This window comes from Falco punctatus (genome assembly GCF_963210335.1).
Source record: "Falco punctatus genome assembly, chromosome: 8".
Taxonomy (NCBI): Eukaryota; Metazoa; Chordata; class Aves; order Falconiformes; family Falconidae; genus Falco; species Falco punctatus.
Window position 1 is genome coordinate 272889 of NC_137588.1, and position 123274 is coordinate 396162.

The window sequence follows — 123274 nt, forward strand, 5'->3', positions numbered from 1 at the left end:
TGGTATAGCCCAGGTGCCTCAGAAAGCTTGCCACCCCTTACTGAGCTTATTCAATAGGTCGAGTTAATCACTGCTTTAGCTGCAGCCTCTCCGAGTGATTCTTTGCGGCGAATGAAGAGACGGGACACAGCTTGATGCAAGCAAATGTCAATGTATTGTACAGAAGCACCAGTTTATATACACTTTCAGAAGCTGCGCATTTTAAACAGATTGGTCCTTGAAGCTAAGCCTTGCATACTAGGCAATCCCTGATTGGTGGTTAACTACCAGCAATTAACAGCAAGGGGTTACCTTTCCTTGGCGCCATCCGTCTCCCACTCCCCTGTGCTCTGTAAACATGCCTCATCATGTTAATTGTTGTCCAGACAAGCTCGAGCACATTCCCCTCAGCTAACTGATTGCCACGCATGGTCCTAGTTTCCAGCCCGCTCCTGCAATTCTTTATAACTTAGTCCTGTCAGCGAGAAGCGTCCAGCTCTGCCACTGAAGGCAGCAGCCTCCAGCCACCAGCCTGCTCCCTACAGGAAGCAATCCCGACTGCCTGGATCTCGCCGCTGAGAGGCTGTATTTAAAAATGAAGTGTTCTCCAGCAAGGGAAACAAGGCTTGAGCACTCATACTCTGGCTGGTGACTCTCCCAGGCAGCTGCATATTCCCAGTTCCTCAGCAGGACAGGTGTAGCCAGAGCCCTGCCGGAGTCAGCAGGAAAACACGCTAGCCCTATTCCTGCAGGAACTACAGACGCCGGGGCGGCTCCAGGGGGCTCTGCGAGTCGGGGTGCCCGGTGCCTGTGCCCGGGGCACCTGCCGGCGCCTCTTTCCCTCCTTAGCTCTCGGCTCACCCCCAGGGCTGCCCCGGCCAGGCCTGACTCCAGCTGCCCCGGGGCCTGGCACAGCGGGGGGCTGGAACCTCCCCACAGAACCCCCGGGCAGCCAGCAGGCAGCAGACACCCCTGTGCCAGCCCAAGGGGCATCCCTCGCCCCACGGCCGGCCACAGGTCCCCTCAGCCGGGCCACAGCCCCAGCACAGGCTGCGCCTGCCCAGACCAACAGGGATGCCAGGAGGCTGAGGGTGGGCAATGGCAGCTCCCAGCATGCCCTGGGAACAACCTGGCCATGGGGCAGCCCTGGGCCTACAGCTCCCAGCATGCCCTGGGAACAACCTGGCCATGGGGCGGCCCTGGGCCTACAGCTCCCAGCATGCCCCGGGAACAACCTGGCCATGGGGCGGCCCCGGGCCTACAGCTCCCAGCATGCCCCGGGAACAACCTGGCCATGGGGTAGCCCCGGGCCTACAGCTCCCAGCATGCCCCGGGAACAACCTGGCCATGGGGCGGCCCTGGGCCTACAGCTCCCAGCATGCCCCGGGAACAACCTGGCCATGGGGCGGCCCCGGGCCTACAGCTCCCAGCATGCCCCGGGAACAACCTGGCCATGGGGCGGCCCTGGGCCTACAGCTCCCAGCATGCCCCGGGAACAACCTGGCCATGGGGTAGCCCCGGGCCTACAGCTCCCAGCATGCCCCGGGAACAACCTGGCCATGGGGTAGCCCTGGGCCTACAGCTCCCAGCATGCCCCGGGAACAACCTGGCCATGGGGCGGCCCCGGGCCTACAGCTCCCAGCACGCCCTGGGAACAACCTGGCCATGGGGCAGCCCCAGGCCTACAGCTCCCAGCATGCCCCGGGGCACGCCTTCTCCCAGCAGGCCATGGGACATCCCTGCCCTGTAGTCGGGCCCTGGGGGGACACCAGCCCCCAGCCCCAGCCCTGCAGGCCCCACGGCCCCTGCCCGGGGCTGCCCGAGCGCAGGCCCCGGCCCCGGAGCCCCCGTGGGGCAGGGACGAGGGGAAGGGAGGCACCGAGCAGCAGGGAGTGAGTCAAGGCGGAGGGGTGGCCGGAGAGGGACAGGAGGCGGCCAGAGGGGCAGGGGGAGCGGGAGGGGCTGGGCAGGGATGGAGAAAGGACAGGGACTGGCGAGGAGCGGGCAGAGGGATGGAGCGGGACAGAGACAGAGGGGCAGGGGGTGCCGCAAGGAATGCAGGATCAGCAGCAGGAGAGAGGGCTAGGGAGAGGAGCGGAGGGGTGGGAAGGGGGACGGAGGCACAGACCAGCACAGGCAGGGTGAGGGGACAGGATCCGTGAGCGGCTTGTGACTTTGGCAGTGGGCAGCAAAGCTGCTTCTGTGGGTCTTTCCTTTCCCCCTCTGCCCTTATCCCCTCCCCACCCTTCCCCTCGGTGAGGCTGTGTCTGTGGTGTGCCTGCTCTGGTGAAAGGAGCTCCTGCACCAGCCTGAGGGCAAAAGAAGAGGGGCAAGGAGCGAGCTGTCGCAGTCCTTAGTTTGCAGGTTTAATGTATCGTCCCTGTTCAGAAAACACAGCATGTCTGTGTGTCAGTGGTGCCGGCAGATTTTTATTCTTTATAGCAATTTCTTTAAATACCGTGCTTCATGCAGAAGGTTCACACGGTGCTGTGCTTGTAGTAAATGGAATTGGTTTTATGTATGCTGCATTCTGGATGTGGCAAGTGCCAGGTTAGAGATGAAGATGGAAACGAAAGCAAGTGACGCACACGCAGTGGTGATCCTGCCACAAGCGTGCTGTGTACTGACCTGGGAGAACGCTGCAGGGACTCTCAGAAGTCAAGGTTTTCAGTGCTGTTTCTGTGTTTGATACCCAAGGGATGGTTTCCCTCTGCATGCGTTTCTGGGCAGGCATGTGCATGGAACATAGGTGTGTCTCTGTGCCGTAAGTGGGACTGATGGCAGCTTTTCATTTCATTCCAACTCAAAAGTAAAGAAAGATTGTACCTGCAAAAGAATTCAAACAGCCGTCTTTGTTTCCCAGAGCGAGCATACAAGCATGGGGGAGCGGTTTAGAGGTTCAGAACTTCAGCCAGCTCTGGATGGTAAACCCTCAGGAGAGGAAAGAGAAGCCCCACTTTTTTAACTACAGCTCTGCTTCCCTTAATGTGTCTTCTTGTTAGATTGTGTCGGTAGTCAGATTAAAAGCACATGATTAAACTGTGCTTGTTCATGAAGATATTTGAGGGTTATTTACTGTCTTCAATCCTCTTACGAGTGGGGCACTCTGTTGCCCTGTGGGCAGTACAGTGTTGTGACCGATAATTTTCCTTTTCTTGCCTAGTGTACGGATGCATTTATGAAGGCAAGTGTTGGGTCTTATTGGCGCCGCACAAGAAACCAATGTGTGAAACCCAGACATTCACTGTTAGAAACAGGAAGAAGCTGTGGGCCCTTGCTTCAGATTCTGCAAAAGATGTACCAAGGCTGAGGAAAGTGGCAAAAAGGGAAGAAATGCCGTAGCATAACTTTGGGATGGCAGGTGAGGTTTCCATCAGTGTTCCTCAAATGTAGCAGCCTCATTTGGTTTGCGGATGTGGTGTTGAACTCAAACTGCGAGACTAGTTTCCTTTATTGCGGGTGGTACTGTAGCACACGTACCTTTCATGTCCCAAGTGAAGTTGCCAAGGCTCTAGTTAAACTTCCGCAGAACCACCTCAAATTTTCCGTAGTGCGTGATTTCCTTCAACAGTCAAGTCCAGGTCTGTGGCATACAATAACCCCTACCCCATTTGGGATCTGGATGTGGTTGATTTTTAATTCAGACTTATCTGCTGTTAGAGATGTTCGGGTTTTGGTCCAAATAGGGAAATGCTGATTGTGTGCATTCTTTTGCTTTTTTCATAGTGTTGTTCCATGTTTAGTCATTTGTTCCTTACAAAAATAATGTATGGGTGTCTATGGAGCTGGAGGTGTTTACGTTCTTGTGGCTGAATGTAGCAGTGGAGCTATCTTGCTGTATTTAAATCAAGAGCAGCATAATGTAACTTCACTTAAAATCTGGTCTTGGTAGGCAGATCCTACCCTGATAAGCATTTAAAACAACAACAAAAAAAATCAAATCTGTGACAAGGTATAGGTGGAGCACCTGAACTGGTGCAAGGCAGCAATTCTCTCGCTGGTATCCACACATTGCAGGTTGCCATCATGACCTTGAAATAGTGAGCCATTAATGTTAACTACTAGCAGCTTGTGAACCTCACAGTCAAGGTAGAAAATAATTTCCCACTGCCACCTTTTTTAAACTTTCTTTTATGTTTTAAAGTTTCTGATTTGATACTTTCTGATGTATTTGAAACCTGTGTCATATCCTAGGTAGTTTGTGACAAGTGTGTGGCAGATGGGACTTTTCTGCTTGGAGAGGTGGTGAGATGGAGAGTGGAGAATGGTTTTATGGCACAAGTGTAGAAGTATAAAAAGGGATTAAGAGGCTTGTGTACCTTGCTGCCAGTTCAGTGGCATGAGAATTCCTGTAATGACAAATTGCTTCTGGCTCTGAAGGAATGAACGTGCCAGCGTGCTGAGTTTCCACCCAGAGCAACACTAGCAACGGATGTCGTTCCCAAATGGTGAGGTGGTTGTAAGCTTCATCAGTAGTAAAAGCTGTGGAGAAAGTCACGAATCATCTGCCGTTCTGCAAGTCAAGTGCTTGGCTCTTTTGTCACTAGTGTTGATTTAAGGGTGCATTGCTTATAAATAGCACTTGACCTTTGTAATTCTTCATAGTGCTTAAGTTCTGGGTGCCACCAGAGAACCACTGTGCTGTGAAGGCCCTGTAAACATACGGCAATGTTTGTGTTTATGCATTTTGCCTTCGCTTAGATGATGTTATTTTGTCATTTGAAACCTTAGTGGCAGGATTTGGGGCTTTATCCTGATCAGGCATCTAAGGGCCAGCTCTCGGCTGCAGCTGCAGCAGAAGTATTCAGGTGGTCTGAGCACCAAATGAAACTTCCACTTGGCTGCCATTTTGGCTTTTCCCTTCCTCTTAATTTTTATATTTTAATAAAGAGTATTTGGCTTCCTTACAGAAAAAAACCCCAGTGCTATCCTTGTCCTGTTATGATAAGGCCCTAATCTGGAGGGCAGAAAGCTGAGACCACCAGGAAGATGTTGAGAGGAAGGGGAAGAATGTTAGAGCCATGAGTTGGGTGTTCTGAGATCTGAGGAGATGGAAAAGGTGCCTCCCAGGTAGCTAAAGGGAAGCACAGGAGAGCAGCTGGGACCCAGAGGTGTGGTGTGGGCATATGGAAGTGCTACGCTGTGGTGTGTTAGGCAAATTATTTTTAGGAACTTTCACATTTGTTGTCATTTCCCAGGCTCCTGAGGTGCAGGAATGCTGGAGGCAAGAAGCTGCCAGCATCAACTACGTGGAAAACGAACACTTCTATCTCCATTTCACTTTCCTCACTTCTGTGTAGCGGTGGCAGGGCAGTACAGACCCGGACCCGGACCCGGACCCTGACCCTGTGAGTACGCAGGCAGCTTGTGTGGCCAGTGCCGGTGTGGTTCTGGCACAGAGGATCAAGCGCTTCATGCTTCAGAGCTGTCAGGCTGACACTCTTCAGCACTCAATGAAGCTCTAAATTACAGCTAAAGGAAGACAGAAGTTTTGCTTCAGAGCTTGATAATGTCATTCTGATCCATCCTTTTGCTTGTTCAGTGGCTCCAGAAGGGAACCACTGCCTTGGTAGGAGCATCCATTGAGTTCTTCATGTGTGATATTAGAGGATCATTGTGTCTGTTTACGCATGAGACCATTCCAGTAGGTGTTTTGAAGATGTTCACATGTGGTACATAAAACCTTTGCCAGTAAAACAGTAAATCCACGCAGTGGGGTCTAAAGCACACAGATCCAGTGTGATCCTCCAAAGAGCTTTGAAAGTGTCTCCCCAAGGGTACAGACCTGGCTGTCGGTGACTCTGTTGAACTGCCTTTTATAGCAGGTTGCTTGGAGAAGTTGCTATGACAGAAGTCGTCTTCTGGGGGCCGAATGCTGCAAATGGTAGGATGTTTAAGGAAGCAAATGAATAACCTTCAGACTTGATTTTACTCTTTTAACAGATTGTACACAAATGGGAGGCCTGAGCAGGCTGCCTTTAGCAGGGGAACGTGACCTGGCTGCACAGGAGGCAAGGAACTCTCTTCTCTCACTGACCATGAGCCCTCAGTTTCAAGGCAGATGTGAAGAGGAATATTTGACCCGTGGGAAATGCAACTTCAGATACGTAACCCAGGTGGGACTGCCATGTGAGCCCTGTGATAGGAGCCGTGTATCCCAACCGTGAATGTAGAGGTTGGGCCCAGTTTTTAGCTTGGTTCAATATGAACTCTGCTGACTGATTCTGTGATCAAGAGCAGGCAAGTCTGCCCCCTGAGAGGATGTTGTCGTGGGTGGAAGGGTTGAAGTGCAGTGACTGCGTCAACAAATAGGTGGTTTGAAAAGTCTTTTGGGCAAGGATCTGGTACGCTGGTGTAATGCCTTTTCCCTTTACAAAGGTGTCCAGTAAACACAAGTGTTCCTGCATGTGTCCAGTAGCGCAGAGACCTCTGTACTTTCTTTGGACTGATTGTTGTGTAAGATCTGGGGGTTTGGGGACAGTTCTGAAAATTGTTCAAAAAGTGTCTTGAATGTTGGGTGAAATGGGTCATCACTTCCATAAGCCTCTAGCCTGTAAAGAAGAGCCGTGGATGTAAGGAGATTTTCTTTTTTTCTCTTTTTATTGTTACTGGGAGGAAAAGCAGTGATTAACTATTGACCTGTGATACCCCCAGGTGCAGACTGTGCAGTGCATTTGAGGTGGATCACTCCTGTACTGCCAGGACTGAGCCCAGACTCCTCGATGCTTTGCACACTGGCACTGGAAGTCCTTGTGCAGCTGTGGGTACTGGCTTTCTGTGCTGCAGTGTGAAAAACACAAAACACTGGGGTTAAGGTTTGCAGAGAAGTGGGAAAAAGTTGATTATTTTGTGCTAGGAAGAGAATGTCCTGTAGTTTTCAAACTTTGCACCTCTCCACTTGGAATTTAAAAGCTGCTTCTAACTCTGCTGCTATGTTTCAGTGGGCGGGAAGGTGTCTTGTAGTTAGAGATGATCCGTTCCCTTAAGAAGGATCTTTGCCTTCTGAGTTGAGCTTTCTTGGCTTTACATAAAAGTGCCTCAAGCTGTACAATTTCAGATGGCAGTGAGGGAGTTACATCTACGTGGAGATTTAGAGACTAATCCAAAAGTATGTTGCCCTATCGTTTTAGTATATGAACTTTCTAAACAGGATTTGCTGGGTTTTGAGCAGCAGACCCATTTTGCATGTGCCTACATAAACCCCATTTTCTCAGACAGACACATGCATTATGGTTTGTGATGCAATATTTACTTGATTCGTAAGCCGTACTGTGCTGTGCTCTTCTGGGATTGTTGTAGTCCTTTGAAACACAGCCCTGTGCATCAAGGGGGCAAGCTGTGTCACCTGCTTTCCCCCACAACATAGAGCAATGTAACTGTCATAAATACAGGCTGAGCAAAACTAGTTGAGAGATTTGTGGGCTGCTGTTCAAATCATGGTGGGCCAGGAATCAGCCCATGCTTACTAATAAGTTTAATTGTCCTACACCACCTGAGGGGCAGGACAGTGTCAGGGCATTTTGCCAGGGAATAAAACTGGACATGTCTGCTTCTCTCCAAGGGTCCCCTATGTACAAAGCATCCTTCAGCACAATCTGGGTGCTTGGTGTTCTCAAAAGGACCCAAAGGGATGAAGTTCACTCCTGCTGCCTGCGTGACAGCAGGAATTATGTCTGCAGCTGTGCTTCTGTGCACTTTGAAACTGCCTCCGTTTCTTTGCTTAGCCAACCAGAGAAAAAAGCCAAAAAACCCTAAGCTGAGTTGGCAACAGTGTCTTGCTGTCCTCTCTGAAGGAAGTAATTTACCATCATCTCGCAGCTTGTCAAACGTGCACCAAGTGTGAAGAAGAACATGATGTGCACTGTCCTAAGCTCTCAGCAGGTCAGGTTTTGCTGTCCTCTGGAAACTGTCTAGCTCTTCAGTTTTTCTCCACAAAGGACACATTGTTTGGAGTAGTGATGAGGTGGCCCCCCAGATGCCCCAGCTTTGTTTCTAAGTGCTATTAAAGTATTTTGCCTCCTGAAGAGACTGTGTTCCTCATGAGGAACGGTTACTTCTCAATAAAGTGACCCCCTTTCCGCCTAAAGGGATGGAGCTTGAGACTGTGGAGGTGGAGGTGCTTGGTGAGGGAGGCAGTCAGGCAGGGCCAGTCTGGGGTGCCCAGCTGCGCAGGGCAGTGACGGCACCCGTGTGCCTGGCGAACGCTTCTCTCGCAGTGTCGCAGGGAGAAGGTGTGAGGGTGCTGGGAGAGAGCCGGCGCCCCTGGGAATGACAGCAGCTAAAGGTGAGGGCTGGCTGCGTGGGCAGCAAAGGGTGAGCCAGCCACTCCCTTTGCAAATGCAGTGGAGAGGGAGGGAGCCCCTCCATCAGCACAGCAACGTCTGCTGGGGCAGGGCCGGAGGCACCGGCACCCAGGGCAGGGCTGGCAGGGGGTCTGAGAAAGCCACTCCGCCACCCCCTTGCTTACTGACCCTGTGGGGAAATCGCTTCGGGGGCAGCGATTAAAAAGTGCGTGCAAAGTTTTTAGGTCCAATTGGAACACTGAGAAGGGGTTCGGGGCCTTTCTCAGAGCGCCGCACGTTGCATGGTCATGTGTCATACACAGGTTTGGTGACTGGTTTCTCGCTTCTAATGCAAACGCGTACGCATCCGCAGTAGCACTGCTGAAGTGTTTTACGGACTACGCATGCTCCCCAAGCGGGATTTTGGCCTCTCTGGGGCAGAACTATTTCAGTTAGAGGTCCCCATCTCCCACTGCCACCATTATCTTTGTCCTATTTTAAACTCATTTCCTGTTGATGTCAGTGGATCCCAAGACCCGATCAGCTTGTGTTCTCTTGCAGCCAGAACTTTCCCCATTGGAAGTCTTCTTCCTGTGCAACTTAGATAACGGTGCTCTTTTCACTACCTGCTCTTTGTTCCTCACCCCTGCCAAGGCTGCCTCCCTTGATGAGAAGTCCCTTCATTTGTAAATACTTTAGAGAGTGGGTCAGCTCGGTGGAGGTGTCACCTCGACAGAGGGGAAGGTGGAGCCAGAGGGGAAGGTGGAGCGTCAGGTCTCTGCATGTGGCAGGGCTGCATTAACCCTCATCTCCCGCTGCGCGAATGACCGCAGGCAGAGGCACTGTGCAAGGAACGTCAAACCTTTAATGAATTAAGACAGACAGATCTGGTAGAGGGCCGGGGCTGCAGTGGGCAGGTGCAGGTCACACGTCAGAGGGATCTGTGCTCCACACCTTCTCTATCAATATATCAACGGCGACTGGGGCAGCGTGGAGCACCTTGTCTCCTGGTGTTCCTCAGGGTTCTGGCTCGCTTGGTGGGCACATAGTCGCTATTGGATGGCCTCTGCTTGCTGCTGCCCCCCTGCTCCCCACTACAGCCCACTGCCGTGGCATCCCTGTGTGGCTTCCCCTCCCAGAGGGTTTTGGAGCTTTTTGCCACCGGGCACACCACCATCTTCTTCCTCTTCTTGGGTGGCATGCTGCCCCATGGGGACATCTCTGGCATCCCGAGGGTGTCAGCCGATGTGGGGCGCTTGGCCTGTTTGCCAGCAGCCTTGCCTGATCTGGGCACCACCCGGCAGGAGGAGATGCCCGGTGGTGGTGGCAACTGGGTCAGAATGACCCGGGGCTGCCTCTGCAGCACCTCCTCCACCAGCTGGGCCATGCGGGGCGGATGATGCTGGGGTGCAGTCGGGGGGCTGGCCAGGGGACTCTTCAGCAGGATCTGCTGAGGACTCTCTGGGAGACCCTTGTGGGGACCCTCTGGGCATCCCTTCAAGGGGCTCTCCTCTGAAGTGTCCATAGGACCCTCCTGAGAGGGCTCCATGGGGCTCTCTGGCAGCCGGGTGGGGAAGACCGCTGCCAGCCCACCCTGCTTGCCTTTGGCGTCCAGCAAGGGGGATGTTGCCACCCTCTGCCAGGAGGGGTTGGTGTCCTCCTGCATTGCGGCCACCACTTGGTCCTTGGGACAGTTGCCCTCCATCATGCACTCCAAGATGTCAGGGATCCTGTTGAGGGTGGTGGTCAAGACAGGGACATCAGGGACACCACGGTCGGTGTCCTCGCTGTCCCCCAGCCCTGCCGCCAACGATTGCTCCTTGGAGCAGCCACCCTTTGCCACTTACTCTGAGAACTCCGGGAACTCGTTGAGGAGGGTGGTCAAGCAGGAGCCGCTGAGAACTTCAGGGAGCTCCAGGATGCTGTCGAGCCAGGCGAGCGGGTCACTGCTGTCCATGGCGGACGAATGCTCATCCTGAAACTGCAGGTTGTCCTCTGCCAGCTCAGGAAAGGCCTCGTTGAAGGCATCTGGCCCCAGCTCGGGCAGGTCCAGGAGATTCTCTGGGCTTGGCGGGGTGGTCACCACTTCTGAAAAAGCAAACGAAGCCAAGCCACCCCCAGGGTGATGCAAGCCTTCCTTGGTGGAGGTCACCCCCTATGGGCTCTGCCACCCTGCAGACCTCACCTTGGTGCTTGGTCCTGCTTCTGCCAGAGAGCATATCCAGGGCGGGCTGGCAGGGGGTGGCAGCAGGGACGCCATCCTCACTGGCCACCACGTCGTTGTTAAAGGCCTCCAACAGCTTCTGGGCGCTGCCAGGATGGGTGCGGAGCACAGGGGGGACCTGCACGCGATGCTGAGCCGCAGGGTGTTGGGGTGGCAGGGGCCCAGCATGGGCAGGGACGTTCAGCACAGTGCAGCCCGTAGGGTAGAGGGGCTGCCCCTGGCCCACGTCCCATGGGCCCAGCCCCACTGGCTGGTGGGGCACAAGTGTCCCCATCACCACTTGCTGTCCCCAGCCATAGGCAGGGGGACAAGGAGCAGGCAGAGGGGGCAGCTGCACACCGCTGGGGAGCTGCAGCACGTGTGGCAGCTGCACGACCTGCCCCGAGTCCCCCAGGGGCCCCTGCACCCCCTGCCAGGTTGCCAGGGCGGGCTGGTGGGTGACAATGTGGAGCTGGGAAGGCCGAACGGTGATCAGCAGCCCTGGGACAGAGGGCAGCACACCAGCAGTGACCGGTGGTGGCATGGTCAGGGTGGTGAAGCTCATGCCGGGCACCTCTGGTCCTGTCGGCAGCTGGAGGGGGAACCTCTCTGTGGGCAGAAGCGAAGGGGGGTGATGGGGTGAGATGCTGGCCGGCACAGCTGGTTGGGGGTTACCCGGAGGGCAGGAGCACCACGAGGAGCGTGCTGCTCTGTGCCGTGGCAGTTGGCCAGTGTGGCGTTTGTTGGGGCACACAGTGTTCTGGGGTTCCGTCTCCATGGCGATCATTATGCCAGCACCTGGGTCAGCCAGCATTGTGACGGTTTGACTTTTAATGACAGAACAACTTCCCAACTCAATGGTTTCCCATGCTGCTGATGCTTTCCTGCCCTCAGTGCTGATTTCCCACCCCCACCATAGTTTCCCATCACAACTGTTTTTTGGTTTGGGAGTTGAGTTTCATGTGAAAGGGGAGTTTTCACCTAAATTTCTGTTGATGTCAGTGGATCCCAAGACCTGGTCAGCTTGTATTCTCTTGCAGCCAGAACTGTCCTCATTGGAAGGCTTCTTTCTGCCTTCTTTCAGCCAGGGCAGGGCTGGGAGGGAGTTTGAGAGAGCCACTCCTCTACTGCCTTGCTTAGGGACCCTGTGGGGAAATTGCTTTGGGGTGGGGGCAATTCGAGAAAAGTGGGACCTCAGAGAAGCATAGTATTACAGGAAGCTTTTTAGGGTAAGAGACAGCTGTCGCTTTCAGGATGGCCGGCATTCACCATCCTAAATGTGTGTTGCCACGGCTCCCTAAGCAGCGCAGCCTGCAACCTCAGCACGTGCTGACAGGAGTAACGGGGGCTGGAGCGGAGTGGAGAGCCCGCGGCCAGGCTCTGTTATGCTCCTGCAGGAAGGGGAACTTGATGGTACCACAGAGCTGATGAGATGTCCACTGCCATGATTTTCCCTTTTATAACAAATTCGACCAGGGACGAGCAATGACGGAAAAGGCAGGACTATGGTTACGCCAGTACTTCACAGTCCCTTGAACTTGTTGTAGTTCCAGCGTACTGGATGGATTGTGCCCGGATTCTTTCTTTTCCAGTGTGTCTGGTGGAAGAGAGGCAGCTCCTGCAACCCTCCAGACTCCCTGGAATTTAACTTCTCGTGCTGGCCCTTGGCACTTTGACTCTGGGACTTCCAGTCCCAACTTGGTTAGTGTTGCCCAAATGGTTTTCATTGCATCTGTAATGCTTTCTGGCCCTTCTGCCCCGCTGAGGATGCCATCGATGTATCGATACACTGTGAGGCCAGGTGGAATGGTGACCTGTGCTAAGGCTGTGGCCGGAGCATTGTGAGCGATAGTGGGGCAGTGTTTGTATCCTTGCGGAAAACTGTTTGAAAACATACTGAGTCCCACTCCAGGCAAAGGCAAGCCGGGCTTTTTCTTGTGCGTGGAGCAGAATCACGAGGAATACATCTCTAACACGTAAAGCATCTAAAGCTAACCTAACATCTATGCTAACCCTAACGTCCCACAAAAATCACTGGGTTACTGACAATGAAAGGAGAGGAAACAGCACTGTGAGAACGAAAATACCCCACTAAGTCAATTTTTTTGTCTACCTATACAGCAGAAGTGTTCTTTCATGTTAAAGTCAGAGTATGTTCTGATTTGCACTGCCCCACTAAATGGTTTTATGCTGGAAAGGTTTACTAAAAAATAATTGTTAGTGTTCTTCCTGGTTATACACCCACATCTTATAATGAAAAAATTAGATGATAACGTCTTTGCTGTGCTACACTGTTCTATAACTGAGAGTTAGGTTGTGTTTCATTTTAAGCATTCTCAAAAAAATACGGATAGTTACAGCTTTTACTAACAGCACTGCGGCAAATGTGAATTCACAGGTGGGCTTTTAAGCCTCACCTCAGCATGTTTGGTGTAGGAACAAACATTACAAGTACTCTAGTATTTTTGCCAATGCTTTCCTGCACAAATTGTATTAAAAGCATAGATTCTTCTGGTCTTCCATGCAGAAAGTATGGTGAGAATAAATCTGATATTAAAATGACTTCTTCAGATGTCAGAGGTTTATTTAGAAATGTCCACTACCTGTATTTTTTCTTATTTACTTGCAGCGGGTCGTAACAACCTGCAGAGAAGATATGCAAAGTATGTCATCCCTATTATTTCCATTCCTGGGTTATGATAGAATTTGGCACAGAATTTTAGATCAGTTGCAAAAAGTAGTGCTGGGCCACGCATATTCAGATTGATCCATGATCCCAGGTAGCTGTATGGGATTTGGTAATTTTCTTTAATAAGTAAAGGAAAACTGCATGTATTATAGAAATGAAAATTTAGTGAGACAAAGGGCAGGTCCAGTTCCTTTTCGACTACTACACAGAGATATTCTAACACATCAAATGAAAAGAATTTCTAAAGAAGTAGACCTTTCTGAGCTGGAGAAGAGGTAGATGAAATAGAAAAGATAGAACTAAAATCTGCAGCAAAATATTGCCTCTAAAGGAAGATGTGTTGGGGTTTTTTTCTTTCACGGAAACAAACGAACAATTACTCTGCGATTCTCCAGACTGGAAATTTGCAAAAAGCTGTGTAGTGTGGTTTTCAGTAGTATAAAAAGCAAAAGCTCTTCAGGGTTTCAAGTACATCTTTGCAACAGCTGTGAAAAAAATGCAAGCATGCAGATTGTTCCATTGTATGAAAACACCTTCATTTACTACTTATTTGTCATACAGGGAATAAACTAGCAGTGACGACCGTTGGAAAGCTTTAGGTGAATAAAAAAATCCTCCAAACCAGGAAAAATACTGTGCTATCAGGTAGCTGCAGCTTTGCTGTGTGAGCTTAATATTCACGTAGAGACTTTTTCTAAATGTGTCACTTAAGGCAGGGATGGCTTCTTACTCTAAAAAGCCATTTGCCTAGAGCAGTCGCTCATGTGCATACAGGATTTTTATGCTAACACTATTAAAAAATTTCCCTAGAAAATTTTCCACCTCCTTCAAGTAAATACAACCGACGTCCCTAACTGTCTCAGTTTCCTATTCCACCATAGGTTGCTGTATTTCAAAGACGAAGTTAACCAACGGCTGGTTACTAACCGAGGGCTCAAACCAATTTTTGCAGCAGTCAGGTAGAGAGTGGCCATTTAGTCTGGACCCACTGAAGTGCCAATGTAAATACAAACAAAATAAGGTCTATCAAACTTTAGATTCTCTAGCAAAACAACGGAAAGGATATGAAGAACTAGGTCTTGTCTACTGTCTGTTTCCCATATGTGTGGTGATCGGCTCCCTGGAAAACAAGAGGCTGGACTGGTCCTGGCTGTGCCCATGAGCTTGCCAGCTAAGTGCTAGGTGGTAGCAAGGAGAGCACCAGAGAAAAGCACAGACCCATTGACCCAGCACCACCGTTCTCATGTTCTTCATGCACATGAGGCCTGTTAGCCATTGTACTTGTATTTATTCTAACACGGGACATCAGTCAACAGTCACAACACCAGTGGATTACCAGCACTTCCGTCATATGCTTCACATATAGTGTTAAAGGAGAAATTTACACAGACGTGGGTACCACTGGGTTTGCTTTAATCGCCCCGCAGAGCTGGGCCACCGCCCCAGCGAGTGGCAGAGAGCAAAGGGATACAGCACGGCGTATATACACTTATCAAATCATTAGTCAACGTCCGAAGTTTTTAGAAGTTTCCTTTGGTCTTGTACATTCTGCAAATCCATCACCTGACCCTGTCCCTGTTGATTCATCTATTTGCTTCCAGTCTCTGCCTCGGTTCCAAGCTCCTCCTCGGATCGTGATCTTCTTTCTGCCTGCTTTAACTCACACACTCCTTCAAGCACACTTAGTCTTTGAGCAATTCCTATTCACATCTACTGATTTTTTTTTCTCGGAACACCTGCGTTTCTGCGAGCACCTGTGTGCACAAGTTGATCATCTGTTGTTTCTCTGTTCTCCCACTGATTAACTGGACTGGGTGTTAAACCAGCCTTGGATTAGGGCTATACTGGGGACGAGGCCTGGTTCTGCCACTTTAGCTGCTTTAGCACTTTAAATTTCTGAATTCAAAACACATTTTCTTTAACAAGCAATACCAGAACAATGGAGACCAATTAACAATGGTTTGGTCACTGCTGTGACGAAATAATGACAATTATTATTTCTGGTGTAGGTTGCTGTATGTCATATTTATGAAACTAGGATTTGCCCGAAGAAAAATGTTCTATTTCACACCCACAGATGAGCTCCCTGAGATGAGCATCCACGTTTTAACAAGCCTTTACATCAAAGGCTGTAAACGAGCGTCAGTCTGCACAACCAGCTGGGAATCTTGTGTTGTTCCAGGCACATATTTTTGTCCCATTCAATACCTTGTCTGTGTGATTTGGCTTTTGTCTGTCCTGTGCTTTCCTGCTAAAGATTTATAGGCTTCAGTCTTCTGATACTGCTCCAGCTCCCGCATCTAATGCTCCTTATCTCTATCCGCTCCATCAAGGTGTTGCTGAAACAAAGAAGTCCAAGAGTAGCAGGGAGTTGCCTCCCCTTCAGGAGGAAGGGAAGAAAAACAACTTGCCACATGAAGTGCTGATCCATTTCACCTGTGCAAACAGGAAAGGAGTGAAGAAACAATGAGAATGTACGTGAGATGCAAAGACACAGGATTTCCGGATAATATTACTGTATTCTGGTGTGTGTCGTGTCCGTGTCTCCCCCCCCCCCCCCCCCACCTTTCCCTTTTTTTTTTTTAAATTCAAATCACTATTCTGTTAACTCTTTTTTTTTTTAGATCAAGCTTTAACGTTCAGATCTGTAACAGCAGGGATCCAATACGCCCTTGCTTTTTGCCCCACAGAAAAAAATGCACTACCATTCTAAAACCACACACTTTTCCCATCTGAGAGGCAAACAAAACATCATGGCTATTGGAAAAGAGTAGCATAAAGATAAAAGAGCCTAGGTGATATCAATTTAAGCTAGCTACGTTTAGGTTAAAAGAAAACTTCAGGCTAGGAAGAAAAAAAATATTTCACATGTGCATAATAGAATGAGCTTAACTGGAGATCTCTTTAGGGGGACCACTGAACTGAAAACCATTTAAGGGGTGGTCACAGCACTTGCTAAAGGGATCCTTTCCAGAAAAAAAAAAAAGTTGTTGAGCAAGGTTTTCACCCAATGAGTTTAAAATTCAATGGAAATAAATGTTCAATCTGAGTGAACATTAGTCACTGGGCATGCCTTTTTATTTTCATTACGTCATCGCAACAATATATGCAATAGTTATAAATTTTGTGCATTTGCATGTTGAGGACAGAGTTAACATTCTAGATTGGGGTGCAAATTTAGTGATGCTGGGTTTGCATTTCTTTTGGACACTGTATTCTTCCAGAAGACATTAATTCTTCTCTTCTGTCTCCAGCAATGTGCTGCTGACAGAGTACAGTAACCGACTCAAAAACAGCAGAAGTTTTCCCTCAGCTTGTGTCTTGGATGGATTGTTTTGAATCAGTAAGGAGTTCTACTGTACTACCTGTAAGTAGATGTCCTAGGTTTTCTAGCACAGATCTATACAGTTCTTTAAATATTTCTTTATATATATATATATATATATTTCTTATAAAACTTAAACAAGAAGAATGATTTTTAGGGTGCTTGCTGTATAACTATAGTAATGGTCTTTTTCTAGGGGAGACTCGCTCTTTGGTCAGCTCAACCAGTCCTTATTTCAGTCAGTTCCAGCCAGCTCAGCGGTCCTTATGCTCACCAAACACAACAAGCAGTAGCAGGACTGCAGGGCTGGAACAGGGGAAGCGCGAGACTTTCCCTTCAACTGTTGTATCGGACAACTAGCTTGCTGTTGCTGCAGCTCAGACACACTTTTCCCCTGGATTGCGGGACACTCACCCACACATGGTAGTATACTATGGCTCCACCACTTGCTTCAGGAGAACGACTTCATAGTCGTTAGCTAACCAAAACCAAGCTTACTCAGCTTCAACAAGAATGTTGGGCTGTTGTATTAGAGATGGGGGCTCCCAAGCAGCAGCGGCCTTCGGTGCCACAGTCGAAAAGCGCAGGAGAAAACGAAGGGAAGGAGGTACTCAGCAGCCTTTCCCTGACCTGCTATAGGCTAGACTCACCGTTTTACTCAAGAAAGGACAGATGCCCTGGGGATTTAAAAAGCAGCACACCGAATAGAGATTTGACCTCAATCTCCTTATTCCTAGATTAAAAAATAAATAAATCAATCTGTCTCAGGCATGATAAGAATATGTTAAGGGCAAGGGGTAGAGGGGGAGAATGTCTTACTCTCTTCCCCCCCTCTCCCAGCAGACAGCAACATCATTCTCGCTACAGATGTGTTACCAAATCAACGGCTTTACCTTTGACACACGTCCTCGGTTATGGTTAACATGCTATGGCTATGCAGCATTTTATAATATCTGTGTATATGTTACATTCTACAAGCTTAGTGCAAAGTGACAAAAGGAACCCTTGTTTTTTGCATCATCCCACTTTTCATCCAGCCATCACAAAAACTTTTAAGCATTTAGTCCTTGAAGTATTTTCAAAAGCTTAAATGTCCTGATAAATTCATGTGATGCCATCAAGTTGCACTGTGACTTAACTACTGCTTTGCTGTAATCTCCCCCTGGCAATGAGGCATGGATGGTCCATTAGCAATTACAAGGTGCTCTCTGGAAGGCCTTCAAGAAGGAGACCCAACACTGCCTGGGTCTTCATTCACCTATCGGACCCTGCAGAAGGCCACAGCAGTCCCAATTAGAAGGCGCTACATGATGACTGCAAGGTGGGAAAAACCCTTTTCCTGATGTAATGTGTGTAGAAAATAGAACATGTAACTCTCACCATCCCGCCCATCGTACGGATCTCAGCTTTTTTCTAGGGCTAGCAATGCTTTAAAACACTGTCTAAAAGTTTATTCATGTTAACCATCTCCTCCTTCAGTAACCTGTCCTTTCAGGTCTGCTTGTCTTAAGAGTAAGACACCAGATGTTTATATACATGGATGAGTTTGTAAAATAAACAGATCTGCAAAATCCTTGCAGGAGCTGTGACATCCTGGTGAGTTCTCCTCAGCCACAGTGAATAAACGCCTGCCCCATCCTTCCAGTGACTTTGGCTTTGGGAACTGGTGGGTCTCAGCTGTGTCAGAGTTAGGTACAACAGAGTTACACCCCACTGAATCACATCAACCCTGGGATGTCTCACCAGAGCAATCCCACCTGTTCTGCCTGGATTCTGGCACTGTCTAGAGGATACAGTTCTCCTCAGGTCACACCTGGATGAGATGCTACAGCCCTACCAGGGTGCATTATTTGAATGCTGGAGGACCTGCGCACCTCACTTTGAGATATATTCCTAATCACAACTTTAACCAAAAGCCTCTGTTAACTTCCTCACTAAACAATATTCCCATTTAACAGTAGTCATAATCCAACAAGGAAAAGGGAGTTTAATGGTACCCACTGCTCCACAGGAGGCAGTTTACTCCATTCATTGCCCAGAATCCTGGTGATTTGAAACATTTGAAAGATGGACAACAGGCTGTGCTACACACCTGGGCTCCTCGTTCTTGCCTACTTGGATTTCCTCAGCTGCCCACCCCTGAGAGCTCTCTCTCCAACTTTATCCTCTTCCTGCCTGGCTGCCCGCCCCTCCCCTCTTCACAGCCGGGTTTTTGCTTTCTGTTTTCTCGTGAGAAGCCTGGCAACCTTTCCATTCAAGAGTACTGTTAGACAGGTAAAGCCACAACGAACTTGAACCAGCTCTGCTCTTAATCAAAGCTAGCTCATCTTCCCTTCTCTCCTCAGAGGAGCTCTTCAGGTGTTTGCACTCTGGAGTGACTGGAGGCACCTGCAGTGGAAATGTGGAAGCAAACAGGTGGCAAGGACCGACCTGCCCAATGGCTACCTTAGCTCTGAAAGGCAGGTCCCTTGGATGGGTTTGCTCCATCAGCTGAGACAGTTCTGGCTGGATCACCGCACAAAGTGCCACGGCCAACCCGCATCAGCCTTACTCTGCACTTGGGCAAGGTGGATGACCTTGCTCGTCCCTGCGGCAGCAGGGCCACCTTCAGCAGGTGGAGGCCTTTGTCAGCACGCTGTTTATGGACCTCACATACCTCTGTGGTTTCTGCTTCTGCCCCCAGGGCTGGCAACTCCTCAGCTGATGTGTTGGCCAGACCAGCCACCTCCTCTCCAAAGAGTTCCTCGTGGTGCTGTGTCACCTGCACACAAGCAACCACTGTTGGTTTCCACCTAGGTGACTGAAAAGTGGCCTGAGCAGCCTTTCGCACTCCTGACCCTCGCTTCTGCGCAGAAAGCTGCAGCTGTGGGGCTGCTCTGCCCAGCAGCTCCCCCACAAGCATTTGCTCAGGAGAGGCAGCAGCCAGGTGCCTCTGGGCAGCAACGCTCCGGTGGGGACGGAAGGCTGTAGCGGGCTGGTAAACAGAGCGTAGCTTCCCCATCACCTGCCCCAGGACGTCCAGGGGAAGTGTGTGCCCCTCGGGTGGGCTGAGGAGGTTTGGCCCCACGCAGATGGCCAGGTTGCCGGTTGTAGAATAAATAGCCACAACAGCTGAACTCTCCTGATTTACTATTCTTTTTCTTTGCCCTAGAGTGCACTGCAGTATCTTACAGTGATGCGCCACAGGGATACACCGCAGACTCCCCTCCCCTTATTCCAGCGTGACTCATCCAACATCTGGCTTGCTGGGAAAAGCTGTTTTAAAAGCCATTCTTTTAAAATCCGTAGGATGGAACGCACTAACACTATTTAAAAGGCAAAGAACAGCAGGGCGTAAGGTCTACTCTAACAGACTAGCAATCACTTTTGATTAGGGTATGTAACGGAAATAGGCTTTAGGTTACCAGATCAGATCATTCACTTCTTCCAGAATTTGATACATGACTCTCATCAGAGCTGCTCTAGAGAAACGGATCTCTTAATTCCCATGTAAATTCCAGGCAAACAGTAGCAAAGCACTAATGTCCTGAAAATAAGTTTTCATTACTTTTTTGTACATAGATGATTACTTTTTTAATGTACACTGTTTCACTGTTGCTAAAAGTACTATATTCCACTTCACATGGCTTGTTTCAGTGACAACCTTGTACCGTAAATTCGTATCATGTACCTCCTTTTTCTTAGGATCCACAAGTTGCGATGCCTGCAGTTTGTAGTCCCTGCATGCACGGGCTATCTGCCCTGGCTGAAACCCGACAGGATAACAAATGGTGATTGCTTCAGGCAGCTTCCCTATGCAGACGTCCCAGGAACCCCTTTGGAAGAGTAACCCAGAGAGGGTTCTTCAGGGAAACCGCAGGCACGTCCAAAGCATGGAACTAATGAGGAGGACATGCATGGGGGAGTCTGTTTAGTAGCCACCTTATAGCTTGAAGTGAGCGAATTTTATTTGCTTTCTAAATCCATTTTCCTCTTGCCTAATACAATTGGAAGAGTGAGTTCCACCGCATTTTTTATGACGTATGAAATGTATTCTTTTTTAAAATCAGGTTTAAGCTTCTTGGCTTTGCTTCACGGTATGTGATGTCCCCTTTTTCTATGTACAGGTAACTCCACTGAAGACAGACAGATAAAGTTCTCTGTCGGCTCAGGGGAAGCACACATGCAGGGGTGCAGCACCCTCGTGTTGTAGCCAAAGTGATAAACCAGCCTTGCTCAGCGCAGCTCTCCATGCAAAAACCTCCATGGCAGCAAGGATCTCAAGCCTTGACTCCTTATCTTATCTTATCTTATCTTATTTTATCTTATCTTATCTTATCTTATCGTATCCTATCGTATCCTATCGTATCCTATCATATCCTATCTTGTGTTCTGTGTGGTGGGGTGTTTTTTTTTGTGGAGAGTGCCTTTTTTCAGCTATTTTGCCTTTGTGGGGTTTGGATGGGGGCCTTTGGTTTGTGTACGAAGTTTCTTCTGGTTGTTTTTCTGCTGTGCTGGTGGATGGTGGTGTTTTTTCTGTCTTGAAACCATCGTTACTGGTCTAATATATCTCCTGCAGGTCAGGCAGTGTCACTTCTGGCGTGGTCTGACTCATTTCTGGTGAGCTGGTGGGTAGGTATGGAGGACTTGTGGTCCCTCCATGGAGGATGACTGCTAGAGGACTAAGAGGCAGATCTGTGGAGGGGTGAGAGGACCGCTGGCCCGTAGGTAATGACTGTCAGAGGACTAAGTGTACTTGAATTTACGTGGGCTTCCAAATTCATGGTTATTTCTCCTGCCTGAGGAAAAGCCATGGGAAGTCACCAGCCACACGGAAGGACAAGGGAGTTCCCAAGGCTACGTGGCTTCTTGGGTTTTGTTTTTGAGTAAGACACCTACCAAGAGGCTGCTGTCATGAAGTTTAGGGACATTTTGTAAAGTCCTGCACTCAAGTATTTTGTGACTTGAACTATTGCTGACAAAGTGGTGGAGGTTTGTCTGCACATTTTGGATGCTTTGGAGTTGGACATCTGCTCATGGTGGTGACTTCAAGCAGGACTTGGCTCCTGTCTCAAGGCACAATGTCTGCTTAGGGCGAGGTTCATCATCCATGATTATGAATGTGAACCCGTATTGCAAATAGGTTTCTTGGTCATTTTGGATTTTAAGGAGGCAATTTCTTGTCAGATCTGTTTCAATCATCCTTGGGTTTGCCTCTTCACATGGCGGCAAAGAGCTCGTAAAGAGGAGTGTGAGAAGGGGCAGTGCTGCCATTTCCCTCTCAGTCGCTCGTGCTGCAGTTACCAGTTATCTTCCACCTATGGTTTCTTTGCAGGCATCTCTTTAAGCCACTTGTCTGTTTTGTGAGGGTAGTGGACCTAACAGGAGACCTTTTGTTCCTCATTGGTGCCTCAGAGGTTTAGCTGTCATTGTTTGTTTTCTTGCTTTTTATTTGCTGTGCTTTATTTTTGGAGCTTCCTGTAGCTCTTTGGGTTTCTGTGCTTAAAGGAGATCTCTCCATCCAGGAGTGAGATGTCTAGAAAGGACTGTCCTTGTACACTGCTGCCAGCCCTCGGTCTGGAGAAGTGTCTGGCAGAGCTGTATGATTAACAGTAATGTAAATCAAATGCATCTCAGGTGGGGACCCTTTAGAGCAAAGAAGAGAATGTAAGAAACACTTCAGGGATATGCATCTGGTGAGGATAAAAGTACGTGCTTTAACATGAGTTTTGCATTCTTTGGCAGTACCTACTAAAAAGCCTGCTTCAGAAAAAGATGAAGAAATCGCTTCCGATTTCTGTGTCTGAGCAAAAGAACTAGTCTGCTTGCACAGCGAACTGATGCGAAGAGCCATTTTTTGGCATTATTGGATGCCCCATCTGACTTGTGACGCTTTCCTAGTGCCTAAGGTGGTGGTTTGTGCATGGCCCTGGCGTGTGCTGCTGGGTCCACATCCCTGTTGGTTGCCGGGTGCAAGGCAAGGGGCACATCCTCATTAAAAATTACTGGTCTAATTTCAGAAATGCCTTCTTTAACTTAAACATGAAACTCTTCTTAACCTCTTTGTGCACTTGTAGAAAAGCAGGGTGGGGTGGGGGGTGGGGGCTGGGGGTGTCTTCAGGAAGTGCCCACAAAAGAGCCTTTAGGAGACCCTGTCCCTTGACTCACATGTGGGGTAGTGAAGAGTCTGAGAAAGTCATGAGTGTTTCGGTGTTCACCAAAGCAGGTTTTTGATTTTTTTTCTTTTGTACCTTACGTAGCTTATTTTTCTTTTATGTAGGAGACCTGTGAGGCTGGGAGGAAACGCTATGGGTAGGAGGGTTATTTACATACCAAAGGAAGATAAAATAAATACCTAAGTAAAGGTAAGCTTAACTATTCTGAGTCGGGGCTGTTCAGATGTTGGCCTGAACTTTTACTGAAATGGATTTGCTTGTGCTTTTCTTTCCTAGTTCATGTGTGGGTACAGGAGAGAAGGCAGCAGGCATACACATGAGATAAAGCCCCTTTTTATTACCAGCCATAAAGGTGCCTCCTGGCTGGGAGCCTGATAAGGACCCCGTACTTCAGTTCTTGATTCCTTATATGCAATCTTAAGGCTGCTCACCTATTCACCTTTACAGTCTATTAGTTTTGGCCACGAGGTTGCCTGTTGCCATTCACTTTTGAGTATGTGTTCACATGAACCCCCTGTGTAAGGACACTTTATGCATATTTATTAGCTGAGTTTGCACTATGTTGTTGCAACTTTACCTCTTTCAGCTGGTTTCTGTCTGGTTTCATCTAACAGTAAACCCACTTGTATAGGCAAGGTCAGTCGATCAGGTCCTCTGGTGTCTGTCTTGGAAGCATCTTCACACAGGAGCTTTTTCTTATATACCGCAATCTGCTGGTCAGCTTTTCACCAGGGCTAGTTCAAAGCCTGCACAGCAGGATGCAACTGCTGCCTGACAAGTATTCTTCATATCCCACCGGAGCTCGATGGTGATAACACCATTTCTAGCTTTCCGTGGGAGCGAGGGAGGACCACAGCTCTTGTATCACAGCTTGGCGTGGTCTGGGAAGGCAAAGTGAAGAGCAGGTGGGAGTCATAGACACTTCTGTCCAGGGCTGTGAGCTGTGCAAATGCCAGCAGAAAGCTTTGGAAAGGTTTTTCACATGCTATAAAGAGTGTTATTCCGCAAACTGTTAGTGTGAGTCCTTTGTGGGCGCTAGTGGTTACCAGCAGCAGGTAACACATTTAAACAAAGTGGGCAGACCCACTGGGGGGTCCCCTAATGCTGCTGGCGTGTTTCCCTGTGCAAGTCAGTCGAATTGCCCTCTGATCCAGTGGGACTGTTCAGTGAAGGGTCTCTGTAACGGGACACTGGCAGACTGGTCAGGCACAAGGGTCTGGGCTTTCCTGTGACACTATAGACAGATCAAACACCTGGGCTTGAGAGGATTTCCACACACCCCCTCCTTTTTCACGTGACACTTATACTCTTCGACCCCTTCCTCCCCCTCCTGCCATTCACCAGTTCCTCCTGTTTGTCCTCCTGTTCATTCTCTGTGATGGTGTCATCAGAACCTGGTCGGTTGGGTGCCTGGGACTCCGTGGTAGATAAAGGGATTCCCCATTTAGAAGCAGGTTTCTATATGCCCTTTCCTGATGTCAACGAGAGAAAAATGACAGGTGGACAAGTGGGGGTTTTAAAGGGTGCGTGGGTTGGAGAGAGCAAGAAACTGAGCTCATTCCACCGGGCATCCAGTGGGTACCTGCCCCTTATTAAAGTGTCATTATTTAAGTGCTGTTAGTTTTGGTTCTGTAGGGCAGGCAGAAGACCCTGGTGATTCCACGAGATTCACGCCATTCCTGTACAATTCTATGTGTATCAAGGCAGAAGACTTGTGCCCTGCAGGAGGGGAAGGTGCCATTTGTCATTTCCTCCACCAGTTAGCTATTGGAGGAGGAGTGAAAAGTGCTGCTTGATTTTCTAGACAGTGCTCTGTGCGCTGCTGCACTACCCTGTTTGGTGACAGGCTCATCGCAGCCTGGTTAGCTGGGTGCCTGGGACACTGAAGGCCTGTAAGCAGGGAAGAAGTCAGCCTGGTGCCCAGGAACCTTGAGGCCAGTGGGGAGGGTAGAAGAAGTCTGCCTGGCAGACAGGACCTTCAGGTCCTGATGAGAAGGGGAAAGGGGTGGATAGGTGACCATCTCGGTCACAGAGCATGGCCATTTGCCTGATCAAATGGCATTCGCCATGCCAACCGCGTTACCAGGGGCCAGGAGAAGGGGCACCGGTCACAAGTGCCATGTTAATTGCCTTTCTTAAGTACTGGGATGGCAGCATTGCAGGGCCCAAAGAGCAGGTTAAGCTCAAGGCCACTGCTTTCATCCTCGTTCTCCCCGGCAGAGCACAAGCAGAGATGCATCCCTGCCCGCAGCTTCTCTGAAGGGAGTGCAGCAGCTCTTGCCCATTGCCAAGGCACTAGCTGGCGCTCAGTTTCATACCACAGTTTCATGCTTTGCCGATGAGTTGGTACAATAGTTTGGGAATGTCCCTTTCCTAACAGTCCCTCCTTTTCGTCTGACCATCAGGGTCACACTATACATTCATTAAGTTGTATGTCGAGTTTGTAAGGCAATATAAAAGTCAGGAGGTTAGCTAGCCAGATATATTTAAGGGAGATCCCGGACTTACTTCATGTAATGTTTTTTAATGAATCTTTGTTTCTGTCAATTTCATTTTTCAGGGCTTGATTTACATATAAACCCCAGCGGCTGTTATTCAATCATGCACACACTCTGTCCTGTAGTTCTAAAAGGGGGTGTGGGGCTAATCAATCCTATGTTACCATTTATGATAGCAATTTGATTTCTTCCTTTAGGGCTGTAATACCACCTGGGGTTTCATTAATGGCTTTTTCTAATTCTCTTGATACATCTGCAATGTTTAGCAGCCCCTGACTGTGGGATGAAAGCTGTTACAGACAGGTGGAACTCGGTGCCACATACTATCAGAGGGCTCTAATGATTTTTCCCATAGATATCACTAGTGAGGAGCTACAGAGGCAGAAGATAAACTGTTTCTAAGCAGGGGGATGGCATTCCTGCACCTAGAAGACACATTTTGGCTCAGGCTGAGGCTAAATCCTCAAATGCCCATTCTTCATTTATCTAACGTTTTCCTGGGAGTTGTGTCAGTGGGTAGTATAATCTTCAAATATGTCTGACTCCTGTAAATTATTTCCTGTAAATAGGTTTGCATGTGCCTGATTGGGTTGTTTAGGTTAACCAGTGGAGGTTCAGACCCAGAGTAGGTGACGCACAGAAATCGGGATCCTAGAGGTCTGTAGTCGCAACCAAACTTTTGACATTGCCTTCAGTTTGATTATGGCTTCCTGCAGAATACCAAGTTAACCTGTCTGTGAATATCCCCATTGTCTCAGAGCTTGCAGGGCTGATAAACTCCATCCTGGAAGTCATCTACAGCGTGATGACTTATGAGAATAGGTTTTATGTAAGGGCTTCTGCAGAATCTTCCTTCCCAGTTCAGTGGATGTGTGGTATGTAGTAAGGTGTTGGAAGAATCTGTGGAGTGATAGCATTTGCCTCTGGACATAGGAACAGATCTATGGAATGTTCCAGGCATAAGACTCGCCTTTTCATCTGTGTGGCCCTCGGATTTGAATAGTCCATTTGCAGCCATTTTAAGGCTTTATTGGCATTTGCAGTTCCCTGTCCCTACAGAGTGAGTAAGCTGGCCAATGTGTTTGCTCTCCAAGCATACCCAGGAGTCTCCTTTCAGACGAGTGATAAACCTTTCTTGGAGCAAAGGTGGTACGCTTGCTTTCCTCAGTGAAAATTCCTAATGTAGATGCAGGTTCTTGTACCACTGAGAATTCAATGGGACAGATACCCAGGGGAACTGATTTCTTGGAGCAGGGGGCTTTTAGCATATGTCCAACACCCGGGCTTGTTTGCATCTGCTGCTGTAGTATGAACTGTGGCCGTGGCTGAATTATGGAATGAATGCCTATAATCCATGTTCCACCACCGGCTTATTAGCAAGGCTGCCATATTAAAATGTGGGCTTCCAAATCGCTGTTAACACTAAAACCAAACGGACACAAATAGCAAAAATAACTGTCCCTTGGATACGGAGGACAGCATGGAAATCAAAAGGCTTTTCTGACTCTAGAAAAGCAGGAGACATTTAAAGATTTAAACCAAGCAAAATGGTTTAACGTGGAAGCTGCTCATCAGCCCTGCCAGACTTCCACAAGCCCTTTCTATTTTATTTACATGACCCAAAAGGCCAGTGGGCCAGACAGCCTGCAAGCCATAGCCTACTACTCATCCGAGCCAGAGCTCATGATTCCCGGTGGGACTGCGTGGGCTGGGGCTGTTGCAGCAGCAGCGGGGCTGGCTGAGAAAGCACAAAGCTGTCCTGGGGCCCCTCCTAATGCTGCCGGCTCGTTCCTCACCAGAGCTCAAGCAGCTGTGGATGTGCCGCAGTTGGAAGGACACTGGTTGGTGGCAATGAACAGGAACGGGTCACTGGCTTCTCTGGCCGGGCTTGCCATACCTGCAGGGAGAGACACTGTGACACCCTGAGATGTCTGTTACGTTAAAAGAGGTGGAGTAATTTGGCTGAAAGTAAACCCCCTTGCTTTCTATCTCTCCTCACTGGAATGGGAGGTTAGGTGTGGCTAGGCTTAAATTCTGAGTGATATCCAATTTGCCACTACCAGTCCAGTCGTGTCTGATCTGTAAATTAAACTACCACGATTCTGGATACATTAATAGCGGTCTGCACCTTCATTCCAGTCGTGCTCATGAACTAGCACGGCGTGCTCTAGGGTGCAGCCACGTTCAGTGAGAAACTGACAAGTGGCTAATTAAACAGTGCAGTCTTTATTTGTGCAACTGATGTACAGGTTCTTTGGATTGCCGGTGGTAGTGACTGTCTGCAAGAAAGCACATGCAAATATGATGTTATTAAGTACAAAATGCACGAAAAGGTTATAAATAATACAGCCCGGCTATAAATGTAAGGGAGTAACTCTCTATAGAGATATTTTTAATATTCCCGAGAAAAGTGCTTGGTCTAATCTCACCCAAGGCGCCCCAAGGAGGGGAGAAGCAAGGCTCAGCCCGTCGGCCGATGCCGGTAGTCAGAGACAGTCTGAGGTGGAGTTTCCCCTGACTTGCTCATGGTGATACCTTCTTCCCAAAATTCCCCATTTCCCTGGCTATTTTATATCCGTTCTACCTTTAAGGTGGACTTTGAGTGACTGTAGTCATACCTACCTTTTATCACGATTGGTGTAAATTTCTCTCACTTCACGTTTAAAGGGCTGTGAAGAATTCTCCCCCAGTGAGCTCTCACACCCTCCCACCTCACACTGCCTTGAAGCTCTCCCTGCCGCGCTCCTGTGCCCTGGGTGCCTGCAGGCAGAGCCTCAGCCCTGCTGCGCTTTGCAGAGGAGCTGCTGGTGGGCAGAGCTGTCTCTCTGCAGCGCTGCCCGCTTGCCATGAGCTCCCTCCATGGCAGGAGCCCGGCCCAGCTCAGCAGCGGGGAGCAGCCCAAGGCAGCCCTTGCTCTGCCCCTCTGGGCTCCCTCCAGGTGTCCCTGGGGCTGCAGGGGAACCTGCTGGGGAACAGGCTGAAGGAATCGCCGATGTTCCCTCCCTCAGCTGGGGAGACACTGATTTCAAGCAGAAGCATTTCTCCTATCCAGAGACATGTCTAAAAATCACATTTTTCCCTCTGATTATTAGGCAGGACATGCAGACAACAACAGGCAGGGATCTCCTTTACCCCTGATGATGGAAAAGGTTCAGCTGAGTCCACTGGGGCATCTCGTTCTGGGTTTCTGTTCTTATGACTGGAAGGAGACTCAGCTGCACCTCTCCCTACTCAGTCTTTTCTTGGCAGCCTACGCTCCCCTCGGACCAAACGGTGTCCTGTATCCCAAGGAGAGATAAGTTTCTCTCTGTCCTTTCCATCAGCTGGCTTGACTAGAGCTCCATTGACTATAATGACAGTTTTCATCCCTCTATTGCCTGATCAGATTCTGGGCGGTCGCTCCGTTGAATGTCCAGACAGAGGCCTGCAGCGTTCTGTGGGATGCCCAGGCTCTCACACAGAGCTGCATGTGGCTGGCAGGTACAGCACAGGAAAGCCACCCCCCTTGACAGAGAGCGTGTGACACATTCACTGAATCCCAAACAAGCCAGGGCTGGAAGGCAGCTCTGGAGATCATCTAGTCCAACCCCCTGCTAAAGCAGCTTCTCCTCGAGCAGGTTGCACAGAGCCACGTCCACGTGGGATTTGAATGTCTCCAGAGAAAGAGACTCCACAGCCCCTCTGGGCAGCCTGTACCAGCGTTCTGTCACCCTCAAGGTAAAAAAGTGTTTCCTCTTATTCAGAGAGAACTCTTGCAGTTTGTGCCCGTTGCACCTTGGCCTGTTGCTGGGCGCTGCTGAAAAGAGCCTGGCCCCGTCCTCTTGGCGTGCCCTTAAGGTATTTATAGACATGAATTGACCCCCTCCTGGTCTTCTCTTCTCCAGGCTGAACAGTCCCAGCTGTCTTGGACTTTTGTCTAAGGGAGATGCTCCAGCCACCTCATCATGCTTACAGACCTCAGCTGGACCGTCTCTAGGAGCTCCCTGTCTCTCTTGCACTGGGGAGCTGTTGTGGTTTAACGCCGGCCAGCAACCAAGCCCCACGCAGCTGCTTGCTCGCTCCCCCTCACCCAGAGGGATGGGGAGGAGGATCAGGAAGGAATGTAAAACTCAGGGGTTGAGATAAGAGCAGTTTAATAGGTAAGAGCCGCAACACAAGCAAAGCAAAGCAAGGGATTCATTCACTGCTTTCCCTCGGCAGGCAGGTGCTCAGCCACCTCCAGGACAGCAGGGCTCCATCGCATAACGGTTACTCAGGAAGACAAACGCCGTAATGCCGGTTGTACCCCCCTTCCTCCTTCTTCCCCCAGTTTATATACTCAGCATGATGTCATATGGCATGGAACACCTTTTTGGCTAGCTTGGGTCACCTGTCCTGGCTGTGTCCCAGTTTCCTGTGCCCCTCCAGCCCTCTTGCTGGCAGGGCCTAAGGAACTGAAAAGTCCTTGATTTAGCATAAACATCACCCAGCAACAGCTAAAAACATCAGTGTGCTATCAACATTGCTCTTACACCAAATCCAAACCACAGCACTGCACCAGCTATGAAGAAGAAAATTCACTCTATCCCAGCTGAAACCAGGAGAGGAGCCCAGCACTGGACACAGCACTGCAGGTGCAGCCTCTCCAGGCCAGAGCAGAGGGAAGCCCTGCAGACACACCGGGTGCCTTTGTGCAAGCCACAGAGTGCCACCACTGCAGTGCGGTGAGCTCTGTCCTCCCTCTGCCTGGCAGATGCAGAGCAGCCCAGGCACACAAGGCACATCACACCGCGGTCTCTATTCGTGTGCCTGCATTCTCTGGCTGCTGCGTTTTCTCTCCACCAAGCTGTGGAGAGAATCACCCCCTCGGTGGTTCAGTCAGGGAACACACCAAGCAGTTTCACAGTGGTCCTGTAAGCACCACCTTGTCATTCCTGGAGATCTCCTTCACGCCCACCAAAGGCCCTCAGGGGCAGCAGACATCTTCAGGCATGAAGAGAGCTTTGCAAGCTGGTGTTTCCAAAGTCTAACGAGGGCAGACAGGGTCTCCACAGGTCTGACAGAGCTTTCTGAACCCTGGAAGCCCTGGCAGCTGGTGCCGCTTGGGCTCCTTGTTGCCTTTACTAATAAAAGCAGTGAAATTTTGTTGGGGTTTTTTTTGGTTTGTTTTTCCTTTAAAATATTTTCTTTTTGCTTGCCTTTAATTTTTTTTTTTTTTTTTTGTCCCCCAGGCATCTTCAGAGCAGTAATACAAGTCAGATAAGGAAACACTGTGGCCAGGTCATCTTTGAGACAAGATGCCTTCACAAAAGGAGCCTCTTGGGGCACAGGGATTCTTCAGCCACATTCACCCAAGCGAGCCTGCTGACTGCAGCGTTTTGAGAAGCATAATGGAATGCCATGTGCCCAAGCACGACAGCTGTTGCTGAAGCGTGTGAGTGAGGAACGGGCGGCAGAGGCAGACCCTGCTTGACATCCAGCTGCTGGGATCCTTCATTCCCAGGGTGGCATTGGGTGCTGCCAGCTCCTGCGGCCTGACCCTGCAGCCAGCTCAGCCGGGAGGGAACTTTGCACATGCGCCTGTCGGGTGCCAGCTGCAAGAACAGCGCTGAAGGAGACTTGGAGCAAAGCTGACTTTGTCCTGGATGGCGAGGTCATGGTGTGACATTGAGATCAGCACTGCACTGGTAGCTGGTCCAGGGAAATGGTGCTGGAGCCCCACTGGTCCTGCCATGGCAGGGGCAAAAATGGCTGCTCCCAGCAGGGCAGGGGCAAGGCAAGATGCCCTGAGCAGGGCAGGGACAAAACTCAATGCCCCAGGCCAGGCAGAAGCAAAGCTCACCACCCTGATTGAGGCATGGGCATAAAGAGCCCCCTGCACGGGGCAGGAGTATACCCAGGTACCCTGTGCAGAGAAGGGGCAAAAGCAGCCTCCCCAGGCAAGAGAGGGGGAACAGCAGCCGTCCCCAGAGGCACGTGATGATAAAAGCCACCCAAGCAAGGCTGTGGCCAAACTGGATGCCCCATGCAGAGGGTGCATCTTGGGGGACAGATGAAATTCTTTGACAGTGAACCTGTCAGAGCCCAGGTGCTTTGCTACACGAGCATCACAGGCGCCGTCCTGTACCTGGGATGAGTGGCAAAGAAACCCTGCGCAACGCGACGGTGCCAGCCACAGCTGTGCACGGGCAGCTTCCAGCCCGGGGCAGGCGCTGACTCCTCTGGCTGTGCGCAGCGGGGAAGAGGTGGGAGCTGTGCCGGCGGCCGAGCAGCCCTTCGCCAGCAGCACGTGGGGAAGCCCAGCGGCACCGGCTGCTGGCTGCAGGGGAGGTGCCCAGGCTGGGGCGGCTGCCTGGCCACAGTGTGTTGCCGTGCGGCCCCGTGTCACAAAGGGGCAGTGATGCGGCACCCACCCGGAACTTGTGACCTCACCTGGCCAGGGCTGGACATCCTGAGCAGCAGGCTAGTGAAAGCCAGTTGGGCTGAGCTGTCCTTCGGGGTAACTAGGCTCATTCGTTGGCTGCTTGTGTGGTTACCTGTTTCCAAGCATTTATCGTGTAGTGCTGACTGCTCCTTGTCTTCCATCCTCTTTCAAAGCTAATTATGGTCTGACTTTGGGGAGAGATCCTAGAGGAGGTAGATAGGGGATAAAAGTGTAGGCTGGTCTCTACCTCCCGAGCTGTGTGCTGGGGTCTTTCTCCTTTCTAGGCTGGTCAGACAGGTGCTATGGGTAGAGTTCCTCTTTGCTAATTCTTATTTCTTTGCCATAGCCTAGTCTAGGGAAGTAGGGAGGTGGCAGCCCGAGGCATTGAGCTCAGCCTAGACTGACCAGAAGCCCACCTTGAACTGAAGGAGCAGGAAGGAAGAGCGAAAAAGGAGCCCAGCATAGGCAGCCGTTAAAGTAGCAACCAAAAGCTGGTCACTCCTGCAGACAAGGTGGAAAAGGATGGGCTGGAGAGCTGGAGGGCTCTGCTGCTAATGGTAGCCACAGGCAGTTACCACTGGAACACTTTTGATGGCAAGTGCTGGTCTGTGGGTTGCATTTGTGGTTGGTTTTAATGATTTTGTTGAGCTCCAGTGATTTCATTGCAATCAGGTGACGGGATTGGCGCTGATCTTCTCTTTCTGGAGCGCGTCGTGACATCCTTGGTCACCCAAAGCTTTCCCCTCTGTCCCTGAGAGGAGCGGCGGCTGCAATGGGGAACGACTCCCATGAGTAACAGCTTCACCAGCAGGCTTGGGCTTTGTGAACCCCCAAATGCAATGGGCACGGCTGGTGCTCCATCCCTGAATACTGATGTGGGGACAACCTCAAGGGAATTCTGAGGCGTTTCCTGAGAGCAGCCAGACCTACCCAGGGGGTTTCAGTTGGACGCAGGAAAACACATTTGGTCACTCCTCTGCCATTCTATACAAGCCTTTGAATGATGACATTGCTAGTAGAATGACCTGAGGTCAGTAGGGTTCCCTTCTGGGCTAGGTGCTTGCTTGTTTTCATCAAGTTACAGCCAGCAAAAGGGAAGACTTGACCTGATAATGCAAAACTCGAGGGAAAGACAGGTAGTGCAAGCCCAGAAATCAGTGTGGGTTTGTTGGACTTCCAGCAAAGTAAGCAGGTGAACAGGCTATTTTCCAAAATGCTTTCCTCACCAGTAAATTCCAGTGGCAGTGTTGAGCTTCCCGCAATGTTTCTGGCTTGGGGGTTGGAGCTGGTTGTCCTGGGTGCTCCTGCATACAACTCAACTTTTCAAATATGCTTTTGTGCAACAGTACTGTCTCAACTCTTCTCAAACATCATTTCCCTGCAGTGGTTGCCGAGGGAATGGCTCCGCCGCAAAGGATCCACTTTCCCCCAGAGAAGATTCACATGGAGTGGCAGCAAAGACGGAGACCTGGAGCAGGCCTCTACAACCCAGGCACTACGTGCTTTGTCAACGCCGTCCTGCAGTGCCTGACGTATACCCCGCCTCTTGCCAACTACCTGCTCTCTCGTGAGCACAGCAGCTCCTGTGAGTATTTGTAGGAACATCTCCTTGTCAATCTGTCATGCACTTCCCAAGGACCTCCAGAACCTGGAATTAGAGGCAGGTGAAAAGTAGCCTTTCTTTGTCAGCTGCTCCCAAGTTAGTGTTCTTGGACACTCAAGCCTGGAAGCCGCTTGTCCTGTCGAGGTGTGTGCACTGTCAGAAAGATGCCTCCTTCTAGTCCCAGGCGTCGTTCCCTATTTCTGCAAGTTAAACTCTGCTGATTGCACAGCAAACTTCTGTCAGTGAAGCATCCCTCTCAGGAAAGTCTGCTGTGCACTAAGATGTCCTGGGCTTGCGAGGCCATTGGCACCTTGGGAGGAGTGGAGATTGTTCTTAGAATTCCAAGGTCTACATTAGGTTTCCCATCGCTATAGGTATTTTTCTAACCTGAGAAGCTTGTTCCCCTTCCTCCCTCTTCAGGTCGCCAGCAAGGCTTCTGCATGATGTGCATTATGGAAGCACACGTTAACAATGTCTTGCACACATCAGCCAGTGCCATCATGCCCACAGCCATCATCAATGCCCTCCCACGTAAGTAATCTCAGGTGCTTTGACATGTTATCCTTTGTTATTATAGGACTGAAGTACTAACAACTTCTTTTTTAGAAATAGGAGGCTATTTCAAGCTTGGCATGCCAGGGGACGCCTATGCATTCTTACACTGTACTGTCACTGCCATGCACAGGGCTTGTACGAGTGGACACAGTGAGTAAGTACAAGCAAATGACCGTTCAATGTTCCCAAGCCTTTTGGTCTCCTTGATGTACCCCCATCAAGGAAACCCTATGCACAGGCTTTCAGACAAAGGAAAACTCTTGGAGGAGGTAACTCTGCCTTCCCATTTCCTTCCAGCTGTGACATCTCTACTCAAGCAACTACCATCATCCATCAAATATTTGTGGGCTTTGTGAGATCCAGAGGTATGTTCCCACAACCATTGCTCTCCTTGGACTCATCTGTGCCCTGCTGTCTGCCTGTGAGAAACAGATGAGCATGTGGCTGGTGTAGTAGGTATAAAGAGCATGAACGGTCACGGTCAATTGACTTCCCCTGTCACTGAGCATTTCCGTTTGCCTTCCAGTCACGTGCTGCAGCTGCAATGCAGTTTTCGATTCCTGTGTGTCCTTCCTGCATATTCCTTTGCATATCGAAGTAAGTGGGTTTGTCACTGTGCTTCATGACGTCCCAAGCCCCTTGTAGCTTTCTAGAATCAACACAGTTATCTTAAAAATGTCTGCTGTGAACACAAGAGAGCTCGGTGAGGGGTGGGAAGTGGTATGGATGGTGTCCTTCTGCAAAGGCCATGGCAGTGCTGTCCCTTGGAGCTGCTGGCTTTAAGCTGCACAAGCACGCATTATCCCCTCTGCACCCGTGAGGGACTCTCAGCCTTCTTCTCTTTGCCCTCCCTCAACACCCATCTGGCTCCTAGGCTGATGGGTTGTGTTGTTTTCATTACTGATGACCCTGCACACTGTCAGTAGCTGAACTGAGCGGTGGCACGGTGAGGTAGCTCTTCGTAACGCCGGGAACCTCTGGGAAAGGAGGGAAATGTTTGGCATCATACCCTCTTTCCGTCTCCCTTTGGCCAAGGTTTGCAGGGTCACGGTGGGTCTCCTCAGCGGCAGCCACCTGCGTCTTGTGGGCAACTCCTCCTGAGTGCTTGTGCGAGGGCATTTCCCCCAGCTCAGAGCTCTCCTTTCTCACCCCTCCAGGCAGCCTCATCTGTCACCGCAGCTCTGGAGAACTTTGTGAAACCTAAGCAACTGGGTGGTGAAAACAGCTTTCGATGTAGCAAGTAAGATGATTACTGACAACAGATTAATACTTGTTTCTGCGTGAAAGTGCTGCGTGTCATCGAGCAGAAGTAGCTTCAACGCACAATCAAGAGACAAATTTTTTTTCATATGGCCTTATGGTACTGAAGTCTTAGCGTAGCGTAAGGATGTGTGAGACAGGAAGGGTTGTCTGGCCGCCTTGGGGAAAGACAGGGTGCTTTTCAGCACTTGGCTCTCTGCTTGTTTTCAAGGTGTGACAAGAGGGTTACAATTCTCAAGAGGGTTACAATCGATTGCGCGCCCAGGGTTCTCACGCTGAGACTGGGAAGGAGTGATGCCGTCAGCGAGAAGATCCACAAGGTGTGTACGCAAGTGGAGGGCAACTCGTTCTCTTCCTGGAGAAGGAGATTTGCCAAAGCAGGGCACTCTGTCACAAGCTGTTCAGGTTGAGCTTCTCACGTTCCCTTCTGGGGAGAGGAGAGTTCCCGTGGGAAGGCAAGCATATACTCTGCCCTGACCAAGCTGTTTCGGCCAAGAACAGTTTCCTGCCACCAATGCCACCAGCACGATGTCTTCCTTCGGGAAAAAACGAGTGTTGATGAGCCACAAGGATGTATTTCTACACCGCTGGCGCCTGGTCTTGGCAGGCTATTTCATGTAGTATTCCAGGATCCTTCCTGAGCCCTCTTGGTCTCTCCGCAGTTTTTCTCGTATCCCCTATACTTGGATCTCGGGCCATACCTGTCTCAGGCAGCTGGAGAACCGCTCCACTACGCCTTATATGCTGTCCTGGTGCACAGTGGTGAGAGCTGTCATGAAGGACACTTTTTCTGCTACATAAAGGTAAAGAGCCACCTCCTTCGCAGCGGGGCGGAATGTGTGCTGGGGAAGGCAAACTTTGATGGCGGTGGTTTTGGTAGCCAAGGTTTTGGGGGAGAAGGTCTCCTTACTGGCTGGATGGGACTTGGTTTGGTGGACTCTTGCTTTTTTGTAGTTTTCTGCCTGTGTTGTTATGGAGAAACCATGCAGTTCATCCCCAGATGTCCTTGCCTTTCTTTGACAGGCCAGCAACGGGCTGTGGTACCGGATGGATGATACGTCTGTGACCTGTTGTGGCCTGTACACAGTTCTCAAGCAGGAAGCCTATTTACTGCTTTATGTCAGGTAACAGCCAGTACTAAAATGTGTCCGGGATGCATTTCCTTTTCCCGGTTTTGCTGTTTTTCCTCAGATCTATCGAGTCTGTCTTTCTTAGGAGACAGTGACTACCTGTGTCATCCAGTGCTGATGCATGTGAACTACCCCTCACCAGTCCTTATCTTCCCTTGCTGGGCTTTGGGCTGCTGCCCTGATGTAAACTGCTCCTTGTCTGCTATCGGTAGCTGGCCGATAGAAGAGTACGTGGAGGGGGCCTACAGGGAAGATGGAGAGGGACTCCTTATCAGGGAGTGTAGTGGTGCGGTGAGGGGCAGCAGTTTTAAACTTCAGGAGGGTAGATGTAGAGTCAGTACTGGGAAGAATTTGTTTACGGTGAGGGTGGAGAGACACTGCAAGAGGTTGCCCAGAGAAGCTGTGCATGCCCCCTCCCTGGAAGTGTTCAAGGACAGGTTGGATGGGGCTTTGAGCAACCTGGTCTTGTGGAAGGCGTGCCGGCCCATATCACGTGGTCGAAACTAGATGGTCATTAAGGTTCCTTCCAACCCAAACCCTTCTGTGATTTTATGATTCTATGAAATGGAGGCAATAGAGGGTAGGAGGACAAGGTCTTGCTGTGACAGGGGTCGACCTCGTGGGAAGACCCCAAATGAATTTCCCATTTGTAGACTTGACATGACTTCTCACTGTCATAGAAACCGCTCCAAGTAAATGAGTGAACCCCAGTGAAAGCTTCAAGAGCAGCCCTAAGCAAACATCACTTTTTTTTTCTTGGGGTTTTTTCCCCTGTCCCCTAGGTGCTCTGATTTGAAAACTGGTCAGCAGACTTCATCCTCATCTGTGCTATCATACACCCGCTCCTTCCACAGTCAGTGGGAGGCCAGCAGCCAGCTGGCAGGTCCTGTGGGACCACAGGATCAGCCTTGTTGGACTAAGGTAAGTCTGAGGAGGTGGACCAGGGCACCAGATGGACAGTGGGTTTCTTTCTGGGGTCTTGGCATTGCTCTCTTCTGCCCTTCCCCCCACCCCACCCCACCCCACCCCACCCCACCCAGCTTTCTTCACAGCCACAATGCTGCTCCCTCTCAAAGCATCCCACCTAGATCCATCCTACTTATGTGCCTTTGGGCCCTCTACCTTCACAGCCCTCCAGGAGGGCCTTTGGGAGGTCTTTAGCTGTCCCCTCACAGAGATTCAGGGGGTTCCCCACTGCTCTGTTTCTGTCAGGAGGAAAGCACAGGAGCTTTTCGCATCTCTCAGCAGGACATGGCGATGGGCATGGAGGACTCTCCAGAGAACAGCAGCTCCTCCACTAGAGCCAGCACCAGCCAGCTCACCTGGGCAGGTGTGCGAGAGGCAGCTGTAGGTTGGCTGTGGCCCATCTTGTCAGGCAGGCTCAGCATCACCGCCTATTTGGGCTCGTGCTTACGTCGCTGCTTCTGCAGCTGTAGAAGGCTGGTGTCTGCATGCCCACGCTGGGCATGTGCGCCTCACGCTGTGCAAAAACGTGGCAAGAAAGGGGAGCGCAGATCCAGCCCTTATTCCTACATACAGAGGAGTGGTGCCAGGAAGAGAACCTGCAGCAGATCCCTGTGGTGGGGAAACATTCTCCGCAGCTGATTTGCGCACCCCGCAGACTATGACCACTCAGCAGGGAAGCGGAAGAGGAAAACTAGTCCATGTCGTGACCAGGGATAATGCAGCTCCAGGGCCCTCCAATGGCAGCTCCCAGTATTCTGCACGCAGGGCTGCTCGGGATCAAACCCTGCTGAGGCAGAGAGAGCAGAGCAGACCCTTGCGGCATGGGTACGATCTCCACAACCGGTTTGTGAACTACACAGAGTACCACCATGCAGGTAGCAGGAGGAAAAGGAGGAGAGTTTTGGTGCACTAGAGATGCGGCTCAGGGAAATACTCAGGGTGCTGCAGTGGAGACAGGGGCAGGCTGTGACCCTGGATGAGGGTGGAGCACAGCATCTGACTTCTGCAATGTCAGAGAGGAGGAGGTGGAAAAGGATCCAGGAAGCACTAGAACTGCCCCCAGCAGGGACCAAGCTGCACAAAGGGCACCAGCAGCCCACCCTGTCCCTCCTCTCAGTGCTGCCTGTGGCCAGGAAGAGCTCACAGGGAGCTTCCAGAGACTCGGACAGCTCTGCCAGCTGGCCCACCTGCCCATGGGTCCATCAAGGAAGAGCTTTGATCCCTGTTCTGCTTTGGGGATCACCTTGCAAAAACAACACACATTTGGAACCCACAGGCAGAAAAGCCAAAGCCAGAATTGAAAGCAGTTGTTGACCTTGCACGTGTAATTGATGGGGCATTTACTTCTCTGTAGGTTCTGGGGGAACTGGTGGAAATACCCAGTGTGGGAAGTTTATGCTATGGGATTTTGAAAGCTGTGTGCTTGCATGGGCCCCTCTTGCAATCTTTTTAAATTTGGAGTTCAAGTCACTGAAATGGAAATGGGCTGGATGAGCCAACAGTGAGCAGGGCTAAAGTGGACTGAACAGCCGGGCCCAGCGGGGGCTGCTCAGTGGCACCGAGAGTAGTGTGAGGCCAGAACCAGCAGTGTCACCCAGGGGTCAGTACTGCGTCCAGTCCTCTTTGACAGCTTCCTTAACTAACAGTCTGCATGACGGGGCACAGGGCACCCTCAGCAATTTGGTAGATGGTGCCAAAGCGGGACGAGCGGCACTTAGGCCAGGGGGCCGTGCTGCCATCACGAGGGACCTGGGCAGGCTGGAGAGGTGGGCTGACAGGGACCTCATGCAGTTCAGACCTGCTTCAGCACACACAAAGCAGCCCTGTGCTTGATGGCAAAGAGGCAATGTACCATGAAGCCTAAAGAGTGAACGAACAAAGGAGGGGAGGAGTTAGGGCAGACTCCATCATAACTTCAGGGATCAGTCAACAGGTTGAACTTGTCTCCTCCCACACAGGGACACCTACTGGGCAAGAACTTTATTCTGTGACTTAACTCATGCTAGCTATTGTTAGCTGTATGGTTTTCAGCTTGTTTTACAGTCAGTGTGCTATCACCGGCAATCATTGAACCTTATTCTGAGACAAACTTGTGTTTTTTGGATAATAAGCATCTTCAGCTGAATCCATTTTTTGTATAAATCTCTGGATATTTGAGTAGTTGACTCCATGATGCTGTCACCAGGGGTCCCCGAATAGGTTGGTCAAATCACCCCCCGATACAGGGGGCTGTCAAAGCACAAGTAGCGGGGCAGGCTGGTCGGGCACAAGGGTCTCATCTTTCTTGGGAAATCGACAGGGAAATCAAAGAGAAAGGGTTCAAGGATACCCCCCTTTCTTAACGTGACACCCCCTCAAGTTCCAAATGTCCCCATACACAGTTTCTTCCTCCATTTTCCAAATGGCCCTGAAGGAACTGGGGAAAAAATTTACCCAAATCTCAGCAACCAAGATGATTTTCACCGAATCACAGAATGGTCGAGGTCAGAAGGCACCTCTGGAGATCAGCTAGTCCAGCCCCTGCTAAATCAGGTTCACCCAGAGCAGGTTGAACAGAATGACGTCCAGTCAGGCTCTGAATGTCTCCAGCAGAGAAACTGCCTTTTACTTGAATGTGCAGTGTCTTTGGGAAGGTAGTAAAAAAGCCTTCCAAACTGTTCTTCTCATGTCACAGACTTGTTTTGCAAACATCTGCAAAGCAGCAGTGGTTGCCATGGCTGTCTCCTCCTGGAGATAACATTCACGGAGACCAAAACTCTCACCCTGCCTGAGGAATGGTGGCATTCCAAAAAAGAGCTGTAACAAGATCCTCAAACCCTTGCCACGTTCCTGCAGCACTGACTTGGGAGATCCTCTTGATTTGGCATCACCTGGAAGCTACGATGACACCACTCCAGAGGGCTATCCTTCACAGCACCAAGCAGTTGCTCTTGGGAGGACAGGCTTGCTTCTTCTCACTCTCCATCTCAAAGCCCCCATACTGAATTCCCAGTACTATTTTCTTTTTAAAATAAAAGTCAACCAAACAGCCACCCGCAGCAAAACCAGGTGGAAGACGCTTGCTTTGAACTAGATGTCAGGACTTTCCCTATCCTGCAGCTCAGTCCATGGCCATGTGGTCCATGTGAAGGCACCCTCCAGATCACCAGCTTCTCTTTGGGTGCATTTCAGATTTCACAAATTGGCAGGGCATTTTTACTTGCACACTATAAATATCCATTACACCAATACAGGTACAAGTATGACAGCAGCTACAGAATGCTGTGAAGGAAGTTTCTGAAATTGTAGCCACATAGGGTAGAAGCTCCTGATCTGGCTCCGGTCAATCTGGGACCATCACTGGGAACCACGGAACTTGGCCAGCCCAAGGTCTGTGAGGTAGCAGGTTAAATGAGGCAGAGGAGAAGCCCACCACTCTGCTGAGCTGGGTTCTTGGCACCAAGGTACCTCTGTGACATTTTCACTGTGCTGCAGTGTAAAGACGGCCTGTGATTTTCAGAAACTGAAGATCAGTCTTTAAAATGCAACTCCTTGGGCAATAATAATACTGTGTCAAGTAAATACGCACACCCCTCACCAATGGAGTTTTGGTTTTTTTCTTTGTACCTTTGCTGCTTCTGCAGAAGCCAGTAGTGCAGAGGGCTGAGGGTACAGCTACACAGAGTGGCTTCTGTTTTGTGAGCTCTAACTAAACGTGCAATGGACAGCCATTAAGATTGGGAAAGCTCACAAAAAGCTTAAAAACAGATAAACCACAACATTTCTTTCTTTTTTATAGAACTCCTTAGATTACTCTTCTTTTTATAAAAATGAGAAATCAGGGGTTAGTCATGCTTTGTATGCTATTGACATGCGGAATTAGACTCTATAACTCAAAAGTTATAAAGTAGGTATGTTTATTGCGCGCAGATGCACGGGGGATCACTCCTCCACAAGCGTGCATGCCCGAAGTGACGAACCATCCCACATTTATACAATAAAACAAATGAATATTCAATTAACGCCTATACATATTCGTTACCTAAGCCCCGCTTCGTATGTTAATTAGCTTATCAGTCCGTTTCCTGGAATGTGGTGGTCTTGTAGGTTTGTAGGTGATTCATGTTCTTGTGACCATCCGATCTTCTCCAGCAAGGAGTGGTGATTCATGTCCTTGTGACCATCCCATCTTCTCCAGCAAGGAGACTTAGCACTCCCTCCCTCTAGACAGCATTGGAATATCTCTCATCCTTTTCTCATTCTTTTTTAAATAGCCCCTTTGTTAGAGGAAGAAGGGCAGGCGTCTCCCCGTCTCCCCTTTGTTAGAGGAAGAGGGGCAGGCGTCTCCTCAAAACTGTAGTTGTCTCCTCAGAGCTGTGTGCCTATGTGACCAGACACCGCACCCATGACCAGTCACCATACCCACATTCCTTGAGCAGACATATACAACCACAGTCGGTGTCCATCGTCCCCATTTCACACCACTTCTCCACATCAATCCCCCCTTTTCTATCAAACTAAGTAAATTCTTTTACTTAAGCAGTCTTCCCGAATGATATAAAGCATCATACATAAGTGTTACCCTTTTAAACATTCTCCAAACCCACAAATATAACATAATGGTTAGTATTAAGGAAATTCCTCAACTGATCAATAAGATCACAATGGGGTGTACCATAGTGTTAAGAATTCCTGTTGCAGAAGGTGACCAGCCAAAGAGAGTATCCCACCAATTATAGTTTCCATCCTGTTCTACCTTTTTAAAACTTTCTTGATCCCCTCTACATCATGATGGATCATAAGAAGAGTTTCGTGTCCCTTTTCTTTGGTTTCTTCCAGTATACGTTGTAAATCTGCATGTTTTAATAGTTCTTTTATACTGCTTATATTTAGTCCTATGGGGGTAGGAATTATCATCTGTGATAGGGTAAAGTTAGATGTAAAATTACAGATACAGTAATTTGAATATTGTGCGGTCTCCTTTACCTCCCCATCTACAGTTATTGTGTTACACTTAGTTCTCAAACACGCACATCCCTTCCCTGCATATATAATTACTGTTTTCAAGTTTGCATTTGGTCGGGCCTCGAAATGACATATTTTCTGATCTGTATCTAAACAAGTATCCTGAGCCATTATAGTATTGCTTTCACAGAGGAAGCCCTGCTGCTCTCGCATAATACAAGATTCTAAATCTACTGTTTGCCACTTGTCGCCTATCTTTCTGGCCCATGTTCTATGTTTAAAAGGATATTTTCCTAGGCATATTATAAAGATGGGCTCGGTTAAGGTAAAATTGTGCCAGCATTCCCGTGAATTAAAGCACATGGTTGTATTTGGAAGGGTAAATTCCTTATCTACCTTTCTGACATTAATCAGGGTGTCTCCTGAAATCTTGGTGTTATCTTTTTCATTATACGTTTGACACCCTACTTTTATCCTATCTCCTAATTTTCCCCATAATCGGTCGACTTTGTGTACATCCTCCCAATCCCATTGATTCTTTTGGTACACCTCATTTTCAGAAAAAACCACCATAGCTAGTTTCGTCTTTGAGTCCACCTTTCCCATTATTCCAGTGTGTTTTTTCTGGGCATGATTCCAAGGCCAGTTATCAGCTCTTGGTTGTAGGCAAGAGAGAGGGTACAAAAAACCACAAATGGTTTAAACCCACTATTGATCATTTTAAGAATCTAAACGTTCCTCATATATACATATAAAATCTGTTTTGATCAAAAATATCTTTCTTTGAGTTGGGGCTTACTGATAACAAATTGGGCAAGACTGGCCACTGGCTCAGTCCCAGACTCCTTTGTTCTATATTGTTTGTTGTGGTGCCCTTCCCATATGGTGGATCCACAACCGCTCAGGTTCACTTACTTGCCACCCACATTGTTCCCATTTGTCCGAGTAAATTTAAGTTTCAGTTCTTTTTATCTGGGGTTACTTTCCATGAAGCTGCAGGGGCTTTCTTGATCCGGGTATGGTGAATCCAAGAATTCTGTCCCTCAACCTTGATTGCAGTGTAGGTCGTGAGTAGGACTTGAAAAGGTCCGGTCCACTGTGGTTCCAGGGTTTTATCTGCAAAACACTTAACGTATACATAGTCTCCTGGTTGTATATCGTGAACAGGTCCATCCAGACCCCTACTGCGTGTTCCCATCACATGCTTCTCAATTCTTATTAATTGTTTGTTTAGTGCCACCATATAGGAAGTCATTGCTTCTTCACCAATCTGTGAAGACGTCCCCTTTTGTACGCCATAGGGTCGTCCATATAAAATTTCAAATGGGCTAAGCCCCTCTTTTGCTCTTGGTCTAGTCCGAATTTATGTAAGAGCTAATGGCAAAGACTGGGGCCAAGTTAGATTTGTTTCTTGACCTAACTTGACAATCTGTTGTTTGATTAGATGATTCGTCTTTTCCACCTGGCCACTTGATTGTGGTCGGTATGGGGTATGTAATTGCCAATCTATTCCTAGATGGTGGCTGATCTGATGCACTATTCTGGACACAAAATGTGGTCCTCTATCCGAGGACATTACCGCTGGGACTCCAAACCTAGGTATTATCTCTTGGAGCAGTATTTTGGTCACTTCCCGGGCTTTAGCAGTTCTGCACGGGAAGGCTTCTGGCCAACCTGAAAAGGTATCTGTTAGTACCAATAAATATCAATACCCCCCTTTTCTTGGAAGTTCCGAGAAATCGATCTGCCAATGTTGCCCTGGAACATTTCCTCTACTAATGTTCCCTAGTTTTATTTTATTTGCTTTATTGGGATTATTGCATAAACACATTTCACATTGCTGAGTCACCTGTTTTATTACAGTATACAAGTTTTGCCCTATCAATTTCTGATTTAGACTTTTATATAAAGCATCAGCTCCCCAATGCGTCTTATTAATAATAGGGCTGTGGTCCGTATTAAATTGGATGGTACCACTATATGACCATCCCTTAAATAAGTCCACTTATTTATTTTTATTTTATCATTCATGTCCTGAATTACCTTTAAGTTTTCTTTAGAATAGTTTGGCTCTTGATCTGTACTTACAGTTTGGATTTTATCGTCTGGTATTAAGGATAATTCCTCCTTTCCTACCTCCTCTGTTACTCATCTGGCCTCATGGTCGGCCAGGTGGTTTCCAGTTTCCAAATCAGTGCCTCAGAGTGGGCCATTCCTCACATCAAGGTCTGGCATGGCACATGTTCCCACCACTCAACGCCTACTGGCTTGCAGCCAGCAGCGGAGCTCAAGATTCTTCTTGGTGGCCAACACAGAGGCCAACCCAGTCTTGCCCTTGACTACGGTAGGAGGCACCTGACCAACCTTATTCCTTGTACTTCGTTGCCAATGCAGAGTTTCATCTGCGCATCCCATAACAAGTCGCTGCCATGGCAAAACACACAGATTTACATTAGTAGATCTACTACAGAGTTTATTTTATTTCAGTTTTTCTGCCAATATCCCCACAGCCCTGCTGACCAAGGGATATTGTTTTTACCTGAACTAGGCAGGCCTTCCCTTATCATTTTTACTGTAACAGGTAAAGCATTTTTTTTGCCTTACCTGGAATTTATTTCCAGATTTACCTGGTTAAAGATTTCTTTTACTTCAGGGAGGTCCTCTTTTCCACTTTTCTGTTGAATTAAAGATAAGCTCAAGATTTCAATCACTTGATCATTTTTAACTTTTGGTTTCATTTCTCCTTTTTTAAATGTCTAGATGTTCTAATAAATCTCATCCCAACAAAGATTTTGGTGAATTTGGCATTCTTATTTGTTTTTTTTTTTTAGTTTGTACTTTAAAGGTTTCAGGATGTTTTCCTGGTGGCCAGCAGCTCCCACAACTGTAACAATTTTTTATTTTTTTTTTTTTACTGAAGTTTAACAAATAAGTTGGTTTTGTATTCACTAAAATTTCACCTTATACCCATTCCCTGCCCTAGAAGGGCAGTTACGGGTCCTGTTGTACTGCAAATGCTGCAGCAATTGGGGTGACATTGTCAGGTCCTTCTGCTCAATCGTCAGCAACAGCAACCCCCTCCTCCCCACCATCAGAAGGGTTCGGGGCAGGAGATGCTGTTCCTGCTCTGCAGGTTACACAAGCCTGCCTCTGCAACAGCACTTCTGTTTTAACTCTTTCTTACCCTGAATGCAAATCTGCTCCTTGTTGCTTTAAGTCTGTGTTCTTATTTATCGTGCCTTTGCAGGCAAACAGCAAACACCCTGCCATGCGTCCCGCAGGACTCAGCCGCACCTTCGAGGGGATACGGGGCTTTGTACAAACTCACCCCAATACTTTAACACTTTCACAAGGTCTTTGATTCTCCACACACACCCCCAGGTTTTACATACATTAGTACAAGTTTTTATCTTACAACGTGTTTCATTCTGGTTGCTCCACAGAAGGAACCGTAACTTGAGCTTTTTAACACAAAAATTTCAACAAGAACATCTTTCTAGTTAAGGTCTCAGGTTTTTCCCTATCCTTTTCTAGAGCCATAATCAAAGATCAGGTGATGTTAATCCCGCACTCTTTCTAGTGCTAGTACCGTACCATAGGATCCCGAGGGGGTACTAATCCACAGTCCTTTTGCCACTCAGGTTTGTCCTGGAGGACGAAGAACATGTCTGTATACGATACTTCGTCCCATTTTCCCTCTCTCCTCAGAAACAACATTAATTGCAGGAGAGTGTTACAATCTAACGTTCCTCCCTCCTGAGGCCATTTCGCATCACTCCAATTTATACAAAGGCCACCACTGATTACAATATTTAATCCATTTCCTTCTATTTTCGGTACCACCCTGTCCTACGATATCACTCCAATGTTTTAATATACAACCCAAGGGCGATTTTTCACAGGGCTTACTCCTTCCATTTCCCATTTTACAATTTTAATTACTTTGTTTTTCTCCGGCCGCCTTAGCCACCCAAGGTCGGAAACGCGGATAGAGCTGCTTCTTACTCGTTTTGCACTCAAATGCCTGTCTCAAGCACTCTTGCACTCACACTCAGTCAAAATAAGCTATACACGGAAAATCAAAATGCGCATCTCAATCACACCATTCACACTCTCCGGGCAGCCCTCAGTCACACAAGCAGTATGTTATACGGTACCGTGCACTTATGTACAACTTTTAGGAACACTGACAGTTCACAAAGTATGCATTTCAATGAACAATTGCCAAAAAACAAACAACAAACAAAAAAACAAATTTTTCCTGGTCTTAAGCAGAGTGTTAAGTTTTCCGCTATTTGCCTAGAATTACCAGAATATTATTATTTTTCAACATACATTTCATAACTCCAAGTTTGAACATGTAACAAGACAACAAATAGAACAAACAAGACACAGAGCGCTATTTCAGTTGTTGCATTCTAGGAATTCCCCAATCCTTAAGACAACCTAAAGGAAGTTTTTAGCTTCCCCCTTGTTATAAATTGAGACCACAATTGATCATAATCCAATTAAAATTTTATTAATTATAGCAAGTAGAATATGAGCAAAACAGCGCTGGACGACAGGGGAACTTTCCATGAAGTTGCAGGGGCTTTCTTGATCCGGGTATGGTGAATCCAAGAATTCTGTCCCTCAACCTTGATTGCAGTATAGGTGGTGAGTAGGACTTGAAAAGGTCCAGTCCACTGTGGTTCCAGGGTTTTATCTGTAAAACACTTAACGTATACATAGTCCCCTGGTTGTATATCGTGAACAGGTCCATCCAGACCCCTACTGCATGTTCCCATCACATGCTTCTCAATTCTTACTAATTGTTTGTTTAGTGCCACCATATAGGAAGTCATTGCTTCTTCACCAATCTGTGAAGACGTCCCCTTTTGTACCCCATAGGGTCGTCCATATAAAATTTCAAATGGGCTAAGCCCCTCTTTTGCTCTTGGTCTAGTTCGAATTCGTGTAAGAGCTAATGGCAAAGACTGGGGCCAAGTTAGATTTGTTTCTTGACCTAACTTGACAATCTGTTGTTTGATTAGATGATTCATCTTTTCTACCTGGCCACTCGATTGTGGTCGGTATGGGGTATGTAATTGCCAATCTATTCCTAGATGGTGGCTGATCTGTTGTACTATTCTGGACACAAAATGTGGTCCTCTATCCGAGGACATTACTGCTGGGACTCCAAACCTAGGTATAACAAGACAACACATAGAACAAACAAGACACAGAGCGCTATTTCAGTTGTTATATTCTAGGAATTCCCCAATTCTTGAGACAACCCAATGGAAGTTTTTAGCTTCCCCCTTTTTCTTTTTCCTACGCAAAAGTTTCCCTTTTACTTTTGCTAAGAGGTCCCTCTTGTTCCTGTGAGATTCCGCCTTATTCCATCCCACCCCCCGCTTTCCGTCACGAGGCCTCCGGGCTTTTAGGAATGGCAGTAACCTCGGGTTTGCTCGATCTGCCCTCAAGATCGCTAGCGGCCACCCCTTGGTCAGCAAACCCCCTCCCAAGGTACCTTTCCTCCTGGGGACTACGCTGCGCGCCGGACGTCTCCGTGCGTCTCACCAGCCGCCCCGTTACTAAACATACCGTTTTATCCGTGGATCCAGGGGTTCTCTTCTGCTCCCGGGGGAACAGCTGAGAAGAGGAGGCTCCTCCGAGGAAATCTCCCGGGGCGCGCCTAGGAGCGTCCGCTCCGCAGCTGGTCCCTCAGCCGAGCAGAAATCCTCCTGCCTAGCTCGCCAAAACTGACGTGCGGAATTAGACTCTATAACTCGAAAGTTATAAAGTAGGTATGTTTATTGCGCGCAGATGCACGGGGGATCGCTCCTCCACAAGCGTGCATGCCCGAAGTGACGAACCATCCCACATTTATACAATGAAACAAATGAATATTCAATTAGCGCCTATACATATTTGTTACCTAAACCCCGCTTCGTATGTTAATTAGCTTCTCAGTCCGTTTCCTGGAATGTGGTGGTCTTGCAGGTTTGTAGGTGATTCATGTCCTTGTGACCATCCGATCTTCTCCAGCAAGGAGACAGCACTCCCTCCCTCTAGATAGCATTTGAATGTCTCTCATCTTTTCTCATTCTCTTTTAAATAGCCCCTTTGTTAGAGGAAGAAGGGCAGGCGTCTCCTCAAAAACTGTAGTTGTCTCCTCAGAGCTGTGTGCCTATGTGACCAGACACCGCACCCATGACCAGTCACCATACCCACATTTCTGAGCAGACATATACAATCACAATCGATGTCCATTGTCCCCATTTCACACTATTTCTCCATATCACTGGTAATAATACTTAACCTTAAGACTTAAGCGAAGATTTAACCTTAGGACTTAACCCTAAGAATTACACCTAAGACTTAACTCTAAGAAATAACACTAAGACATAACATAATGACCTAAGCATAAGACTTAACCCTAAGACATAACCCTAAGACTTAACTTTGACTTAACCCTAAGACTCAACCTTCAGACTCAATATTAAGACTCAACCTTAAGACTTAACCCTAAAACTTAAACCTAAGACCTAACCCTAAGTCCTAACCTAAACACCTAACCCTAACACTTAACCTTAAGACTTAAGCCTAAGACTGAACCCTAAGACTTAACTATAAGACATAAACCTAAGACTTAATGTTAAGACTTAATGCTAAGATTTAACCTTAAGGCTTAACCTTGAGACTTAACCCTAAGACTTAACCCGAGGAATTAACCCAAAGACATAATCTTAATACTTAACCTTAAGACTTAACCATAATACCTAACCCAAAGACTTAACCACAAGACTGAACCCTAAAGACTCAACCTTTAGACGTAACCATGAGACTTAACTTTAATACCGAAGCTAATTACCTAACCTTAAGACTGAACCCTAAGACTTAACCCTGAGACTTAACCCTAAGACTTAACCTTAAGACTTAGCCCTAAGACTTAACCCTAAAACCTAACCCTAAAACAAACGCTAAGACCTAACCCTAAGACTTAGTCCTAAGACTTAGTCCTAAGACTTAACCTTAATACTTAACCTTAAGACTTAACCATAGGACTTAACCCTAAGACTTATCCCTAAGTCTTAAGCCTAAGACTCAACCTTAAGACTTAACCCTAAGATTTAACCCTAAGACTAAACCCTAAGACCTAACCTAATGACCTAACCCTAAGACTTAATCTTAAGAATTAACCCTAAGACCTAACCATTTAGACCTATCCATAAGACTCAATGCTAAGACTTAACCCTAAGACCTAAACGTAAGACTTAGCTCTAAGTCTTAACCCTGCGATTTAACCCTTTAGACTTAATCATAAGTCTTAAACCTAAGTCTTAACCCTAACACTTAACCTTAAGACTTAACCCTTAGACTGAACCCTAAGATTTAACCCTAAGACTGAACCCTACGACTCAACCTTTAAGGATTAACCCAAAGACCTAATCCTAAGACATAACCCAGAGACCTAACCCTAAGACCTAACCCTAAGACTCAACCTTAAGACTTAACCTAAAGACTTCACCCTACGATTTAGCCCTAAGACTTAACCCTAAGACTCAACCTTAAAGAACTAACCCTAAGACTTAACCTTAAGACTCAACCTTAAGACTTAACCCTAAGTCTTAATCTAAAGACTTAAACCTAAAACTTAACCCAAAGAATTAACCCTAAGACTTAACTATAAAACATAACCCGAAGACTTACCAGAAGACTTAACCCGAAGACTCAACGTTAAGACTTAACCCTAAGACTTAATCTTTAAGACTCAGCATAAAGACTTAACCTTAAGAGTTAAATTAAGGACTTAAACCTAAGATTAAACCCTAAGACTTAACCTGGAGACTTAATCCAATGACTTAACTTTAAGACTTAACTGTAAGACTTAACCCTAAGACTTCACCCTAAGACTCAACCTTAAGACTCTACCTTAAGACTTAACTTTGACTTAACCCTAAGTCTTAATCTAAAGACTTAAACCTAAGACTTAACCCTAAGAATTAACCTTAAGACTTAACTCTAAAACATAAACCAAAGACTTAATCCTAAAACTTAATCCTAAAACGTAACAAGAAGACTCAATGTTAAAATTTAACCCTAAGACTTAATCTAAGACTCACTTTAAGACTTAACCTTAAGAGTTAAACTAAGGACTTAAACCTAAGACTTAACCTTGAGACTTAATCCAATGACTTAACTGTAAGACTTAACCCTAAGACTTAACTTTAAGATGTAATCCTAAAACTTAATCCTAAAATTTAACCTTGAGACTTAATCCAATGACTTAACTTTAACACTTAACTGTAAGACTTAACTCTAGGACTTCACCTTAGGACTCAACCTTAAGACTCTACCTTAAGACTTAACCTATAGATTAACCCCATAGAATTAACCATAAGTCTTAACCTTAAGACCTAACCCTAAGATTTAGCCCTAAGACTTAACGCTAAAACACAAACTTAAGACTTATCCCCAAGACTCAATACTAAGACATACCCTAAGACTCAACCTTAAGAATTAACCTTAATACGTAACCTTAAGTCTTAATCTAAATACTTAAACCTAAGACTTAACCCTAAAAATTAACCCTAAGACTTAACTCTAATATATAACCTTGAGACTTAACCCTAAGATGTAACCTTAAGACTTATCCCTAAGACTTAACCCTAAGACTCAACCTTAAGGCTTAACCTTAAGACTTAACTCAAAGATTTAATCCAAAGACTTATCCCTAAGACTTAACCCTAAGAACCAACCTTTAAACTCAACCCTAAGACTTAACCCTAGGTCTTAATCTAAAGACTTAAACCTAAGACTTAACCCTAATACTCAATGTTAAGACTTAACCCTAAGACTTGCAGCTTTAAGACTTAACCTTAATAGTTAAACTAAGGACTTAAACCTAAGACTTAACATTGAGACTTAATCCAATGACTTAACTTTAAGACTTAACTGTAAGACTTAACCCTAAGACTTAACCCTAAGGTTTATCATTGAGACTTAACCCTAAGTCTTAACATAAATACCTAACACTTAGACTTAACCTTGAGACTTCATCCAATGACTTAACTGTCAGACTTAAATCTAAGACTTCACCCTAAGACTTAAACTTAAGACTCTACCCTAAGACTTTACCTAAAGATTAACCCTAAGACAACCTTGAGACTTAACCCAAAGACATAACCCTAAGATTTAACCTTAAGGCTTATCCTAAGACTTAATTTTGAGACTTAACCATAAGTCTTACCCTTAAGACCTAACCCTAAAACTTAATCCTAAGACTTAACCCTAAGACTCAGCCTTAAAACTTAACCCTAAGACTCAACTTTAATACTTAACCTTAAGACGTAAACTAAGGCCTTAACGCTAGGACTTTATTCGAAGACTCAACCTTAAGACAACCTAAAGACTAAACCCTTGCAACTTAGCCCTAAGACTCAACCTCTAAGACTTAACCCTAAGACTCAACCTTAAGAATTAACCCTGTCTTAATCTAAAGACTTAAACCTAAGACTTAACTCTAAAACATAACCCTAAGATTTAACCCTAAGACTTAATCTTAAGACTCAGCTTTAAGACTTAACCTTAAGAGTTAAACTGAGGACTTAAACCTGAGACTGAACCCTAAGACTTAACCTTGAGACTTATTCCAATGTCTTAACTTTTAGACTTAACTGTAAGACTTAACCCTAAGACTTCACCCTAAGACTCCACCTTAAGACTCTACCTTAAGACCTAACCTAAAGATTAACCCTAAGACACAACATTAAGACTTAACCTTAAGGATTATCTCTAAGACTCAACCTTAAGTCTTAACCTTAAGACTTAACCCTAAATCTTAACCTAAAGACTTAAACCTAAAACTTAACCCTAAGAATTAACCCTAAGATATAACTATAAAACATAACCCTAAGACTTTAACCCAAAGACTTAACCAGAAGACTTAACCCCAAGACTTAAACTTTAAGACTCAGCTTAAAGACTTAACCTTAAGACTTAAACTAAGGACTTAAACCTAAGACTAAACCCTAAGACTTAACCTTGAGACTTAATCCAATGTCTTAAATTTAAGACTTAACTGTAAGACTTAACCCTAATTGTTCACCCTAAGACTCAACCTTAAGACTCTATCTTTAAGACTTAACCTAACGATTAACCCTAAGACTTAACCTTAAGACCTAACCTTAAGGCTCAACCTTAAGACTTAACCCTAAGACTTGAATGCTAAGGCTCAACCTTAATATTTAACCCTAAGAATTAACCCTAAGAATTAACTTTAAAACATATCCCTAAGACCTAACCCTAAGACTCAATGTTAAGACTTAACCCTAAGACGTAATCTCAAGATTCAGCTTTAAGACTTAACCTTAAGAGTTAAACTAAGGACTTAAACATAAGACTTAACCTTGAGACTTAATAAAATGACTCAACTTTAAAACTTAACTGTAAGACTTAACCCTAAGACTTCTCCCTAAGTCTCAACCTTAAGACTCTACCTTAAGACTTAACCTAAAGATTAACCCTAAGAATTAACCTTCAGACTTAACCCAAAGACCTAACCCTAAGACTTAACCCTAAGATTTAACTTTATGGTTTATCCCTAAGACTTAACGTTGAGACTTAACCATAAGTCTTAACCTTAAGACCTAAGATTTTACCCTAAGACTCAACCTTAAGACTTAACCCTAAGACTCAACTTTAATACTTAACCTTAAGATTTAAACTAAGGCTGTAACCCTAGGACTTTATTCTAAGACTTAACCTTGAGACTTACCCTTAAGACTTAAACATAGGACTTATCCCTAAGACTTTACCCTAAGATTCAACCGTTCAACTTAACCTAAGACTTAGCCCTAAGACTTAACTCTAAAACATAACCCTAAGACTTAACCCTAAAGCTCAACGTTAAGACTTAACCCTACGACTTAATCTTTAAGACTCAGCTTTAAGACTTAACCTTAAGACTTAAACTAAGGACTTAAACCTAAGACTTAACCTCGAGACTTAATCCAATGTCTTAAATTTAAGACTTTACTGTAAGACTTAACCCTAATTGTTCACCCTAAGACTCAACCTTAAGACTCTACCTTTAAGACTTAATCTAAAGATTAACCCTAAGACTTAACCTTAAGACTTATCCCAAAGACCTAACCCTAAGACTCAACCTTAAGGCTTATCCCTAAGACTCAACCTTGAGACTTGACCTTAAGACTCAACCTTAAAACTTAACCCTAAGACTCAACTTTAATACTTAACCTTAAGACTTAAACTAAGGTCTTAACCCTAGGACTTTATTCTAAGACTTAACCTTAAGACTTAACCTAAAGACTTATCCCTAAGACTTAACCCTAAGACATATCCCTGAGACTTAACCTTAAGACTTAACCCTAAGACTCAACCTTGAGACTTAACCCTAAGATTTAACTCTAAGACTTAACCCTAGGACTTAATTCAAAGACTCAACCTTAAGACTCAACCTTAAGACTTGACCATAAGACTTAACTCTTAGAACTGAACCTTAAGACTTAACCTTAGGACTTCACCTAAAGATTTCACCCTAAGACTTAACCCTAAGACTCAACCTTAAGACTTAACCCTAAGTCTTAACCTTAAGACTCTGCTTTAAGACTTATCCTTAAGACTTAAACTGAGGACTTAACCTTAAGACTTAATGTTTTAACTTAACTCTAAGTCTTAACCAAAAGACCTAACACTACGACTTAACCCTATGACTTAACTCTAAGACTCAACCTTAAGACTTAACTATAAACTTAACCTTAAGACTTAACCCTAAGACTCAACCTTAAGAATTAACCTTAAGAATTAACCCTAAAACTTAACCTTAAGTCTAATCCTAGAGACTCAACCTTAAGACTTAACCTTAAGCCTTAACCTAAAGACTTAACCCTAAGATTTAACCCTAAGACTTAACCCTAAAACCCAACCTTAGGACTTAACCCTAAGACTCTAACCTCTAAGACTTAACCCTAAGACTCAGCCTTAAGACTTAGCTCTAAGACTTAACATTAAGACTTATCCCTAAGACTTAACCTTGAGACTTAGCCATAAGTCTTAACCTAAAGAACTAACCCTAAGACTCAACCTTAAGACTTAACCTAAATTATTAGCCTTAAGACTTATCCCTAAGACTTAACCCTAAGACTCAACCTTAAGATATAATGTTAAGACTTAACTTAAAGACTTAACCCTAAGACTTAAGTCTGACTATTACTGCCGTGCATGTTATCCGCCTGTCTACCGATCGCTCCTGCCTCTTGTTCTGTTGTGGTAATTCCTTTGGGTAATGCGTTGGGCTCTAGATGTAGTGCAACTTGACTTCCTCCTGACCCCCCGAGATGTTGTCAGTCTTTGCCTTCCTCACGTTTCACAGGGCATGGCAAGGCCAGAGAGACTGGAAGCCTCGGCTGTTGTGTGCGGGGAAGCTGTCAGCCTTCTAAGAGAGCATGTAGGCAGCAAGCACATCGTGGTGCTTCAATACCAAGCTGATACCACAGGCCTCCATCTTTTTGTGAAAAGGGATCACAAGGAAATGTGCTGATGTTGAAGGGGGAAAGGTGGCGGGGGAATAGGTAGGAGGCAACTTTCAACCAATTTTAGGCTTAACTCCTGTGTTCCTGTAAATGGTTCTGGGCTTTGAGGGGTTTGCTTTTTGCCTTAAGCGCGTCCTCCGTCACCGCTATCAGCGTGTGCTGAGCTGCCAGGAGGTGTTGCTTAGCGAACTCTGGTGATATGGATTCTGTGCATGCCAACCTGAAGGCCATAGCTGTATTTTGCCCTAAAAAAGCTTTCCATAATACTACGCTTCCATTAGGATGCAATTTTCTCAAATTCCCCCCGCCTCAAGGTGATTTTCCCACACACCTGCAGGCAGCAGGACTAATGTCATCTCCTTTTGCCCACTTGGCCTTGGACTAAGATCCCTTCCCTGACTATTCTTTAGCTCTTACAGCCTCTGAGCCTTCCCTTGGGCCTGGTTGATAGTCCTTTGCCATTATCACCCTGTTCACAGCCAGCATGAGTCTAGGTACAGACTATCTCAAAGAATTTCAGTTACATGATAAACCTGCTTTTTTGTAAATTAATTTTAGCATTTTAATTGCTTTCAAAGGGAACTATGGGAAATCCTGTCTGCATGGTGGCCTAGCATAAGCAATGATGGAAAGGTGCATCAGATGTGACCTCTGTGTCAGCTCAGTGTGCCTCAGACAGACTGCATTTGGCACTCCATGGCATGCTGCGCAGCTCCAGAAATTAATGCTAGGGAAAAAATGGGCAAAAATAATAGTCATGTAGAAACATGAGTTAGGAAGAAATGCTATAAGTTAGGTATTTCTGTTGATTGAGGCAGTTGATCTTGCTTTGGATCTTTGGGGTGTGAGCTTGATGCTGAACGGCTCATTTTTCATTTGACATGCCTTGAATTATTTTAAAAGAGATAGAAGCTTATGAAATAGAATAGGTTATTGAGTCTTCCTAAAATGCTCACAACGATTATGTATAAAGCCAAAGTGAAGGATGATGGAATAAAATTCTGTGCTTTATAAGTAAATACAGTGCATTTAAACCTGATCTCCATGCAGGGTCCTAGTTATTTCTGTTTTTAAAATCCAAAAGAAGTTTAGGAAGTCTTAGAGGTTAGTATTGTGGGAAATAAATGGCTCTTCCACAAAAAATTCCACATAAGCAAGGCTCTTTGAACAATTCTTTTTTAAATCGGTTCTAACTACAACCAGTTAGCGGTTTAATGTTGAAACGTATACTTGCTCTCCTATAAAGCAGTATTTCATTTGCATTTCAGTGCTGTGAGTCTTGACAAATTTGGGAAGAGCCCGAGGGAAATTTTTCATCCTGAGCTACAAAAGTTAGGAGGTGACTTTTTTTTCTGTTTGGTTGTGGCTTATTATTATTTTCTGGAAAAATAAGTCATTACGTATAAATGCTAGTGGTTTGTTTCTTTCGGTAGCAGGATAATAATGATGAGTAGGGTTACAGTTACAAAATAAGCTGTCTTTATCGGTTAACTGGCTACTTCAAAATTAAACAAATATACGAGTACATTACAGGGGGTTATGTGCTGTCTTCAGTACCAGTGTGCTAAAGATATTATTTTGTTTACAGGATTTGTTGGCTCTTGAAGAGCAAGAGGTAAATGTAAACTTTTCACTCCTAGCACTTACTTAGTGAGTTATAACAACTTAGGTATCAATTGCTTATTGCAGAAAAAAAATGTAGTATTTCTGTGCAACATATGAGATCAAAAATTATTTTAAGTACTGGCATAATATATCATGTTGACGTGCGGAATTAGACTCTATAACTCGAAAGTTATAAAGTAGGTATGTTTATTGCGCGCAGATGCACGGGGGATCGCTCCTCCACAAGCGTGCATGCCCGAAGTGACGAACCATCCCACATTTATACAATGAAACAAATGAATATTCAATTAACGCCTATACATATTCGTTACCTAAACCCCGCTTCGTATGTTAATTAGCTTATCAGTCCGTTTCCTGGAATGTGGTGGTCTTGCAGGTTTGTAGGTGATTCATGTCCTTGTGACCATCCCATCTTCTCCAGCAAGGAGACTTAGCACTCCCTCCCTCTAGACAGCATTGGAATATCTCTCATCCTTTTCTCATTCTTTTTTAAATAGCCCCTTTGTTAGAGGAAGAAGGGCAGGCGTCTCCCCGTCTCCCCTTTGTTAGAGGAAGAGGGGCAGGCGTCTCCTCAAAATTGTAGTTGTCTCCTCAGAGCTGTGTGCCTATGTGACCAGACACCGCACCCATGACCAGTCACCATACCCACATTCCTGAGTAGACATATACAATCACAGTCGGTGTTAAGCGTCCCCATTTCACACTATTTCTCCATATCAATGTTAATAGATGATCAGCTTCGTATATCATAAAATTCATAATCTATGATCAAAAGTAAATTACTAGGTATCTGCTACTTGAGCATGTAATGGAGCTGGTATGAAGTGTATACTCCTGTGTGTAGGACATATACAAAAGATGTATATAAAAGTTCTTAGAGGAAACATTATTTTAGGTCTTTTGTTTGATTGTCTGTTTATCCTATTGATATGGAGAAATAGTGTGAAATGGGGACGCTTAACACCGACTGTGATTGTATATGTCTACTCAGAAATGTGGGTATGGTGACTAGTCATGGGTGCGGTGTCTGATCACATAGGCACACAGCTCTGAGGAGACAGCTACAGTTTTTGAGGAGACGCCTGCCCCTCTTCCTCTAACAAAGGGGCTATTTAAAAGAGAATGAGAGAAGATGAGAGACATTCAAATGCTATCTAGAGGGAGGGAGTGCTAAGTCTCCTTGCTGGAGAAGATTGGATGGTCACAAGGACATGAATCACCTACAAACCTGCAAGACCACCACATTCCAGGAAACGGACTGATAAGCTAATTAACATATGAAGCAGGGTTTAGGTAACAAATATGTATAGGCGCTAATTGAATATTCATTTGTTTCATTGTATAAATGTGGGATGGTTCGTCACTTCGGGCATGCACGCTTGTGGAGGAGTGATCCCCCGTGCATCTGCGCGCAATAAACATACCTACTTTATAACTTTCGAGTTATAGAGTCTAATTCCGCACGTCACTATAATATTTGGTTTTATTTGTCAGGGACCTGTGAATTTTAAATTTGGAGTCCTTTATGCTAAGGATGGGCAGCTTACAGATGATGAAATGTTCGGCGATGGTGAGTTTTTCACCTTTTTCTTGGCTGAAGGTGCATAGAATATTGAGCTTCACTGTAAGTACAAACATTCACAGTCATGACCCTCTTAGATTTCATCTTAGAAGCCTTGAAGATTTGTATATAAATCAAATTGCTATACTGAATAAACTGTTTCTTTTTCTCTAGTGTGTGTTCCCACAATTAAGTGGTGTGGAGCTGAAGGGGACTACAATGTAATGGTGATGGAGCTGTTTGGACCGAGTCTTGAAGATCTCTTCAGGTTTTCTTCAAGGAAACTTAGTCTCGAGACAGTCCTATTACTCGCTGACCAAATGGTAGGAACCTGCTTTGTTGATCTTGACGGTGCAGTATGTTGGAATATTAAAATTCCTGGAGAGATCAGAAGCAAATACATTGTTTCTGTAATTTAGAGGTGAATAGGCCTGTATCATTAAAGAAAAGACTCAAAATTGGTTTTGTTTCTCTTAAATACAAAGTGCCCCATCTAAAGTAATTACAAAGTCTTAATTGATTTTTAGAAACCAGTCTTGTGCTGTTTGCAAACCCATCTGTTGCACTGCTCAAAGACAGAAGAAACTCACCCGAGAAAGTTTTTGGAAACAAATGTAAAATAGACATGGGGAAAGAGCTGGAGAGGTTTATGTATTGTCTGTCGAATTATGTTCTCTTTAATGCCCTTACATTTTACAATAAAAAGTTTCATTACCTCTTTTATCGTTAAGACAATGTTGCTGGTGGTTTTGTAAGGAAAAAAAATGTCTCTCTTGAGTGATTTTTTTTTCTCTTTATCTAGACTAGTTGAATTGAATAGAATACATTCACTCTAAGAACTTCATCCACCGAGATGTGAAGCCAGACAACTTCTTAATGGGCCTTGGGAAGAATTCCATTATTGATTCCGTTCCGATAATAAACTTTGCAGTCTATGTTAGAGAGATTGGCTGCAGTACCCTATTTTTTTCGCTAGGTGGCAGCAGCGCTCCATCGGCCTGACGCCAAAGGGCGGGTTTTGGGGATAAGTCTGTGCATTACGCAATCTGCCCTTGCGCATGCGCGGGAGGCGCTCTGCCCCACCGCGGCAGCGCATGCGCAGAGCCGGTTTGCCGCCTAGGGGGGGCTCTGTGGCGAGGTGTGCGTATTACGGAATACGGCCGCGTTTGTCCCGGGGCTGCAGCGGTGCTGTAATTCCGTACTCCCGTGCCCAGCGCGCTCTGGCAGCGTGCTCGGGGGACGGCAGCGCCGCCTCCGTACCGGGAGGCAGCAGCGGGCGCCGCGGCACCGCCCCGCAGGCAGCGCGGGATCGCGGTGCCGTTATATACGGCGGGCAGCGCCGACTGGGTACGCGCCGCCGCGCAGGCGCAGCGCCAGGGCTCGGCACGACCGCTCCAGAGGGTTTCACAATGAACCGCTAAACGACCATCAGCTATCTTGGAAAATTTCTCCTAGAATCTGGAAGCACATATTTGCCCGTTTCCGTCACTGCTTGCTGCGTCTGCTACTTGTTAGGCCTCTAGTAATTCTCACAGTCTGTAATCCCTCTGCCCTTATCTTTGGGGACACGCAACTGGTACCAAATAGAGAAAAAGTATTCAGCACAGGAGTCCAGGGAAGGCCTTGGGCTGTTAAAATCATTCCAGTAAAGATCTGTCTGTTTAGTTAAATAATCACCTATGCTGAAAGCCATAGCAAGGACGTAACAGAACGAGCATCTCATTCAAAACAAACCAGAGAAACTAACAAAGCTTTAGTTTCTACTCAGGGCTCCTTAAAACTCCCTCTTCTGTGTGCACGCTCATCACAGAGGGCCATAGAAAAACGTTTTTAAGGAGCTGGGTACCTACCTAGTGATGACTTTTTACTGTGCTTAGAACTGAGACTCAAGTCTCAAAGATCAGCAAAGTAAGCGAACACAGGGTAACCATGAGAGAAGGTGTTAAGTAAGTTTTAGTAGATCTAATTGCTTAACGATTACCTAGATTGTTGTTGATAAATAATGCTTTGTTTTACTAACTATTGTGTAAATTAACTGAAGCAAGGAGTCTACATTCCTCCTGAAGGACAGTTCCCGATGAGACCTAGCTAAAACCAACTCTATAGTTTGGAACAAGACCAAGGAACAACTGAGTCTGCATGAAGAGAGAAGGTAAAAATGTCATAGTGAGGGAGATACCAAGCCTTCATCCCCAGGACCCCCAACCCAACCACCACCACCAGGCACTATGCAAGTGCAGTTGGGAGGGACTTATGGAAATGACTTCTTGGAACTAATTTTAATATGAAGCGGGGCTAGGTTATGAATATGTATAGGTGTATTTGGAAATCTTATGTATATGCAACATTTGATTATATAAATTGAGCCAAGTTGTTGCCCCTGGCGTGCATGGCTTTGGTGGGACTACCGCGCGCTGTGCTGCCCAGCGCTGAATAAACATACCTACTTTACAGTCTGGTAAGACTGTGGAGTCTGATTCCACACAGCAACTGGACATCTTCAATCATGAAGCAGTACCTGAGCAACTGATTTTCATTAAGACTATTCTGTGTAGAGGATACTCTGAAATGCAAGTTGCAGCCACATTCTGCTGAGGGCAACAGAAGACAAGTGCTTGTCTTTTCCTTGAGGTGTACCAAGATGCTAAAAATGAATAGTTTTAAGTGATGGGGACATCTGTTACTACAAACCATACTGATGTGAGCTGATTATATCCTATAAAATTTGTGGCATCCCCCCTGTCTTTACTTTGCAAAAGTTAGTCGGGCATTAAATACACAAGGCTTTGTTAACAGTCGTCTTTTAAATCTGCACTGGAACAATACCTTACTAAAGCAACTCCAATGCAGTACTGCTGATAGAGAAAACAGAGCGTATTTTAGCTAGCAAACCACAAACTGGAGACCAGTTCAGAGATGCTTTCAAGTATAAAGTGTCACACACATTAACACAGATTTCTTAAGGCTTTTGCTCCTCAGCTCTATTTTCGATAAAAATGTTTGCTCTTGTGGCAAGAGCAGACACCAAAAGTCTGTTACATCTTCCCAATTTCTTAGCTGATACCAGCCAGTTCCAGACTGCTGCAGCTCCCTCTGCCATGCAGGTTCCCTCCATTTAGTTGACAGGAAAGATGAGCTTTTTCCTCAGTGTGAAACTGGGCTGTGGCATCTGCTTCTCTGCATTCGGCTTGCAACTCTTTCTGCTCACCTCTCGGTTCACTGCTGTCAGGATGGTGAGAATATCTTCTCCTCTGTGAAAACACACACATGTTTTGTATTAGGGAGGCAGTTAACATCAGAAAAATTACCATATTCTCATGTATCTTGATCTACACTCAGTGCTAATGGCTCCTGTTTGGAACAGGCTTCAAAGTAGTTAGCAAAGGTGCTCTGAACAATCTGCACAGTGTTGCTCTGTCCCACACTAATGTTTTCATTCTGAGCAAGCAGTCTCACTGCATATTATCTACCTTTGCATCCAAATCAAACTCCTGTCATTCAAAAGGAAAATACAGGCGTTGCCAAAAAGCAGCTTATGGAAACAAAGTTACCGAGGACAGCTGTACTCCAAGTGCTGGCACAATGCCTGTATGTACCAGGTCCCCTGCCTTGGGCTTCTGTAGGAAACATAATCTTGCAGGGTAGCCATGCCCAGGAGGAAGTCTGCCTCTGCAGGGATGCAGTCAAGTTGAAATCTTGCATTTGCTTCTACAGAACAATCTTGCTCTCCAGAATCTGTTTCAATGGTTACACCTTTCTGGCAAGCATCACCTTGGCAGGCCTGAACAAAAAAAACTTTTGGTTTTCCTGCGAGTGAGTGGCAATTCTGTCCAGTGAAAGAAGTGGTCAGTTCCTGGATAGGTACTTCCTGCCCATCAACGCCATATATAATGCCTCTTTTCCCATGAGACAGGACACAGCAAACAAAACAGTCTCTGTCCTTGTGGTCTTCGCGCTGGTAGATGTTCACAGTCTTACGGATTTCCTCTGCGGTGAGGTCTCTATGTTCTGCTATTGTGAACTGAAGCTTGCTAAAGACTCTTCTCAGAGCCGCTGGGAAGTAAACAGAAGAGGAATTGGAGCTGTTTCATTATATGAAAGTTGGACTCTGTAATTGCAAATTGCATTTCTAAACGACCTTATTCTTTTTAAATCCTGCTATGCCACTATCCAGATAGTTACATTCCTGTTCTGAAAATAATCTAGTAGTCTCATCACTAATAGTATCTCTGCTGAGTTCCCTTCACTCTCATTAATAGGCTTCCTTGCAATCTTGCTGTTTGGTATTGCCTCTCTTAAGAGAACTGTATTTCTTTCCCCCACCCACTTCACAGCTAGTCCCTTCATCTCACAAAAGGCATTGAACAGTGCGGTTGCTTTACCCAAGAGGAGAGGGGGCACTACCCATTTGGGTAGTACCCACAGAGGAAGGGAAGGAAACCTTGCACTAAATCTTGAATTAAGTTGTTTGATTAAATCAAGGAAGGTCCGTTATCGGATTTTATCTCTTGGCATAGATAATGTAAATACAGGCATTTCACAGACCCTAGAACCTGCAAGGAGCTATGCTGCTCCTGCTGCAGGACAGCCTGCTAAAATCAGGGACCCTGAATAGCAAGGTAACAGAGTCCCTAAATTCCAATGTCCTCCCTGACCAACCCTCACCCCACCCTTTTTATTTTTTTTTTTTTAATTTTTTTTTTTTAAGTTGGATGTTAAACAACTAACACCCTGTTCCGGTTCAGTAGAAAATCTATTTCTGATTCTGCATATTTTACAAGTAGTATGCATAAGGCTGATATAAAGCTAGCCTAGCTTGTGAAGTCCAGGCTGAGGTTGCTGCTTAAGGTTGCAGTAAACTCACTAAAACAGCAAAATGCTAGTGAATTGTTCTAATCAGTAAGAACCTGATCAGTTGATTAGAGTTTGTCAACACAGGAAACAAAGCCTACTCACCCACTACAACAAAAGTACCCTAGAAAGGGAAGTTTGAAATTCAGACCTTTAGTACAGAAAAAGAAATGAGTTTTCTGTTTTTGAAGAGATGCAAACGTCTTTAATGTTCACTGTACCTGCATCCACATCTGTCCCATTCCGATCCTTCATGGGTTTGGGTTCTGGCAGTGCTTCCCTGGCTTTTGAAAAATCATGATTATTCAGGATCAAGCACACTCCACGGGGTCGGCTAGTCATTTTGTAAGCTTCAAGCTGTTGAAAAGAAACACTATTGGGTTCTTTTCTCCTGCAGTCTCCTCCAGTGCTTCTCAGCCTTTGCAAGTGGCACAGCAGGATAATGAGGCAGCTGGCTTTCTCTCTAGGCAGCTCTCCCTACACAGCTTTGCTCCCAGGGCCTGGCAATGCACTGCCCCACTGCCTTTGGGAATCCGTGCACAGCACAACAGCACCCCACCCCAGATCCACACCATGTTGCGTTCAGCAACTTCTCCGTGCCCAGCCATGGTGCCAACTGTGTACTTCCTGGTATAATAAAATTTGGCCTATCTTGCTACCCTTGCAAACGTTTCTGAAGTTTTAACATTGCAGCAGCTGCTGCCTGTGACTTAACTTCAGAATAAAGGATGTTACAGTGGCAAATTTTTCTTCTTCTAGACAGTGCTTTTAACAGTTGGGCTTATAAATAACTGTCCACCTCACGGAGGATGATCCCTTCTAAGACAAATGATGATGTTTCTAATAAACAAACTGACTTACCTGGGAAGATTCATTCCAGCTGCCAGGAGAATCGGGTGCCACAGATGGCGCCAGCCATCTGGCATGGGCTGAACACAGACAAAAAGATTTAAATACAGAATGTAGCACTAGAGAAAGCAGAACACCTCTGTTCTTATTCTCCATCTCCACAAGTACCCCCTGGGGTAGAACTGTTCTCTGAAAACACTGAATTGTGGTTGAACGGCTATTCCTGTTAGCTATAAACCACCAAATAACCAGAAGGGAGCAAAATGTATTGTGATCAGTTAGTAAGTAACTGAATACCTGATCACTTTTATAGAGAAGTGCTGTGTAAATAAGTGAGATGCAAGTGGTGTGGAGAGTCCAAAAGGTGAAGAGTGAAAAATCCAAATATTTCCCGGCCCCCCCCGCAGTGTTTCAATTACCTTTGGGGCCTCCTGTGCTACCCCTCTGTTCCTCTGTGATAAGCATCTCTTCTTCACCTGAAAAGCATTCATTATTAGTCCTGTATGATACCTATGTGCCACTACAAGAGTTACTATGGGAAAGAAGCTGGTTTGGTTTGGTTTACCAAATACGTTTAATTCATACTCTTCAATTCTCTTCAACAGGACGATGTTAATTTCTGCACAGAGACTCTTCAGGATACTTAGGTTTTCTTCTCCCAATAGCCCTTTCTTCTCCATCTCGGTGAAAATGTCGAGCATTGTCTGGGTAATCAGAAAGAAAGGTAGTTTGCTCTTAGGGCACCTCCGTGCTGCCACCGGGAGGGAAACTGCAGCATGTGTGCATACGCCTAAGCTTTAATGTACTGACAGCACATGCGACCGTCAGAGTCAGCGCAGCTGACTGGTTGCTCAGTTGAGACCTCAGCTGAGCCAATTAAACCTAGTTCAACTAAACCTGCAAGTACTGTCAGTTCTCGAAACACACTCGTTTCCCTTCTGCAGCTCAAAGATGCTGAGACCTAGTAAGATCTAATCCAAGAGATCTAGTGGTGATCATACAGGAATATATAATGTCATTTTTAATGACTGCTTTCATTCATTTGACTTCCAGTGGCTATCTTTCACACTTAACTGAAACACAAGAATCACTGGAGCAACCATCTTGAGCGATGGTGAAGATGGGTATAAGTGTGCAAATACGGTATAGAGATTTCTCTGAGGCAGAAGGGGACTCAAGGGACAGGAGCCCATGACTGAGTGGCTGAGCGCAGTGGTCACCCCAAGGATTTATTAGAATAGCTACCACTAGATGGTCACAGTCTCTCCTGTAAGAAAAGAGAGAAACCGCTACAAGAGTTTTCATTAGACAGAACAAAGCACCCAGCAGATAGCTGAAGAGCAGCTGGATCTCCCGCAAGACTTTGTAAACTCCAAGCTCTTGGACCTTGGCCTGGGTAAGGATGTGCTGCTTAGATCTGTATTCTCTGAGTTTGGAAATGAAAAGAACAAAAGCACAAACTAATAGCCACAGTGGGCGACTTTCTGTGTTTGATAATGGCTTAGAAAGCAGTCAAAAGAAAAACAGCTGGGCAAGATGAGTAAATGTGCTCATCAGTCTTCCACTGATCAAAACCACCGAGTCCCCCAAGTCCTATACAGTGCTTGCACATGAAGGCCTCTGCACCTGGTGTGGGGCTGGCCCATGCTCTCTGGGCTGTGACACTGCTGCAAAACCTACAGATAGCACTAGCACAGGCAAGTCCCACATGCACCGCAATGCCTCTTTCCAGGTGCACCCTTTTCCTTACAGTATTTTCACCAGAAAATGAATGACACCATAAGAAGAGTGACACTCATTCCCAAATGCCAAACATTCCCAAATGCAACCCAAATGCCCCTATGGATTATAATAGTCGTTAAAAAAAAGGGGGGGGGTTGGGGTTAAATAAATTCTTACAGTCTTCGGGTTTAGCCTGCATTTGGGCAATTCGTTCCCCAAAAGAAACTTGAAAGACTTCAGTTCATTTTCAGTGATGTCTTCTGATAGCTGGAAGAGCAGGTACCTAGTGAGAGAAGTGCAGGATGCTGTTTCATCGCGCCTCCCTCAGCACAACCTAACGCCACACTACTGACCACCTCCTCTGTCAGATCGTGTCGCGGCCCGTCCCTCCCGCACACATCCCCTTTCTTTCCCTTTTAAATGGGGGGCCATTAGTCCCAAGACAGCCTGAAGTGAAACCATTTTCCACTGCGGTTAGAAGTATCTCAAGGTTTCCTAAAATTAAAACCATGCCGCGACTTTCCGGAGTCGAGAACGAAGGTTGACCGTGAGGGGCCCCGAGGCCTTCGGGGCTCCTCGGTTCGGCAAGGCACGGCCTCAGCTTCCTCCCTCCCGCCGGGCCGAAACTCCAGCTCGGCCCGAGCCCGAGCCCGACCCCCCTGCCGGCTGCCTGCGCGCTCCCGAGCCGCGGCCCGGCGCCCAGACAGCCGGCCGCAGAGCGCGGGGGCCCGGGCCGCCCGCCCGCCGCTCACCTGTAGGCCGACACCTTTGCCCTGCCCGGGATCTGAAGCTCCCTCTCCATCTCCGCTCGGCTGGAGTCCAGGTGGACACCCAGGAGATCAATCCGATTGATCCGGTAGAGCAGCTCCTTCAGGAAGGACAGGTTCCCCGCCTCCATCATGTCTTTCTCCTGCAGCACTTCGAAGAAGGCTTTGGGCTCCCGGATGGCTTCCAGCTTCCTCATGGGGATGTGCTCCAGGCTGAGGAACTTCAGAGCCGCCAGCTCGGCCTCACCCAGCTCCTCGCTGACCGCCAGCAGCCGCCGCCGCTGCAGCTCCATGGCCCCGCGGCGCGGCCGGCCCGCGGCCAGGCCAGGACGGGGGTTCCCCGTCGGGCTGGGCGGGCGGGAGGCGGCGCCTGGGCCCCGGCAGCGGCAGCGCTTTCTGCAGCGCCGCCTAAGCGGGACAGAAGCCCAGCCAAAAACCGGCAGCACGACTGGAAAACGGCGCATCTCGCGGGCGCATTTTAGCCCCCCCCGCTCACGGCTGTGAGGCGCTGCCGACCGAGCCTGCTAGTGCAGGGCCAAAGGCCTCCCCCTGCCCGCGCTTTTCCGGCAGTCCCCTTCATCTACCTTAAAGGCACTCACGCGTCCTCGCCATCTTAATGCAAACAGCAAGAAGCTCACAAGCCCGCTGGCTCGCCCTGCGGCGGCTGGCTGGCCGTGCGGCAGCACCGCCCCCCAGGCCCCCCGGCAGCAGCAGCCGGCCCGCAGCAGCCTCCGGTCCCCCCCTCTGGTGCAGCTCACGAGAGGTGGCACCCGCGGCGGCTGGAGGGAGCGGGGAATGGATCCTACCGGCTGGCACTTCGCCCTGCTGAACACCTTAGTGCTCACCTTGGGCCGGAGAGCAGCCCTCAGAGCATCCGTGCTCTCCAAACAGGAGCAGCGCTCTCACTAGGCACTGTTTAAAACCAGAGTCCCTTCCCTCCAAAAAACTGGTTTGACAAGCGACCAGGCAGAAGTCTTCACGTTGATACCGCAGAAGTGGCTTATCTGTGTTCAAAACCCTACATGAGAGATTAGATTACTGCATGTGTGGCAAGTTGGGTTAAAGGTAGACATAATCTGAACTGCTACAAGTCCCTTTTCCAAGGTCCATGAGCTAATGTGCCCTCAAGTCATGTTTAAAATAAGCTCTTCCCAGTAAACTGAATGAAATACGGATCCTTCACTCTGCACTGGTATGCCTGGACCGATCAGGCCTAAGCACACAGGGGCTACATGAATACAAAACCAATGAAAAAGACTCAAGCCAAGCTCAGAAGACATGTCCAGAGCAATGCTCCACCCAGCTAGAAATGTATTACAGTTGGCACCCACGAGAGCCAGCCATGTCTGGGTCCTCGGGAACTCCTGCAGTTGTCAGCAACAGAACAGAGAGTGTGACAAGCAAAGGCACAATTACAGCAAGGACACACAGAAATTCGTATCTGGGAATTCCCAAAGATGTCAACTATATTTTTTAAGCACATTGCACAGAAGTCATTGCAGATCAAACATGCCATTCTCCACTCGTAATATTACATATCTCTAGCTGAAGAGAGGCAGATCTGAATAATTTCAGGGAGAATGTGCCCATGTTAGTTAGGGGTCAGGATATAAAGGGTAACCAGCAAGGGCTGAACACGCAACATGTCCTGAGAAAAATCTCACTCTGGACTCCCTGCCGCATAGCTTCACCTCCTGAGTGGTGTGTATTTTGTTTCCACTCTCCCTGGGCTTCAAGATTTCCTGCAGGAGACCTTATAGATCACAGACACAGGCAACAGTTCAACTAATCAAAACTCCACAGTGCCCAGATTTTGCACCGCTTTGACAACTAAGAGTGAACCCCTATATAGGTGGTGAGAAAACACATACTCATAGCAGCCTGTACAATGGGAGAAGCTGGCAGAAACCTGAACACAGGCAGGCTCCTCACACATACCGCTAACCCGCCCCAACCAAGAGCAGCACATTAACAGGTCACCCTAAAACCATTACGGTGGAGAGAATTACAAATTTCCCATGGAAAGCAGGTGTACACAGCTCTCTGGGAAACGGATGCTAAACCAAACAAATACAAACGACCAGGCAGGGATTCATGCCACTGAGTAATATCATTTCCACCTCTGCAGCTAACAATCCTCCCCAACTGTTCTAAGCATTTTGCTTTTCAAACAGCAGCACTTTGATCTTGCCTGCTTTTAGCTTAAGCCTGCAGGACTCTGACTCACCAACTTTACTTTCCTACTCACCTTCTGACTCCACTTTCTGGTGGTATTGCTTCTGCTCACTGAAAACAACCCACAGAATTGAGGGCCAGGACCGTTTGGCCTCCCAGCCAGGAGCTGAAGAACAGGGAGGGCAGGCAAACGCCTGTAGCCGAAGGCCTTCAGAGAGGAAAGGCAATCACCCCTCACCACTCTCTGAGTTGGGCTACAGAGGAAAAACAGAGTCAGAGAACTGCAGATCCTCCTTCCTTCTTCCCTCTCGGTTCTGTGGGAGAGCCACAAAGGTATGCGAGAACACACCAGCCACCTTGCTGCAGGTACATGTTGGTATACTTTGCTCAGAACCATAAAACTGAAAGGATATGTTCTCCTTCCTTGACCGCTGCATGAGCCACACACAAACTCACAGTAACGCTACTTCTTCCAGTCCTTTAGAGGATCTTGGTGGCATTTTCTCTCGCTTCTAGTAGGTCTTCATCCACAGGCAATCATGATAGCTATGGAGGTGGCCTGATTTTAACAGGTGGAACAAAATACCATGCCAATTTAATGACAGGGTGACTGACCAGCACACCTCAACAGTGAAGGACAGCTCAGAGGAGGGCAAAAACCCAGCAGTCTCAGGGAAGAATATATTGTAAGGAAAGCTCAAGTTACTTCAGGATCAGGGAGACCAGAGGGTAACCTTAGTTTTACAGAAGACAGCTGTACCTTTGAATCATCAGGTACCCCAATTAACAAAGAATAACGTCTTCCTGGGCTAGCCAGACCAACATGGGGGGAGTGAATACATGGCTGAGCCCAGCATAAAAGTGTAACAACAGGATAACTGATAAAACATTTAAAACGTGAAAAGAGCAATGGGTTTGAGCTGGCTTCAACCCACACATTCCATCATGACTGGGGATGCTCAGTGTCATGATGGTGCGCACACAGACAGGTGATGAGAATCATGTTTGTATTGTGATTCAGCTGTATATTGCAGTTGCTACATTACGCTTGTGTTGTAATTTCAGTATGTTGCTGTATCACTCTACTAAATCAAAATCCCACCTAGCAACAAATATAACAAATAAGTGATTATGATATCCAGTTCCCCTTCATGTGGAATATCTGCAAGCTTCCTCTGAGAGTACTGAACTCTGACACAGAGAAATATGAAAAAACCTGAAATGTAGATTCACAATTTCACTATTGGAGCAGCTGCCACCTTCCAGCAAGTTTCTCCCACAGGAAGCAGTTATTTCATTTAAGCTCTATTTCCTTATCATAAATCAACATTCACAAATCTAATTACTAACTTCATATCGGGGTCTCATTTATGAAAACATCATAAAAATGTGAATAAATTGTTACCACAGTTCCTTCAATGGTTAACCAACAGAACTGTATCACACCTGGTAACACCTTCTGGTAGCTTCTGCCACAAACAGCACTCTTGTTTACATAGTGCTGGTAATGTCTATTTTTATTTATGAAACCTGTGTGAACAGAGCTGTGATTCTATGAATGGGCATTCTCCCTTTTACCTGGAAGGTGAAAAAGGGTGAGGGGAGAAAAATGCAACTCCCAACACAACGTATAGAATTAGGAAAAAAAAAAATGTTTTGCTTCAAGAATACAAGTAGGTTGAATAAAGAACCCCTGCTTCATAGCTAGACATGCATTTCAAAGAAACACCAAATAAAAAAAGCAGAATTTACAAAGCGTCTCAAATCCATCCCTTATCTTATTATGAACTCAAAAGGAATGCAGCTGTTAGAATCCCACACACCATCTACACATTGCCAAGGATGCAAGGTAGGAACAGCCTCACTGGCACTATGTGGGAAAATCACCTTGGGGCAGGGGGGGGGGGTGAATTAGAGAAAAATTGGGTCCTAACAGAAGCGTAGTATTACAGAAAACGTTTTGGGGTAAAATAGAGCTATCGCCTTCAGGATGGTTGGCATGCACGAAATCTACATCACCACAGTTCCCTAAGGCACACAACCTGCTATCCTAGAGGAGCAGTGGAGGGTGGAGCAGAGTGGAGACACCGCGGCCAGGCTCTGCTGTGCTCCCTGCAGGACTGGGAATGCAATGGTACCATACAGCCGACAAGCAGCATAGCAGCTGTAAAATATATGAGAAGGTATCTGGTGCTGGGCCAGCAGCTGTGGCGAAGACCAAGAGCCTCACTATCTGCGAGAGAAGGTTGGGAACTCGGCCCGCTCAGCACTTCAGAGCCTTCTGACGAGGATGTGCTAACTGCTAAAAGAAAACAAACTGCTGAAGAGATAAAATTAAAGGATGCTAGGGTGAAATAATTGTGGTAGGGGGAGATCGCGACCTCCTACTCAAATGGGCCCCCCGAAAAGAGTGAATCCCCCCGCTCGGGGAGCATGCCCAGTAAATTTAAAATGAACTCTGCCTTTAAATGAAAGTGAGAGAACTTTACACCAATGATAATAAAGGAATGTATGACTAGTCACTCAAGCTCCACCTGAGAGTAAAGAGAAGCATAAAAAGTGATGAATGAGGGGGACAAGTGGGGAAGACACCACCAAGAGCAAGTGAAGGGAAAATGCCACCGAGACGGACTCCTGGGATCAGCCGACGGGCTGAGCCTTGCTTCTCCCCCCCTTGGGACGCCTTGGGTGAGACTGAAACCAAGTGCTTCATGGGGAGACTTAGAAATATCTCTAGAGTTACTTTTTAATATTTGTAGCCAGGCTGCAGTGTTTGTAACTTTTGCACATGTATTACACTTTATAACATTTTATTTGCACATGCCTTTTTGCAGACAGTCACTACCACTGGCAATCCAAAAACCCGTGTATCTGTTACACAAATACAACTGCCCTGTTAAGGAGCTGGTCCTCAGTTTCTCATGGAAGGTGACCATACCCTAGAGTGTGGCCATGCTAGTTCATGAGCACGGCTGGACTGGCAGTGCAAACTGCTATCAGTGTATCCAGGCCCATGGTAGTGTAATATATATATATATATTAAATGCGACTGGACTGATAGTGGTAAATTGGACATCGCTTAGAATTTAAACCTAGCCACACCTAATCTCCCACTTCAGTGAGGAGAGTTGGAAGGCAGGGGTGTGGGTGTGTGTATTTTCTGCTAAATTACTCCATCCTCTTTAATGCAACACACCAGCTGCCACTATCATGAAAGTCCTGAACTTCAACTGACTCTTTCCTCCCATCTGTCCAGCTGCTAATGGAGGGATATCAATATGCTGCCCCTCAGGGTGGCTGCCATTGAGTGTTTCAATGAGAGCAAAATAACTTCTGCTACTGAAGTAAAAGCACTCATCATGCTGACTGCCCCTCAGCCAGCTCAGCTAAAAGAGAAACACACCAAACACAAAGGTAATATGAAAACCAAGACTGTTTATTACAAAAGAAACAAGAGTCCACAGGAACTAGAGTCAGTCGCTGGGAGGAGAAGGCATCTCAGAGCAGAGGGTCTAATGAAGTGGGACCTTCCTTCCAGCAGTCAAGAGCCATTCAAAACAGGCTGTCCCCTAAGAGCTCTCAGAAAAAAACACAAATAGAACCCTTACTATTTAAAAGCCTAAACAGCAGTGCTGTTTAGCCAAGTTAATTAAAAACATAAAGTAAGCCAAATATTTGGAGGAAATATTATCATAATAATTTTTTTTTTCTGTCCTTCTGGACAGGGACGTTATTTTCCATGAAAAATTATACAGCTTCCAGAGACAGCCAATGACCCACCTCTGGGTAAATCTGTTACAATCTCACACATGCCCCCAGTGAAGAGATCTAGTATTCCCAGTGTATCTGTTCTTTTCTTCAGATTCCAGGAACTTAAAACAACTTGGACAGAAACGGAACTTCCATTGGTATTTCCAGAAACTCTTAGAAATCATACTACTTGGAAGTGCTTCCTCACTTGAAACCCAGACTGAAGAGACTCCACTGCTTCTGCAGGGCAGAAAGCCAGACCCGTACTCCTCCACGGCCTTACCAGACTGCTACAGATCCAGGTGACAGGAGTCTGTTTAAACTCGGGAATGGGACACCTTAGGTCCCATGGCCCCTTGGAGGAGCCAGGCTAACTACACAGATCCAGATAATTCCTCTTGCAAATTCTCTTCCTGTGGAAGCCCATTCCAAATGCGATTCCTAACTGAGTGTATATTTTTCTACTTTTCAGTTGACTGACATTGTGAAATTTGGAAGATCAATTGCTTCCGTAGGGTTGATGTTATCTTTGGCATCTGCTTCCATCCATTTAACACTCTTCCTCCCACTTCCTTGTTCACTTCTGTCAGGATTGTTATGAGATCCTTGCGGCTTGAATAAAAATGAAGAAAAGTTACGTTGAGATATATGGTACTTGCAGCTAGGCCAAGAAGCTGATCTGTTTGCTCCAATCAAGTGGTATCTCAGGGAAGGCTAGTATCTTCCCCTCACCCTGCCTGTCACTGAAATTGCATACTCTGTTGTGCAACCACAGAACTCACCGTGTTTGGTGGAAAAAACCGAAACCTCCATGTAACATCACTTTACCAGCAAATGCAGTTCCCTGCTTTGGTTACAGTCAGAAGAGCACACTAAGATGAAACAGAACTAAACCTATGCATTCCCCACACCCTCTTCTGGACACCATGAAAAAGTCATGTTTGAAGAGAAATTCTGTTTTCTGAATCAAGTTTATGATGGAGATGGGAGGGAGGCAACAATACGAGTTATGACTAAAGAACACTGATATTTTTGTCTGTGTAATCACTCAACAAATTGGCCTCTGATTAGGTGTCACCGGAAAATAAAACCATTTAACAGTCAAAAAACTGTTCAAATGCATGCACACACATACACACACTTGTTTATATGTAATGTTCCAGCATTACAACCCTGGTTCTGTCACAGGAAAACTAGGGAAAGTCACTTGTACTTTGGTTCATCTGTAGAATAACAATGTCGAATCTGCACTGTTCTCCAGGTGAAAAGCATCATATACCACAAATGCAAACCACTCATGTTTCAAGCACAGCATGCTTAAGCATGTGTATCTGCAATACTCCAAATGTACATGGATTTAAAATAGTACTTACAGTGGGCACAGCAACTCCATTTTGTCACAGAGGCACTGAACGTAAATGCTGCCAGTCTTTGTACAGCGGTAGCACTCGTAGTCTTCCACTGTAGCCATGCCAATGAGAATATCAGCCTGATCAGGTATGGAAATCATAGGGGTAGCATCCGCCTCAAGATGGCTAGAAAAGTCTTCTTTTACTGTGACAGCTGGATGACCTGCAGAGCCTTGGCAAGCCTGGATGAAAAACAGCTTGGGTTTGCCAGCAAGAGACGGACAATTTGATCCACTGAAGCAGGAGACTAAATCTCTAATATTTACAAACTGATGATCAACACCTTTTATTTTGTCTTTTTCACCATGGGAAAAAATGAAGCAAACAAAACAGTCCATGTTACTATGATCTTTTTTGCTGTATTCTTCAACTTTTGCATACATTTGCTTTGCTTCTAGATCCATGTGCTCAACTGTCTCAAACTGAAGCCACTTGAAGACCCTCTTCACTGCCTCTGGAAAAGAAGTCAGAAGGCACTTGGTTAAACGTAGACAGTGACAAGGAAGATGCTAAAATATCAGTCTGTGTGGTAGATCAGATACTATCAGAAGTGTTCAAATCCCACCAATAAACTCACCTGACTGACTCATAGCCTGCCAAATGTAATTAGCAAATCACAAATGCCTAGTTTCACTTTTTTTTAAACGCAACTGGGTTAAGCATCATGCTATCTAAAACAAAAACAGGTTTCAGATTATCTGATTCATCGGTACAAATTAGTGAAGTTTACTGTGTTAAAGCAAGCTTTAACTATGTGTTGCATAGTAACCTCAGATGCTTAAGAGCAGGGGTCCTCAAACTACGGCCCGCAGGCCCGATACGGCCCCCCAGGGTCCTCAATCCGGCCCCCCGTATTTACAGACCCCCCCCGTGCCCCCCCTGCCAGGGGTTGGGGAGGGAAACCAAGCAGCCGCAGATGACTGCCTGCCACTTCATCCGTGCCGGCGCCCTGGATAAAAAGTTTGAGGACCCCTGCTTAAGAACATCACTTAGCAAGTTAAAGCAGGTACCTTTTTTAGAATGACAAATTCTGCCACTCTTAAATGAAGTAGGTCCATCATTCTGTGACAATGATCAATGCAGCAAGAAGGAAGGCAGGGTAACCTGCTAACAAATGCTATGCTGACTTTTTGCAAATGCTGGCTTAATTGTGTGGGTGGTGAGAGAGTAGCTGGGAAGCAAGCAGCCAGCAGATGGGCTGGATGAAGTTAAAAGATCAGCGATGTGTGCTTTCATGAAACAGGTTTTAATTTTTATTTAAGATACACTCTTGCTTATCTTAAAAGTGACTCTTGCAGAAAGACAGGCTTTAAGGAAAATGATAAAGCAGTAGCATTTATTTGAGAATTAAAGAGAATTTAAGGGAATAAGAGACCTAAGCTTAAGTGGACATGATTCTTCTTCACCAGAAAGATTAGATAATTTTTTCAGAGAAAAAAACAATCCAGTAATTGGATTAAGTACTTACCTCCATCTTTCACTGTTCCTTCTCTGGCTTCTGACGGATTTTTAAAAATGTAGTTGTTAAGAATCACACAGTAACCATGGGGGTTATTTTTCATTTTATATGATTCCACAACCTGTAGAAAGAAAGCAAGCTGGTAAGAAAGCAGTGCCACGCATCCAAAAGAGAAAGATGCTATACACAGGTTGTTGGTCATTCATGTCCAAGCACAAAAAAAAAGCATGAGGGCCAAGAAACCAGAAAAGAAAAGTGTAAGTATACAAGCTAGCTACAGGGGAGAGGAATCTGCTTTGTCTCCCTGAATCCCTCCTCCTCTCTCTCTGTGGTTAGGATATGATTTCAGCATGGGAGGAAGCGAGCATCCAGAAATGCAAATTTGCATGTGCAGAGGAAAAACATTCCCTCCGAGCATGAGGTAGTAGATTCTGTTATTCCCTTTCCATCTGTCCAGGAGTATCCTGACCAGGACTTTAATGTCCCAGACTCCATTATCATTAAGACTGGTTTTCTTCACACAGAAGTACTCCTTCATTTCTTGCCAGGTCCTCACAAAGGAACAATGTTTGCTCTTGTTTTGGAAACAGGCATTGTTCCAAGGCCTACATATAAAGCCAGAACCCCTCCCTTTCAGCTCTTCCACCTGCTTAGTCTTAAGAGTTTATGCTCCTCCCTTCCAGGAGTTGGAGAAATACTTTAAAGGGAATCTTGAGGTATTTCTCACCAGGTGTGGTGTCTCCCCCTCTGCTCCTTGTTCTGCTGCATGCACAGAAGCAGATACTGGGTGGTGGAATTTTTCCTTAGAATCATTTTCTAAGAGGGAGAAGACAAACAGAACATTTTAGGACTAAAAAGATAAATCCTCCACTGTGCCTGTTCCAACACTCAGAAAAACAGTACAAGAGTGGGGTAGAGGGTGGTTTCCACATCACTGAGACACCATCATTTTGTGGAGCTGGGCTAAGCAGGGTTCCAGTTTCACAGACTGCTGGTTATTGAAGTTGTGCTCCATTTCTTCTCTGCTCTTTCACTGGTGGCAAGATCCAGATAATAAAAGGCTGAATGTGAGCTGCCACCCCAGGCAAGCCAATAGCACCTCCACTATAGAATACATAAGTGGAAAAGGAGACCCATTTTTTTACCGTGGTACACTACAGCTAGCTCATTTACTTCTGAGGCCATTGCTTCTCCACAGAACTCTACCATTTGGGTGGACACACCGAGGATGCAGCATACCAGCATAATGGAAGATCTCCTCAAAGCAACAAAACACATCTTTGAATACAACTGTCTGAAATAAGTGAAGAAATGATCAAATCCATGATTCTACCCAAGGAAATAAATCACACTACCCTTTTTACAAGTTACACAGATGTGTTTAAATGGAATGTAATTGTCAGGGCAATAAGATCTACAGGACATGCTCTTTTGCTACTTATCAAGGGGGACAAAACAGTAACAATACTACTAAAAAGCCATTCCCCTGACACAGGGCTTGCTTACACTAGCCACCCTCGGCAATTTTCTTCTGCTGTTTTAGAGACACAAGCATATGCTGGGGAAACTAGTGAGTATTTCTGCAGGAAACCACATGGGCTGTATCGATGTGTCTAAGACACATATGTCCCGAGTCATCCAAAAGAATGTTCTGGGGAAAAATTTAATAGGCCTCAGTTGTTGCTTGACATACCCTGTTTCACAAAGATGAAGGCCCAGCTGTGGTGTCGGAAGTCACCACCTCAGCTGCAACAGCCCAGATATACTGATGTACTTGAAATTTCATGCCTGGTACAGAAAGTTAATGGTTACACTTTAACCAAGTACCTAGTCTCCAAGGAGGCTTCCTTTGACTAGGAACAAACAGTCTGGGCTAACAGAAAACAAGGCTGACAACCTCCCGATGCAAGTTTCCCCAAGGCAACTGTCACTTTCAGTCTCTTTCAGTGACTGAAAACCTATGCTGGTCCAAAACCAGCACTGCACTGTTTCCTGAAGAGAAACATTGCATGTGAGGCAAAAAAGAGGAGGGAGAAGCAAACCATTTGCAAGGCACAGAACGTATTTCAAAGAGAGACACAAGAAGGTACGATGGGATAATGAAGTAGCAGAAAACTTCAAAAACCACAGGTATTAAGAGCCACTCTGCCTATCCTAGGATACTGTAAGGTCTCTCTTTCACCTCTGGACTTCTAAACTGCCAAGAATAGAGCCAGAAAAATCACAAAAAACCTAGCTCTACTCTTGAACAACAGATTAAATAATTTACCTTTTCTTTTTTCTTCATAGGTATCTATTTTTTTCTTTAGATCAGCTCTAAATCCCTTTAATGTATCTTTCAGCACTCCCAGGTCATCTTCTTTAATTATCCCGTTTCTTTCCATTTCCAGTAAGACCTTCAACATTGACTGGTAAAACAAAACCACATAACACACATTCATACCGTGACCTTCAGTAATTGCAGCATCAAGCACGTCTGGACAGAACAGAAGACAACATACTCATTCACAGAGACTGACCAGCTACAGATCTATTTCTTTTTCCTCCAAACCTCATTAAGACAAGGGTCAGGACACAGTATCACTAAGGCTAAGACAGGATCATTAGAAATTGGCTGCGGCTAAGTTATCCTGCTTTGTTTCAGCAGTGCAAAGCACTGATGTGAATAACAACATGGCATCCTGTTGTGCCTCTGTGTTCAGATCTTAAGTGCTGTTAAGTCATTTAGCTGTGCCATTTTACATTTTCTACTACAGAAAAGGTGTTCAGATCTAATTTTGTTTTGTAAAGCTCAGTAGTCCAACAACTTGGAGGTAAATCTGCTAATTTTCCTACAGGTGCTACAATACAAATAGGACTTTTAAGGAAGCTTCTTAATAATACCAAGCATTTTTAGAACACTGTTCATTATTTACAAGTATTAAATTAGCTTATCAAAACTCTTAATACTTTTGGGGGGGAATTAACAAAATGCTGTTACCCCAAATTACAATAAAAAATAAAATTTAACCAATGACACAAAAATTTGGTTGAACTCACATTAGAACTTGAATTTCTGACTCCAAAACACTGTTTTTCCTCCAGCAAACATCACTCTTCCTAGATACAGCATATGTACAGATGTCTTATAAATGCCAAGCAAAGACAAAAGGAAGAGCATGAATGGATTTTGCAAGATGAAAAGATTAGGGAGACAGGTGGTGGAGGAGAAATAGAAACAGGACAGCAAAAAATGCTAGAGAAAAGATACAATGAGGAAAAAGAAAAAAAAAAAAAAAAAGAGGAGTCCATTCTTTCACACAGCAGCTATCAGCTAACATCACAATTCTTTCAACAGATTTTTGTGAACAGGCTGCTTTCTATTTACTCCTTTCTTAGAAGAACTAGCGGATTCTGAACTAGCCTTGCAAGAAACTTAGCAAGATCACTTTGCATACAGCATTATCCTGGAGCTTGTTCTTTGGTATTTGTTTTTGAAGCAGGAACTTCACGCTCTTGACATCTTCCGGAGTCAAGTCCTCTGCAATTTCATATAGCAGTTGCCTGGGAATAAAGATTAGGGAAAGACCAATTAAGAAAGTTTATGAGAAGAAAACACCACAAATTACACAGCTGAACTGCAAAATGTAAGACTTCACAATGGGATGTAGGCATGTTGTAATAAATACAATTGTGCTGGGATATTCATAAGACAACAGCGCAGACAGAAAACAAGAGAGTACACAACAGTGCTGTTGTATATTTTGCAAAGGTTTACTGCTTCTGTGCTCACCTGTAGGCCGACACCTTTGCCCTGCCCGGGATCTGAAGCTCCCTCTCCATCTCCGCTCGGCTGGAGTCCAGGTGGACACCCAGGAGATCAATCCGATTGATCCGGTAGAGCAGCTCCTTCAGGAAGGACAGGTTCCCCGCCTCCATCATGTCTTTCTCCTGCAGCACTTCGAAGAAGGCTTTGGGCTCCCGGATGGCTTCCAGCTTCCTCATGGGGATGTGCTCCAGGCTGAGGAACTTCAGAGCTGCCAGTTCATCTGTGATCAAAGCCTCAGAAATGGCAAAAAGGAGTTTGTGGAAGTCTTTACTCATTTCACATCAGGATTTGGATCTAAACAAACAGAAGTTGATCTCATTGGTCAGCAACAGCAGAGCAACAACATGATTATAAAAGGCATCATATTATGTAGAATGGTCCAAAATAAATATATGCAATCAAAATCACTTCAGCAGAGAAAGGCGGCCCTGCTACTATAGCTCTGATGCTTTGCTCTTTCAGTTCCTGAGACTTAACAAGGAAAATAAAAAACTCTATACTAAGTGAATTTGACAAAGTCACAGACTGTTCTTGCTTCCTATGGTGTGCCTAGACAGCCTAAAGTACCTACGTACAGGATGCGCGATCCTGACAGCATGCTGCTGTTTCAGTTTGGTTTTGTTTGGTTGAGGTTTGATCCCATTTGGGAGCAAGAGCCACTTGCCAGTCTGAAATAGAGACTATGTAGTAAATGAGACTGCCAGGTTTTACACCTTAACAAAGGTAAGATACACTTGAGTATGAATCTTCTAGGCTATCTAGCTTCTCCCTTCCTTATGCACTGCTTCTGACCTTGGCCATTACAGCCAAAGCACCTCTTCCTGTTCTGGATTAGCTGCATCAAGTAAAACTCAGTTTCCAGCTCTCATTTAATCTGTATTATTCAAATCCCATATAGATCATGTCAACCCTTTTAAAAAGGCCACAATTCTTGTCAAACTATCTCTATTTCACTGAGCATCAAATACCACCTCCCTTCCACACCACTTCCTCCATCAGCTTTGTGGATCCAATTTTTGAGCACAAGAGGAAGTTAGAAAATACCAAGTACAAGCCTTCTAACTATCTCACCTTGACATTTATAAGACATGCCTCCACTGCCCCTCTGGTAAGAGAAGCATTTGCAACTTTATTCTCTGCCTTAGATCTAGGACATCTAGGAATCTCTGAAGAGAAACTCTACAGAAATGCATCTAGTTGAGGTCTCTTGTCCCATTGAAGTCACTGGGAGACAGAAGTTACAGACAGCAAACGCAAACAAATTATTCCTACACTACTGGAATATTAGGCAACGCATTTCAATGTTACTGCTACTGCAAATGTTCTGATACCAGGGCTAGTAACTCCAAGGCAGCTCAGCTGACTAACTGAATCAGTACTACTGTAAATATTGGGGGGGCGGGATTAGCAGACAATTGTACTCCCCTCTCCTCCAAGGACCACTCCACAGCAAAGCAGTTTTTTGTGGCATGCCCTTGGTCAGCGTTCTGTCAGTTAGCAAAAGTGAACATACAACTGAACCTTAAACCTTTGTCTAGCAAAAAACCTGATAGAACAGCAAAACATGCATTGTGATGCAGCATATACGATTCATGCTCTGCCCCCAAATACTGTTTTCTTTAAATCCATTCAAACTTCATTTTTAAACAGACTGGAATCTGTATACCATTCAGCCCATATAACCACAAAGCCACTGGTATCTGAATTAATCATATGTGCCTAACCTCACAATTCGATGATCTTGGATCTGACTGAATATTTCTGTACCCACACAGGAAAGAGAATACTTTCTTGGTAGCTAGTTAGGAAGTTATCTTCCTTCTCACATAAACCATGCCTTTTGTTTAAGATACAAGGCATGTGCTTATAACTGTATATCCTGTAAAGGGAATTTTTGGTTTTATTTCTCAAAGAGTTTAAGTTTCAAACCCACAAAATTACTGCAATTAGAACAGATTTGCCGCCTAACACACTATATTTAAGCCTGTCTGCAAACACAGGGAGCACACTAAAAGAATATTTAACGGCTTCTGTCTTTTTCTCCCACTTCACTAAATTAAAGACACAACTGATACAACAAGCAACTGTTTAATAGTAATAATAATGATTATAATTATAATTTTACAACACTTACATGGGAGGACAGGCTGGAGGACTGCTGGTACCACTCTGAAAAAAGTGAGACAGCCATAGTCTCCAAGTTCCAGGATAAGTATGGCCTTTTGTACTATGGTCTATATTGTCACATGACTTACAAAATGTACGTTACAGAAAAGTAATAAGCTGTGGTCACAAAGCAGAAGTTCCCTACTCCACCTATCATGGTTCCAGCTTTAGGAAATGAATCATTACAGTGCTTGTGAGAAAAATCAGTGAACAAGCCACAAAAATAACCCAGGTTTCACTTTTGTTTTAAGCGGACACAGTAAGCAGCATAGCCAGAACTTTCTAGCATACAGCACAGCTCAGTACATTTGTTCCCATATATACATCCTAATTAAAAGGCAGTGAGAGAAGAGTAAATCAATTAATTTTATCTCCCCTTTTTAAAAAATATCTCAGTACCATTGTCCAGCTGTGTCATCAGACTCTCCATGACTTACACCCTTTCTCTGAAGACCCTCTCCATCTCACCCTAGCCTATTTTTAACATGCATTTTCATGGAAGGTTATTTACTGAACTAAAATCAAAAGTCAGCTACCAGCACCAAATTCAGCAGCAGTAGTCAGTGAATACAGGGAACTGAAAGGCTAAACATTCCTTTGAAATTATTTAAGTGATAAACTTCCCCGTTCACAAGAGAATTTAAGCAGTAATTAACTTCTGGCATTTTCACCCTCTTCAAAGTGTAGAACTTTGCCTTCAATGGTAAGGTTCACAGTATGATCTGTTGGTCACCAGCGCCCTCCCTGCGGCATGAACCACATGATCAGCCACCAGTACAGCTACCACACTCTCTGAAGCTTGTGAAGCCAGCGTTACGGAGAGTTAGAAGAGCTAAAATTTGTTAAAATTTTGCAATGAAAACAATCGTTCGTTGATTTCAACCTATCTACCTTTAAAAACTCAAAATCGTAACATACCCTTTGATAGAACGAGGCATACAAATTCCTTCCAAAAGGCACACGCTAGTTATCAGCTCAGAAAACGTGCCTGACTTACGGCACTGGCACGAGTTGTCCTTTTATCAAAAGGCTGGGAGCAAGCACTATCTGATCTTCAGGCCCCAAATAGTTCTGCCTCCATGTCATCCCATGCCTCGGCACCTCTCACTCACTGCATCCAAGAGTTCCTCTGTGTCCTAACTGAACCAAGGCCCCGGTGAAAAACGCTTCCGGAGGAGACCCAGCCCAGCTTAGCTCCTCCCGTTCCCATCATGCAGCAGTTCCAAGGACCAGCCCTCCTGGCACTGCTCTTTGTCTTTACTGTTCCACTTCCTACTTCTTCCTCTCTCACCCTCCCCCAAAATGTTCCTGCCCTTTTGTTAACTTACAGTCTCTCCAATCGCCCTTAGTTCTCCTGCACCCTGGTTTTGCCCTCTGGCTTCCTCTAGAACTGTCTCAGTGACCTTGTTCAGCAGCCTGCAAAAAATTAATCTCTCAGAAAGGCTGGTCTGGAAGAAGTGAAAAGGCTGAGGCTACCAACTACTCGGCAAACGTAGTGGCTGTGGCTTCTACTGGCACAAGGCAGGATACCCAGCTCCTGCACAAAACTGTGACAGTGGGGAGGGAAGGGACACCAGAGACTGGTGGATGTTAGAAATCCCACTTGAAGATCATGATCTTCCCAAGATACCAACTTCCCCAACAGAAAGACTCTTTTTACACTAATTCTGCTTAAATCTGTCTAAACAAGGGTTGCACAAATCATAGCCCTTCTTTAATTCCGTAGGTGGAGAGCATGCACGTGTGCATATGCTTCTGTATGCCACCAGTAAGCCTCAACAGAAAACAACCACATTTCTTTTGTTTGCTTGTTTTAGGCCAATTTCTTTCCGGTACAGCTCTGTATTACTAGACTTACACGGAAGGTGTACAGTGTGGACAGCAAGGAACAATGAATATTTAAGTTGTATAAAAACCACCCACCCTCCCCCAAGACTTTAAAACTGCTTACAGTACACCGCGGGAGATCACGCAGAAACATCCAGCCGCTGCTGAATGGTAGCTGTGGCTCGCAGTACTGAGCCTACCCTGCCTTCGGGCTCGTGCTGAGAGTACCGCTGCACGCACCCAAGTGATACAGTGTGCAGCCCTCCACACACAGCCCTCCACACAAGCGAAATATTCACACTGAATAGTATAAATTACGGTAAACTGTGTTTGAACAAACCTTTTTATGAGCGAGGGAGGCTTCACCAGTCTTTTGTACCTCACAAGTGTGGACCCCTCTCCCCAGGGAACTCAAAGCAGGGGTCAGCTTAAACTCTTCTGACTGCCTTTACCTACCTATGATTTAACTGGAGACTACCCAGGCAGAAGTCTCTAACAGAGAAAGCAAGTTAACATGATGATGTGCTCTGTCTACTATGCTCTGTCTACTAAACTTAATGAAAACAAGATCCCGCAAAACAAGGTCAAAATTTTTGTCAGGTGTTTTCCCTGTACTGACAAAAATTCTATTGTTACATAAACATACAAAACAAAGGTGCGCCAAGCCTGAACAGTAATTGTGAGCCAGAAATTCCACCATTCTATTAAAGTATGTTATATATGCTACTAACAGACACAACATTTTCTATCTGTGGCACAAATGTAACTTCAAGTGTGGCAGCCATACCAACTCAGAAGACTCAAAATGCAACGAGATCACACAACCATGAATTCCATCACGATAAAAGTTCACCATTATGTTTTGGCAAACTTGCTGCATTTCAATGTTCTGCATGATGCAAAACCCCCCTCCTAAAAATCCTGGATAGCGCAAGCTAAAAACTGCATTAAGGCAGTATCCTTCCAAACTGTCACTCTAACCTGTGGCTAGTAATCATACGTAACAATCAGTGTTTTGCTGAAACAAAATAAGTTTCACTTCAGCTTAAACCCTGAGGCAGTTAAAACCCCGGTGATTCATGTAGCCCAACAAGGTGCAGGGGCCAGTCAGAAACACAGATAAACCTTACACTAGCACACAATTTTTATCTCACCAAGCTCTTAAAAAGAGGTATGAATTTAATGCAGTCACAAACAGGAAGGACAGACATACATAGTAAATGCTCATAAAAAACATGACATTATTTCAGTTAACTCACAAAATGCTCTGTTAGAAGCTTAATCAACAAGAAGCCTTGTTTCCCATATGGCTACCTATTGGGTCTTAAAGCAAGAAACAATAATCCAAAAATTTAATACTTAACAAAGTTAATCAATCTGATAAACCTATACAGACACACTGCTGAATGCCGTATTTCATAGTGTGCAAATCTTCCATCATAGCTTCTGTTTCCGGAAGTGATGGGGAAATGACAGTTCACAAGGTTTCACAGAGGGAATACTATGCAGCATTTTGGCTTTACTCAGTTTTTGAAAGATCTCACTGTTCTGAACAAGGTTTATGTTAGCCACTAGACAGTCTCAGTGTGCACTGTGGAACAAATTACTAATGTCAATAGTTAAGTGTTTCCCCATTAAGTTAAATGTAATTTAAATCAAAGATGGAATAAATCCTCTTCCACGCACTACTTAAGCTTCTCCCCTTTGTCCCCACCTTTGCCTTCCTCTATGAACATTGCTAGTGGATTAGGGGCAGGATTTAAAAGTTTTAGCTTGCAAAATAAAACATGATGGGCCTAAAGCAGACCATTAACAATCCTGGTTTAGATATGGAAGGCTACATGTAACCCTTATGCTGTCAGAAAAACACTTCTGTATCTGCAGTCTGTGCAGGTACAAAACAGTTTTAAAACGATAAAAGCATTCTTCTCCCAACCCTGATAACTCAAAATATATAGACGATGTAAACAGCTGGCACATGGATTGGTTTAATTCAGTCTTTTCCAGTTTCACAGTTTTGTTTGTCCAAAATATTTATGAGCCCTTGCCTTGAAGCTAGGTTCCTCAGGATTCTGGGTAACTGCTTTAAAACAGGTAGTGTGGTAAACTGCATTTAAATGAGATGTGCTGGTAAAAGGATGTATTTTAAAAACCTCAATGTTGCTGTGAAGGAGGAGGGTTTCTAGGTATCGGGAATATTAATTTTCTCCTTAAGGTATATGCTGGTTGGGGCATCTGCTTCTTTGTCCCCAGGCGGTCAACACGTCTGCCCACATCTTCATTAACTTCTGTAAGAATTGACAAAATATCTTCACCCCTGCAGCCAGAAGAAGAGCAAAAATACAAAAATTACTTATTAATGAGCAGATGGCACTCCATTTAACACTTCCCAGATCATCTAGAAGATACGGTATAAATATTCAAAACACAAAACCCACATCTTTTTCTCCAAATTTCTCTTTTGTTCTCATTTCAGTCACATTAAATACAAAAGACCTTTTCTTACTCTGCCTTGCTTGATTCAACCAGCAAAAAATAACGGAAAAGAGTATTTTTACCTCAATCCACTCAAGAAACAGATTGTTCTGCCTTAGAGAATACAGATAGGAGGTTCTGAGGTTTTTTTACAATAAACTTTGCATTGTCCAGATTATCTCTATGGTACTAGCAGTGTTAAGGTAAATTTATCAGTGGCAAGCAAACAAATCATCAGTTTAATGTGGGGGTTTTTTTGTCCACCTCAGAAGATGGGTTAGGGTTCCTATGTGAATTTGCCTTTGGAAAAAAAGGAGGGGGCAAGTTCCTCCCGTTTTTTCATGGAAGAGCTAAGCAAAGTACTTACCGTGGTACCAACAACTGTAGCTTACTGCACAGGGCCTGAATATACCAAGCACCCTGCTGAATGTGCCGGAAAGAGACATATCCATCAATTGTGGCCATGCCTAGGAGGAAATCAGCCTCTTCAGGAATACTTTCAGAAGGAGAAACACTCTGTTGCATGGAAGACAAATCGGGAATTCTTGCATCAGCTTCAACATAGACAGGACACTGTATCTCCTTTCCCTGGCAAGCTTGGATAAAGAAGAGTTTGGGCTTTTCAGCCAGTTGTGGACATTGTTTAGCAGTGAAGTGGGACATGATCATGCGGATTGACACAAGTTCCTCATCTTTCCCGTAGATCGCTCCTGACTCTCCATGAGATAGAATACAACATATAAAACAGTCCCTGTCTTTGTGATCTTGCAAGCGCTGCCAAGTTCGCATCAGATCTTTAATCTCCCAAGATGTCAGGTCAGTGTAAGTCCTCACGTCCAGACCAAGCCATGTGAATACTTGCTCCAGTTCCCCTGTAATTAAAATAAAAAAGAAAAAAAAAATGATGCAGTAGAAAAACATTTCATGAAGTCACCATGCAAGCTAATCTGAAAGATCTCACAGCCTGACACTTCTGCAGATTCATCCTCATACTAGTATCAACTAAAGGTTAACTGGAATAAAAAAAGGTAGCATCAGCTCAAACATAGGAGTTCCTCAGTTTTTGTAGACAAGTTTCAGAAAATACAGTGACATTTCACAATGTATGACGACACACAGAGTAAGCTCACAAATGACACCTGAAAACACGTGGAATCCTCCCCATCCCAAGTTTCAGATTAGATCTTTCAAAACCTTCCTCATATTATTATTTTCCAGTTGCAGTTTTGACGATTAGAGTTTCACACACGAGATAAAGAGAATGAACAGAATAAAACAAGAAGTATGCACAGAGTTGCTTGGTTATGGAATTTTGCATTATATCATGTAGAATGATGGTTTACTTTTTGTTCTTCATTATAGCTATACAGATAAAGGCTTAGTAAAGAGATTCTTAAAAGGATCCAAGAATGATCCAACTGCATCAGAAACTCAGTGGTTACTCATCCTTTAATCCTTCCTCCCCTAGGAGACACAAATAACATAATATAACACATCCCAAACATTTTACTCTTTAAGAGTATTAACTACCTAAAATATGGACAATATATAGAGCAATACTAGGCAATCAACTCACATGGGTAAACAGAGAGACTAATCCTTCAAAAAACTGACTTCAGTAACTTACCAGCATCTTTGCAAGAACCCTTCCTCTCCTGAAGAGACCTATCAAAGTTAACATTATTAATAATAAGACAAAATCCTCTGTGTGGTCCATCCATTTTGTAGCTTTTCATCTTCTGTAGAAAGAGAGGAAAAAAGATTACAGCCTCAATTAATTTATTCAACTTACTTGGATTTCCTTAACATGTCTCAAAATTGGCATCAAAAAATTAGAGGTACCTAAGACTGTGAGTGACTTTTGGAAAGCTGGAACTCAATGGTTGCCTCCCTGTGTGAAAAGACATGGATGAAGCCTCAAGCACACTGTCACCATGCTATCAAACTGCAGAGGACAGGTTTAGCAGCTGGGTTGGTCATCTGTATGCAAAAGGAAGGACTCAGCAGCCAAACTGCACAATCTGAATCGGTCATAGGGACAGAAGTCCCCAGCTGTTTCCAATGTCACAACAATATTTTAACTTCAGATGGCAGAGGGTTGACAGTGAAACTACAGGATGCTAGACATCTGAGTTGTTTTTTTTTTTTCAAGAGTGCTGATGAATACCTCTGTGAGCACAGTGATCCACTGGAAAGTAATGCAAGCAGAACAGAGATCTCAGAAGTGTGTAAACCTGCCACACTACCAGTTTTGCTAAGACTTAAAAGTTACCTCCCACTCTTAGGAAAGAACGTTTTACAAACTGAAAAGTCACCAAAATTTCAAGTACCATCTCCTCAAGTCCAACCTTGGGTTGAAATCAAAAACTCCCACCACTCCAGTTCCTTTCTGCTCACTAGAGAAGAGCAACAAACATCTGCTTTTGTGCATTTTAGGAGAACAAAGCGAAGGCAGCACTCCAAGCCCCTTCAACAGCAGTAAGAAGTATTTCTGATACACCAGTCTGAACATCAGGTGATGACAAGATATATTATAGCACAGAACATCAAGAAGTTAAATAGTTATAAACAAATGCAGGAAATTGCTCCCTCAATATCCATGCTCATCAGAAGGAAACAGCCAGAGGGAGAACCCTGCTGCACAGCGTTAAAAAGTGCACATAAAGCTTCTAAGAAGGGAACTCACAAAATGGATCTTTTCTCCTGTACCAAGACCTCTGGTTTATTGAGAAAAATTGTTACATGCCTGCAACAGCTTACTCAAAAACTCTTGCCACCTTTTATCCTCACGAGGTCTTTGCATGCTACCCCTGATCAAATTTCAAGATGGCCTGAACCTTTTTCTAAGCCAGATCCAGCGAGAACTGTGAAACTCTTTGTGTCTTGCACATTCTGCTGCTGTCTCGAAAATACATAACTTAAGAGAATGCCAAACAGTTTGCCTGTATCAGGAAGATAAGAAGATACAATGATGTGTGGATAACATCAAGGGTTAAAATGTTCTCTGAAAAGCTCCAGTTGATCAGACAACTCAAAAAACTTTATGAGACACGCAGGCATCTCACATGTCCTTGTATGATAAATGTCATTACAGGGATGAAGACCCCACACACCCAGGTATTCAACAAGAAGGATTTAAGAGATTGTCCCAAACCTTGGATTCATTTTCTACATTGCTGAATTCTTCTGGCAGCTCCAGGTTCATTTCAGAGAAGCCTTGTGTAAGATTAGTTGCTTTGTTATCTAGAAAAAAACCCGAAGCATAGATATTTATGACGAGAAATCTAGTACTGGAGGACGTAACGAAAAGGAGCTTAACTTCAATGCAGCACTTTTTGTATTTGAAATCCTGTTTTCATTAAAAGGAGTAATTACTCCATATGAGATAGCATCATCATAGTCAAAGGATCTATTTTGAACACGTCTCCAGTTATTTTTATTATACATATTTTCATGAAAAAGGCAAGGCTTCTATTTGTATTGGTATTGTGGAACAAAGATATCCATGGTACAAGATTAGGTTCTACCTGAAACATTCAAATGATTTTTTCATTTGGAAATCTGCTTAGAAATAAACTGTATTACAAGGATTTCCAATGTTACTACTGAAGCTCCCATTAAAGATTTTTTTGTTTTGTTTTGTTCCTGAGTCACTGAAAACTCTCAGACAAACTTTCAGAGCAAGGCTGCACCAACAGAGCTTAGAAGTGGAAGAGAGCTGACAGATGTTGTACTGCTGTACTTTGCAACTGGTCTATTTGAGAGAGTCATACAAGGTGGATGCAAACTAACCACTGTTATTTTTACAGAATCTTTTCAGAGATGTAACTCTGAAAACAGATCCAAAATGTAACGTTATTTATTGCTGCTTTATTTACTTCTGCTTCTGAATGCCCTAAAATGCTTGTCTCCTTTTGTACGAATCATACACTATCTAAAGCATTCAAAACATCCATCTCTACCATGCAACACTCCCCGGCTCTTCAACATCACGATCTATACAGCAAAAGAAGTCAGAGGTAAAATCCTGCACCCCAAAAATTAAACCCATCAGTTTTATAAACACTCATGGTGTCTCATTCTCTTGTCCTCCCAGGGATATTTAAACAGAAAACTTGTTTTTCTTTTTCAGGAAAGAAATAACCTCTTTGCTTCTAATAGGACTAGCCCTTACTTCACTTCCCAGAAAGCACATTGATTAGTTGCTAGTAAATGCCCGACAAAGTACACATGATTTACCAGTTTTCTCTTGCCTCTTTTATGTAAGAACAAAAATCCTTCAAATCTATTTGTGCAGAAAGCAAAAGACCCTTCCAAGAAGACAACAAGGTAAGTCCATTGCATTAAACCAAATGGTAGAAATTTTCTAGAGAAAGTAAAGGAATGCAACATTAAACATAAAGGTAATAATAACCAAACACATTATCAGAAATTCTTACCATTGATATTAGAACTGACAGATTTGATCGAGGTCTCCTATTTTTTGAGGACGAGGAACACCGTGTTAAATATCACTATTATATAAAATAAGTTTTCATAGTTATTTTTAGCAATATAGCCTTAATACAAAGCTCTTTAAGTAGTGCGTAGGAAAAATACTGAATTCCTAAGAGCAGCAAAGCATTTAATAGTGAAACTACAAAGGAATTCCCCACTTAGAGCAAATCTTACAGAGCTGGAAACAACTCTATTTTCTCTCAAGGATAAAGGGAAACAGCACAGAATTTTCTTACACTTCCAAATGATCCTATCACTATAGGGGTAGTCAGTCACTACAAAGAAAATAAAGGTCTCAACACAGTCCCGTATCAATCCTCTTGGTTAGCCAATTATTTGAGCATGAATCATTTTAACTAAGTGATTCTAGTCCTGCCTAAGAGGTATCTTCTAGCAGTAAGTGTCAATGGTTTATTATAGAGCATGGAAAAAGTTTATAACCTCTCATAATTTTAAAGAGAAAATCAAACATAATCATCAGGGTTATGGAAACAGTCTCTAAGTCTTTTTCTAAAATTCTTTTAAATATGTTTGCTTAATAAAACTACATTAATTTTCTTACTGCACCAAGTGCCAATGCATGATGGCTTCCCCAAACCCTCTGGACACATATAGCAAAAATAGCTCAAAGCAGCAGTAATGCAAACCCTTCTGATACTAAATAGCTCATTTTCCTAAGCTCTTGTCTACTAGAGCTTCACTTAAGGGAAGTATCCTTAGAAAGATCACTGGTTTTCCTCATTCAGAACTGTGTTAAGACTCCCTACCTTCCTCCCCTCTTCCTCAAAAAGGAAATCCATTACAGCCCTGGTAAGTTTCCCAATCTGATTCATCATGCAGCTGCAGGACTAGTACGGTACGTTGAGCAAATGGGACACCTCCTTTAGCAGCAGCAGTTTGAACTGATCATCAAAGTATAGCGTTAGCCTTCAGAGGTGATTTAGTGTTGATCAGACTGAACAGATCAGCAGTGACTGATCCATTCTCTAGAAGACACCTGTCTAGCTTTTTTGCTCATCTCTCTTCCTAACATGATTTTTTTCCCCACAGTTGCACGTGACCAATAGTAATACTTTTAATAAACCACTGTTTAATACTATATGCAGCTCTATTCCTTACATGCTGAACAAATACAACCCCCCAGACCACTAAAACCCAAGCTGGCAGTATGTACTCCAGTGTACCTGTGGGGAAGTGAATACTCTGATGTCTCCAGTGTGAAACAGTGAAGATTCCTTGACTGGCAGAGTGTTCTGCTGAGGCAGAGGCACTAAGAGCAGAAAGAGACAAAACGAGAAGCCAAGTGCCTTTTCGTTAAGCCAGTATCAATCTGCACATTAGGCAAATGTGGATCTATACCTACTGAAAGATGTATTAAAACAGAAAGCAACTTTGAAACACACTCAAAAAGCATGGGGGAATGGAACTCACGAAACACTGAGTGCCCTTGCACCTACTGGGGAGATGTAGCTTTTTACTTCCCAGAGTCTGTTTCCCAGTGCTTAAATAAACGGAAATAGAACTGTTTCCCCCCAGTGTGCTTATAGTCACCCCATAGGGCGTTAGATGAAGGGAAATTACAAACTGCATTATAACCCCTGATTACGTGAATCACACATTTAGTAATAAAACATACCATGTATTGGGGACACATGCACAGTTTGCCTCTCCAGTTTTTTAGCAGGCAACTGCCTTGTCATACTGTACATTCATACACCACAAAGTGCCTTTTACAGGACAGTCATCATCATCTCAATACTACTCATGGGGAAATGGAGAAGTGCAACATAACTATAAATAGATTTTCAGTTTCCCACCCTGTTCTGTATGTGCTTGACTGCTCTTTGTGGCCTCAGGTATGCCAGCATGTCCCTACTGGAATTCAGCTCGGAAGTAATGCAAGGTAGGGACTGTTAATGCCAAATTTGTGTGTGAAGATGAGTGATACCACTCCAGCTCCTGTTCCAGCAATGCACACACGGAAACCTGAGGCACAGTTACCCAGACCCTTCTAGTGCTTCTTGCATTTCAGTGAACCTACTCCCTGACTCTGAATTTCTCACCTTTTGTCCTTTTGTAGCAGTTTACTGTTTCCAGGAGATCAGGTGAAACATTCATACAGACCTCCTCCAGCATCTGTACATTGTTTTCAGTTAAAAGGCCCTGTTTTTCCAATAAAATCAGCAAATCCAGAGCAGACTGGCAGCCAAAAGGAGAGGGTAAATTACAGTTATTTTTCATTGGAACTGAAAACCTGTCTCAGCCCTGTCTGTCTCAAACAATCATGTCATTATATGCTTTGCTTCCTCCCAACAAGATTCAGTCAATTTCACATCACTGTGGGAGGTGGAAATGTGGCTCCATGGAAAGCTCCATGTTTGCGTTATAATTTGGTAGGGTCTTGTTTAATTAAACAGATTCACCCAAACCATATTAATGGCTTTAGGCCTCGAGAAGGCTTTATTGCTGTAAAATGGAACCAATGACATATATGGACGTGAATCTCCTTTACACACAGCTCAAGCAGGGGAAAGATTTTATTTGTCACCCTTTTATGACCTAATGCAAGACCGTGGACTGTCAGCGATTGACCTTGGCACAAAGCACCAAATTCCACACTTATCTGTCAACAGCTTCCTCCTTGCTAGTCTTACAAATACTGACTAGTCTAGTTGCAATTATGCCCTATTCTGCCAAATACTTTTCCCACTTTCCCTCCTGTTTCCCCTCCCATATACATATTTGGCTCTCTCCTCACATACATAAATTATCCGTCGCTTTGGAAGACAGTTTTGCAGTAGGAATATGATGTGCTTCAACATCTCATTGGTAATGTTCTCTGACAATTCATACAGCATCTGCCTGTAACAAAAATACAGCGAGATAAAAGCAGAACAGAAGATCATGTACAAACTAAAAGCAATTTGAGAATTTAAAAATGGAAAGGGAAACAGTACGGCATAGATGGCAGTAATGGAAAGAACAGAACCACACTGCAAGCTTACCTGTACGGAGACACTCTTCCCTTCTCATGCAGACATTCTTGCACTTTCTCTTTGGTATAACCAAGTTTCTTGAGCAAGGAGTGACATTTAATTCTGTATAAGAGTTCAGCTAGCAGGAAAGTATCTTCCTTATTCAGATATTCTTCAGCCATGAGAAGCTGAAAGATGTCCACTGCTGACTTCACACTTTCTAGTTTTTTGAAGGGAAGCAAATCAGTACAGAGAAATTTTAAAGCTGCTACATCTTCAGCCACCAGATTTTCATCAATGAACAGAAGCTGCTGACGGAACTTCAAGCTGACATCTTCCTCCATGTTGCTGGAACCAACAGTCTCTCTGCCTGAAAGCAGAAAGCAAATGCTAGTAACACTTGAATCTTCAATACAACAATCTTTGTAATAAGATTTCACCCAACAGATATTTGGAAGCCCTGAATTCTCTGCAAAGAGGAGTTTCCTTTTAAATAAATTCAAAACTTACTTCCTTCTCCAAACACAAGACTACAACAAAGCCCAGATTTGGCTGAAGCTCTGAACAACCCAGTCTAAATTTGAAGTTAGCCCTGCTCTGAGCAGAAAATGGGGCTAGATGACCTCAAGAGGTCCCTAAGTTCTTCTGTGTCTTTCAAACATTCAGATCTTTTCTTCTCTCCATTGTAGGTGGGACGAGTCCCTGCAGTAACTTACCACAACTTTCAGTGGAGAGAGCACAGTGGTTCACACATATCCCTTGATTTGCAGTCCAAGGGCTCATTCTTCTCTGGCTGTAGCAAGAAGGTGTTTCTTTGTCACAAGCCTCACAACGAAGCTGAAGCTGTGGAATACCCATCCACTCCCAGTCATATCTTGCTACCAGACTGTGTTTCATATTTGGCATAGGAAAAACCTAAAGCCTCCCTTGTAAGTAAATGTCAACTAAAACGTAATAGCGCTCAGCCTAAATAGGGTCTGCACAAGCAACTCAATCTTAACTGAAGTTTAATGGAGACTAATCACCCTTCCACTACATAAAACTTCCGCATAGCCTAGGCAGTTCTTTTCTGCCTGTGGAAGGTTATATAGGTAAAAAGGTGCTTCAGTGCCTTCTGCCCAAATGGGCAGGTAGGTCTTTAATCTTTTGTTTAGAGCAGCTGGAAGCAGCAAAGCTTTCTACATGAGGGAGCACAGGGGAAAATCAGGGAAGTGGAGTAGGGACAGAACCTCCAAACCTGAAGCCTTTGAAGCATCTGGGAGCACAGCTCAGCAGATAAACCACAGAGGATATCACAGCACACGGCGGCACAGAGAAGAGACTGTTGCAGCTTTGTGTTCAGGGACAGACAGAAAATATAATCCCCAAATCCAGATGCCCACTTAGGAAACGAGGTTTGACAGAACTCAGGAATCCTGAATTGTGTCCTGTCCCCAGGTCACAAGTCAGAGCCTTTGCAAAAACAAAAAAAGTCAGATTGCTTTTTCCTGTATTCAAACTTACTCTCCCACAGCTTAGTAATTGTTCTTCACATTCCTTCTCATACTAAATCCCACGTGCCATGACATCCTCTTCATGTGAGCTGCTATCAAAAAGCTTCAGACCTCAGCCTGTCAACTACACAGAAATTATATCACTTCACAGTAAATCAGACTTTAAATTCATTTAGCTAAAAGCTACTTTAAAGCCCTATCAAGGTACTTTGATCAACTAAATTTAGCAGAATAACTTAGGTTAAACTGACCCTGTCTAAACTAACAAGTTTATGTAATCCAGGTTCAAACTGAAATTATGACAATCCAGCACTTAGAGCTGATTTCAACTAAATGAATTTAAAAATAATTGCTTTAGGAGATTTAGGGGCAATCTGTGTGTACACCAGGTGTACATAGTCATTTCATCAGCAAATCAAACTGAAGCAAGATCTGGCACAAATTCCTTCATCTGCCTCTCATACAGTTCTCAAGACTGTGTTGCTGCCACTCTTGGAAAACTTTTTTCACTCCAAGTATTTCCAGCTTGAGTTCGAAATGCCTTCAAGGCCTCTCAACACGTGCTGCGTTTGCCAGATACCCGTACCTCCTCCTTCCCCCCCGCCCAGCACCACCAAGCAGGGGAATCCTGCCCACCCGCTGCGCACCTTCCTGCGGCAGCGTCCTTATATCCCTCTACCACTTCATGCACTTCACAGGCCACTTATAAAACAGCGTGGCAAAAAAACCAGCGTCCTAAAGCAAAGAAGGAAAAGGGGCGGGCGATCCCCATCCCAGTAAAACCAGATGATGCCGAACACCCGGCAGAAACACAGGCGGGGCGCAGGACACACCCGCGGCCCGAGCCTGCCGCGGTTCACGGGCACGCACCGCTAGAGCTGGCAGGACGTTAGCGGGCAGAACAGCGATGGATCAACGTCTCTCATTTACATTTTGCGATACACCCTTACAGAAGGAAAATCTCATGAAATACGCAAATAAGGTTATCAAATTACTCTTTCCTCCTGAAAAGTTTTATTGACCAGGGCACTACTAGGCCGAAATATTTAAGAACAATGGAGAAACACGGAGCACAAAGGAATGCCGAGGCACAGCCCGCAGCCCCGCGGGCAAGGGGAGCCCCGCGGTACCGGGAGGAGCGGGGTTTAGGCTCCGAGCTCCGGCGCCGCAGCCCTGCTTTGTGCCCTCCCCGGTCCAGGCCCCCCCTTCTTACCTCTCACGCGGCTTCCCGCCCCGCGCCCTCTCCCGGCAGCTGCTCCGCGGGCGGCGCTCAGCGCTTCCCGCTCTGTTTCCCGCCCAGCCGCGAGCCCAAGCGCTGTGTCACGGCGCCGGGCCCCCCCGCAGGGCGGCGCGCCGCCAGCCCGAGGCCTGCGGGACGGAGGCGGCACCCCCGGCCCCGGCGGCAGCACGTCGGTTTGTGGGCGCGTCCGCGGAACGCGCCGCCTCTGCCAGCAGGCAGGCTCCGGCGGAGCGCGGCGGAGCCCCCCGGAGCTGAAAGGGGCCATCAGACATACAGCACACTCCCTCTGCAGCTGTTAGCACCGCGACTTCCTCTTGAACCTACCGCCTTCTGGATAACGAGTGGGCAACCACAGTAATACACGCGTATGTAACAGCACAAAGTAAACTAGATCGATGTGACTGAGCCATCAGCAACAAAGCCGGGGGCAAAACACCACAGAATCTCCTTCCTCACTGGTACACCTGAGCCGCTGAAAGCCGTAATTTATATTCTGCCAATTCTCCTTTTCCTCTTCCATATATATATATATACAGCATGTACTGAAGTACAAGAAATTTTTATTTCTGTTATCAGAAGGCAAAACTGAAATTCAGTACCAGGGAGCAGTGTGTTTCACAGCCTTGTTCCAAGCACAGTCAGTTGAGAAGCAGAGGAGGAGTGGCTTGTTTTATCTTGTTCAACAGCTGGTTCTGAAAACTAGGCACTTTGGCAGTCCATCACTGTGAAATTTCACCAGCATGTCTCTTTCATGTTACTGTGCTGACACCCTAAACTCATCATGGATCCAGAATGAACTCTTTTCCTCCTCTTCTGGCTACTGAATGGAAGTCTGATATCATTCAACCACTCTATCTGCAACACATGTACAACTTGATGCAACCCATGCCCTGCATCCAGTCACTTTCCAGATTCAAATTTTAGGTGCACAGGACAGCAAGAGCAGACAGTCCCTACCATGTGTACAGAGGGACACAAAAAGCTATGGCAGAAGTGACAGACAACTGGCATCACAAAATTCCTGCGTGTTAAATACTGACTTCAGTGCTACTTCTTACTGTGCAGTGAGTACAGGGAATCAATCTACCCACACACCATTCTTCAAAGAGGTGTCAAGGCAACAAATACTGCTTGGATGATTACAGAGTGACTTCTGCTATGGTTTAGAATCTACTGAGGGTCAAGACATGAGTGCAGAAAATTGGTATCTGACATCCGTGAATGCTGCATGTCCCCTCCACTCACTGGTCATTAGAAGGCTCTGATCACTCCTGAGCCAAGCAGCAAGATACTAAGAGACTTCCTTCCTTTTTCACTGCAAGGGTAATTTACAGAAACCTCAACGATTTTCAAAACAGCATTTCTTCATCATTTAAGGAAGGGGACATGGACTTTACTCACTGTGTCAAGCACTATGGTGAAGAACCTCCAAATCAAACCTACATTGTCACAAAACTATCACAAACAGAATATATTCTATTGCTAATATTCTAAGTACATAGTTGTATTTAGCATCACGCAAAACCCCCCAAAACAATAAACCCACAAAACCCCACCACATTGTTAAACCCTGTAAGAATAGCCACTACTCTTACTTCCTTTCTCCCTTTTTTCCTGTTTTCTTCTTTCTGCTTCCAGTAATGATGCTGTATTTTTCCTCCAGATCTTCTTTTCCCTACTTGTTCTTCTCTTCGTTCTCCCTACCATTCTCCTTCTTGTTCCTCCTTGAAATTTCCATATTTCTTTCCCTTATCTCTCTGCCCCCTCTTGGTTCCATTCTGCCTGCTTTTGGTTGTCTATAAGGCAGAAGTGCTCATCACATGCAAAAGCTAATAAGGGAAATGGGGAAAAAGTGAAGTTAATTTGTGAAAGAAATCACATTTATTAACATCACATAGATATATATGATAACTAAGAATTGCATCTTATTTCTACAACCACAGAAAACATATTTGTTTCACCATTTGCGTCATTTACCAGCCACTACAGGAAGTAACTTGTAATAGAGACTCCAAATCTGTCATTTTATAATCCTTCTTACCCCATGAAAAATGAGCAAGGTAGTTTCAAAATTACACTTGTGCTTTATTTTATTTTAAGACAGTTATTAAATATTCAGGGTTAGAAATGAATGCTATTTTTATTACCTACCATATATAATACACACCCTTCTGTTAATGCAATGCATTAAGTTCTCTACTTGAGCGTGTAGAATACATATGAAGGCAATTTTAAGACACAAAGTATTTTTAAAGCCAGAAGTGATACGGCACTAGTTTAAGCAAAAGACCAGTTCAACAGGGCCTTAGAAAACAGTAAACTGAAAGCAAGACCTGCACCCTCTCCCTGTCCTGCTATGATGCATTGATTTCCACACCTAAAACACCATGATACTGGATTTAGTATTTTTACTTTAAAGCTCATAGAAGACAAGCTTTTAGATAGTCTGAATTTCGCAAAGAATTATTTTTTATTTTTCTCTTATGTCTGACTTACATAAAATTACAGCAAGACAAATTACATACGTACCCATGGCTTAACAAAAGATTTGGGGTTGCATTTCCCAATTCAAAGCTATTAAAAAGTTTGCATGTACTTTCATTAAAGATGACACTACAGCTTATGAAGTGGAAAGAGAAAAGTATGGGATGTACAGGCTTGCAACAGATGAGTGTTTTTCTAAATTGTGCAATAATACCTTCTCATCACAACTGTGTATGTAACTTCCTAGAGTTAATATGCAAATAAAACTGTATATAAAATTAAAAAAGATAACAAGTGAAAATTTAATCACCATGATATAAAATGTACTTTATATATATTATACAAAATTGTACATTAATATGAATAAATATACATTTTAATCTTAACATTTTATATGGATATTTAAAGACTACAAGGTAACACTTGTTCAGTTGGTTTCTCCTCTTTGTATACTCTTAACAATTCTCATTGATCAGAAGTCTAGGAACCTCTCAAGTCAAGAAGGGTCTGGGTCTACATCACGTAACAAGGATGGAATCCTGAGCACTTTTTAGACTTTGATACATATTTTTTTTCAAATAAAAGTGATTTTTACTTTCAGTGATAAAAGCTACTTTAAAACTAATTTTTTTTTTTTTTTCAGAATGAAACTTAAGAAGCCCGGTTTGAAAAAAAAAATAATAAAAATTATGTCAAGGCAACACCTAAGTAGTACAGCATAGCATCAATGAATAAAAAAAGTCACTGCTACCAGAGTTTACTGGCCAAAACCTCCTAATAATTATGAATATAATGATTGTATACAGTGTATAGTATCAATAACCTGGCTGCCTGTTAAGACTTGGTCTACAATCAAAAGCATTGTTAGTGAAGTTATGTATGTAAGCACACCTGCTTTTTGCTCAAATGAAATGCAGCTACACTAGCAAAAAAATCTTTTTGCAGTACATTTGCTAGAGGAACCAGCATACCCCGTATTAGTAAAACCCCCTTTCCTTTCTGCTTGCATGAAACACATGCTAGGACTTATGATGTAACTACACCAGAAACCAAGCAAGGCACACCAAGGCCTCAAATTTTTTTCCTGGACAGGAGACTGCATTAAGAGTATTAAAAGTCTATATATAAGTGGCCTACATTAGGAGGGAATTAGGATTCCATAAACTCAGTGATAATAAATTTCAATACCACTCATCCAGGTTACGCTGTATACAACAAGCAGGTTACCTGAACTCTTCATGTTAGGCATCTGCTCCACCGGAGAAAAAATTCTTTATTTAAGACAATTTTCACTCACCTTTTTTTAAGAAGATCAAGGACAATTTGAAAAAAAGTATCAATTAATAAAGACCTATCCTTTTTCATAAGAAAAAGTAGCAAAGGTGGGGTGTCTTAAAAGCCAGTGGCTGCTCCATCACATTTAGGTTCAAATACGATAAAGTGCACTTTTATAACTATACCTGGTGCAACAAGTGTGCATCATGTTCCAGCTTCCATAAAACATCTGCCAAAATCCTACACTCTTTAAACTGTGTGGTAGATGACTGTAAGGCCCTGCCACATGCAGACTCATTTTTGCATCAGCAGAAAACAGCCCAAAACATGGCAGACTGTCTCATTTATTAACATATAAACTTTGTGTGCTGTGGACGTACTGACTACACAGGGTTCTAGGTGGACCACAACCTTTCATAAGGCAGGCAGACAGAATATTTAGAAGACCATCTCTCTCCTCCTCCTGTTTTGCTAGTCTGTGGAGGTATGAAAACTAGAACTTGTTAATGAAGAACTAGCTTTGCTGGCTAGGCACTCTTTCCTGACATATTTTCCACTACTAGGTGCTGGGGAAAGCACACAGTGAATTTTAGTGATTTGCACTGGCTTGTATTTGAAGTATCAACAGAAGAACCTAGATCACTGCACTGCTAATAGTTATGCTAAAAAACAACCAATAAACCCCCAAACCCCTGGAAAACCCAACAGCTATACAGTTTAGCGCTCTTTCCACCTTGTTTACCTGTTGTACTTAGTTGTAAGACCTGTTGCAGTGCTATATGAAAGCTGCCATTCTCATCCAAGCTTTCAGAGCCTTCTGTATTAAAACAGAAATAACACATGAAAACGCTTCTAAATCCACAGGTTTGGAAGCAACAGGCATTTTAGATATACATGCAATAACAATGCATAAAGTAAAAAGTATGTGTGAAACTGTCTGAATCATAGTGTTTCTTGTTAGCCACTTCAAACATGTCCTTTCTAACAGCTGTTAAGTGGGAGAAAAAGTTTCTTCCTCAGCGTGTGTTGGAGCAGAAGTGAGTATTGGTGGCTGGGGTCAGCGGTCTGATTCCATTCATAGACTTTCCCGTTCAGTTCCGTATGGATATCTAATATAGAGAGTTTCCTGCAGCAACAAAAGTAAAAGCTTTCTATTAGAGAATGAAGCAAGACACCATTTAAGAATTCACAAGAGAGAAGACAACCTTAGATTCAGCAAGAAGAAAAGTTTCAAAATTCAGTCTTTATTGCAGAGGTTACACCTCTAAAACCCAAGGCTAAATATGTATTTTGGAGACAATCTGTTATAACCCAAATTACTATAATATTGGTTAAGCTAACACGATGCTCTGTGACTTCACAACAAGGTTTTAGAAGCTGTAAAAAGGTACTAAATATTAACCCTGCAACCACCTTGAAAAACAGTTGCTAGCTCGCTGGTAGATCAGTCGTACAAAGAAAACTTCTGTTGGCAAGTTATTTATCCAAACATACCTGGTTATATATCCAAACATACGTGATTTTTTGCTCAGATTCCTTTTGATAATCTCTTTAGATAGACTAAAGTTTTCTGATAGTTTAAATTGAAGATTACAAATTGGCAACATAGTGGCTCCCAGAGTGGCGGGTTAATTAGATCTAAAGAAAGGACAAAATCCTTCCCTCTCAACCCAGGTCAGGTTCTTCCCTTCTCACTCTGCAAGACCAGTGCCATAATACACTTAAAATTTTACTCTCCAGAATCAGAAGCTTCACTCCTACTTTAGATTACCTTCCTGTGCCATCGTTCCAGGATCAGGTATACTTGTCTTTTAACCTATGACACAGCACGGAGACACTTTTCAGGACCAGACAGGATGAAACTTAAGGTTTCTCTTTCTCTAGGACAGCAGGCTGTCACAGGAAAAGGGTTATCTTTTTTCCTGTTTTTATTTACCTTTTATGAGGATTCTGGAGTAGCTCAGCCAAGCAACGTAGATAATATGAGGATGAACTTGGACATTTTTCTAGTATAGACACATCCACCTTGCAGTGACTCCAAAAGATGTCTGCCACTTGGGGGATAGTGACTTTCCAAGGGATTTTTGCACTGGCAATGACTTTCTCATCATTTCCATCTACTTCCAACAGACTAGTGCATTCTCGCTCATTTTCTGGCACAATGTAGGTCTGAATAAAAAAAAGCTTTGGTTTTCCCAGGAGTTCAGGACATGAGTCTGCTGTAAAATATTTCTTTATTTGTTCCAAAGGGAATCCAGAAAAGGTATGGTCTGTACAGAAGATGCTCTGAGGACTTCCATGGCTGACCAATATGCAAACGAAGCTGTCACAACTTCTATGCTTCTGCAACCTTGCAACTTTAAGCAATGTTTGATTCATGGTGTTAATATTTAAATATCTGTGACAATGAACATCATAGCCTAAGCCTCTGAAGGTCTCTTCCAACACATCTGAAAAAAGCAAGATGTAATTAAGTCAGAGCACATCAGGACTCAATCTCAACTATCTTGAATTACAGTATCTACAATATTTTGCTACTGGAAATAAGATGTTTATTTTATCACAAATAAAAAATAGGGAGTACTTGATGTTGATCACAGTACATTACATATTTATAGTGCTATATGCATGCTGTGTTTAATATGACTGATATGTTTCACGATAGCAAAGATATTATTATTTGGCATGTGATCTGTTCCAAACTCCAAGACACTTGTATGCTTTCATTCAGAGCCAGTATCCCAAGTTCCTAGGGTTTAAAATACTAGGCAAGAGAAAACATTAGGAAATGCTTCACATGGAATGTTCCTGAAATGGTAGTGATCTGGATAGCACGGGAATTCTGTTTCACCTTTAAGCTTGTCTCTGAATTACTCTGAATGGTCACTATACATATACAGAACTGCACAGGAAACACAGAGGCTCCCTTTCATCAGTCAAAAAGGAACCTGCTTCAGTCATTTATGCTTCATATTATATAAAATGGACTTTAAGTCGTGAGTTCCAGGTGGAAAATGGACATTGGGTCTTTAACTGTGACAACAGCATTTTTGGGGGGGTAAGCTGAACAATGAACGCTTTCAAATGTGTTAGAAATTAAAGCTGCAGATAACCAAAAATCAAGATTTAACTCTATTGCATTTGTGTTAACCTATGCTGCAGGAAAATGTGCTATGCTCTGAATAACTATTTTGGATGTTTATTAATATGGGAGTGAAGCCAGATACATAGTGGCTAAAGCCACAGGTATTTTTGAAGTGTTCAGAGAACCACAAGCTACTACTATGACCCATTTGTAGCATCGCATCTTTAGTACAAACCACATACACATTGCCCATGCACAGTTTCTGATCTGACAGGACATATCAAGTGCCATGTTTATGTAAAATGCCTTACAGGCACAGAAAGCTAGACTGTTCCCTGGCTTCAAAAGTTTAACAATCCCTAATTAGCACAGGCCATTTCAGAACTAACTGGTAGCAAAGCAGGATGTGTACTACCACACAGTTTTCCTCAAAAAGCCTATAGTGAAAACAGGGAACAGAAGTCGTAACTTTTCTCAGCAAGATACAGGGTAGATACAAACTGTATACTATAGCAAGATGATAAATGGGAACTATAGGGTTTTATTCCAGTTCTGTTGGTTTGATTAAATTTTGTAAAACAATACAAACACTTTCCAGGCCTTTTTTTTTTTTTTTAATAGACAGGAAAATCCCCTCTATTTTAGGCACTGAAACATACTCTCAAAATTCAGATGGAAGATGCAGTATTAATACCGTTTAGCAGTTAACACACTCGATGAAGCACTTCATCCATCAGAGGGCAGTAGTACAGAGGAAAAACGAGAGTTACAGCCAGAGTGCTTTTTCTGTAATTCACTTACCTCACTACCATATACACACACAAAGATACAAAACTTGGCATCACCTTAGACCATACACACACTCTAAGTGTCACAATTACAAAACATTAAACCCAAAAAACTTAGAGCTGATACCTTGGTTTAACAATGAATCAGAAATTACACATGGTAAACTTTGGATACAGCAATTTTAAGGCAAGACAAAACGCAGCATTAAATGATGCAACCTGTAATTAGAAAACACGTTTCTTCAACAGTAATTATCTCCCAACAAACCTCCACTGACTTCTGAGCACTTCCACTCAACATAAAAAAATACCCTTTTTCTCCTCCTGATTGTTTACAACATAAGGATAAGAATTGGCTTCCAAATTAAAAAGTCAAAAGCAGCTATTTACAAAACAGCAAGACTGTACTTACAAAGCAGCAAGGTGCAGTTCAGTTTTAGTTTTATCAGCATCTGATGAATTCACGTTGTTTACACTGGCCATTTTAATTGTTGTAAACCTTGATCCTACAGTACCTATCATTGGTTCAACTTCCTCAGATTAAATCACAGGATAGCTACAGATTCTAATGTTTTCTCATTCTACAGAATCTAACCACAGATACAATTCCTAATGCTCTCCCTGCTCTCTTCTCTTTTTTTGGTATTTTCAGACTTCAGAAGTAGTGTGGCACGACTCTTTAGAATAGTGAATGCCTTTCTAACAAAATGCAGTGTTGTATGTCTTGCCTCTCCTGAATCTCATTAGCACAGTAACGTATTTTAGTAAAAGTCTGGCTTTCTATCATGTTAAAATGCTGATGCGCTGGTCACATTAAACATCTAAGACACACTACAAGTTTTAATTGCTTCTGTATCCAATGCACACGTGTATGGAGACTGAGGCACACTAAGACTTGCTTTGGAAGTTTGGAACAACAGCAACGGAGCCATCTAACATGCCAGCTGCTAAACATGTAACCCTTTCTTGTCCTTTCCAGTCAGCAGACACCCTCCATCACGTTTGCACTTTCTGTTCTTGTACAAGTACTGAAATGACCATATGAGCTCATGAAGAGCACATGCATTGATTATTTATTACACGCACATCTTTGTATTTAGTATCAATTATTACAACAAAGTATATTGCCAGTGCAAAAGATTTGTGCCTTCTAAGAAAGGGAAGATCTAAATTTATGTATCTGACTATGAACTGACATAGCAGTTCCTTCTTTAGTTCCCATTTTCTCTAGTGTATGGGCCTTACTTGCTTTTATACTGTTTAATTTAGAAAACTCAGACCTGGCAGAGTAAAACACTCTTGTTCGATACATCAGGTCAGCACATGCCCATATCCCATTAGAGGCAAGGAAATTTAAAGAGTTTTTTTAAGTAAACAAGGCTATTTTCACACCTCATGCTTTCTTTAGCTATCCACACTGAAATTTCTCCAGCAACCCTTTTTGCATTTGCTTTTAAGAAACAGAACTCCAAGTAGCAAGTAATTATTTTGGTACTAGAACAGATGATCATGCTACCTTCCAGATTAAGGGTGCATAGTAAGTTTCTTACACCAGAAGGGTCATTTGTTCTCTAAAGCTACCATGAAAGAGAAAAGAACAGGAAAGTAAAGCAGCAGGCAACAGAACAGAGCAGGATGTTTGATCCCAAGGGCTGCCCCAACTCCCCAGTCTTTCACTTCTTGCCAGGCTGTCTTACCTTCCTCTTGGTGCAAAGTCAGTATTTCAGGGAGTGGTGGTGGGGGGGTATGGGGTGGAAGAGCAGAAATGAACAAGTGCTTCAGATTGAACAAATTGATTTCTACATCCAGCAATTGCATCCTTGTTTTATCTTTGGCTTTTTGGGTTGGGTTGGTTTTTTGGCCAGAGGTCATCAATAACCTTGGCAGGACAGACCAAAATCAGATCCCAAGGATGCCTCCCCGTTGCATGTAACTGAGTTAAGTGCCTTCCTAGTCGCTCTTCTCCATGCGCAGCAGGATTGTGAATCAGTTCTAGTTTCTGTTACCCTAATGGTAAACTAAGTGTCTTGTTTTATATCATTTACTTAAAATACTACTGTCAAGCAAAGACAAAAATTTTATGGTCTGTGCTCTACATCCATTGCTCTTCAACAACTACATCTGTAATTCTAAGTTGGTCCATCTGTTGGACCATTAGTTATGAGAAAAGATATGCCCACAAACCCTCTTCTTCCCTTACACCTACTAGCCTATTACAGAACTGACTGCAGTACTCTTTTTTTATTTATTATTATTTTAAATTTTTTAAATTTAAAAAAACAAAAACATTTTTGTTTTTAGCCTCCTATTACAATGATTAGAGAGTGGCGTGGGTTTTTCTGTATTCTACAAAGGCAATCAGGAAACCCCCACATTTTAACCATGGCACCGACTACCTTGAATTCTATGTGTAAACTGGGGCTTTTGTTGCTGGTTTTTGAGTTGTGGGTTTTTTTAACTAAACCAAGAGGAAACAAAGAAAATTCCTTTCCCTATAAAGCTATGGTGACGATTTAGTTAAACTGTGTCAGATGTGACAGAGGCCTACACACATTATTGATAAAGGACCATGTGCATTCAGCTATTCAAAATCTATGGTGTCCGATACGATTTCACTTCAAATCCACATCAGTTTTGCTTTTGTTAGCTGTTAGAAAACACTGTCTTTACCACCTCTGCCAATAATCTGCTGTATGACTGTAGATTAACTATTCTGTTGGTCTCTGAACATCCTTTTTCTCCTGCCCAAAATTCAGTTTACCCCATTCCAAGTTTGTTTATTCAAAGATTCTGCACCAAAGAACAAACCAAAATTGTTTGCAATAGTTAGGACAGCTGGCTTTAGAAGACTGACTAGAACTGATAGACCAACTGACTGGGACCAACACTACCCTAGTCTGTCTGGTAAATGTACATCATATTCTTTATACTAAATTGTTCCAGTTATCAGAGATTAACAAGATAAGGAACTTCAAATTCCAGAGACTTACCCGTGTCATTGCCAATACAGTCTATTATCAGGCATACTCCTAAAGGTTGACTTTGCATTCTGTACTGATCATCAGACACCTGAGGAACATGAAGGACAAATTCTGAGTTAATATGTCATTCTCTTAACTTACAGACTTGATTCTTTTCTCAAATATAACCACCTCAGACCTATTCAATTATGAAAAAAACAACAGAATGTAGAGTAGCTAGGTGAAGTCTGTCTACTGGGATGTAGTATGTCATATCTGCACAACAGAAACAAAACCAAAAAATCAGAATACATGGACTAATGATTTTTTTCTCCCTATTTCTAGTACAGGTTTAATTTTTGCATCCTTGTTATGCAATCTTACTACCATAATGATTCTTTAAACAAAGACTAAGACTGTACCAGAAATGAGAAGCAAGTTTGAGACTGAACCTCAACTCTGGACAGATATTCAAATGTGTAAAAAAAACCCTCAAAACAAAAGCAAAGAAAGCAGTTTTATGGGGTGGAGGGGCTTTTTAAAGACCTGGACTATGACAGCAATGATCCTTCTATAGTACTTCCAAACTGATTTCTTTATGTGTAACTGCAGCTGAGATGTTGGGAGCTACAAGCTTCATATTGCCAACACAATAAATGTAGAGAAGTGTGTTCTTCAGGTGAGCAAGCAAGCACTGCCCATCAGAACATTTAATTCTTTGTTGAATGGAACAACCTCCTTGTTCCTAAATAATCTGTAATGACTTTATCACAATTCCTCTCCCCTTCAAAAAGATTACAATTAATTGGCTATAGGTAACTCCCTGGTTCCTGGCCTATAGGGGAGCTAGTGTCCATTCTTATTATTAATACCCAAAGCATGTCTGTCTTCTACGTAAAGAGCCAGGGACAGGAAGAGAATAAAGGACAAAATTTACTGCATGCAAAGAAACCCCACAATTTCTAATGCCAATGACAAGAGGTCTGACTTCCAACAGGTTTTGACTTAGCCTCCACCAATAAATACACAAGTTCTGCGTGTACACCACATGTATGTGCATTTTGCACACTGCTGCTTCCGAGTTACAGCAGATATATTAAAAATATGTTCTTCAAAAGCAATTCATAGAACCTGTTTATGGCTGAGGAAGATATGGACATACACACTGTTCTGTTTGCATGCAACTACAGGAAATCTCAAAATGAAACACAAAGATAACTAAGGTAAGTACCTGCAGAAGTTTTTTTTTATATTTACATGCATACATAAGCACAAGCACATACCTTATGGGACTCTGGTCCTGATTCCTGAACAGACATGTGGACTGGTTCTGCTGCAGTTAAAACACACAGAAGTAATCTTGAATGTAGGAACCAGTGACATTTCTCTGATGCCAGATCAGTTAAAGAGGAACCGCTCCAGTTCAACCAAGTTCTTACTCATCTGGACATCTTAGTGTATGTATCCTATTGAAGTCCAAACCCCCCCCCCCCAAATTTTCACCTCTAAAATGATATTTGGATTGCACTCTACATTGATTGTGACTAGAATAAACAAACAATCTCTCCTACGCTGACAGAATTCAGCCATCTACTCTTTTAAAAATCACCACATGTGAGAGTTATTTTGGGTTTCTAGAAAGAACACAACACACATGGTAATAACCTGGTACTCACTGGACAACTTCCTCATTGACCTGGTGGCAAGTTCACCACTGAACTGACAAACGAACTTCCTTCGCAAGACTTAATGGACACAGCTGCACTACATGGGCCTCCAGAGCCAGCTAGTCAACCATTTCCATGATTTTATTAATAAACTATTTATTCTGTTTATAACAACTTATAATTGTGACAGTGGAAGCCCCCAAAAATTTCAATAAAGCTTTAAGATCTGGCAGCACAAGCAAAGCAAATACAACAGCAAACAATAAGCCAATGCTCAGTTTTCAGAGGTACCAAATACTCTCTGCTCCTGGTGCTAACAGCTGGATTAGACAAACACAACTATCAAACAACAGTCCTTTTGATATAATGAAATTCATCATTTGGCTCTTTTAGATTATCAACACTCAGAGAAAATGCTCTTACCCAGAGTAAGACTTTGTCCATTTTGTGAGTTTTCTTTGTTCACATTCTGGATCTAAAATGAAGAAAAAGGTCTATTTTCCCCTCTCTCCTTCCAGAATTAACAATCATGTGTTCCAAAACACAACACAACAGTATTTTTCTTCCTCTATAAAAAGGATTACATATTTTAGATGTACATCTATCAGCTAATTAAATTAGAAAATAACAAGTAAAAAAAGAATCCTGCCAAAACCACAAACACAGAAAACTCAAAACTGTTCCTCCTCAGAAAAAAATTACCAGCTTGCCACGAACAGCAAAGAACAGCTTATTCCCTAATGGAGTAAAACAAAAAAACTCTGAAGATGTAAATTTTATTTCCTATAGAGTAGCAGGAAGGAACTTTCACTGAATTAAAAAGGCATTTTTAACAATATTAACATAATATGGAAACTTGATGCAAACTCTTTCCTATCAGTAGTCCGGAAAGCAAAGCTCTTGTGGCTTTGTTAGTAAAAACAAATTGCATCACCAGTGTCTTGTATGTAAGCTTTATACACACATATTTACCGAACACGTGACAGAAATAATTTAATCAAATTCATTTAGCAAGGCTAAAGACTTTAAGCAAGTTCATACTATTACAATATCAGACCTAACCCAAATATAGAGAATACTGCATGCAGTAGGATTTGATGGACCTTTCACATACTGAAGTATCTTTGTTAAAATGAGATTAAAACAAACCGCACAAAAAAAAAAACCACAACTGAAAAGCTCTCCTTAAAAAGCCATAACCTTCAGCTGCCAAAGTTAGAAAGCTACTTTTGCTGCAAAGTCCAGAACTACAAACAACAAAAATGTTTTCCAAAGAACAGTCAAAGCAAGTCTGTTCACTTCCCAGAGTAGCAGAAAGTACTTTGGAGATACAGAATTTGTATGTTCTTTAAAGGGGATTTGTCTAAGTCAGAAGATTTAAACCAGACCCTAAACCTAGCAAGTAACAAGAATGAGAGAAATAAACCAAGTAGTATTTTAGTTATTAGCAATCTCTCATTCCTTAAGCTCTGCAAAGATGAATCCCCTTTCAATGTCTGGTGATATTTAGAAATAAAGGATCTGTCTGATTTATTGTATACTTACCCCTGAACTATAAGGAGGATCAATCAGAGTGAGATTAGGGAGAGATGCCTGAAGTGCATTTACATATACTGGCTGAGTATGAACGGAGGGCATTAAAGCTGAAAATTTAACAGAAACACACCATGATGTATCAACAGTTTATAAACCTAAATCTGTAGAGCATGCAAATTCTCAAACTTGTAACTCAATTTTATCTTCAGTAAAAGCATATCTGATCCTTGCTATAAAGAGTAACTGGTGCAAAAATAGCATCTTACCTTCATGTTTGTACTTCTGAATCTTCCTGATCAGGTCTATCCTGTGAATATTCTGAAAACAATTTTCTATCAAATCCAGTTGATTAGGAGTCACCAAATTTAGTTTCTCCAGGTCAATCACAAGAGCTAGAAAACTCTAGAATAGCAACAGAAAACCAAGCTGTCATATCAGTAATTTGTTCTCCATCAGTAACAAAGCAATCCAGAAAATAATGTGGGGAGGTCATAAAGCAGTATTTCATATGATTATTGGTTTGAGATCCTTCATATATGAACTTTCAGATCAATAATACTGAAGATATATTTTTTTTAATTGCTTCTGCTTGTGAGGTTCATGCCAATACCATTCACTACAGCAAGTCTTCACAGTTCCCTCTCACTGTTTCTCATCCTTCTTTCCTTGAATTAGAAAACAAAAGTTGAAATAGAAGCCACTACTCCTTCTCTCTGACTTCTGTCTACTACTGCCTCACTACCCCTTGCAGTACTGTCTCCCCTCTTTTGCTGTCTAGCTACTTCCCTTTTTACTTTAATCTCTTATTGCTCCAGAGAAGACCAGCAAACATACCTTATCTTTTGCCATTTTCATACGAGGTGCATAATCTCTGAGTAGAAAAACAAGAGAACCCACTTCTTCTTTTTCCAGATTCTCATTAATCTCTACCATTAGTACCCTGAAATAAAACTGAGATGTTTCTGAAGGATTGGCTTTCAGCAAAATCCCACTCTTGCCCAACAACCCATCTCCCATGTTCCAGTCTTAATGTACCATCCCCAAATAAACAACAGGAAAAACACCTACCCTGCTCCAAGATCCAATTACAAAATACCTACTTCTTCCTAATCAGCACCTGTGTTACTCAGACTGGCCATGTAATAACCACTGCTAGGAAAACAGAAGTCTCCTTAATACTTCTACAGAGATGAAGTGACAGAATGAGACAGAAAATCCATCTAACTTTTTAACCTAGTTGTTACAGGGGTTTTATTTCAGTGAGAAGTTAGCACTGGGAAATCTTTCATATCAGTAAATATATTTCTTTCTGAAGACTCTCAAAGAAAATAACTGGAGCTTCTTAATTTAAGCCTCTTAAAACTACAAAGGGAAAAGTAGTAAGGGGCAGGTCCTCTGAGAAAAGCTATACCACAAGGCTACGTGCCCAAAGCAAACTAGGAAAGAAAGTATCTCTAACTAATGTTCCTCTAAAATGTCATTTCTATCTGCTAATCTAGAACCGTACAAACATCACTGGTTTTAAGGATTAACATACACAAACTCCTTAAAGACAGATGCTTCTAATGCCATGACACGGAAGAAGCTACTAAGTCTTATTTTAGGGACTAAACTAGACATATTCTTCTCGCTGTAACTCAAGACAATGTCATTTTCTGCTTTCCTTTTACCTTCAAGGCCCATTTAAGAAAGCAACAAAACCCCTCCCAAAAAAACCAAAACCAACCTGCACCCATTTTGAACAAAACAGAGTAGCCATGAAATCTGAAATAGACATATTACCTGTAATCAGGGACAAATCTGAGACTCCTCGCAAGGTTAGCTTCCACTGTTCCTTTCTCAGTCTTCAAAATCCTCCTCAGCAAGTCAAACCTCTTAACTCTGTACAACAGCTCAGACAAGCCAAGGAAAGACAACTTCTCCCTCTCATTCAAAGCCACCAAGACCTCTCTAAGGTTGCCAGTGGCCAAATCAGGAGCAAGGTCTCGGCATAGGAAAACCATCATCTCTTCTTCTTCTTTATCCAATTCTTGTTCAATCTGGTAAATAAGGGCAGCTGGCACTTGGCACCTGGTCATCACTTTGTTGCTGTCCCTTAAAAATTGCCAGCCTACTGTTTTTTAAACAGAAAGCCAACACAACATGAAGCCCATGTCTATCACAGCACTTTTCTGGCGTTCATTCTTAACTAGATGCATTTTTATATAAGCAGTTCTGTGGGAAAGAATTAAAAGGTACTAAATCAGCGATCTGCTGCACAAGTTCACAGTTAACTCTCCTATCTGATATACCTCACTCACAACTAAAACACTAATGTAGTCTACACATACCTGCTGTTCTCACGGGGTTCTCCCAGCTGTTCATTATAGAACAAAAAGTACTTGGTAGGTCATACTGATATGAAAAAAATGAAGCTCTTTTTAAAGTAAAATTACCTTAACACAAGTCTGTAAATTCCGTGGGAAGTGAAACAAAAGTCATCAGCTTGCTGATGAGTAATATTTCAAGTGCTTCTGGAAGTAAGAGTTAAATTCCACAGCAATTTCAGTCTAAAGATCATACCTCTTCCCAGCAGCCCTCCACCCATCTGCTCACCACCACCTTTTCTCCCCTAGAAGTCTCAAGGTATTTTTCAGGAAGAGTTTTGGGGGTTAAGTAGCAGGGTAACACATTGTAGACAAAACAATTAACTCACACACACACCCTATAAAACCAGTGCTATCAGGCAGGCACTTTGCCTTAAATGCAGTCAAAATAAATATTCACAATATTTTAAAACGTTAATTATCTATAAATTCAGGAATGTGTGGATTTTCTTACTTACTAACATAATTTAAAGTGATTCCAATCTGAATGAGTTATTGGAGTTTTAAAGATTCCCAACACACACTCTCCAATGCGCAAAAACACTGAAGAACCATACAAACAAAAATTTCCAGCCTTAAGTATGCAAACTGGTTAACTCTGAAGGTACAGATAAGCCAAAGACTGCCCTTTTTTCATGTGACATTCATGTTTCACCATACTGAAAACTGAAATAAAAATTCAAACCTAGGAAAAACCCTACCCTTTTGATTAACAAAATAAGTAGGGTGCTATGCTCAATTTCCACTGCCACCAATATCGAAATTCAATCTAACCTTCTCTGATCCCAATTACCTACATGGAGAAAGGTGAAATGAGCAGCCTCAAGACAAATCTTAGCCTCTCATCCCTTTTACAAGGAATTCAGTCACTATACTGCATAGCTATGTTTAAACCATTCCGAAAAGCAGACGCCAATTTGACTTCAAAGCCTCATACACTGAAAGACTCTAGCATCTGGATAACATTGTTTAAAGCATTTTCTGCCTTTGTTACACAGTCCTGAAGTTACAATCAACAATGTCACATAGTGTCCATGCATTAAGGAGAGAAGATAAACTCATCTACAAGCTTCTCCACCCCCCCCCCCCCCACTCCAATGCTGTTTAAATGAAAAATAACTCTATACATCCACCTGACCTTCTTCAGAAAGGGAGTAAGAGTTGAATTTGATTAAACCCATGGATTGCGTTCCAATGCCGACTAAAAGAGAGCTATCAAATTTAAATTCCTAAGGCAAAGTCTCCTTTATCTACATCTATCCCAGTGAGCCCTATTTTCTATGGTGTTAAAGACTGCAGTGGCTTTCTCCTCACAATGGCAAGTCATCAGTCTTAAAAAAAAACCCAACAAAAAACCAAGCACTGTTAATCTTGCTGATAGTATCTGAATCACTAGGGCGTTAGAACACAAGTAGCTGCTATGACCTCAATGTCCCACCTTCAGAAGAAAAATAGAAGGGGGAGGTAAGGAAGGGCAAGCTGTAAAGTATCATAAAGCCACCACATTAGAAGATGCAAGCATTACTCAAGTACTCCTGCGCTTTCATACCACAGTGTAAATGATACCTAATGTATATGCCACAGAATCCTCAAAATGGCACTGAGGCCACTTTGGCTCATTTTCAGAAGCACAGAGCACTCAACAGTTCTAAACAGACTGTGCTAAATACCTAAAGAAAACACACAATTATAATACTCCTGCTACAGCACACAACCAGAAAAAAGCAAAGCCAGTCCTCTCTGATACAGTTCTGTTCTTCAGAACCCAAAAGGGTCAGGCACAAACACGTTTTTTTCTCTTATCACATCACACCATTTAGGAACTTCAGAGAATTAAATGCACTGTTTGCTCTAAATACAACAGCATTTAACCCTAATGTAAATAGTACCAATAGCAAAGTAACTCACAAACAGAAATGAAACATCAGTAGAAGGTGCTTCTTTCAAAGAGCTGGGACCACAGTATTTTTAATACAGCAAGCTGACAAGTTTTGTTTCCAACAAAAACAGACTGGGTAGGCAAAATACTTGTTCTTTTGAACCTGTTCTAGTTCACACATGGACTTGTAATACTACCACTTGTACAGCTTGGGTGGAAGGGGCAGGGTGGGAAAATGTTCAGGCCTCTAATAAGCAGAGGAACCCCTCATGAACTGGAATGCATTTTGTACTGTTTTCTATCAGAGGAAAAGCATATTTATTGCAAACTTATTTGCAATCTAGCATCAAACATTAGGAAGAATACTGCAGAAAGACAAAAACTTTTCCTGAATAATGCAGTCAAGAAGGAGGCACAAAACGCTGTCTCATATGACAACACTTCCCAGGTACACACCAATGGGACATTCAAAAGAGCTTGAGGAAGTCATATTTATGACTCACTCTAAAGGGAGATGGGAATTTAACAGCTTTTGCCCATTTTCAGAAATTTCAGATAAACTTTTTTTTTAAAACTACTTTAGTTGATTTTTATGTTATCTTTTAAAACTAGTTTTTAAAAAAAAAAGAGCTATGCATGTGTGATAGGGAGGAATCTCCTACAGAGGTAACATTTGAGACACGCAAAATTACTATTTATATGTTATCTTAAAAATAATCTGCCTTTAAAAAACACATACAAATTATTTATTTTGTGAACTTCCTTTATATAACATAAATCACACATTCATTATAAAAAAAATGCTGATCAATACTTCCACTGCTGAAACTCCCTTACCTGTATGCAAGTCTGTCCACAAGAACATTGGAAGACTGACATCTGACCATTGCTAAATCGCTGATCCAGATCCAGTACACACTGGTTTCCATCCAGCATTTTCCGATGATGGTCCATAGGCAAAGCTGATTACATCAGCTTGTTTTCTGTTGGACAAATAACAACATCACAAATTACTACTGGGGGCTACTTCCTAATTTGGAGGGGGGGGGGGGGAAGGAAAAATGACCTAGGATCTATGCATTCTTCTGTATGATTCCACTTCCACTGGTCTACTGAACCAGGAATGATGGTCCAAATTAAAGGAAAAACAACTGTGCACATATAGTGATGTCAGTAACATTCATTCCCCCAGAGTGAATGAGTAAGAGCAACATGAAGTAAGTATTCAGTATAAACTAAAACAGTTTATAACTTTGCATCCAAAAACTATGTCACTGTATTTTGATAGCAGGAAATGTCACGCTGCCCGATACATTCCCATCTGCATACATCTGAGCCAGATCCACTTCACTATGAAAGGTGAATGGCATCATACTTCACCCTTTCACCTCATATGACCAGTTTTGCATCATACAGTTATCATAGCTGCAACAATTAAAAAAAAAAAAAAAAAAGAGAAAACCTGTGACAAGGTAAAACTCAGCAGCCTGGCTTTCATTTTAGGTTACCTGGGCCCTGCAAGGAAAAGTTACTGAATATGATTTCTTTACAAGGAAGGAAAGAAACACAGATTATCTTCTTCAGAGGAAAGAAAAAGGTTCACGGTCATCAGAGATTAAACTGCCCCAATAGTTTGTGCGTTCACATGCATGTGTGATTTGCCAGTATTGCTACAAGAAAACACTCAAGATTTTTCCTCTTCAGTTCAATGTTTCATGCATTGAGTAAAGATTTCAATGCAAAGCTTAAGGAGCATGAAGATGGTTGAAAAAAAGAAACCTAAAGTGCTACACATTCTCATTTACAATCCCGATTTAGAAGAAACCCAGAATTATTCCAAGTAGGTGAAGTGTAACAGGATGACCACCACTGACAGGTGAAAGGATACTGCAAGATCACCTCAGTAACATTCAAGGCAGAGCAAGAGAAAGGGGCAGGCCCACACACAAACAACGGTATCTCAATATCTCTTTTCCTCCCGCATTCAAAGAACAAGAAAAAACCCTGGCATGCTGAGGGAAAGTGACTGGTGAGGGGAGAATTTTCTGAAAGTCTGGCTATTTTAGTTCACTATCACCCCAAATTTTCACAGAGGAAGGGCTCTTCTGGGAAATAGTTTTAGGGTCTCTGGTAAGAAAATCACCAATTCTAGGGTGACTCATCTGTCCTCTTGTCCCCAAAATACACTGGAAAGAAAACACATGTCAAGCAGATAGTACCAAAGTGAGTGCATTTAAATACAAGTTTCTGGGTTTATTTAACTTTCAGATTATACTGAACAAACTAAGATTTTAAAGCTGGTGAAATTTGACACATACTGCACAGGAAAACCACCTCTGTCACAGGCATTTTTGTCTAAGTCTGCCCTGACTTTCAACCCCAGGTATTACACTGTAAGCAAGGTTCACAAAAAGAATTATTTTTTTTTTTAAGGTAAACACCTGAGAATATCAGCAAGCATATTTATTCCAAACCACATATCATCTCCATTCTACACTCAAACAGGTAGAAAAACATCTGTATGTTCATTAGCTTCTGTGAAGCTAATAAAATGGATTATACTCCTATTTTTTAACTATTTCACACCACCCCCAGTCCATACAGAATACAACCAAAATCAGGGATAGATGCCCCCCCTTTTCCTTCCCCAAGGAGCAAGCAATAACAACATACTAAAAATCCACACACAATGACGCACAAGGCTCCAGTTAACTCCTTGCTGGCAGTTAACAGGTGGAAACTGGTATGCGCCTACAAGGCTCAAGTGATTTTACTCTCCATTGTTTAATACCATGCATGAAACCTTGTTCCCATGATTGCAACACAAACGTTGCACAATATACAAATACCAATGTGATTAACAAGGTAAAAGAGAAGTGTCCCGTATTAAAAATGTTAAGTCAACATATCAGGACTCACATTAAGAGGGAAGATATTTCAATAGAAGCAAGGAAACATTTCACACTCCAGACATGGTCTACAATTAGAGTCTGTCATTCCTGACAGAATTTGTTTCTTTAACGTTTCACAACAATCTCTGCAGCAGCAAAACCAGGATATAACATCAGTGGGTGTAATCTGATTTGGAATATGATATTTGTTTCACAAGATCAGCTCACGTGGAAGCCCCTGCACTAAAGGGAGAGAGTTAGGTAGGTTACTTTGCTACAGGAGGCAATAGCTGCCTTTTGTGCTTCCTCTGCTCTGCTTTGCTTGAAGAGGTAGAGGTGGTGAAACCAGAGGTAACTGCATTTTGAGTCTGTATCATCTGGCATTTTCCAAAGTGCTGAATTATTTGGAGCATGCTCCAGAATTTTCACGCTTCCCTATAAAAGAAAGAGGATTTGGTACGAAATACTCAGGGAAAACAGGGAAATCCCTCAATAACTTACACATTCCTCATTACCGTATTAGGCTTAAATAGTTCGTTCTCGGTGTAAACTAGTAGCGACCACGCTAATTTTTTTGAGACGCACGAATTTCACACCCCAGTCCTCCTAATACAACAAACCAAACTACAACTGGTTTTACCGCAGGGAATTTATGTAGATTTCCATACAATTAACCACGCCATTTTAAATCACACTCGGAAAACGAAGCACGAGGAACCTCCGCGCTGCAAGATAAAATAGTTTCGGGCGGACGGGCTGCGTCGGGTTCCGTTCCTCCTCACGAGGAAGGTCAAGCTCAGGCGCCAGCAGCGCCGGACGCCCCGGCTCTCCGTCCCCGGCGAGGACCGGGCCTAGACAGGGAAGACGACTCGGTCCCGGCGCACGGAGTGTTGGGGCACCTTTACTGAAGGAGCAGGCTGGGAAGAGAGGCGTGAGGGAAAGGAAGAAGAAAAAGTGTAACGCACCGTGAACGTCTCATCTACCGCAGCAGGGCCACGTCCGGCGCTGGGAGCGGGGCGGAGAGGGGGTGGTACCGGCCTGGCAACAGGCTCCGGGCGTGGTTTCGAGTATCGCTTCTTCTTCTCTTTCCGTTTGTAAGACGCGCGGAGCGCTTTGCGCTCGTAGCTCTTACAGCTATCAGAGCAACCTGAGCCGCCTCTACGTGTCGGCAGCAGCGCTGTTCAAGGCAGAGACCTTCCCTCGCTGAAGGACGAGGGAACTGGCCGCCTTACCATCACTGCATCTGCCGAGCCACGTTCGCTAACCCTCACGATTTTATCGTGAGTCCGGCCGTTAGGTGTTTGGGGTGAGGCGAGGGAAGCATTATGCTTTGCGTGTTGTTTTATAGTCTGTTTCAGGAGGTGAAACTCGCAAGCGGCGCGAGCAAGGCTGCCCCTGTTCCTGCCTCGTAAGATGGCGGTGGGGCTGTGGCGGAAGGGACGTCTCCTCCCGCGCGCCGCTTCCCGCCGCTGCCTCTGGCTGTCGGTTGCGTACGAAATGGCTTCCGACTCGCCGGGGTGCTGGCAGCGCCGTGAGGAGAAGGGGCCGATAGCAGGGTGGGCTTCAGTTCAGTGCGTGTGTAGGTGTTTACGGGACTCTGCATTTTTACTGGCTGCTGGTATGAGGGCAGACGAAGGAGCTTTGTGTTGTCCTCAGTAGCCGTTCAGTGTTAACAGACCGTTGATCAGTGAGCAGTTACAGGATCGGGGTTGGTGCGGGCCTGTGTTTTGGCGGGAGTTTGTACAGAAGTAAGCCCTTGGTTCGCGTCGTGCTCTACCGCTGGGTTTGTTCATAGTGAGGATAATGTTGTACAGGTGTGTGAAACTTGCATGCTTCCCGTTATTGTATAATCTTCAATAAATTTTAAGTAATGCCTTGTCCCTGTGAACTGGGTGTTGTCATTCCCTTGCTATAATCCCAGCAGCTTTCATGAATGACTTGCTCTGAGGTGCTGGTTATGGTGGATGGACCTGCTTTCTTGAAGGCCTAAAATCTAAAATACTGGGATGTTTTATCTGCTGAAATAGACAAAAGCCACCTCCGTATGTGGTGAAATCAAGACACATTATATTTAACTCCCAGCTCAATGGATTTCAAAGCATTTACAAAACAGTCAGTTTTTATGCTGCTAAAAATACAGGAGTGGAAGCACAGTACTCTAGGATAGCACGCTGTTGTGCGGAGTCACACTCGCTTTGGAACTGCAGGGAACATGGAGGCAGAAAGTCATCACCCAGACTAGAATTTTGTGAAGTACCAAGCAACTGCGCTGTTCTGAAAAAATACCAGGGTTCTTACTGAAATTGTATGATCAGGCTCTCACTTTAAAATCAGTCATTCAAGGGTATCACGGTGTCTCTGCTATTAAGACATAGCATTGGATCGGTGCTGATTCGAAAGGAAACCAGCTGCCTGTTGTGAATTAATATGCACACTTGGATCTGTTCTGTACAAACACCTAAAGACTTGTACAGGCTAATAGAGATTTTAAGGAGATGGTATGGCTGCAGGCTTATGAAAGAATGTTTTTTTTTTTTTTTTCGAAAATGGTTCTATGAATGATCTACCAATTTAACACTGTCATTACTTAAGCTTCCAAAATACTCTTTTGTTTACTTACTCCACTTTTCCGTAATTTATCTAATTTTTATATTCTTATTAAAGAGTTTTCACATTTGTATGGTTGCATTAATGAGTTGTATGCAAGTTTTTTTCATTCCCCCCCCCCCCCTTTTTGAAGTTAAAATACTACTTTGTCTTCATTGATACATTGTCATGTAAACTGGAACTGTAAATCAGTGTAAATATAGCACATAGGGCATAACACTTAAGATCAGATACGACTGAGAAGAGATGGTCCTATATATTTCAATTTAGCAGGCTTTGGGTATAAATCTCCAGCTTGGACATACTTCATTTGTTTTCATAACAGGTTTGATCTATTTAATTTTGTAGAGTCTCTTAGTTATGTAAAACAAAAAAAATCTTAAGAATTTATGCCTCCTGAAATACTATGAACTTGTATTTATGCTGTATGTTTCAAAATCAGACTTGGTATGGTCTGTGTGAGTGCATTCTATCTGTATATATAAATGGTGTCACGAGTTTAATTAGTTACATCTTGGTGTTGCTTTTATTATTATTATTTTTTAAATGGCTAAGTCACTAAGGGAAGAGACCCATTTTTGAGAGTTTGTCTTCTCCAGTGGAACAATGGTAAAATGATTATTTGACTTCAGATTTCCAGATTCCTATTGGCCTGCAGCTGAGAGTAGAGAACATACAGAGCATCTGTGAAATTAGTGCCCTGTCATATATGTAAAACAGTTTGAATCAGTCCCTGAGTGTTTTGATACCCATGATGAAATCAAGAAACTCAATTGGAAGACAAACAGGGGTCCTATGCACGCTCCTTGTAAAACCCCTTGAAGCAAACATTCTTAACTTCAGTTAGCTGCATGTGAAAAATGCATTGATGTAAAAAGCCTATCTAATAGACGCCGATCTGGCAAAGACCTAATTGCAGGATAGAAGCTCCTAGTTTGAGAGCTCAAAAAAGAGGCTTTTTGTCAAAAGGTTTTCAGGAGAGATTTCAAGGCAAGCTAACAACACAAACTCACAGTTATAATCTGCTATTTAAACTGTAACTGCCTCACATCATGAGAACAGCTATTCCATTATGCTCTGAAATATAAATGTCAGAGACATTTAATTTGTTCTGCAATGTAGTCGTCGTATTGGAATCATTTAGCTTGTTTAACTTCTCTGTAACATACAAATTTGGAAGATCATGCTAATGATGTAAATAATATAGGTAGCATTGAAAGGGTTAAGGCCCAAGAACAAGGAAAATATCATAAGCACCATAGATACTTACCTGAACAAAAAAGGCTCCAGATGGTTGTGGGATAGTTATAAGGCCACCAGAACAAGGAAACTCATAAGTACTAGATACTGAGCTGAACAAAAGGTGCTCATGGTGTTATATATATATATATATATATATAACCAAAAATGGTTATAAGATAAGGGGACACCCAAGTAATCTCATGGTGGACAACTCAGTCTTGAGAAAGGGATACATGGGACCTTAAAGATAAGAAACTTACAAGAGAATAATATCACAATAGCCTGGAAAGATATGGTGTACTGATCCCAGAACGGAGTTTGCACCGAAGTAAAGGTCAATCGGTGGGCACAGTGAAGAATACTACAAGTCTTCATCTGAAGACCCCAACTACTGCCCAGATACCACCAGGGAATACAACTGTGACTGCGCATGCGGACCATACATTTGCATATGTTAATGATCTCAGGAAATCTCATATATATGTAAATGAGTTCTCAGAAATCTTGTGAATATGAATAACCTTATGGTCTATAGTCTTTAAAAGTTTGCCAGATTGTGGGAGCACTTAAGAGTGGAAAATCCCCAGTGTGACCCCAGCGCTGCTAATAAAGAATACCTGCTTAACAGTATCATCAAAGTGATGTTGAGTCACATTTTTGTTTCAGTATTGGCAAAACCAACAGATAAATCACAAGTATCTTTCCAGGTGAGCAGATCTTTGACTGCTGGTGGAGATGGGATTTCCACCTGGATTTCAGAAAATGGAGCATCATCAGTTCTGTTTTTCAGAACTTAAGATACACAGAGCACTGTGGTGTTACAGTCACGTGTGTTCCTCACCTGCCAGTGCCACTGCTGTTTGTGACCCTGTTGTTTGCACTGTAAAATAGCTGTGCTGGTAGAAAGGGTGTTTTAACATAGGGACAGCCATTGCTATGGTTATGGTGAAGTCAGATTTGGTACTTTATTTTAATACACAGGAAATACTCCACCCCCAGGCAGGATTAGTAGTAGACTACCTGTGAAATAAAAATCTTTTTAGTATTGTATATATGATGAGACATTTTTATATTCCACAATATTGGCAAAATGTGTTTATCATAAATTAAGGCAGTTGTTTAGGGCAGTGGCTGCCATCTGGCTATTCAGCTATTGAATGATACTACCTTAATTCATAAATTAATGAATTTTGCCTAAACTAGTCCAGTGTAACAGTGAATATGCCCAATATATTTGCTTATGTAGAATGTTGGTAGGGCTGATGCTTATGATCATCCCTATACAGGGCAGCACTTATGCATTAATTTGATTTTTAAATCTTTAAAGTAGAGCCAGTGTGGAAATTAAATTAAATTGAGATTACTTGCTTGCATGTAACTTCTGGAAACTGGCTGAAAGTAGAAGACAGAACATTTTGATTGTCTTAATGCTCTCCATATGCAATAAAGTCTTGGTAAACAAAGTGATCTGTTTTTAAAAGTCATTGAGGAATGCAGCAGCCAAACTACCTTTGTATGTATTTTGCATTGGTCTAAATAAGCAACATACCAAGGTTATGTATGCTTAAAATATGAATACAGTAACTTTTAAATCTGTGTTCATCTGCTAGTCCTTGAAAATAAAATAATGTATGAATATCCCTTCAGCTAGTGTTAATTTTCTTAGTAGCTGCTGCAGTGCTGTGTTTTGGGTTTAGTATGAGAACAATGTTGATAACACACTAATGTTTTAGTTGTTGCCAAGTAGTGCTTACTCTGAGTCAAGGACTCTCCAGCTTCCCATGCTGGGCCAGTGAGGAGATGCACAAGAAGCCGGGATGGAGTGAAGGCAGGACGGAGTAAGGCCAGGACAGCTGACCCGAACTAGCCGAAGGGCTGTTCCATACCACAGAACATCGTGCTGGGTATATAAACAGGGTTAGGGGGGACTTGGCTGGGAGGGGCCGATCGCTGGGGGTGAGCAACTGTCTTGTGCATCACTTGGGGTTCTTTCCCTCTGGGTTTTATTCCTCTCTTTCTCTTCATTACGATTGTTGTTGTTACTACTTTATTTTATTTGTATTTATTTTATTATTAAACTTTTCTTATCTCAACCCACAAGTTTCACCTTGTTCCTGAGCCTCCTCCCCACTGGGGCAGGAGCAGGCAAAGTGGGCAGCTGCGTGGTACTTAGTCGCTGGCTGGAGTTAAACCACGATGTGTACATACAGAAGAACACGGAAACAAACTTCCAACAGGAAACTAAATGGGATAGCAACTACTGCTTAAAAGTTTTTGGTGTTTTGGTTTGGTTGGGGTTTTTTTAAGGCTTATGCTTCTGGGACAGCTGCAACGGAGTTGGAGCTGAGGGGTGGGGAGGGAGGAAGGAGCAGCCTGCTGGCACACAAGTACCACACACTAAATTAAAATTATAGAGCAGCTAAAGTAAGAAGCACGTATCTGAACTGCAGGATTCACCAATCCTGCATGTAATGCTAGCTGTGTTGTTTTTCTGAACAACCATCTAAAATTCAGTTATCCAAGAGGTTTACTCTTGGACCCAGATAGAAAACAGGCAGTGAATGCCAGCCTTTGAATATGTGCATTCTGGGCGGAGGGGCCCAAGGGACAGCACAGAAATGTTTTGTGCAACAGACCTTCTGCAGCAGACTCTTGATTTTGCTTTTCAGGGAATGATGCAACTGGATAGGGATGCTTGAGAAAGAATTAGGCAAGAAAAGTTTAGGAGAAAAATGCTTGCCCTGTGAACAGTGCCTTGAGCAATGCCATACAGAGATGACAATCTCCATGGAACAGTACAGCTACACTCCCACAACGGATTGTTACTGGCTCTGAAAATAAAGCTGTTATAATCTCACTCCAAAAGGTTGTATATGAATATATATGTATAATATTTTAGACGTATTTTGGTAGGACCTTCAAGTTTTTTGTAAACCTGCAATTTGTGACCTGATTAATATTTAAACTTTCCAGTTTCTTCACTGTGGAAGTACACTTATGTAATTGCCTAGTGGCATTTACAGTTTCTTAATTGTCTAATTTTGGTTTTCTGTTTAGTGTCACAGATATCCTGTTGCTTGCACTGAAAAATGAGACAGCATACCCTCCTTAGCTTATGTCGCTAATGGTATATAAAATTTACAATAGGGTATTAGATCAATTCTAATCACTAGCGCTGCAGAGGATGTACACTGCCAACAGGCCCTTTTCTACTATAGTCCTCAATCCAGAAGCTGTTAGATAATTTAAGGAAAAATTAGAAAATCTGAAACAAATTATTAGAAGAGACTATGGGCAAAAAATAAATAAATTG

General features: G+C 44.1%; 5 protein-coding genes and 1 long non-coding RNA gene across 19 annotated transcripts; 2 read left to right on the top strand and 4 right to left on the bottom strand.

Moving 5' to 3' along the window:
* Nucleotides 1-32932: 32932 nt before the first annotated feature.
* LOC308068476 (ubiquitin carboxyl-terminal hydrolase 42-like) lies at nt 32933-37792 on the top strand (the record flags this gene model as incomplete). Its single annotated transcript, XM_080399183.1, has 3 exons — nt 32933-33119; nt 33558-33668; nt 35595-37792. 3 exons carry the CDS (start codon nt 32933-32935, stop codon nt 36005-36007), a joined length of 711 nt encoding a protein of 236 aa, XP_080255309.1. The 3' UTR covers nt 36008-37792.
* An 18078-nt stretch (nt 37793-55870) lies between these two features.
* On the top strand, nt 55871-58436 carry LOC308069000. The gene is made up of 3 exons (XR_013930229.1): nt 55871-56146; nt 57652-57727; nt 57893-58436. It is a non-coding gene; the product is annotated as an uncharacterized lncRNA (long non-coding RNA).
* A 1580-nt stretch (nt 58437-60016) lies between these two features.
* On the bottom strand, nt 60017-66386 carry CASP8 (caspase 8). The gene is made up of 8 exons (XM_080400595.1): nt 65893-66386; nt 65318-65423; nt 63984-64122; nt 63838-63894; nt 63431-63498; nt 62791-62926; nt 61270-61771; nt 60017-60969 (listed from the first exon to the last, which is right to left on the bottom strand). The coding sequence occupies exons 1-8, from the start codon at nt 66369-66371 to the stop codon at nt 60834-60836; spliced, it is 1623 nt and encodes a 540-aa protein (XP_080256721.1). The 5' UTR covers nt 66372-66386; the 3' UTR covers nt 60017-60833.
* A 5111-nt stretch (nt 66387-71497) lies between these two features.
* Nucleotides 71498-82637, bottom strand: LOC308068989 (caspase-8-like). Of its 6 annotated transcripts, none has more exons than XR_013930227.1 (9): nt 81593-82617; nt 78473-78802; nt 78138-78243; nt 76970-77108; nt 75428-75516; nt 74710-74821; nt 73206-73695; nt 72116-72444; nt 71498-71660 (listed from the first exon to the last, which is right to left on the bottom strand). XR_013930227.1 is itself a non-coding variant. In XM_080400604.1 (9 exons), the coding sequence occupies exons 3-9, from the start codon at nt 78781-78783 to the stop codon at nt 72294-72296; spliced, it is 1398 nt and encodes a 465-aa protein (XP_080256730.1). In that variant the 5' UTR covers nt 78784-78802; nt 80643-80677; nt 81672-82637; the 3' UTR covers nt 71498-72293. The 6 variants fall into 6 exon arrangements, 5 of the variants coding, with proteins under 5 accessions (XP_080256730.1, XP_080256728.1, XP_080256731.1 ...); XM_080400604.1 differs by adding an exon at nt 80643-80677 and having other exon boundaries at nt 71498-72444; nt 81672-82637; XM_080400602.1 differs by adding an exon at nt 80643-80677 and having other exon boundaries at nt 71498-72444; nt 81593-82637.
* A 1023-nt stretch (nt 82638-83660) lies between these two features.
* CASP10 (caspase 10) lies at nt 83661-97478 on the bottom strand. Of its 5 annotated transcripts, XM_080400571.1 has the most exons (11): nt 93686-95138; nt 93165-93291; nt 92479-92818; nt 92236-92335; nt 91537-91672; nt 90658-90743; nt 89416-89452; nt 88131-88219; nt 86604-86715; nt 85344-85848; nt 83661-84818 (listed from the first exon to the last, which is right to left on the bottom strand). In XM_080400571.1, exons 1-11 carry the CDS (start codon nt 93701-93703, stop codon nt 84656-84658), a joined length of 1713 nt encoding a protein of 570 aa, XP_080256697.1. In that variant the 5' UTR covers nt 93704-95138; the 3' UTR covers nt 83661-84655. The 5 variants fall into 5 exon arrangements, with proteins under 5 accessions (XP_080256697.1, XP_080256698.1, XP_080256695.1 ...); XM_080400572.1 differs by lacking the exons at nt 93165-93291; nt 93686-95138 and adding an exon at nt 96777-97478; XM_080400569.1 differs by lacking the exons at nt 93165-93291; nt 93686-95138 and adding an exon at nt 95155-96767 and having other exon boundaries at nt 88149-88219.
* Nucleotides 97479-97628: 150 nt separating this feature from the next.
* CFLAR (CASP8 and FADD like apoptosis regulator) lies at nt 97629-120100 on the bottom strand. 5 transcript variants are annotated; one of them, XM_080400598.1, is made up of 12 exons: nt 117078-120099; nt 116141-116547; nt 114059-114204; nt 110759-111190; nt 109811-109916; nt 109243-109378; nt 108986-109083; nt 107864-107915; nt 107057-107106; nt 105804-105882; nt 100877-101390; nt 97629-100066 (listed from the first exon to the last, which is right to left on the bottom strand). In XM_080400598.1, the coding sequence occupies exons 4-12, from the start codon at nt 111052-111054 to the stop codon at nt 99922-99924; spliced, it is 1476 nt and encodes a 491-aa protein (XP_080256724.1). In that variant the 5' UTR covers nt 111055-111190; nt 114059-114204; nt 116141-116547; nt 117078-120099; the 3' UTR covers nt 97629-99921. The 5 variants fall into 5 exon arrangements, with proteins under 5 accessions (XP_080256724.1, XP_080256723.1, XP_080256725.1 ...); XM_080400597.1 differs by having other exon boundaries at nt 114288-116547; XM_080400599.1 differs by lacking the exon at nt 116141-116547 and having other exon boundaries at nt 107057-107103; nt 117078-120100.
* Between the last annotated feature and the right edge of the window lie 3174 nt (nt 120101-123274).

Coding starts and splice junctions, on each gene's coding strand:
- CASP8 (XM_080400595.1), bottom strand. CDS start 66,371: ATGCGCCGTTTTCCAGTCGTGCTGCCGGTTTTTGGCTGGGCTTCTGTC. Junction 65,424..65,892: donor GCAAAGGTGTCGGCCTACAG/GTGAGCGGCGGG, acceptor TTCTCTCACTAG/GTACCTGCTCTTCCAGCTAT. Junction 63,499..63,837: donor TAGCACAGGAGGCCCCAAAG/GTAATTGAAACA, acceptor GTCTGTGTTCAG/CCCATGCCAGATGGCTGGCG.
- LOC308068989 (XM_080400604.1), bottom strand. CDS start 78,783: ATGAGTAAAGACTTCCACAAACTCCTTTTTGCCATTTCTGAGGCTTTG. Junction 78,244..78,472: donor GCAAAGGTGTCGGCCTACAG/GTGAGCACAGAA, acceptor CTTTATTCCCAG/GCAACTGCTATATGAAATTG. Junction 73,696..74,709: donor AGGAACAGTGAAAGATGGAG/GTAAGTACTTAA, acceptor CTTCTTTTCCAG/AGGCAGTGAAGAGGGTCTTC.
- CASP10 (XM_080400568.1), bottom strand. CDS start 95,446: ATGGCCCCTTTCAGCTCCGGGGGGCTCCGCCGCGCTCCGCCGGAGCCT. Junction 90,744..91,536: donor CTGCTACAAAAGGACAAAAG/GTGAGAAATTCA, acceptor TTCTGCTCTTAG/TGCCTCTGCCTCAGCAGAAC. Junction 86,716..88,130: donor ATGTAGAAAATGAATCCAAG/GTTTGGGACAAT, acceptor CTCTTTCTACAG/AAGATGAAAAGCTACAAAAT.
- CFLAR (XM_080400596.1), bottom strand. CDS start 111,054: ATGACCAGGTGCCAAGTGCCAGCTGCCCTTATTTACCAGATTGAACAA. Junction 109,084..109,242: donor TCAGAAGTACAAACATGAAG/GTAAGATGCTAT, acceptor TTAAATTTTCAG/CTTTAATGCCCTCCGTTCAT. Junction 100,067..100,876: donor CTCCAGAATCCTCATAAAAG/GTAAATAAAAAC, acceptor TTGTTGCTGCAG/GAAACTCTCTATATTAGATA.